Source organism: Bufo bufo, chromosome 5 (genome assembly GCF_905171765.1).
Source record: "Bufo bufo chromosome 5, aBufBuf1.1, whole genome shotgun sequence".
Lineage (NCBI taxonomy): Eukaryota > Metazoa > Chordata > Amphibia > Anura > Bufonidae > Bufo > Bufo bufo.
The window spans coordinates 147,021,050-147,165,228 of NC_053393.1; the positions used below are offsets into that span (position 1 = coordinate 147,021,050).

A 144,179-nucleotide genomic window follows, 5' to 3' on the forward strand; every position below is an offset into this window, starting at 1 on the left:
TTTGGCTATTCTTCTATCCACTCGAATGGTAGTTTTTCGCTTTCTTCCACGTCTTTCAGGTTTCGGTTGCCATTTTAATGCATTTGCGATCATTTTAGCTGAGCAGCCTATGATTTTCTGCACTTCTTTATTTGTTTTCCCCTCTCCAATCAACTTTTTAATCAAGGTACGCTGTTCTTCTGAACAATGTCTGGAATGACCCTGTGGCGAAACCAACCTCGCCACTGGGTTTTGGAGAGGACTGGCTGCTGGCCTCTTGCCCCTGGATTATGGGCCATATACTAACTTTTAAACCCCTGAACCTATTCAAGTGAATTTTGGATAGGTTTGTCCCCAAGTTATACTGTTTAAATTGATGTAAGTTATATGTATGGCCAATGTAAACTCACAAAGTTGTAACAATTTATAATAAGTGTAACTTGTCAGCTTGGGAGGAAAATGCTGGGTTTGTTTCTATTGTGCCATTGTGTGTTTAAATGGTGATGTCTGTTCTGTTGTCCTCACATGTGTATTGGCGATCTCCCTTTGTCCTCAGAGATAATTGGATTGCTCCTCAGGTTGTCTCCGGGACAGAGAGGAGGAGACCATGATGCATTGTGGGGATATGTTGTCCTATGTCACAGTCTTCATTCTGGTCCTCTGGGGGCGTCAACGATTGGTTGCTGTAGTTACATTGTATGTGTTGTAAATTACTGATTGGTTGTATTTCAAACCCCTGTGGGCAGTACTATGTTTGTGGTTTATGAATAAAAGAGGCTGTACGTGAAGTACAGTCAGACCACTGCTTGACCCTCAACACGGAGCCTTGTCTCGTTATTGGGGGGATCCGCTGTATGCTGTTACAGACTGATTGCCAGAAGTGTAAGCTGATTCCTGTTCGTCTGCTAGCAGCTATTCGTGAGGTTCCAGTTTGGAGTGCTACTTTGTATCCAGTTCAGGAGTTTGGTGTTCTGCAGTAGCTGTGCCTGTCTCTCAGAAAAGGGGCTTATCGCCTAAACGGATTTTAACCCCTTGTCTGCTGAAACGGTCCGTTACAGACCCATTTTCCTCTGAATTTCTGAGAGAAATGCACTGTAACCAGCATGTACAACATTTGCTGCCTTCCTTCCTCACTCATTGAACTCCACACTGCTATTATTTTGAACATGCCCCTTTCAATAAGTGATTGAATTACAGAGAATCCACAGCATACATGTTATGACTGTTGGGTCTGTTGGGTTTCTATTACTCCACTACACCTGCTAGTAAATTATTTGCCATGTAGAAATATCATTTCTACCAAAAACAGTGATTGATCAGGTTAGTGATGTCTGACTGCTATTATTTTGAACACAACTGTAACTGACCCGAACATGTCTGGTGACTTGGGGTGCGCAGCCCCTTCAAAAGGGGTTGTGCGCTAATTTCCAGACCACTCAGACTGGCGGGACCCCTGTTGGTGAGCATACTTACCTAATCTTCGGTGCTGTCCCGTTCACTCCCCGACCTCTGCTGCCTGTCTCAAGTCCCTCCATGTAAACTCCCTGTTTGACGCCACTGCAGCCAATCACTGGCCGCTGCTCCTCTTGCGCATGACGCAAGGGGAACAGATCACTGCTGTGGCTGTAGCGGTGTCAAAGCGGAAATTTCCATGGAACTACCCGATACAGGGAGCGAACGAACCGGGACCAGATCTCCAGTCGGACAATTAGTGCACAACCCCTTTAATAGTTTTCTCTCCCTTTATGCTCCACTCCTAATGTCCCGGCCATATCCTACCACTACCTTTACATGTAATGTTTCCTCACTGGAAAAAAATAAAAGCTGCAGGTGAACACACGCTCAGAATTCAGCGCCTTGAGGTAATTTTTGGGTTAGTTCGCCACAAAGACAAGTGCCTTGTACATGTAAGGACTCCTCTCCCCCAGGAGCAGCCGCCAGTGACCCCGGCCTCAGATAGGACAGCGCTCCTAGCCTTCAGCCTGCCCTATGGGATGAATAATGGAGGTGCTCTGTGGGGAGGCCTCAGGAATGCGGCCTCCTCCTGACTCACGGAAAGCCGGTGACACAAGGCGGAGGACTTTGCCCTCCCCAGGTGCACGACATGACTCGCTCCTCAGTCACAAGAGGGAGTCAGGAAAAAAAAAAAAGAAGTTTATTTATGAAACTGGAGCGAGGCCCCGCCCATCTGGGAGGTCACACCTCTATGGCTTCCACCAGGGAGGGGACACAGGTGTACAGAGTGTCCAGGGGAGACAGGGAGGCAGCAGGCTGAGTGCGCTGGAGGAGCCGCCTGGTAAAGCCACACACACTGGAAGACGTCTTCTCTGCTGCAGCGCCCCGGGCCCTTCGCTGCCCCGTCTTCTCCAGTAGGAGCTGATTAACCCCCTGCCCGCCGGCGCGCTCTAGGACCATGGGCTCCACAGCATCGTGTAGAGGATTGTTTATTACGGGCTGCTTCCTGGCACTGCTCCTGGTGAGTGCTTCCCCTTTAAGTGACCGGGCTCCTTTATTATTCCTCCTGTCAGTGGACATAGCTAGGGGTTCTGGAGAGGTTTGTGTCTCTGACCCGTGGGAATAGCTGCTGGATGGCGGGATCCTTCCCGATCTGCCACCTCTTCTAGGGTGTGTTCTGTCCTTCACATTAGTTATAGTAGTAAGTAATAGTAGAAGACTGGTGTAGCAGAGCTGGCCGGGTATGCGAAGTAATTCCACATGTTACACGTTTTACATACAGTTTTAAATATTAGGAATTATCTTATTATTTTAAATGACACAGATTAATATACATATTTATTACATATTCTTATGAATGACACCCTTTATTACATATTATAAATATACATACTATAAATGATTACATTATACAGCATGGCGTGTTCTTCATGAAGGGTTTGACAATTGACGGCCGGCCTCCCATGTTCTGCTGACCACCAGGCTAAACAGAAACCCAACCCCGGTGTATAGCAGAGCTGAATGTGTGATTTATCCCCTGGATGTGTCTGTATTACAAGTGCCTTTAAAATACAGTAAGACACATGTCAGTGTTTGATCAGTGATTCTGAGCCTGCAGAGAGATAAGGTTATACCGGAAAGATTCGCATCCGTTCTGTATTTTGGCCCTGCACTTGGTTTTGGGTCACAATCACTGATCAAACACTGACGTATGAAACGGCCTAATTCCCAGGTAAAACCACAGATCTTGACAAACCCGGCACTGCTACATCTGAACGTTCCCCGTGGATTTGTGAAAGCTTGTACAGGGTTTAGGCTCCATTCACACTTCCGTGGTGTGTTGCGGACCCGCAAATTGCGGATCCGCAACACGCCCGCCTGTCACCCCTATAGAAATACCTATTCTTGTCCACATCTGCTGCCCCATAGAAATGAATGGGTCCGCAATTCCGTTCCGCAAAATGTGGAACGAAATTGCGGATGTGTGAATGGCCCCTTAGTATTGTGACTTCCCGTCTGAGTATGTGTCATGTTTGCTTCTTGTATTCTAGGCAGAGGTTAATGTGTGCCAGGGCTTAACCCTATGTTTGCCGACTGGCTGAGGTTAAGAGATCCGTTACTGCTGGGAAGGAGTACGGTTACTATGTGCTTCTCTAAGATCCTTAGTGTGCGGTTTTATTTATTTTTTTATATATATTACTACTTTGATATAACAGTAATAGAAGGTCACGTATCGCTAGTCTCAGTTGTCTGGCCGGTTATAGGTGAAGGGTTCTCCGTTTTTTAGGTACAGATAGTGAGGGTTGTAATGGCAAGGCATCGAATAAGAGCTTCCTGGCGACACTGGTTCTAGTGCAAACAGTGGAGGAGACCCAATATACACCCGTTTCTGTGCTTCATGTTCTAGTCATCTTCCTATTGAAGACTTCTTGATACATGAGCTCCATTATGTATGTCTTGTAGACGGGTTCCTCAGGGACCACCTGCCGGCCATGTTTTCAGGACTTCCTTAGTATTGAGCAGGTGATCTAATTAGTGTCAGTGCATCAGGACTTACCTCAGGTATTCATTCTGCAGGATATTCTCAAATCATGACTGGTAGGTGGGTCCCGAGGACCGGAGGTGAGGAATACTGTCTTAGGCCTCACTCACACATCAGTGATTGGGAGCCAAAACCAGGAGTAGAGCCTCCACAGACATAAGGTGTAAGGGAATGATCTGTATCTGTTCCATGTTTAGAGCCGCACCTGGTTTTGGCTCAAAATCACTGATGGAAATCACGGACCAAACACTGATGTCTGAATGAGGCATTATAGGACATGTTCCACGCCTCAAGAGCTTCAGTTAGGACTTGTTACTAGGGCCTCTTGCACACGACCGTATGGCTTTTTTAGTATTTTGCGGAATGGAACAGCTGGCCCCTGATAGAACAGTACTGTCCTTGTCCGGACAATAATAGGACATGTTCTATCTTTGAACGGAAATACGGAAAGCATACGGAGTACCTTCCGTTTTTTTTGCGGATCCATTGAAATGAATAGTTCTGTATACGCTCCGTATATGGAACGCAAAAAACGGGAAAAAAAAAACTGTGTGCATGAGCCCTAATGCCTGCTGGAGATATAGTGAAGACCTTAAGGGTAGGTTCACATGGAGATTTTTGGAGCTGGTTTGAGGCAGGTTTTCCTTCAGGTTTTTCCAGTAGTGGATCCAGCCGGAAGGAGAAGTAAAAGCCCTTCCTCTATATTTCCAGTTCATTTGGAATCTTCTTCTGGTTTTGGCTGAAAAGACCTGAAGGGAAATCTGCCTCAAAACCTCCTCCAGAAATTCCGTGACCTTACTGTGAGTTGGTTTCCACTGAGTTTTTTTATACAGATTTTCCTGAAGGTTTTCAGCCAAAGCCAAAAATGAATCCTGCTGGAATAAGAAGTAGAGGTCCTCCTTTGATATTTCTGATTCCTTTTCCATCCACTTCTGGCTTTGGCTGAAAAACCTGGAGAAAACCTCCTAAAGACTCGGTGAGAACCTACACCAAGCCGGCCGTGTTCCTTCTGCTAAAGTTCTAGCTTCTGCATTTCTTGATCTTCCTTGTAGATCTATTCATATTGTGGTAGAAGAAGACACTACAGATGACAAGAGACTTTGGTCGAGCGTTATCTGATTTTTGTAAGGATGTCACCCTTCATTTTACATGTAACTAGTCATGGTATGTTGTGTATCTGTGTACATCTGAGGATCAGCTAAATGTACATATGGGGAATGAGAATTTCTGAAGCGAGCTTTACGTGGGCCTGCATTGTTGAATTTGGGGCGAGCTTTACGTGGGCCTGCATTGTTGAATTTGGGGCGAGCCTTACGTGGGCCTGCATTGTTGAATTTGGGGCGAGCTTTACGTGGGCCTGCATTGTTGAATTTGGGGCGAGCTTTACGTGGGCCTGCATTGTTGAATTTGGGGCGAGCTTTACGTGGGCCTGCATTGTTGAATTTGGGCGAGCTTTACGTGGGCCTGCATTGTTGAATTTGGGGAGAGCTTTACGTGGGCCTGCATTGTTGAATTTGGGGAGAGCTTTACGTGGGCCTGCATTGTTGAATTTGGGGAGAGCTTTACGTGGGCCTGCATTGTTGAATTTGGGGAGAGCTTTACGTGGGCCTGCATTGTTGAATTTGGGGAGAGCTTTACGTGGGCCTGCATTGTTGAATTTGGGGAGAGCTTTACGTGGGCCTGCATTGTTGAATTTGGGGAGAGCTTTACGTGGGCCTGCATTGTTGAATTTGGGGAGAGCTTTACGTGGGCCTGCATTGTTGAATTTGGGGAGAGCTTTACGTGGGCCTGCATTGTTGAATTTGGGGAGAGCTTTACGTGGGCCTGCATTGTTGAATTTGGGGAGAGCTTTACGTGGGCCTGCATTGTTGAATTTGGGGAGAGCTTTACGTGGGCCTGCATTGTTGAATTTGGGGAGAGCTTTACGTGGGCCTGCATTGTTGAATTTGGGGAGAGCTTTACGTGGGCCTGCATTGTTGAATTTGGGGAGAGCTTTACGTGGGCCTGCATTGTTGAATTTGGGGAGAGCTTTACGTGGGCCTGCATTGTTGAATTTGGGGAGAGCTTTACGTGGGCCTGCATTGTTGAATTTGGGGAGAGCTTTACGTGGGCCTGCATTGTTGAATTTGGGGAGAGCTTTACGTGGGCCTGCATTGTTGAATTTGGGGAGAGCTTTACGTGGGCCTGCATTGTTGAATTTGGGGCGAGATTTACGTGGGCCTGCATTGTTGAATTTGGTGCATCTTTGATTTTGTCTGAAGACGTTACTCCAGGTTTTCTTTACCACCTGCTCCCCCTGCTGGTGCTGGAGTGAACTTGCAACTTCCTAATTTCTTAAATCTGACCTACACCTTTTTATTGTTATCAGTACTGGATCGGGTAGTGTAATATCACAAAAAGTTGCAAATGTTTGCATGAAGAAGCTCAAAAAGTTGCAAAAGCCAAAATTCATCTCGAGGGTCACGTAGCAGGGTCATTCCTTTGAATCGGATCATAGAGCTAGAAGGTCTGACAGCTATGGCTTGTTCTGCTTAGTAGACAATATGGAGGTAAAGCGCCTTCCTTTGTACTGAACAGCCGAGCTGCAATCTTGTATTTTAATGCTGCAATGGTCGTCCAGCTTTCATGGTTATTAAGGAGGATCAAATACTCTTGTATATTAGGGAGTTTCCTGTACAGCAGTTGCCTAATCTACTTCTATTACCTTTTGTTGCTTCCTGAAAGAGAGGGATGATAGGGCCGGGTGGTGATGGGGGAGTCTCATTCTCCGCTGTTCTGTAGGCACCTGTTAAAAGCAGTTTGAGGCTTCAATTACATGCAAAAAATAAAAATGCCATTTTTATTCAGATAGATTTTTAGCATGATTTTTTGCAGACTATGAGAAGCCTGTGGGGAAACACGCCATACCCAGAGCATCTTGTGTTAAAAAGACAAAAACACTCGATAAATGCAAAAATACGAAAAAAAGAAAAATATCACAAACACAAAAAGCCTTGTTTGTAGTGGGTTTATTATTTCCCCATTGGATTTCAGCAAACTTTTGGTAAGTGTTTTTTTTTTTTTTTTGCAAAAAAAAAAAAAGAATAAAAAGCCAGGAACAATGTAATATTTTCATCAAAAACTTAACTCGGAGGGGAATTGGTTTCAGTGATAAAATGCCCCCATTAGTGTTCTGTCGTCTGAACCCACTGAACGCCAAGATTTGCCAATTTAGTTTTGTTTGCATTCTTTCTCTGCCCTCCCCATAGAATACACATACATGTTCAGCTAAGTGTATGGAGGAGTTTGGAGAGAGTTGTTGGCCAAACGATTAAGGCCTCATGCACACAACCAGTGCCCATATTGCAGCCTGCAAACAGCAGGTCTGCAATATACGGGCACCGGCCATTTGTGCACCACATCAAGGATGCGAACCAATTCACTTGAATGGGTCTGCGATCCGGAAGGTGCGGACTGGAGGCACGGGACCCCACGGAAGCACTCCGAAGTACGTGTCTCTGCACAGCAAAAAAAAAGTAGTGCATGCACTACTTTTTTTGTGGTGCGGACCATCAGATGTGGATCGCAGACACCATTCAAGTGAATGGGTCCTGCACCCATATACGTTGGCCCTATGGTCGGTTCCCGTGTATTGCGGACCACAACTTGCGGTCCGCAGCACGGGCCTGGCCGGAACAAGTTCATGAGCATGAACCCTAAGGCCTCTTTCACAAGGGTGTTGCAAGTGAGGGCTGGATGTGATGCAGGTGCGTGCGTTCAGGGAAAATCGAATTTCAGTCAGTTTTGACCGCAATTGCGTTCCGTTCAGTTTTTTTCATCGCGAGTTCAATGCGTTTTGAGTGAGAAAAAACTGAATTTGGTACCCAGACCCGAACCCGGACTTCTTCACTGAAGTTCGGGTTTGGTGTTCTGTAGATTTTATTATTTTCCCTTATAACATGGTTATAAGGGAAAACAATAGCATTCTGAATACAGAATGCTCAGTATAATGTCAATTGAGGGTTAAAAAAATAATAAAAACAAATCTCACCTCATCCACTTGATCGCGCAGCCGGGATCCTCTTCTTTGTTCTTCTTGAAGGACCTGCAAAAGAACCTTCGCTGACGTCATCATGCTTACCATGTGGTGAGCGCGGTGACGTCAGCGCAAGTCCTGCTGAATGAAGATAGAAGGACCTTCTATCTTCATTCAGCAGGACCTTCGCTGACATCACCGCGCTAACCATGATGACTTCAGCGAAGGTCCTTTTGCAGGTCCTTCAAGAAGAACAAAGAAGAGGATCCCGGCTGCGCGATCAAGTGGATGAGGTGAGATTTGTTTTTATTATTTTTTTTAACCCTCAATTGACATTATACTGAGCATTCTGTATTAAAGAATGCTATTATTTTCCATTAAAACCATGTTATAAGGGAAAATAATAAAGTAAATGGGATCCCGGGTCATACATCCCTCGTCTCCTTAGCAACCATGAGTGAAAATCATACCGCATCCGCACTTGCTTGCTGATGCTTGCGATTTTCACGCAGCCCCATTCACTTCTATGGGGCCTGCGTTGCGTGAAAAACACAGAATATAGAACATGCTGCGATTTTCACGCAACGCACAAGTGATGCGTTAAAAACATCGCTCATGTGAACAGCCCCAGTGAAATGAATGGGTCAGGATTCAGTGCGGGTGCAATGCGTTCACCTCACGCATTGCACGCGTGCGGAATACTCGTCCGTGTGAAAGGGGTCTAACTCTAGCAGCCAATTTAGGTGGCCATACACATTGGCCAGTCATTTCTATGGGAGTTTGGAGAAGAGCAGAGTAAGTATGCCTGCTGGGAGTTGTAGTTTCACAACAGCTGGAGTGCTGGAGGTTGCCTACCCCTGACCTAGACCCACCCACACATTTTAGTACATGTTGGCTTTTTCAGTTGTTCAAACCGTCTATACGTGTTCAATGACCTTGGACAAACAATATTTTTGGATATATTTAAAAGAACGTTTTCTCACCAAAAAATGGTTCATTGACCAGCATGGCCGACTCCTTTACAGAACATGATGGTTTTTTATTTGTGGGCTAAAACGATCCTTGGTTGTTAAAGGTCACCAAACGGATGGTCATTTTCATTCAAATCATCTGTTTTTATCAACTTTGCATTTTTGTGTTTGGCCAACTTTTACAGTTGCCCTCCATTGCCAATTTTTATAGACCTTAATGGAGACCGATTGAAAAATGTAGAAGACATGGAATGTGTTGGCACTACATAAAGAATAATACTGGCTGTTCTTGATCTTGAAATATATTACATAATAATTACTAATATCTTTAATCGGATGTCTTTAACTAGATGTTAAGGAACTAAAACTAGACCTTCTTTAGGTTCTCTGTGTTGAATAATGGTCACCAAGTGCGGAGGACCTCAATGTTAATTTCGAGGGCTTGTGGTGGCAGGGGTGTTTGTATTTGGTGTAGACCTGGTGCAGAATAGAAGGCGAGACCACAGAAGCCTTTTTCTCTTGTTTTATGAAAGTGTCTTAAAGGGAACCTGTCACCAGGATTTTGTGTATAGAGCTGAGGACATGGGTTGCTAGATGGCCACTAGCACATCCGCAATATCCAGTCCCCATAGCTCTGTGTGCTTTTATTGTGTAAAAAAAACCCGACTTGATACATATGCAAATTAACATAAAAGAGTCATATCTTACTTGTGTGACCAGAGAAGAGTCATATTTCCAAGCTCTGACTCATCTCAGGTTAATTTGCATATGTATCAAATTAGTTTTTTTTAAACAATAAAAGCACACAGAGCTATGGGGACTGGGTATTGCGGATGTGCTAGCGGCAATCTAGCAACCCATCTCCTTAGCTCTATACCCAAAATCCCGGTGACAGGTTCCCTTTAAGAAATAGATTGAGAAACGCTGAATGCTCTGAAGAACCTATTGAGTTGTGTGCTCCTTTGTTCCATGAATAGGTAGTAAAGCGAGCTGTTCCTGTAAGACGGGGAAATGCTGATTTACTACTTCTCATGACCCCTAACATAGGTTAATGCAGGAATACAAGCACTCGGTCACAGGAATGTGGGGGGTGGGCGCTTGGGAAAGCAGAATGGCAAGAAGATTAGTTTGTGATAAAATAGCTTTATTGCCCTCCCCATTTCTTTTGGAGGAGTTTAAGATTTATAGGATATTCTAAATGATTTGAACAACAGTAGCAGGTTTAATATATTCTGATAAAGACAATGACGTAATACAAAATCCTTAGTGCCCCTGACATTTTATGGGGGACAGCATGAAACAGCACATTACTTGTATGTACGGATTATCCACAATGAATGCCTTCCCATAATCCGCTGATATTATATGTCGTATATTCAGTAAAAGCGTTGGGCAAGATCTGTGTAGTCACAATAAAAAAAAGAGACAAAGGCGGAAGCGAAACGGCTCTTTGGCAAAACAACAATGAAAACTGATCTTTATGGGCAAGGTTACCTTTTCAAACTGGTGGAAGTCGTATGATACTTAGTAGTGCACAGAAAAAGTGCTAGCGAGGCAGGAATAAGTACCGTAGGTATGTTATTCTAGGCATATTATCATTATTTTTATTATGTGTTACTGTTATCATGACTAATACACATTGTTTATTAGATTATTATTATTTTTATTTTAGCCATTGCTCGTCTTGGGAAAGCCATGCCACAAACTGAAGTTCACAGTACCACCTGTTATCCAATCAGGAGCTGTAGTTGGCCAAGGTGAGTGGTTTTCTGCCCTTCAGTCTATTCCAATACATTTAGTGATGGTCTACTGCTACCTCCCACGTGTGGTTTCATTTACAGGGGCATTCTTAGCTCAGCCTTTCATAGCCAAGATGGAATAACCACAGTAAGCACTGGCTGAGGGTGGCCACAGTTATGGAATCATCTGAGAGTCCAGCACCCAGTCGTTTCATTAAGAGGTCCATTCACACGTCCGTAGTTCTGGGTCTGCATCTGTTCCAGAATCCCGCAAAACAAATAGAGCATGTCCTATTCGTGTCCGCGGACAAGGCATTTCTATCATAGGGCCGGTCATGGGTGGGCAGCAAAATGTGTTAATGGAACCTTTCTCTTTTAGCAGTCAATGAATGCTACTCTGTTTCTGGTAACTTGAGACTTAGGGCTCGTTGTTTTTGCGTGTCCATTCCATTATTTTGCGGCCCATATGTGGAACCAGTCACTTCAATGGGGTCGCAAAAAAATGAAAATTACTCCATGTGCATTCATGCCGTTCTGCAAAAAAAATAAAATAGAACAAGGATAGAACTGTTCTATTAGGGGGGCGGACGTTCCGTTCTGCGGAATGCATACGGCCGGTATCCATGTTTTGCGGATCTTTAATTTGTGGACCGCAAAACATCCAATGGTTGTGTGCATGGGCTGTTACGGGAACAGCAAAGTTTGCGTTGGTGCACTGTGTAGTGCATATTCACTGCTATTGGAAGTAATGAAAACAGCAGACTGCCAGCCAGGGGAGGCGGACTTATGGAAATGAACAAGTTGCTGCTACTTTAAGACCTTAAAGGGGCTATCTGGTCCCATAATTATTTTTTTTTTAATCTGAATGCAGTACCCCAAACATTGTGTATTCTGCCCCAAATCCCTATTTTTCGCATCGGCAGTTTCCTTCCCCTGTTCTCTGCAACAGCTGCTCTGGACAGGATGTTTACATGCAGAACTTCCTGTTTTCATCTGCTTCCTGCTGGGTTCACAAACCCTGAGAAACATTACTCAGCAAAGTATCCTTGGTTTACAGTACTAGGCAAACCCAGCAGGAAGCTAAAGAAAACAGGAAGTTCTTCATGTAAACATCCGTCCCAGAAGCAGTGATGCTGGGAACAGGTAAAGTGCTAACATCTAAAACAGGTATTTGTGGTAGAATTAAGCAGTGTTTGGAGCACTAAATGCAAATTAAAATAATTATGAGCCTGGAGAAGCCCTTTAATGAATTGCTCTTTCTTTTATGATTATGGGATAGGATGCAGCAAAAATACACTGGGATGCAGCAGAAATACAGTGATGCATTTAGGGTGCCGGTACACGGCGTGTTCTGGCCGGAGGATATGCATGTGGATGACTGCTTATCGCCGGGCTTCATCATACTTGCTATTTCAAGTAATATGTGGATCCTGCAGGCGGGGCCACACCAGACCGTGTAGTTGTTCATCTGAACATACTCATGATGTTTGATACATTTAGGGGTTGTCTCACTTCAGTAAGTGGCATTTATCATGTAGAGAAAGTTAATACAAGCCACTTACTAATGTATTGTTATTATCCATGTTGCTTCCTTTGCTGGGTGGATTAATTTTTCCATCACATTATACACTGCTCGTTTCCATGGTTATGACCACCCTGCAATCCAGCATCGGTGGCCGTGCTTGCACAATATAGGAAAAAGAACTAGCCTATGTGCGCTGCCATGGTCCTGGCCACCATAGAGGCTGACGCTTTTTCCTACGGTGTGCAAGCACGACCACCACTGATGGACTGCAGGGTGGTCTGTAACCATGGAAACGAGCAGTGTATAATGTGATAGAAAAATGAATCCAGCCAGCAAAGGAGGGAATATGGATAATAACAATACATTAGTAAGTGCCTTGTAGTAACTTTCTCTACATGATAAATGCCACTTGCTGCAGTGAGACAACCCCTTTAAGCTTAACCAATCAGCTTTCTATGTTGGTGAATTTTGCTAGTTATGAGCAGATTTTATGCCCATTTAAAAGGACCCAATTGGTGGTGTCTATACATTTATATGACATTATGAAGTACTGCTAACGTCCAAAACCAGGATTGTATAGTAAATACTACAAACCAATGATAACCCAAACAGCATGATCTTCAAATAAACCTTCCCTTGTTACGAAACATTTTAAAAGGAATTACCAGTGCTTGTACCAGGAAAGAGCAACTGGTGTTCTGGTTACAATAAGTTATCCCCTATGACAAGGACAGGAGATAACAGATTGGTGAGGGTCCTTCTGCTGGGACCCCCACCGATTGCAAGAACAGGGTTTCCGTACCCCGTGCTGCCGCTGTATTAATTTCTATGGGAATTCCAGAGATAGCCGAGGGCTGTACTCGACTATCTGTGGAAAACCGATAGAAATGAATGGAGCGGCTTTGCGCGTGTCCGATCAGCCACTCTATTGATTTCGGGGGTTTTGGCTGCAGGGGGTAAGCGGCCCCCGTTTTTGTGATTGGTGGGAATCCCGGCAGTAGGACCCCCACTGATCTAATAGTTATCCTCTTTCCTGTGGATATACCCCTTTTAATATAGTTGCTAATTTCCAAACCACTTTGAGCATTGAGGGTTGTTTCATCTGGTTTAGGCCTCTTTCACACTACCGTATGGCTATTTCAGTGTTTTGCAGTCCGTTTTTCACGGTTCCGTTGTTCCGTTTTATTGTTTGTTGTGTTTCCGTTTGGCATATACAGTATACAGTAATTACATAGAAAAAATTGGGCTGGGCATAACATTTTTAATAGATGGTTCCGCAAAAACGGAACTGATACGGATGCATTTCCGTATGTGTTCCGCTTTTTTTGCGGACCCATTGACTTGAATGGAGCCACGGAACGTGATTTGTGGGCAATAATAGGACATGTTGTATCTTTCAACGGAACAGAAAAACGGAAATACGGAAACGGAATGCATACGGAGTACATACGGAGTTTTTTTTTTTTTGCGGACCCATTGACTTGAATGGAGCCACGGAACGTGATTTGTGGGCAATAATAGGACATGTTGTATCTTTCAACGGAACAGAAAAACGGAAATACGGAAACGGAATGCATACGGAGTACATACGGAGTTTTTTTTTTTTGCGGAACCATTGAAACAAATGGTTCCGTATACGGACCGTATATGGAACGCAAAAAACGGCCCGCAAAACGGAAAAAAAAAATGGTAGTGTGAAAAAGGCCTAAGGGTAACGCCAATTCTCTCAATGTAATATGAAGCCCATGCCCCCACCTTTTATATCAAGTTGTCACAATTCTAGTGACACATGCCAACCAAACATGGATCTCTCATAGCAAAATAACTAATATGGATGTCGATTACTAGGTGAACTTTATATGATAGTGCTTTATTTATTTACCTTTTGAAGCCCTTTAAGTCTTTTGTATGTAGAGGTCCTCTCTTCTAATTCTGGCTGTTTTTTATTCACTAGTAAACTTGAAATCCTGTATGTATCCCGATTACGTTCTCGGAGAAACAAACAGTCCTGATTTTATTGTTAAAAAGGAGGATTCCCATTATGTCATATATTCTACCAAGAAAATTACAATGCCCGATCATGCCTTGTCATTTGGGATTATTCTGAAGGATAAAGTTTTCTTGACTGAGAAGATTATTCACGTTAAACTTGTATCTGAAGCAAAGGTAATTTTCACTATTTTCTGCCATTTACATTTTGAACTTGCATGGCAAGTAGTGGCAGCGTCTTGGGTTGTTCCTAGAAATGCCCTCAGATGCTGTAATCTGGTGTTGTTAAAAGGTGGCGGTGATCCATAGGCGCCCAAATGCAACATTACAATATCTTTGTATTAAAGCAGTGTGCACACTTTCTATGATCTGATCTACTTGTCATTAAAAGGGTTTTCTGAGATTAATTTTTTAATATTTTTTTTAACCGATAACCGAACCTCGGGATAGGTAATCCGTATCAGATTGGTGGGGTTCTGACATCCGGGACCCCCTGCCGATCAGCTGTTTGGGAAGGCATTGGGGCTTACACAAAGCTGTACATTGTATAGCGGCTCTGATTGGTATCGCAGCTCAGCCCCATTCTCTTCAATAGGGCTGAGCTGCACCTAGGCAAAGGTGGAGAAGGCCACAACGCTACTGCAGGCACTGATTGGCGGGGGTCCTGGGTGTCAGACCTCCACCGATCAGATACTGATGACCTATCCTGAGGATAGGTCCATCAGTTAAATAATCCCGGAATGATTTCTTGGCTCATTGCAATGAAATGTTGGGAATGTAGTGCCAAGAACAGTCTCTACAGAATATTTAGATCACTCATACAGCCAAGTTCGATAACCTTATACTAGAAAACTGCCATCTAATCTACTCCATATTGTTTATAGAAAGTACCTCTGAATTGGAGACAGCCATGCCGACTAACACAGAAAAAGTGCTTAGGGAATTTTCTTTAAATTTGTGTGTAGCTAATGTATAAAAGTACATGTAAAACATAATTATTATTTTTTATTGTGTGCTGTTTGTTAATGTGTGTTCTGCTTTTTTCAGGCTGGCAAAACCAGGCATGTCAGAGAACTACTATTAAAGCGTACAAAAAGAAGATGGGCCCCTATACCCTTTTCAATCATGGAGAACTACGCAGGAAAATATCCATATTTGGTTGAAAAGGTACAGTCTACACAGCTATGAACATACACATGTTAGGGTACTTTCACACTTGCGATTTCTTTTCTACGGTGGGGCTCGATACTGGAAAAGAACTGATCAGTTTTATTCTAATGCATTCTGAATGGAGAGCAATCTGTTCAGGATGCATCAGGATGTCTTCAGTTCAGTCTTTTTGACTTTTCAGGACGGAGATAATACCGTAGCATGCTGCGGTTTTACCTCCGTCCAATATTCCGGAACACTTGCCTGAATGCCAGATCCGGCATTTATTTCCATAGGAATGTATTAGTGCCGGATCCGGCATTCAAATTGCCACATTGACGGATCCGGTATTCCGGTCTGAGCATGCGCAGACCTTTAAAAATGTGAAAAAATAAATACCGGATCCGTTTTGCTGGATGACACCGGAAAAACGGATCCAGTATTGCAATGCATTTTTCTGACAAACTGTATGCAAACGCATGTCATTTTTTCTGACTGAGGCTACTTTCACACTAGCGGCACGGACCTCCGGCATGCTGTTCCGGCGGGTGAACAGCCTGCCGGATCTGTCCTGCCGCTAGTGACTGTGTGCCTCCGGACTGCTGCTCCGTCCCCATTGACTGTAATAGGGGAGTTCTGGTGAGGCACGGAAAAAGGCTGCCGGAATCAAACTACGCAAGTGTGAAAGTAGCCTTAGAAGCTCCATTTTCCTGATGAATGGATGTTTGGCTTTGCCTGCTAACATTTCCTTACTTTTGAGTTCACCAAATCTTCTTGAAAAGCTTTGCAGTTCAGTACCAGTGTTAATAAACCCATGTAGACACCTAAGGACTTTTTCACTCGAGCGAGTTTTCCATCCAGATGCGATCTGTGTTGTGCATGCATAGCATCCGTACGGAATTCTGACCCATTCATTTTAAAGGGTCTGTGTATGTTTTTCATGCATGAGGAAAAATCGCAGCATGATCTGTACTGTGCGTTCTTCATGCAGCCCTGGCTCCATAGAGGTGAATGGGGCTTGTGTGAAAAACGGAAGGCATCCGGAAGCAATGTGTTTTTTCACTGATGGTTGTTATGAGATGTAGATTATTGTTCTCCAGTTTTTCTTCACGCGGAGACAGAAAAAACGCACACATCGCAGAAATCAAAACAGATCCTGACCCCATCCGTATCACTTGTGTGAAAGAGGCCTTACCTCTACCTGACTGCTCTGCTATCTCTGCAGCCTCTGGGCCAGGTGTGGTGATGTTTAGGCTAAGTGCAGAGGTTGCAGAGAGCGCTGAGCCTCTAGGTGTAATGGCAACCCCCTTATTGCTCCTAGAGGCTCATTTTCATATATTAAAACATAATTTTTCTCATCAACGTGGACACATGAACATGGGACTAAAGCCTCATGTACACGTCCGTGAAACACGGACCGTGTGATACCGGCCTGGATTTATTCTGAGTGCAGGAGCGCACGGCGTCATTGGTTGCTAGGACGCCGTGCGCTTCCTGCTGCCGCCGCAGTACGGTGATACACTATAGTGCCCAAGGCACACAGTGACCATTTATTATCATCATTTATCTTCCTATGGAGGGAAATTGGAGAAGTGCCACAGTTCTAAATGCAACCTATATCATTTCTCCTGCAGATCCAATCTGACACCCAGTTAGATTACGAAATTCTATACTCCATCTCTGGGAGCGGAGTAGATCAGCCGCCCATTGGATTGTTTACAATAAATCAGAAAACCGGGGATATCTATGTCAATGGACCAGTTGATCGTGAAGAATACCCATTTTTCCAGGTATGTTCCAGGTATTTCAGAGTACATCTTTAATACATTTTGTCTTTCAAATCCTAACCGTTTTCAGGATCTATGCTTGCAATTACTAAATGAAAACATTTTCTAGTTTACAGCCAGAGGTTGAAAACCTGTCCTAACGATTTTGCTGGTAACACGGGTATTGCCAGGGCATATTCTTTTTTAGGTCTGATACACATAAGTGTTCATGCACCTGTATCAGTCATTTGGATATAAAGAGGATGAGTTTTCAGTCTTTGGATGTAAGCAGTTAATGTTTACATTGACCCACTGCAAGCAGAGATATTGAAAACTGTGAGGAATTGAAACACAAATTGCATCATAAAGTTGCTTCACTTTCATTAAAGGGGTTTTCCAGGCTTTTACTATTGTTGACCTATCCTCCGGATAGGTCATCAATATCAGATCAGTCGGGGTCCGACACCTAGCACCCCCGCCGATCAGCTGTTTGAGGAGACGGTGCGCACGTGCCATCTCCCTTCTCTCTCCTGGCTCACCGCTGCTGTCTATGGTCACTTGGGGAATCACTGTGTGTTAACGTTAAGTAATTTTGAGGACAGCATGCATATCGTTGGACTCCCTAAGAGCAAAGGATCAAGCATTTTTTAACCCTTTAAGGATGACTGTTATACATGTACAGCGGAAGTCTGGGGTTTAAAAATGGTGTCCAAGTTTCTGCAGTTTTAAAGGGCTTCTGTCACCCCAAAAACACATTTTTTTTCATTTTGGGCTTGTTAAAATCCTTATTGAACGACTATTCCCTACATAGGGCTCTTACCTTGGTCTGTGGCTTAGTTTCATAAAAAATCGATCTTTTAAAATATGCAAATGACTTCACTACCAGCAAGTAGGGAGTCTACTTGCTGGTAGCAGCCGCATCCTCCTTTTAAAAAAAAAACGCCCCCTCCTCCTGTTGATTGACAGAAAAGACGTCACCGAAAGAGAAGACTTCATCGGCGCAGGCGCACTGAGGGAGTGCTGAGGAGACGAGTGTCCTTCTCTCAGAGCGCCTGCGCCGAATGAAGACAGGCGCGGGATTTGAAATGCTGACAGGGCCAGCCGGAGGAGGAGAGCGCTCCCTGGCCCTGTCAATCAACAGGAGGAGGGGGCGTTTTTTTAAAAGGAGGATGCGGCTGCTACCAGCAAGTAGACGCCCTACTTGCTGGTAGTGAAATCATTTGCATATTTTAAAAGATCGACTTTTAATTAAACGAAGCCACAGACCAAGGTAAGAGCCCTATATAGGGAATAGTCGTTCAATAAGGATTTTAACAAGCCCAAAAACGAAAAATGTGTTTTGGGGGTGACGGAAGACCATTAAACAGCAGATACCTGAAGGTGGTACTGCCGATCATGGACATTTAACCCCGCAGATGCCATGGTCAATTTTGAAGACTGCAATCAAGGGAGCATTTGTTTGGTGGCTTCCAGTTTTCTAAAGGCTCCGAAGCTACCACAGCGATGCAGGGCTCCATAGGACATACTGAATCTCCCATAGACTGCAATGGTAATTCATTGCAGATATATCTGAGAAGCAATCAGATGATCTTATGTTCCCCTTGGAAAAAAATAAGTAAATATTTAAATACCCCCTTTTCCCAAATTAAAATGAAGCAATAAAAAAAGATAATGGGCATTGGCACGTCTCAAAATACCCGAAATATTAAAATATAAATGTATTCATCCCGTACAGTAAACGCTATCACAAAAAAAAAAAAAAAATGGGCGATTTGGCTTTTTTTTTTTTTTTTCGCTTCACCACCCTAAAAAATCGGAAAGGTAATTAAAAAAAGTTATACACACTCCAAAATAGTATGGATAAAATCTACAGATCACACCAAGTTTTGGAGGATCAAAATATGGCGATAAAGATTAAAACATAAGAAAAATTATAAATGTGATATCCTACTACTTTTTCTGGCAAAAACAAGCCCTCATACGGCTATATAAATAAAAGAATATATAAAGTTATAGCTCTGGGGAGGCAGAGAGTAAAAAAATGAAAATGGAAAATCCTAAGGCTACTTTCACACTACCGTTCAGAGCGGGTCCGTCTGATGTCTGCTCAGACGGATCCGCTCCTATAATGCAGACGTTTGTATCCGTTCAGAACGGATCCGTCTGCATTATAGTTTAGAAAAAATTCTAAGTGTGAAAGTAGTTCAGACGGATCCGTCCAGACTTTACATTGAAAGTCAATGGGGACGGATCCGTTTGAAAATTGAGCCATACTGTGTCATCTTCAAACGGATCCGTCCCCATTGACTTACATTGTAAGTCTGGACGGATCCGTTTGCCTCCGCACGGCCAGGCGGACACCCGAACGCTGCAAGCTGCGTTCGGGTGTCCGCCTGCTGAGCGGAGCGGAGGCTGAACGCTGCCAGACTGATGCATTCTGAGCGGATCCGCGTCCACTCAGAATGCATTGGGGCAGTACGGATCCGTTCGGGGCCGCTTGTGAGAGCCTTCAAACGGAGCTCACAAGCGGAGCCCCGAACGCTAGTGTGAAAGTAGCCTTAAGGGGTAAAAGAAATGCATTAAACATTCTGTTTGTTTATTTTTTTAAGTTTGTATATGCGTTTATTTTTTTATTTTCTTTATAGCTTATAGCTTATGCAAAAACACCCGATGGTTATGCACCTGAATCCCCCCTAGACATGCCAGTTGTAGTAGAAGACGACAATGATAATGCACCTATTTTTACAGAACAGACATTTTGTGCAGAAATTCTGGAGAACAGCCGTGCAGGTAAGTCGCCATAGCATTGTTGTGTCTGCTTGTTCTTATAAGTGTACCATGCATATGAGGGTGTGTGTGTGTGTGTATAGGTCAGGTTGATATGCAGGAAAACCATAAATTCTACAAAAAATATCTTGAGTGACATTGCTGACAGAAATCTCTCTTAAAGGAGTTGTCCAACGCTGATGTGTGTGTTATTTATTTATTTTTTGGAAAGAAATTCCACTTCAACCTCCCAGACATATGAAGAGAAGTATACTTGGACCAAGTTCACACTTCAGTTATTTCCGTCAGTTATTGTGAGTCAAAAGCAGGTGAATATCTTTCTATTAAACCTTATTTCTGTGGAGGCTTCACTACTGGTTTTGACTCGCCTTAACCTGAAGTGTGAACTGGATCCTACCCGTGCTCTGCCAATCTCCTCAGGCTCTGTGGGTCCTTCCATTCCCCATCTGTAAACTATGCACGGATGGGCTCATGTGTGTCGCTGCAGCCAGTGACTGGCGGTGGCGTGTCCCCAAGTGGCACATGAGCCAGAAGTAATGTGCTGCTTGGAGACTCGTCACTGCTGAGGCCACACATTGACTGCAGGGGTGCACTTGACCCTGTCAGTGCTGGTAGTTAACATGCAGGACAGGAAGTGCTGTAAATATAGTTCAGTACCCAAGGAGCCAGAAGAGAGCTTCAGGGAGCAGGTAAGTATACTTCCCTTTTACATGTCCAGCAGGGTGGGGGGTAGAATAAAAAAAAAGTCAATGTTGGACAACCCTTCACCTACAGTCGTGGCCAAAAGTTTTGAGAATGACAAAAATATTCGTTTTCACAAAGTTTGCTGCTAAACTGCTTTTAGATCTTTGTTTCGGGGATGTAGTGAAATATAATTACACGCACTTCATACGTTTCAAAGGCTTTTATCGACAATTACATGACATTTATGCAAAAAGTCAGTATTTGCAGTGTTGGCCCCTCTTTTTCAGGACCTCTGCAATTCGACTGGGCATGCTCTCAATCAACTTCTGGGCCAATTCCTGACTGATAGCAACCCATTCTTTCATAATCACTTCTTGGAGTTTGTCAGAATTAGTGGGTTTTTGTTTGTCCACCCGCCTCTTGAGGATTGACCACAAGTTCTCAATGGGATTAAGATCTGGGGAGTTTCCGGGCCATGGACCCAAAATGTCAACATTTTGGTCCCCGAGCCACTTAGTTATCACTTTTGCCTTATGGCACGGTGCTCCATCGTGCTGGAAAATGCATTGTTCTTCACCAAACTGTTGTTGGATTGTTGGAAGAAGTTGCTGTTGGAGGGTGTTTTGGTACCATTCTTTATTCATGGCTGTGTTTTTGGGCAAAATTGTGAGTGAGCCCACTCCCTTGGATGAGAAGCAACCCCACACATGAATGGTCTCAGGATGCTTTACTGTTGGCATGACACAGGACTGATGGTAGCGCTCACCTTTTCTTCTCCGGACAAGCCTTTTTCCAGATGCCCCAAACAATCGGAAAGAGGCTTCATCGGAGAATATGACTTTGCCCCTGTCCTCACCAGTCCATTCACCATACTTTCTGCAGAAGATCAATCTGTCCCTGATGGTTTTTTTGGAGAGAAGTGGCTTCTTTGCTGCCCTTCTTGACACCAGGCCATCTTCCAAAAGTCTTCGCCTCACTGTGCGTGCAGATGCGCTCACACCTGCCTGCTGCCATTCCTGAGCAAGCTCTGCACTGGTGGCACTCCGATCCCGTAGCTGAATCCTTTTTAGGAGACGATCCTGGCGCTTGCTGGACTTTCTTGGACGCCCTGAAGCCTTCTTAACAAGAATTTAACCTCTTTCCTTGAAGTTCTTGATGATCCTATAAATTGTTGATTGAGGTGCAATCTTAGTAGCCACAATATCCTTGCCTGTAAAGCCATTTTTATGCAACGCAATGATGGCTGCACGCGTTTCTTTGCAGGTCACCATGGTTAACAATGGAAGAACAATGATTTCAAGCATCACCCTCCCTTTAACATGTCAAATCTGCCATTTTAACCCAATCAGCCTGACATAATGATCTCCAGCCTTGTGCTCGTCAACATTCTCACCTGAGTTAACAAGATGATTACCGAAATGATCTCAGCAGGTCCTTTAATGACAGCAATAAAATGCAGTGGAAAGGTCTTTTTGGGATTAAGTTAATTTTCATGGCAAAGAAGGACTATGCAATTCATCTGATCACTCTTCATAACATTCTGGAGTATATGCAAATTGCTATTATAAAAACTTAAGCAGCAACTTTTCCAATTTCCAATATTTATGTAATTCTCAAAACTTTTGGCCACGACTGTACACATGAAAGCCAGTTGTTTTAATATAATGAAGTAAAAGAGATGTCTACATACACATACAGGATTGTTCAGAAATAAGCAGCCAATAAGACAACTGACCAAGTAATCACCTTTGTTCCTTAGAATCAGCAGTTTGGAAATGTGAGAATTGTGAATGGCATCATGTAGGGTAGAGCACAACAACCCCTTTGTAGGATGTGGTAGGTGTTCAAGCTCACGGGCCCAACAGTTGGCAGGTTTATTTCAATTGGTGGATTTCCACTTTTAAAGTGAAATTATTTTCAACGGTGAACATGGAGAGATCCGTGACGGTCATGTCAGGCACCTGATCAGAAAATGGCTTTGATTTTAGAAACTTCATGTGCAATGGTATTAAATTATGAAACCTTATTTGCTTGCTTATAATGTTTTCTTTCCCTTCTTTCCTTCACAGATACTGTTGTGGGAAGGGTAAATGCTACTGACAGAGATCTGGCAGGCTCTGCGCACACCAAGCTGAGATATTATATCATTGGACAAATTCCTCCGTCACCTGTTATGTTTAACATACATGGAGAAACTGGCATAATCACCACCGCTTCAAACAGGCTTGACAGAGAGGTTGGTGTTCCTCCACAGGGGTTTCTAATCTAACTGCATAGAATTGACCAGCAATAGGCCAGCAGAACTTGGAGCATTAGATCGAGTAAAATGCTAGTGAAATTGTGCTGTCAAATACTGACTGCACATATCGTCGGCAAATATTTTAAAGGAACACCAAACCTAGAAATGGATGAAAAGATAAAAAATCTAGTTGCCCTTGCTGTTTGTCAGTCTGCAGCACTTTCTGCATGATCCGGACACAAACAGCCTTGTAGGGATTCATTTTCTGCTGGAGACTGATGGCGAGTGGGGTAAAGAAGGGAGGCTCCTGCTCCAGCCACTTGTCTTACATCTTGTCATAGGATTATGAGGAGGAGGACCTCCCGACAACCAGATTTCGTTATATATTCTCAGATTTAACTGTAAAATGAGGCCAAACAGGAATGATGGCCCAAGGAGCAGCTGATTATGCCGACAACTGGCTGCTCGTTCTTTTACATGCAGCGATCACCTCCACAGTATGAGAATGAGCGATGGCTACTGCAATCTCTCATAGTCGTACAGCTGCCCTGTTTCTGCCAACAGAGTGCTGTTTAAACAGCACAATCTGCTGACCAGAAATGAAAATTTGCTTGTCTCCCGATAAATGAGCATTTTGCTCATTGACCGCCTGCACCTTTTAGAAGGGCAGATTATTGGGAGCAAGCATTCGTAGGATCTAAGTGAAAGGAGGAGATGCAGGGAGAATCTTTTTATTTTTAAATTTTTTTGTGTTTTATGCTTTTTATGTCCTTTTTTTTTTTTTTTTTTTTAGGTCATATGCTTTTTATATGTCTTTTATGCATTTTCTGTGTGTAGTGTTCCTTTTAAAAGCATCATATGGAAATGGATAGTTCAGAAACGTGGAGTACAGATAATGACTTTCACACAATATTCAGTATTTATTTCCTTCTTTCTGAAGCATATGGTTTGTTTCAGTATATTTCCATTGTATTGTATGAAGGTCTCCCTGTCCGATTTCCACCTAGAGCATATGTGTAAACCCAGAGCAAACACCATCCACACTAGTATTCTGGGTCCATACAGGCTTTTCACCTCTTCTCACATCTTAGAGTTGTATAAAGTCAGCAGTGTTGTGTTTATCCATTTGAGGAAGATATTTATACCTATATACAGTTCACACTCCATAGAAAGAGCGGAGGAAATTATTTATTTAGAGTCATTGTTTGTAGCTGAAAAAAATAAGACTTCTCGGGACAGAGAATTGTAATTTCATACTTTAAATCCAACGCTTCTCTTCAAGACTCAAGACCACTACACCCTTCTACTTGAAGTCCGTGACATGGATGGAAAGTACGGCTGCCTATCTTCCACTGGAACGATGTCCGTAACTGTCCTCGACGCCAATGATTTCGCTCCAAATTTCGTTAAGCAATCAGTAAGTGCTTCTGTTTCATTCAGTAGTCATGGTGTAAATGTTATAGTAGTGGATTTCTGACCAGTGAAATAAAGCTTTCGCCTGTCCGATGACTGTATTTCGGTATCAAGTTTTACTTGCGAATACTAATTTAGTTGCTTTTAGTTATAGATATTTATTAGGACATTGCAGGTATAACTATTCTGTAAACGGAACTGGTCCCCATGCAAGTACCATTTAGGGTTCATGCACACGACCGTATGTATTTTGCGGTCCACAAAAAATACGGATGACGTCTGTGTGCATTCCATATTTTGCAGAACGTAACAGCCGGCCCCTAATAGAACAGTCCTATCCTTGTCCGTAATGCGGACAATAATAGGACATGTTCTATTTTTTTGTGAAATGGACATACGGAAACGCAATGCACACAGTCCCCCCCCCCCCCCCCAAAAATAAATAAATTAAAATAAATTAAATAAATAAAGGAACAGATACGGAAAGAAAATACGTTCGTGTGCATGAGCCCTTAATCTACCAAGTGCAGGAGAAGCTGAGCAGATTGATAATATTGGTTTGTGAGAAAATGGTCGGTAAAACCTGTAACCTATTGATTGAAAAATCTGCTCACTAGGAGTCCAGTGGGTGGTCTCAGCCGATGATTGACAGATTGCCTTGTGCGTACAGATAGAAGTCCAGTGATTGACGGCCATAAGTAGAAAATGAGCAGAAATGTTACTTACAAGTCATACTAAACCTTTTCCCACAAAACAGGTTGTCAATCTCCTCAGCTCTCCCTGCTCTGCAATTTGCCTCTGGAAGATATGGCTGTCTGTTCAATGTGACAGATTCCTTTCATTTTAATTAGCAATGACAACGTTTTGCTAATTACTCATGTTATAGAGCAGAAGGAGCTGAGCAGATTGATATATAGCTCTGTGGGAAAATATATAGTATAACTTGTATTCATTTACACCTCTGCTCATTTTAGGCTTAGGGGTCCAGTGGGCGGTCCTACAAGTGATTGACAGATATTTCTATATGCACATTCTTATAAGAAATGTCACAGGCTCCTAAGCCCAGAATAAGCAGACAGCTCACCCTGCTCAATAAAATGCGGCTTGGCAGATTTAATATGCATTTTCAACCTGATGGGTTCTTTTTAAATCCCTTTGGTCCATGGTGGATCAAGAATTTGAGTTTGCAAGTGCTGCCAAGACTATATAATGGGAGTATTGGATATAATGCAGTGTTAAAGAGGTTCTGACACCCTGCACCCCAACTGATCAGCTGTTCTCCTGTATTTCTGGTGCTGGATCGAAACAGCTTCGTCCATTGTGCACTGGACAGAGCTTGTTGCTGCATTAATTTCAATGGGAGCAGTGCTGCAGTAACCAGCACCATCCATTACACAATGGATGGAGCTGTGCAGTTCTGGTGCCAACTTCGGGCCCAGGAGCTCCTGGAGAACATTTGACCATCAGGGAGATGTGTGTCCGACCCCTCCACTAATTTGATGGTGGTGGCCTATCCTGAGGAAAAGGCCATCAATTGTAAAGGAATGGACAACTCTTTTAAGCTACACTGTTCTATATACTGTTTCATAATCAATCTGCGAAGTAGACTTTGGAGAACCTTGCAGATCTGCTGCAATTGAAATACAAATATCTTGCTCCCTTGTTCAAACAGCTGATCCTACATACTGGCAGGAAAGGTGTGACTTGGATAAGGAGATTTTCTGTACTATGTATGCCAATGGGCATTTATTCACCAATGCACTGCCATGACCATGTTGCAGACAATGCTCTGCAAATCTCAGTCCTGTTACTCTGGAGAGTTAGAATTACAGCACCGCAACTGGAGGAGATTTATCAAAACTGGCTGAGATGCCCATAGCAACCAATCAGATTCCACCTTTCATTTTTCAGAGCTCCTTTGGAAAATTAAAGGTGGAATCTGATTGGGTACTATAGGTATCTAAGCCAGTTTTCCTTAAGGCCTCATTCACCCATCTAAATGAATGGGTCCTTATCCGTTTCGCAAAAGATGCGGACAGCACACTGTGTTAAGTTAACATCAGTTGTTCCGTTCCGCAACCCCGCAAAAAATATAATTGTGGACAAGACTAGGCATTTTCTATATAGCGCCTGCCCTGCCAGCCGGTATCCGTGTTTTGTGTAAAACACGTCAGTCGTGTGAATGTACCCTTACGGCTCTAGTGACTTGCTACATAAAGGGACTGATCTGTCTAAGCACTGAAAATGCACCATCCTCTCTGTATTTAGTGTTCTCCCATGCTTCTGTCCTTTTAGTATCAGGTAGAGGTGAATGAAAATGAAAGTGGAATGGTGATACTGAAAATCCCTGTCTTGGACAACGACCTGCCTAATACGCCAAACTGGAGAGCCATATTTTCAATCACCCAAGGAAATGAGTTGGGTCATTTCAACATTACTACTGATCCAAAAACAAATGAGGGACTGATCAGTGTTATAAAGGTAAAAGGAGGCCATCTTTTCGTGTTTTTTTTTTGCTCATATTTGTGTGTACATATTATTATTTATTATTAATAATATTATATATTTTTTTATTTTTTTTGTTACATCTTTGTTACCTACAAATAAATAACTGCATATTCCTTTCCTATGAAGTGAGTGTGGGACTTCTCTTAAAGAACTTTTCTGGTTTCATGATATTGATGATTGTGGGGGGGGGGTCCGACTCTCTGCATTCCAGCTGATCAGCTGTTTGAAGGGGCCAATGTGCTCGTGCTACGCCCCCTGCAGTGTTTACCTGCGCCCCGTCTACGTTGCAGCAGTAGTGCAAGGTGATTACTGCCATTCAAGTGAATGAGATGAAAAACTGTTGTTGCCCTGCAGCAAGAACTGCCGGTGTGATTCCAGCCTAAATGTTTTTTCCCTGAAACAGTATGGCTGTTGTCCGTGGGTCATTTCTGGTTTTGACAGTCACTTAAATGTATTGAGGTTTGGTACCAGACTCGTCCCATGGATAAGTGTGGCGTGGTTTCAGGGAGGCAAAGTAAAACAAACTTCCTCCTAATCTCCTATAACCTTTTTAAAATAAAGTTACTGTTTAAAATAAAGTTACCAGTTTTTACTTTATCAAAGCGATACCTCACACTGTAGCCCATGTTCCCTAGATGTCATATCGCAATTTTTTTTTTTCCTGATACGCTCCTCCGTTGCGCCGCAGTGCCCCTCTTTCTATTTAGGCGCCCTGTATGCTAATTAATAGCATCGTAACAGGGAGGAGGAGACATCAGCTTTTCCCAGTGGGCGTCTCCTTCTATCTGGCTGTGGCGCGGTCCAATCACAGCGGACGCGCTCTACTGTGATTGGACAGCTCCACAGCCAGATAGAAGGAGACGCTCACTGGGAAAAGCTGATGTCTCCTCCTCCCTGTTACGATGCTACAGTGTGAGGTATCGCTTTTATAAAGTAAAACTGTTGAAAGGACCTCTTTAAGGAGCCGTCTTGGCATTTTATTTATTTATTTTTGTATGCCTTGCCGTCACTTTTATTAATAAATTCTAAACTGGTAACCATGATTATTTATGTGGTGTAACATACCGAAAATCATAGGCAGATCCCACACCAAATTACTATGGGACTATAGGATAGTCATGCATAGCAACAAAAAGCTGTATATCTGGTCTTGTGCTGGGTTATTGCAGGATAGCGAATTTATATGTGAACAACTATAATAACGTTAAATGAATTGATTTAATTTTCTTCTGTATTTAGCCAATCGACTATGAGAAAAACAAACAATTTCTATTACAAGTGTCGGTTGCTAATGAGCTGAGCCTTGTGACACAGTCTGGGACAAAAACCAGGGGTGTCAGCACTATTCCAGTTACTGTCATTGTAAAAGATGTGGATGAAGGACCGGAGTGCCGACCTCAAATTAAAGAAGTAAGCGTGAATGAAAATCAGACCGCCGGACTACTTATTGCAGAAAATCCAACTTTTGACCCTGAAACTAAAAGCAGCTCTGGAATACGGTGCGTGACCTTTTTATGTTCTTTTATATTTATAAGGCATAAGTCACTTGGTATTATTAATAGTGCATTCAGAATTGGAAAATCATGGCTGCTTCTTCCAGAAACTGTGCCACCCCCTGCTCATGGGTTCTGCCTGGTATTGCGGCTCAGCTCCGCTGTGGTGACTGGTGTTGAGCTTTAAAACCGCGCGCAGCCTGTAGACAGGTGTGGCACTGCTCTTAGAAGAGACAAGCCGTGTTTTTTCTAATCCCAAGTAATCCATTCAAACATGTTGCATTGAATGTGCTAGTCATTAAATATGTCATCACAGGTACCAGATGCTGTCAGATCCACTGTCCTTGGTTAACATTGATGGAAACACGGGCCGGATAACAACAAAACAAGTTTTGGATTATGAGTCAAAAGAGATTCCAACCCATAAATACAATTTCACATTTGTGGCAACTGATCAAAGTAAGGCTTTGTTCCTTTTATTACTAATTTGGAACTGCAATTCTTGCCTACAGTATGAGGCTAGAGATACATAATGAATGTATTAAAGAGGACCTGTCATCTCTCCTGACATTCCTGTTTTAATAGCTACTTACATTCCCCGTGTAATAACAATTCTGGAACATCTATTCTTATGTCTGTATGTTGTGCCATTCCTTTTATTATTTCTACTAGAAGTTATAAATGAATTGTTAGCAGTCTGCAGTAAGGGTACAGAGGGGAGGTAACCAGTTGGGGGGTGTACCTGCACAGTCTGACTCTATCCAATCAGTGCTGCTATTGTCAGATTGTGCAGGTTCCCCCTCCCCAACTAGTTACCACCCCTCTGTACCCTTACTGCAGACTGCTAGCAATTCATTCATAACTTCTAGAAGGGGACATAAAGGAACGGCACAACATAGAGCCATAAGAATAGATACTCCAGAATGCTTATCACATGGGGAATGCATGTAGCTATTAAAACTGATACGTCAGGAGAGGGGATAACTACTTGCATTCCCCATGTGAGAACAGTTCTGTAGCATCTATTCTTATCACTCTCTTGTGCCATGCCTTTATTATTCCTGCTAGAAGCTATGAATGAATTGCTAGCAGTTTACAAAGAAGGCCCAGTTAGGTGTTACCAGTTGGGGGGTGGTGTCCCTGCACAATTTGACTTTATCCAGTCAGTGCTGCCAGTTTCACACTGTGTAGGGACCCCCCCCCTTCAACTGGTAACACCCAGCTGGACCTTCATCGCAAACTGCTAGCAATTCATTCTTAACTTCTAGTAAACATAGAGTAAAAAAACAACAAATGCTCCATAGTTGTTGTTACATGGGTAATGCAAGCAGTTACTAAAATGGTCATGTCAGGAGGTGACACTGTAAATAGGTTACTCTCTTTAAACAGAGATGCAAATTTAAGGTATGTGGAATAAGGATCTCAACATGTTGCAGTTTTCTTCAACTATTGTGATTCTTGGATGCATCATGTTGGTTAGTGAGACTTCATGAGAGTCTGTAAACTGATATCCTGTGACTTGTTCAGTAAGATGGTGGATTTATTAATCTTAAAGGGATTGTCTCCCATAAAAACATTTATTCCCTACCCTATAGGATAGCAGATTAGTATCTATTTGGCAGTGGTCTGACTGCTGGGGCCCCACCCATCAGAATAGGAGTCCTGAGTTCCCCCATTTTAATGCAGTGGTAGTCATGCAGCACTGCTGCCAATCTATTCTACTCTATAGATAGCCGAGTAAAATCGGCACATTACCCTGACCGATGTGCAACTTCAGTGTTTCCCTTTGGGAAGAAAAGTGGGCTGGGAGTGTACCTGTGTGATCCACACGACCAAGACCTATTCTTAATTCAGGTTCAAACTGAATGACAACTGCGGAGATCTCAAAATTGTTAGATATTTTAGAAAATTGTATAAATGTAGTCAATGAACTTAAAGCGAACCTTTCACCTGGATTTCACTTAATAAACTATCACCAGTACCTTATAGATTATCCTCATTGTGTTCCCATACAGTCTTGTGCCGCTTTCCTGGGATGTATATTCATGAAAAAAACGACTTCTAAAGTCCTTGTTTCCAGCTCCTGAAGTCACGCTAGAAGTCAAGGGGGTAGCCCTTCCCTCACTCCGGGCTGTAACTCCCCTGCCCTAACCCCTCCTCTAAGTAGTGTAACTGACACCCGGCTCAGTCGCCGGGACCGTGCTTGTACAGGCTGCGCATGCGCCGTCGGACTCAAGCGCGATCCTGTAACTTAATCTCGCATGCGCCGTCGAACTCGAGCGCGATCCTTTAACTGAATCGCGTGTGAGGAAGAGAAGACAGGCAGGCATCGGGGACGGCGCATGCGCGATTCAGTTACAGGATCGCGCTTGAGTCCGACGGCGCATGCGCCGCCTGTACAAGCACGGTCCCGGCGACTGAGCCGGGTGTCAGTTACACTACTTAGAGGAGGGGTTAGGGCAGGGGAGTTACAGCCCGGAGTGAGGGAAGGGCTACCCCCTTGACTTCTAGCGTGACTTCAGGAGCTGGAAACAAGGACTTTAGAAGTCGTTTTTTTCATGAATATACATCCCAGGAAAGCGGCACAAGAATGCATTGAAACAGAATGAGGATAATCTATAAGGTACTGGTGATAGTTTATTAAGTGAAATCCTGGTGAAAGGTTCGCTTTAACAAATTTCATCTAATTTCAGTTGTGGCTTCATCGTGTAAAAAGTTCTCATTAATCTATTTTGATCTTCATTTTTGTTACTTTTTCCCCCTATACCTAGCTGGAAAATCTGGTACCTGCGCCGTCACAATCATAATTAAGGATGTGAATGACAATAACCCACAATTACTCAGAATTGAATATACAATTTGCCAGCTGGGCAAAACATATGCAGATGTTACAGCAACTGATGATGATAGTGTACCCAATGGCAAGCCCTACACATTTACCCTGGATACCACTGCAGATTCATCAGTTACAAGCAGATGGCGCATTGTCTCTCAGGATGGTGTGTACTGTATTTTGTTTGGTTGTGTTTTATGCTATTGGATGTTCATAGAGATCAACATTGCTCACAGAAACATGGCACTGCATTTTTGTTTGTTACCCACTGTTGGTCATATTTGTTGCTTGGTAGTCAGTGGGCAAATGCTTACGAGTTGCCCAGGTGGTGTTCTATCAAATGCATCAATAATACCCCAGAGGGTTTTATGGATGCCTTTTAGAGTCCTAAGTGCCAAGAATGGCTGGCTAATAATTTATATTATTAACAATGAAATGTCTTGCTTGGTTTGAGAGGATTACCATATTTTTCGGACTATAAGGCCCCTTTCACACGGGCGAGTATTCCGCCCGGGTGCAATGCGTGAGGTGAGCGCATTGCACCCGCACTGAATACCGACCCGTTCATTTCAATGGGGCTGTGCACATGAGCGATGTTTTTCATGCCTCACTTGTGCGTTGTGTGAAAATCGCAGCATGTGCTATATTCTGAGTTTTTCACGCAACGCAGGCCCCGTAGAAATGAATGGGGCTGCGTGAAAATCGCATAGCATCCGCAAGCAAGTGACGTCAGCGCAGGTCCTTCTATCTTCATTCAGCAGGACCTGCCTTAACAAACCCAAACCTCAGTGAAGAAGTCCGGGTTCGGGTCTGGGTACCAAACATTCAGTTTTTTATCACGCATGTGCAAAACACATTGGACTCCACTCACGCGGAAAAAACTGAAGAACGCAACTATTTTCCTTGAACACACCCGCATCCTATTCGGCCCTCACCCGCGAAGCCCGTGTAATAGAGGCCTAAGGCTACTTTCACACAAGTGTTTTTTTGCAGATCCAATATGGATCTGCAAAAACGCTTTTGTTACAATAATACAACCGCATGCATCCGTCATGAACGGATCCGATTGTATTATGTCTTCTATAGCCATAGCTGTTTTCGATTGTGTCAGAGATCCGTCCCCATAGACTTACATTGTGTGCCAGGACGGATCCGTTTGGCTCAGTTTCGTCAAGCGGATAGCAAAACACTGCAGGCAGCATTTTGGTGTTCGCCTCCAGAGCGGAATAGAGACTGATCGGAGGCAAACTGATGCATTCTGAGAGGATCATTTTCCATTCAGAACGCATTAGGGCAAAACTGATTCGTTTTGGGCCGCTTGTGAGAGCCCTGAACGGATCTCAGAAACAGAAAGCCAAAATGTCAGTGTGAAAGTAGCCTTAGATGCAAGACGCCCTGCCAGGTATAGACAACAGAAAATTGTAAACTAGCTATGTTCTACTTATTATAACTTCCCTAGTAGTTTAATGACTTGAAGGGATCATGGACGGCTCTTGTTAATTTTAGTATTTCATGATTCATCTGTTGACCATTGAAGCAAACGGCAATGGTCCATGTGGTCACATGTTAGGAGTATCAACGTCACAAGTTACAGTGTACAATACAGTACTCATTCTGTAGTCCTCTTCTTACTGGTCTGACTCCTCCCACTGGTGGCAGCATCAAAGGTCCTTAAACTCCATGAGCTGACTAATCGCTCAGCCTCCTCTCCTGCCTGCACTGATCACATATATCAGTGTCGGGCAGGGGGAGAGAGAAGTGTACAGATGCACACCTCTCTCACTGATCCAACAAAGTGCTGTATGAGCCCTCGTCCAGATCATTAAAGGGTTTCTACCACCAGAAATACTGTTATGTAGCTGACTGACATTAGCGATGCGCCAATGTCAGCACTACATAACAGTATGTTTCTAACATTAGTTCCTGCAGCCGTTTTTGTTTAAAAAAAGCACTTTTATAGACATGCTAATGAGCCTCTAGGTGCTATGTGGGCGTCATTAGCACCTAGAGGGCTCCGTCCACTAACCATTTCAGCCGCCCATCGCGTCCCTCCAGCCCGCCCCGCTCCTGTTGATTGACGTGAAACTTCTCAGTATCTCGTACCAATTCCCGCGCCTGCGCCGTGCGCTTCTGTATTCGGCGCAGGCGCAGTGAGAGAATGCCACACTCCTGGTGCCGGCTTCCTTATTGTAACGTAGTTGGCGCAGTGAGGAAGCCAGCGCCGGGAGAATACAGAAGCGCATGGCGCAGGCGCGGGAATTGGTACGAGATACTGAGAAGTTTCATGTCCATCAACAGGAGCGGGGCGGGCTGGAGGGACGCGATGGGCGGCTGAAATGGTTAGTGGACGGAGCCCTTTAGGTGCTAATGACGCCCACATAGCACCTAGAGGCTCATTAGCATATCTATAAAAGTGCTTTTTTAACAAAAACGGCTGCAGGAACTAATGTTAGAAACATACTGTTATGTAGTGCGGACATTAGCGCATCGCTAATGTCAGTCAGCTACATAACAGTATTTCTGCTGGTAGAAGCCATTTAAGGAAGCAGTCAGGGAGGTCTGGCACTGCTGGAGCACCCTGACTGAGGACTATAAAGCAAGATTTTTTTTTTTCCTGCTAAAGAGGCGAGTCTTGTAGTCCACAAAATACTGTGCATTACTTAACCAAAGAGCATGACTTATTTTTAATACACGAAACATATGATGGTAACTGTTAATAATTGCCCTTAATCATTTATATCTCTTCTCTAGGAAGTTCTATACGTATAGAAGCAGTGGGTGATACTCCGATTGGAAGTTATGAGGTTCCAGTAAAAATTATTGATAGGCAGGGTTATGGCTCTACACAGACGATTCTTATTAGAAAGTGTGATTGCGCTGATAGCCTCAATTGCAGCGACCGTTCAGCTAATAATAATGTGTCTCTTGGAGGTCTGGCTATTCTGTTGATGGTCCTGTCAGCATTGCTGTTCGCTTTATTTCTGTGTAAGTACATGTGTGTTTTTGACTAATCAGTTCTAATAAGTAAAAGTGTCTCTGCTTTCTGTATGGTGAGGAGACTGGACACAGCAAGACAAATAAAGAAAAAATCTAAAAGTAGGATTAGTCAAGGTGAATAATGCTGTGCCATGACTAAATAAATGAATACATAGATATTTTAGCAGTTACGTCTAGGGTCCATTTAAAAAAAAAAAGGGGTTGTACAGTGTTGTTTTTGAGCTAGAGCAGGAGTCTCATCTGGCACTTAGTGTTGTGAAACTACATCTCCCATCATGCACACTTGCTTAGAACTCCCACAGAAGTGAACGCATGTGGGGGGCTGTAGTTTCACAACAGCTGGAGTGCCAAAGGTTGCTGATCCATGATAGAGAATTGATCTGATGACTTTCTGAACCAAACTACTAAAGAGGTTGATTTTATAGGGTTAGTCTGGTGTAGAAAACCACGATTCCTGCATTGAGTATCCACATCTCTTTGCCAGAGTTGAGAGTAACCTCAAAGAACATCTCATGCTCTGAGGACAACTTATGACAGTTGATTGCATGCACAACCTTTCTTGTTCTTAAAGGGATATGCGAGTTTTCTTTTTTTAATGTATGTTTATATAATAGGAAATCATACAATTTTCTAATATACATGTATTTGAAATTCTGCATTCATATCTTTTTTTTTTTTTTTTATATCATGCAGTGGATGACCCCAATATTAAGTAGAATGGTATAGCCCATGTATTAGTCCTGTGTAATGGATCCATGGCCAAATTGAAACAAGGCATCAGTCATGTGACACTTTTCATATCATATAATCCCTGACATTCAGTAAGCAGCATTGCTTCATGACATACATGTGCTGGGTGAGCACAGAGGACACATTTTATGTGATAAGTAAATAGGACTAGTGATGGAATCATGATTTTTATAATGGTTGTTACAGTAACTTCACTACTGTGTATTTACACAGCTGACTGTCGCTATGTGATGTTGTAAAATGGCTGCCTGTCTCTAGGTGATGGGCTGTTAATAAAGTTTAGTGTAAAAGAGATCATTTTCTACACCGACAGACATGATGAGATGCAGGTATTAATACTTTATATACTGCATATGTTCTGCTACTCCATACATCAGTACTCCTCCTTTTAGATAACAGATCAGTTAACTGAAAGCCAGGTCACGTGACAACTCAAATGACTAATGCCATGTCTAGTCCTATACAGCTCTCCTATGGATGCATTTTACAGGGTTAAAATGGGCCATTGCAATTTTTTTCTTTAGGGAGAGGCTAATGTATGGATATAATAAAGGCCTGCAAGCAAAATTTTAAATACATGCCTTAGAAAATTGTTGAGCATCCTATTCTTTAAATAAATGTAATCATTAAACCGGAATACCTCTTTAATGGAAGAATAAAGACAGCTTGGCCTTGCCAGTGATTAAAGCTCACTATCACCCAATGTATCCTTCATCTGTGCTGGATCATATAAATATCATTGATATTTGTATGTCCTATAGGTTTCCTTCTGGCCTGCCTATGTGGATCTGGAGCAGGTATATCGAAAGCTGGATTCCCTGATGATGGACCACAGCAAAACTTACTTATAAACAACACTGAAGCACCTGGAGCAGATGTTATGGTAAGAGCATGAGATTACTACTATTATTATTTTTTGTTATGATTGAAAGTCAGGAAGTTGAGTTCATTACCCGTTCAAGAGTGGATAATTTACCCCCATTTCTGACCAGAAGAAGATTTTTTATTTTTTTTCAGTACCTGCGTGTTTACGGAAATAATTTTTGTACCTTTTTTTTTTTTTTTCGATGATACGTGGGGTTTTAATTTATTCTTAAGATAATATAAATTATATATATATTTATTTATTATGGTTCCCAGAGATGGGGCTAGAAGCTGCAGCCATGTATTTTTATTTTTTTTATTATTATTTTATTTTACATTTTCTGCCTCTCTTAAGGTCATAAAAGACCTATGGGGGAATTTGATCTGTATACACTGCTCATTGAGTGCTGTGTATACAGTGAAGAAGGCAGGGGATATTAAAGGGGTTGTTTGGGCTTTTTAATATTGATGACCTATCCTCAGGATAGGTCATTAATATCAGATCGTTGGGGGTCCGACACCCGGAACCCCTGCCAATCAGCTGTACGGGGAGATGCAGTGCACACGTGCCGTCTCCCTTCTCTCTTCCTGCTGCTGCCGTATGTCTGTGGGAACAGGAAGAGAGAAGGGAGATGGCACGTGTGCACTGAGTGCGCCATCTCCCTGTACAGCTGATCGGCAGAACTGATATTGATGACCTATCCTGAATCTCACTCCATAGAAGTGAATGAGGCTTGCATGAAAAACTGAAGGCACTCGGATGCGTTTTTTCACTGATGGTTATTAGGAGATGTATATTATTGTTCTTCTTCAGTTTCTATTTACATGTGTGAAAAATGCATGTAATCTGTATAGAATACGGACAGAAAAAAACTCTCACGCTGAACGCAATGGCAGAAAAAGCTGATTGAACTTGTGTGCAAAACCATTAGTTTTTCGCAGAAAATATCCGGACACTATCCGTATGGCTCATGTGAAAGAGGCCTTGGTCCAGAAGCGGTTAATTTATTACAGGCTACAGAATAAAAATTCTTAGCTTTATGCTGTAAAAATGAGATGTCATCCCGATTTTGGACTATGATCTACAGTAATACATGAGTAGTGCTGCAGATAAGGAGTCCAGATCACTACACAGTCTGGACTCCTGTGCTGTTCTAACATAATGGAGAGGACTCTTGTGCGCATGCACAGCAATCCTGACAGTGTGTTTCAACAAAGCTCTGAGCACTGACAGCGGGGAAACGGGGGGAAGGTAGGAAACAAAAAATAGTTATCTGGACTCAATATCTGCAGCACTACTCGTGTAACACTGTAGACAAGGGTCCAAAATCAGGGTGATAAATTCCCTTTAACAGTCAGAAATGAATACTATGTGTTTTCTAACTGTAGTATGGAAAGTATTTCCACGCCTCAGATTACCAACCAAAATATTGGAAAGCCAAAGCTATAGCCCTAGAACTTTGCTACTAGCTAGAGGATGCAATTGATTTCTTTCTCTTGCAGGAAGGCAATTTCAAAGTTCCAGTGGTCATGGTAAATCCCGATATTGCTGGAGTTGCGCCACCTGGTTCACATGAAAGTGGACAACATGTTACACGAGTGGAACATGTAACTAACACAAAAAGATCAAATGTGCATAATGAATTCACTGAAGGTAGACTAACGCTACCACATCTTAGAGAAGGACATCACACAATAGAAGGGGGCAGACACACTTATGGCGATTGGCATAATTTTGTGAACACTCGTCTTGGAGATGTAAGTATCTTGCATGTACGGGTGATGTGTATCTTTGTTTTTGAAGCCTCTAGCTAAATGTCGTAAATTACCATAGAGGACAGGGTTAAAAGGGTTTTCTGTGCTTTTACTAGCGATGACCTATCCTCTGGATAGGTCATCGGTATCTGATCAGTGGGGTCTGACACCCGGACCACTGCCAATTGGCTGTTTTGAGAAGCCACTGGTGCTCCTGTGAGTGCCGCTGCCTTGTTGCAGCTCACCAAGCACAGTGCCGTACATTGTATAGCGGTTGTGCTTGGTATGGCACATTCAGTTGAATGGGACTGAACTGCTCCTAGGCCACATGAAACATGAATGTGTCACTTGGCCTAGGAAAAGTTGAGAGAAGGCCGCGGCACTCGCAGGAGCTCCCGTGTCTTCTCAAACAGCTGATCGGCGGGGGCCCCAGTTGGCGGACTGCCACCGATCAGATACTGATGACTTGTCCAGAGGATAGGTCACCAGTAAAAGAAAATATCAGAAAACCCCTTTAAGGTCTTATTATGATTTTTATTGAAAATGATTGATCTGACTTGTTACTGTTGGCAACACTGACACTATTACAATGCTTTTTTATACGCTGGGCCCAATAAGCTGTAGGTTTCCATATGGAAAGCTTAGAAAACACTTGGGGCCCATTCACATGGTGGAATTTGCTGTTGGATTTTTTTATGCGGACTCCGTGTCAAAATTCTAGCAGTGGCCTTGTGGTGTCTGCTTCCATTTTGTTTTCAGTGGGAGGCAGTGCTGCAGTTTGCATACTGGCACTTTAAAGCCTCAACCATGTAAAGAAGGGACATGTCCCATCTTAGCACTGTGTTCGGGCAGCTGCTGCTTGCAGCCGCAGCAGGTGTCCACTCATGGCTTGGCTCCATTCATATATCTCACTAAAACCATCTGTCACCCTAATAGGGACACACTGTGGCACAAGATCCATGGTCACTCTGTTATAGAACTGGTGACAGAAAATGTCTGACCAATTTAATTTTTTTTTAAAGACTCTGAATGGTGATATATCTATTTTTTTAAAGTTATACTTGCCTTACTGATTTCCTCCAGTTCTAATGCTTCCCAGCACCCTGCTTGTCTCATGTGTAATGACTACTCAATCAGCCTTAGCGGTTCCAGTCATTTTCAATAGTTCTGAGTCTTTAAAAAAAAAATAATTGGCTGGATAAGCATCTTTAAAGGGGTTATACAGGAATTAGGAAAAGGAAAATACTTAAATATTACTTTATTATAAATATATTCCCAAATCCCTTTTACTAGTTATAATGGCTCATTTTGTTTAGGGAGCAATCATTAGCAGAAACAAAATGGCCGCCTTCCTATTAGTACACACAACCTGTCCTAATCACACAGGAGGACAAGTTACTTCACAACATTGAGATAGAGGAGGCTGAGACAGCTCTTTCCTACTTGTCAGGGATTATGATCCTGAATACAGATGATAAGAACGTTAGCTGAATCTCTTTATGGATGGAGTTCATGAGGAGACATGAAGCACAGAAAGAACAGACTATAGCTCAGTGTTGTGAAGTAACTTATCCTCCTGTGTGATTAGGACAGTTTTGTGTGTACTAAGAGGACGGTGGCCATTTTGTTTCTGCTAATGATTGCTCCCTAGACAAAACAAGCCATTAGAACTAATGAAAGGTATTTAGGAATATATTTATAATAAAGTAATTAAGTATTTTCATTTTCTTAATTCCTGGAGAACCCCTTTAGGTTCTAGTACAGTGATTAAGCTGTAGGCTTTGAGTAGTTTTTCAAAAAATCTGATATGCCTTTATTTCATTCATTGTACATTCATCAATTTAGTTGTCTTTAGACTGTATTTTAAATAGTGTCCTCTCCATTGGCAGAAATTATACATGTGCGGACAGGATGAAGAACATCAATGTGGCAAGGATTACGTTGTGCCATACAACTATGAGGGAAAGGGGTCTGTGGCTGGATCTGTGGGCTGCTGCAGTGAATTTCGAGGAGAAGATGATAGAATGGACTTTTTAAATCACCTAGAGCCTAAATTCAGGACATTAGCAGAAGTCTGTGCAAAGAAATGAATAAGTATTTTGTCCACCATTAGGAATTCTTTTGAAATTTTTGCCTAGGTCTAAATTCTTAGAACGCGCTAAAGCCACTTCTAGTGATTATATAACAATTTTGTTTCCCCCAACTACTTGTCCAGTTCAGTGTGACGCGAGGTAAATCTGTTCAGTTGCAGCCAGGATTTTTGAGTAGTACAATAGAACCTAAAATCCAACACGAATAAGGTCCAGCACATCAAAAAGGATCTAATTAAAAATTCAGTCTTTATTATCCATAGTTTTTTTTTCATGGGCTAAATTTTTTCTAATTTGTCTTCATGAAAAGTTTTCAGCAGTAAAAAAAATCTGTCTATTTGCAGACTAACCTTCCTGTGTTCCGTCAGCTGACCTCTCTGATCTCCTGACCTTATAAAGAAGATTCATTTAAGCCATATTCCTATGCGTTTGATAAGCATTTAGCTATAACCAATGTTTGAGGTCAGGAGGTCAGGAGATCAGAGGCTTCACATGAGCTGTCAGCTGACAGAACTCAGGAGGGACAGTCTGCAAAAAGACTTTTAACCACATGTATCACAAAAACTGGTGACTATTTTTAATACAGACCAATGGAAAATATTTGGAGCCCAAAATGAGTAAAATACAATCGTAAAAAAAAAAATTGCCCCAAAGGTGTCCATAGACTTTAACCTCTACATCACCAGGCGAACCCAGACCGGATTTTAGCATTTATTAGAAATAAAATTTCATATTTGCTTTCACCCTTGTTCTCTTTACATAAATTAGAATGGGAATTACATTTTAAATGAATGCAAAATGTTGTTCTTTTATACTTTTGTATGTTATAGGGTTTAAATCACTTTTATTACGGTTCCCTAGATAGATGTTGTTGTTTTTTTCAGCCTTATTATTTTTGTCAAACATTTATCAGTTTAGTCAACCATAAATCCAATTCAGCCCAAAGTGATCTTTTTTTTTTTTTTTTTCATCTGTGTAGCTTTTTACCTAACAATTACTGCTTATGCGTCTTTTTTACAGAGGAGGAGTAAGGGTTTCACTCTCGCACATCTCTTAAAATAATAGAATTTGGGTATTTTCTTTTCAAGATACTGCACCTTTCAGATTTTTCAACATATTGGCGAAATGTAAATGAAGTAGAACTGAAATTTATAATAAAACACAACAAATTTGAAAAGTAGTACAATTTAGCATAAACTTTTTTTTATTGTTATATTTATATTTTTATGTAGTAGACACATACCGTACTTGAGAGCTAGTGTTCTATTATTGTGTATGTAAAAAAGAAAATGGGCAAAGTACACCCTCCTTTGGGCCATTAATGTTAAATAGGGTTTCAGGGTTTGAAGCTCATAGTCACTAATGCTAACTTTATACCAGTGCCTTCCAGCTATCATATGTCTTTTAGAGTGCTTGTCTCCTCATATGGGGTTAAGGGATTTTTTGGGCTTCCCCCTATGGCTTTGGTGTAGGTAAAATCCTGACACCCAGTTGTTGCGCCTTTAATTTCAGTTGTCTGTTGTACATAGTCGTCACATGTGAAGTGTGAAACTACAGGGACTTCGATCAAGTTGAAAACTCGCATTCCGCTGTCAAAAAATGTCATTGATCTATTGTATTTTTATTTTTTATTTCTTCTAATGTAAATTGCACTGATATTTAAATTGCTCAATTATTGTTGCATGTGTTAAGTATGCAACTTTTGTGGAAATACGAATTGTGAAAGTGATGTCTACACCAGAATGTACGCTTTGCACTTGCTGAAACAGAAAGTGTACATTTTTTGTATTTTCTTTCCCCTTTTTTTCCCTTTCATTTTTATGCTTGCAAAGTTTACTTTTGTAGATGCAAACCAAATTAAAGCCATCACTTACAATACAAAATGTACAGTGTTAATATTTTTGTAAGAATATGCTTTTTAATAACAATTTCTATGCATAGATTGCCGTGTAAGAAAATGCTGCATACTGTATTTGAATTGGCTCTAGACTTTTTAGCACATTTTACGTAAATAAATGAAGATTAATCACTTTTGATGAAACGTTACACAACTGTATTTTATAAGTGTGGGCTTCAAATCTTTATATATATATATATTTTTTAATCTCTGATTGCGGTCAATACAGACGCTTTGAAACCTCAACAGACCAAATACGTCTCACACCTGAGTGGTGGATATCGCTGCAAACATTCTACAACTAGAATGGATGGAAATCCTTCTCCTTTCCTGTGATGATGTATTAGCCACGCCTAGACACCTCTCAGCTGTGAGCAGGATTAGGGTTCATGCACACAAACGTATTTTCTTTCCGTGTCAGTTCCGTTTTTTTTTTTGTGGACCGTATGCGGAACCATTCACTTTAATGGGTTCGCAAAAAAAAAACGAAGTTACTCCGTGTGCATTCCGTTTCGGTATTTCCGTTCCGCAAAAAAAATAGAACATGTCCTATTATTGTCCGCATTACGGACAAGGATAGTACTGAAGGGCCAGCTGTTCCGTTCCGCAAAATAAGGAATGCACACGGATGTCATCTGTATTTTTTTGTGCGGATCCATTTTTTTGCAGGCTGCAAAATACATACGGTTGTGTGCATGAGCCCTTAGGTTTGTACAGGTTTTCAGTCTCTAGATGTAAACCAGACTGTTCCCTCAACTACAGCAGGCAGAGATCTTCAAAATGGTGATGAAATAAAGCGCCCATTTTATTCTGTTTTTATATTTACACAGTGATTAAACTTTAATGATATAAAACTGCCTCTTGGGGAATGCGGAGCATAAGTCTTTTAATTGGTGCTGTGTTTTAAAGGAGTTCCCCGCCTATTCTGTATTTTATTGTTCTATCATACCTGCATAATATAAGAGAATTGTCACCCCAAACGAGAAAATTGGCCTTATTGGCAGCCAAAGGGCGGTAATATTGTTTGTTTTACTTAGAGCTTTTCTTTTGAGCTGTATCCCTCATTTTTGCAAAAATGGCAAATGCAGCCATATTGATTGTCACTTTGAATTCCTTTTTATCTTCTTAGAAGTTTCTGGTACGCCGACGCTTTTTCAGCATATTCAATCAGTGGCAACACATATGGATCCATTTCCTGCCATTAGATTTGCAATGATGGGCACACCACCACAAGAAAACAAAAATAAAAAATTGTTACTAAACTTTGGATGCTACCCTAACATCTGATTTACTTAAAAAATGCTATGTTTGGGGGGAAATTCTCTTTAAAGTGTACTTTTTTTGATACTGTATGTCATAGTAACATATCAAAGGTTTTGATCAGTGGATGTCCAAGTGATGAGACCTGAGCCGATCGCTTAAATGAGCAGATAGAAGCATTCACATAGAACGCCGTTTCTCCTCGCTGCTGAAGACAGCCTCAGTGGAGGTCTATGAGCCAGCCTTAAGTCCATCTCCATCAGCCAGGAGAGAGTGTTTTGTGTGAACACTTTGTTCTCCTCATTTGAGCGATCGTCCAGATTCTAGGTAATCTGCCCCCCACGATCAAAACCTATGAAGTCACTATGACATATCAAATTATTTTTTTTAAAGTACAAATACATTTTTAAGAATATTGTGCCAATATAAATGATAACAATAATAGTTGCAGTTGGCAATAGTTTCCTAGAATCAAATTGGAGACAATGGCATTTTTATAATAAACTGTGTTTAAAAATGCATGAAATTCCTAAAATGTTCAGAAAATATTAATGTCATGCAGTTGTGCAGTATTTTTCAATAAAAGCTAAATGTAGAATTGGTTTCTTTTGCCTTTTAAAATTATTAGAATTGTATTTCTGTAGGGCCTTTGTCACTGGAGGACGAATTGTTTGTGTGAATAAGTGTGTGAGTTGATAGAAACCCTCATATCCACCGTAATCTTGGGTTATTGTCCTAGAAACATGAAATGTGATCACACATTAGTCCTCTATCTGCCACATGGATGAATGTGGATGCTGGCAGGATATGAGCTGTGTAACACCATTTCTTAGGATGTAGAATAATGTTAGCAGTCTTTTGATCGCTATTATGTTGGGGTGTGTAACCAAAGGAAGGAGTTCAGTCAATAGCCCTTATCTGTGTTTTCCTAACAACTCATAAATGATCATTTATAGTTTAATGCTTAACAGTTTGATAGGAGTTTAGGTTACTTGAGTGGTTAAGAGCTGTCAGTAGTTCAGAGATAAGGGCTACAGACGGAGCCATCAGAGCAAGTCTCTGATGGATTCACTATGTAGCAGAAAGCAACAGTCTGCTGATGCACTGAAAGTGAAAGCTGTAGAGGAAAAATTGCTGAAAATGTTTAATAAAGACCAACTGAAAAAAATGTTTTTAGCCCAAAAAGGGTAGAATGCAATAAAAAAAATCTCTTGTGTCCATAGCCTTTAAATCGCAGAGAACACCTTTTAAATCTTCAGCGTCTTCCAGTATATAAACAAAAGGGTATAAGACAAGTTGAAGAATACATCATTGATTATATCTTTTGTTTTCCTTCAGTACCTTTCTAAATTCAGGTAGACCTACATCATGTGTATAAAGTCAGCTGACTATGACTTTCACCTTAGGCAAAGTAAATCTGTATGAATCATTATATCATACAGAAGGTTAGGTGTCTTATCACCCTTTTAGATACTAACGTGAAAGTCTGTTCACTTCACTTAGATGGTCTTGATATTTTTTGAATCCCCCCCCCCCAATATTCCTCAATTGCGCAATGTCTTTGTAACAGCCGCTGCTGTTTCCCTGCTTCCCACCGTGGTCCCGGGTGCCGTGCTCAGCGGTGATCTGTGGCCAGAGCTTCCCATTCACTGCTGCAGCTCTGGGCTCTGTTTGTGTAGGTGCTTTGGTTCTGAGGACTCGCTCCACAGTTTCATCTCAGCCCTGGCCACAGCATGCTTGCTGCTGGTTTTTTGCAGCACTGTCTTAAGGGCTGGCGCGCGTCACTTCCTGGGTTTTATATGTTAGGTCATGTTACCTCGCTTACCAATCCTAGCCCTCATGTGCATGTATAAGTGGCTCAGTCCCCTTCCCAGATGCCTCAGTGTCAAGGTCCTTGTGCTCTGCTTAGGTTCCTGATAACCACTGGTGTTCCTGACTTGTTCCTGGATTCTGTCTCTCGTTGATCTCTGCCAGCTTGTCTTGACTCTCTTGTTGCTGATCCGGATTGCCTGACGTGTACCTGTGCCACCTGCCCTGACCTTTTGCCTGTCTGACTACGCCTCTGCCTCATCCTTCGGTCTTGCACTGTTGCTCCTGGTAACGACTCCGCCTGCCTGACTGCGCTTGTACTTCTGGTACCTTTCTCAGGTACCTCCTGCACCAGTTGCCTCGTGTACCTATCCTCCTCAAGAGGTAGCGACCTGGTGTTCCCCTCGGGAAAGTCTATCCCCACAATCAGGGGTATTGTGAAGAATCAAGGGGTTCACTTAGACAATGCCCTTAGAGGAGGTAAGACACGTGGCACAGTGGGTTCACACCCGCTTGTTTGTGACAGTACACTGAGGCCATGGACCCCTTTGGTCACTCCAAGCCTGTTTTTCTGGAATTGTTAAATTAAGTGAGGCGTCAGAGCGAATGCCAGGACGTCATGATGCAGTTCATGCAAAATGTTGCTGCTCGTCTGGATGCCATCTCTTCTCCAGCTACTGCAGGATCACCAGTTGCTGCTACTCCTGCAATTCCCACACCGAATCCAGACTTGTGTACCTCTGGTTTGCAACTCTTCTGCCATCCCGCTATAGTGGAGGAACCAGTGCCTGATCCACTTTGAGTTGCATGGGCAGAAGTTTCCCACTGAGCGGTCCAAGGTTGCTTTATTGTGTCCCTGCTGTCTGATGAGGCCCTTGCTTGGGAGCATGGAGGTCCAGAGACCACTAATCTGCAGTTTTTCCTGGCTACCTTCCGGCTGGTCTTTGAAGAGCCCGGCCCCACATCCTCCGCTGCATCAGCTCTGCTGCGTCTACGACAGGGTTACTAGTCTGTAGGTCAGTATGCTATCCAGTTTCGTACCCTGGCTGCCGAACTTGCATGGAACAATGATGCTCAACTGGCGGTGTTCTAGGAGGGTCTTTCTGACCGGATCTTGGGAGGGTGGGGGGGTCATACTAATAAGGGGGTAGATAATGTAGATAGAGAGTGGGCTATAGAAGGGGACAGTGGGGATTTAGTGGGGGCTGGGGTTAGCCAGGAAAGTAGGGAGAAGATTGGGCATAACTATACACTTAGAAAAAATAGAACTGCTGGTAACAAGAACCTGTTACATACAAACATCAACCAAGGTAACCCAAAAATCCCAGATAGTCACTTTACAGGTAATAGTAATTTAAAATGTATTTTCACAAATGCCAGAAGTCTAGCTAGAAGAACACATAGATGTAGTTGGTGTGGCTGAGACATGGTTGGACTCTTCGCATGACTGGGCTGTAAATATTAAGGGTTTTACACTATTTAGGAAAGATAGGGTCAATAGAAAAGGTGGTGGGGTGTGCCTGTATGTGAGGAGTTATCTGAAGACAAGTGTGAAAGAGGCAATTGTGGGTAAGGATGTGGAAACCTTATGGGTGGAAGTTCAAAGGGATAAAAACACTGAAAAAAATAATACTTGGTGTAATCTATAGACCCCCTAACATCACAGAAGAGATAGAAACGCAACTGTATAACCAAATAGAGCGGGTGGCACAAGCTGGTACAGTGGGCATAATGGGAGATTTTAACTTCCCAGACATTGACTGGGGTCATGATTTTGCCTCAACCACAAAGGGGAGAAAATTCCTCAACTTGCTGCAGGACCACTTTATGGGCCAGTTTGTAGAAGCTCCCACTAGGGGTGATGCTCTGTTGGATCTGGTAACTTCTAATGATGCAGAGCTTGTTGGAAATGTTACTGTTCGAGAAACACAAGGTAATAGTGACCACAATATAATTATATCCCCCCCCACTATAAGAAGGAAACTCTGTCAGGCAGAGCAAAGACACTAAATTTCAAAAGGCTAATTTCAGGGCCTAGACTGGGTGCAGCTACTGTCACATAATAATACTGAGGATAGATGGCAGAGCTTCAAATCCACATTGAGTAATTGCACAAAAAATGTATTCCTTTAGGTAACAAGTATAAATGGCTAAAATTAAACCCCCCATGGCTTACAGCTACTGTAAAAAAAGGGCAATAAAAGACAAAAAAAAGGGCATTTAAAAAATACAAATCTGAGGTGTCAGCTGTAGCGTTTGAAGATTACAAAGGGCTTAAAGGGAACATGTCATCATTTTTATGCTGACCTGACTGAGGACAGCACAAAGTAGTGACAGAAATGCTGATTTCATAGGTGTGTCACTTATGAGCTAATAGTAAGTTGTGGCCGAGAACCAGCTTTATCATTATCATTACAGCCCAGGCCTTGAAAAGAGTCAAATCTACATGAAGAGTCATGGTTATTCATAATCATCTGCTCTCCCCGCACATCTGCTGATGATTGGCAGTTCTCTCCTAGAGAGAAAGGGAGAAAACTAGTTAGAAGAGTCAGTCAATTTATAACCATGACTCTTCTCAGGTGGCCATGACTCTTTTCCAGGCCCAGTCTGCAATGATTGTGATGTTGGTTCTCGGCAACCACTTACTTTTAACTTATAAATGAAAGACTGCTGAAAGCAACTCGCCTGCCTCTACTTTATGCTGCCTTTAGTATGGGAAGCATAAAGTTGATGACAGGTTCCCTTTAATAAAATCTGTAGAAAGGAGATAGTTAGGCTACTTTCACACTTGTGGCAGAGTGATCCGGCAAGCAGTTCCGTTGCCGGAACTGCCTGCCGGATCCGGCAAAACGTATGCCAACTGATGGCATTAGTAAGACTGATCAGGATCCTGATCAGTCTTAAAAATGCCTGATCAGTAAAAAAAAAATGCATTGAAATGCTGGATCCGTCTTTCCGGTGTTCACCTTTATTTCGGTCTGTGCATGCTACTGTTTTCTCTTTTGCCTGATCAGTCAAAATGACTGAATGGAAGACATCCTGATGCATCCTAAACGGATTGCTCTCCATTCAGAATGCATGGGGATAAAACTGATCAGTTCTTTTCCGGCATTGAGCCCTTTTGACGGAACTCGGTGCCGGAAAAGAAAAACGCTAGTGTGAAAGTACCCTTACTAAATGGGTTTTTTAGCTCTGTATTTACAAAAGAAGAGAAAAGAGCTTATATCTGTGGTACTGGGGCTGTTAGTACATCCAGTAATATACTCACTTGGCTAACTGTAGATGGGGTCCAAGATAAGTTAAATAGGGTAAATGTGAACAAGGCTCTGGGTCCAGATGAATTACACCCAAGAGTGCTTAAAAAGCTAATTTTAGTCATTGCTGTGCCCCTGTTTATAATTTTTATAGATTCTCTAGGTACTGGTACAGTGCCAAGTGATTGGCGCAAGGCAAACATGGTGTCCATATTCAAAAAAGGATCAAGGTCCTTCACAGGTAATTATAGACCAGTTAGTTTAACTTCTGTTGTGTCAATGTTTGAAGGTCAATATACAGGAGTATGTGACTGTAAATAATATTATAAGTGATAACCAGCATGGGTTTACCAAGGATAGAAGTTGTCAGACTAACCCGATTTTGTTTTTATGAGGTGGTGATTAGTAGCCTGGACAGAGGGGCGGCTGTGGATTTTGCAAAGGCTTTTGATACTGTCCCTCATAGACGTTTAATAGGTAAAGTAAGGTCTATAGGCTTGGAAAGTATAGTTTGTAATTGGATTGTAAACTGGCTGAAGGACCGTGTCCAGAGAGTTGTGGTCAATGATTCTTATTCAGAATGGTCCCGGGTAATAAGTGGTGTACCCTATGGTTCAGTGCTGGGCCTTTTAATATTTAATTTATTTATTAATGATATCACAGACAAGATTAATAGCACCATTTCTATTTTTGCAGACAATACTAAGCTATGTAGAACTGTACAGTCATAATATCGGATCCCGGGTTGCAGATGGATCTGGAGAAATTGAATGCAGTGATGGACTGGCTCTGCCCACAGGGTCTTTGTGCTATACAGTGCTTTTTTGGATTTGCTAATTTCTATCCTCTGTTCATCCCAAATTTTTCATCTCTTAAATCTCCGATCTCCGCTCTTACCAGGAAAGGGGTGAATGCCAGAGACTGGACTCTTGAGGCGGAGACCGCCTTCATCCAATTAAAAAGGTATTTTGCTTATGCACCTGTTCTGCATCATCCCGATGTCTCCCGCCAATTCTTTTTAGAAGTGGCCGACTCCTCCATAGGAGCCGGTGCTCTTTTACTACAAAAATGTTCCAAGGGCAAGATGTTTACATGTGGATTCTCCTTCAAGCTCTTTTCCCCTGCTGAGAGGAATTACTGTATAGGAGACAGGGAGCTTCTGGACATAAAAAACTTGCCTTGGAGGGGGCCCAGCATCCAGTAATGTTTGTTCCTCGACCACAAGAACCTTACACATCTCCAGACATCCTAGTGTCTGAACCCTCGCCAGCCAGGTGGGGACTCTTCTTCCATTTTGATTTTGAGCTGCACTTTCGCCCCGGCCGAGAAGAACATCAAGGCGGATGCTCTGTCTCGGTCATTTGACTTCTCTGACCAGCAGGAGGAGCCCCAGTACATTGTAGATCTTGCTCGATTGATCACAGTGGCTCCTGTCCTGTTAAAAGACATCCCTCCCGGGAAGACATTCGTACCATCTGCCAAGAGAAAATGTATTCTAGCTTGGGGGCACAACTCCAAACTGGCTGGTCACCCAGAAATCCGCAAGACCACAGAACTTTTGTCCCGCCACTACTGGTGGCCCACACTGTCTAACGATATATGTGATTATGTGTCTGCCTGCACCATCTGTGCTCAGAATAAAGTCTCCAGGACCAAACCACCCAGGCTGTTGTTACCCCTTCCTGTTCCTGATGCCCCATGGCAACACATTGCCATGGACTTTGTTACAGATCTGCTCTATTCTGCCAGATGTACAGCTATTTGGGTGGTCGTGGACCTCTTCTCCAAGATGGCGCACTTTGTTATTTTGGCTGGACTGCCCTCGGCTGCTGAACTTGCTAAACTGTTCATAAGACACATATTTCACTTGCATGGTTTACCTTGGCATATTGTTTCCGATCGAGGAGTCCAGTTTACCTCTAAGCTCTGGAGAGCTCTTTGCCGGCTGCTCGAAATTGAGCTGTACTTCTCTTCCAGTCATCCCCAGACCAACGGGCAAGTTGAGCTGGTCAATCAAATACTGGAGAACTATCTCCGGCATTTTGTGTCAGCCCAACACGACAACTGGGTAAAATTGCTACCTTGGGCTGAATTCTCCTATAATAACCACACTAGTGAGTCTACTGGATACTCTCCATTATTTTTTGTTTTTGGTCAACACCCTCGTACTCCTCTCCCTCTTCCTATATCTCCTGGGGTACCAGCTGGGATTCCTCTCTTAGAGGAATCATTGTTGGTTAGGCGTGTACATATGATAAGAACTGTGATGTCGCGGTATTACTCAGAATGCATTTCTGCTGTTGGTGTAATGTTACCTATTCATACCTAGGTGGCACTATTGCATAAGCTATTAGCTTTATACTAGTAAGGGTTAAATGTCCAGGTCTGATTTAGTCTTACATTCCATACACATAACAAAGGGAATCCTAAAGAGATTAACTTTGACACATATACCAATTAAAACATAGACGTTAAGGTACCATTTGAGATGTTTTCCCAAGCTCCGATAAGAATACAATAGACCTTGTACTCTTACAGACGAGTGTCTCCTCTGTTACTTCAACGGTTGATTGATTGTTAGTTGAAATAACCCTACCTTACTAACAAAGTCTACACTTATATTAAAGAAATGCGCTACCGCGCTCCCAAGTGTGTGAGTCCTATGTAGTGTCTTATTGACAATAACAAGATGCCGCTGCTGAATATAAATGCTGGTCCCCCTGATAGGGCCAGTAAAAGAGTATGATATCTGTATATAGTGTTAATATATCTGCGCAGGCTAATGGTGGTAGTACATGCAGGCAGTGTATATTATTTCCTACTAAATTCCCTTTAGTTCGCATAAAAAAGTCGCACAGGTTTCCTACCTTACACTGTTCCTATATCTGGTTCCTTCATGCGAATATGCGCCGGGAGCTTAAAATTCTTCTCGCCATGCTTTAGGAGTGCATGCGTTCCTAGTGAGAAATATATAAGATAATAGATGCATTGACGTCCTTTATAATATTTAACAACATAGTACAATACATGAGTCCTATTGATTATCTTATACTAAAAACTAAAGTTTACTATACGTGTATACATATATCACAGTTTTTCTGCTTCATCAATAGACATTAAACCATAGGGATAATTAGTACCAGATGCGTCTAGAGAGTATCCTTATCTCAGTCATAAATCTAAGGAGACAAGAATGACTCTTCTCAGACTGGTACATCTATAGAGAAGAAATTATATGAACTGTGTCCTCTCCATGAACCTCCCTCGGCCTACTTTAAAATACATACACAATGGTAAATATAAAATATAACACAATATGGCCTATTATATAATAAAATTTACTATAATTAGGATATTTAGATATAAATGTTATACACCTATTGAAAAAGCACAACAAATCCCCATTCATTACAATCTAATCCATTGAAATAAAATTGGATTACATTGGAATGTCAAAAGGGCTTTTCATTCGGGTTCCTTTATGAATATAAGTTTTTGTTTAAATTGTTCGTTACGCTCATGAAGATTTATTGAGTGGGTCAATAACTTTAAATGTAAGTTGGTGGTAACAATAGTGTCCTCTGATAGATGTTGCTTCTGATTTTCCATCTCTGCATGTATAGTCATCAGATTCCTTTTTAGCGAACCGATCTAAAGTTCCAATGTCTTAATAGAGATGGAATTAGCAGCTGATACACCAGTGGCAACGACAGCGCCTACTACGCCAAAGATTATGGTAGCTGCAATCGCAGAAATGAACCGCTTTGGTCGTTGACTCTGGGAAAACTGTTCCCTGGTCAGGGTCTTTCTTGTCTGTTCCAGGATCTGTGTAATCCATTCTTGGGAATAACCAACGTGTACTTTATACCACATCTTTATCTCTGGAGACTGAATCTTGGAAACGTTCAACTGTCTTTCAACAGAGATGCTTGGATCCAAACTGACGTAGATCTTCTGGGATAGAATCCGCTTATTCGCCAAGATGAAGCCTGTGGTATTCTGCAGCATGATCCCAGATGAAGGACCTGGTACAGCGATCGGTTCAGCGTGGAACTCCTTCCCCAAGACTAGGACGATGTAGATAACAGCTACAATCTTTGATGCAATCTTGTGCCTATAATATATTGTATGACAAATATAAACCCATACATCTTTCCAATTTTCTTTTTATCAACCCTACTATAAAAGAAGTCATACTACCATATATCTTCAATTTGGCATAGTTTTCTTTCTTTAACAGAGCAAGTTCTTGGTTCAGAAGTGAGTCAAGAGATAATTAGTTACAGAGGAAAAATACATGAGGATAGGTTAGTACACTCATTTGTTTATAGGATACCGATCCTGGGTTTCTGTCTTTAGTTGGAACCTTGATATCTCTTCACTCCTCATCATCCGGTAATTCTTCCATTTTGTGGAGTTGTGACCTAGGATGACAAACACGTAATTGATTAATATGCACCCATTTCTCTATAAATCGATCCCCTTTAGGAATTTTGATCTTGTAGACCACAGGTGACAATTTGTCAACGACGACTTAGGGTCCCTTCCAGGAAGGCAGGAACTTCCTTTCCTTCACCTGATCCCGTGCAAAGTTATAGAGATAAACCTGATCAGAAATCTGGTATTCCTTTTGAGTAGTCCTCAGGTCATAGTAGGTTTTGGCTCTTACTGCTGCTTTCTCTAGATTCTTCTGGGCAAATGCAAATGCATGCTGAAGGTGCTTGCGTAGATTCTCCATTTACTGATGAGCTGTTAAAGCATTTATCAAATTGTGGTCTGTTGTCCGGTAGAGTAAATGCTGGGGTAATACCATCTTCCTGCCTGTGATCATTTCGAAGGGAGAAAGTTTGGTTGCCGCGCTTGGGGTGGCCCTGATGGCCATGAGAACCAAAGGCAACCTTACATCCCAGTCTTTACCGGATTCATTGACAAATTTCTTTAGAATGTTGACAATTGTTTGGTTGTAGCGTTCTACTCCACCACTAGAGGCTGGCCGATAAGCTATATGTAGCTTTCTTTTTACCCCCAGTATCTCCCACATTTTCGTCATCACCTCACTAGTGAAATGACTTCCGCGATCGGACTCGATGCGTTGTGGAAAACCAAAACTGGAAAATACGTGATTAATGCTGGAACTGCATGTTTTGCAAGGCAGACATTCCACCCATTTTGTGAATAAACAACATATATCTGTTGCCTTTTGATGAAGTTATTACTGGTCCAATAAAGTCAATCTGGATGTCTGACCATGGCATGGACATTCCCCTTTTCATCAGTGGTGCCCGATGTGTGGGTGCTTGTGGCTGGAATTGAGGACATATTAAAAAAGCCTTGATAATATGTGCGAACGTCTTGCAACATATGAGGCCAATAATCCCGTAATAATTAATACGTTAACTTCTCACCTCAATGACCAGCCATTGGGGCGTCATGGGCGTGCTGTAACATCAAACCTCGGAATTCCACGGGTACCACCCATTATGAGATAACATTCTTCGAGGTTCTTGCCAACTATTCATCCTGTAACGAGAATTGGGACTTACCTTTCATCAAAATCCGTAACTCTTCTTTGCCTACACAGTCTTCCACAGTTATGGGACAATTCTGTGGATCTTCAATGTGTTTGTAAAAGATACCAAAGACTGGATCCCCCTTTTGACTTGCATTGAGATCCTCACAAGGGGAATCTTGGCTTCATTGCACCACATTGGCTTCGGCCTCCTTTTGAGCCTGTCTTCTTATCGTTGCCTCCACTTGAACAGTCCCCATAATGTCAACAACATTCAGGAATTCTCCATTAATGGCTCCTTGTTTGGCCAGGGAATCTGCCAAATCATTCCCTTCCTTATCCACACCTAGATATTTTGAGTGGCCACTTACCTTCTTCCAGTAAATGGTGAGACCGTGGGAGATAACCATCTCGTCTATCCTACAAAACATTTTACCATGTTTGACAGGCTTGTTGTTGCTTCTAACCCTGTTAGACCTCTTCCATCCAGGGAAGTACTCCACAAAGCTGTTGCGAACATAATTAGAATCTGTCATTATAACAAACTCTTTAATACCAGATTCGATAGCCATTTGTACGGTTTTATACACAGCGGTAAGCTCTGCGACCTGGCTACTTTTGGGACCAATTTTGTACCCCACGGACACATCTGGGAATATATTATTCCATACGACTCCGATACCTGCAACTAGAGTTGAGCTGACACCTGGATGTTTGGGTTCGGCAGGTTCGGCCGAACTTGGAAAAAAAAGTTTGGGTTCGGGACCCGAACTTAACCCGAACTTGACCCTGAACCCGAACCCCATTGAAGTCAATGGGGACCCGAACTTTTGGGCACTAAAATGGCTCTAAAATAGTCCTGGAAAGGGCTAGAGGGCTGCAAAAGGCATAAAAATGTGCTTAAGAGCATGACAACGGTTCTGCAAACAAATGTGAATAGGGAAATGACTTAAAATAACATAAAATACAGAAAAAATAAAAATAATCTGGATCTAGGAGTAGGAGGTTGAGGAGGCGGTGTAGGTGGAAGCGGCGGTGAAGGAGGAATAGATAGCCAACACTGATTTGTGTTATTTTTTATTTTTAAATTGGGGTATTCCCCAAAGTATTGGGACATATAACAAAATAAAACAAAGAATAAGTGCACTTGAGTACAAGAATGGATGGTTGAGGCTGGTATAAATGTCTATTCTGCACAAGGTACGGACAAGTCCTGTGGGATCCATGCGTGGTTCATTTTAATAAACGTAAGCTTGTCCACATTGGCTGCGGCCTATGATAATGCTCTCTGCCATGCTAAACACACGTTCACACTATACACTGGCTGCAGGGCAGGTCAGCACCTCCAAGGCTGACAAAGCTTTTCCACATTTTGGCCATGCTAACCCTGCCTTCTCAGGTGCTGGTGGTGCCCCAGCTGCATTGGCGACCTCTTCCTCCTCCTCTGCCATTGCCTTGTGCTTCCACTGTGCCCCCGCTGTCAGGTGGGAATGCTATCATCAGTGTGCACTTGTAGTTGCGCATTTTCCGATCAGTAACAGATGTTTTCCCAAAATTTTGTTCCCTGTCAGCAATGCAGAGCAGGGGTTCATGTCACCCAGCAATAGAACAGACGATTTTGAGAGATTTATGCCCCTGTCACCCAGGCACAGCAGGGGTTCATTCACGGCAAAAGGGGGATCATGTCACCCAGCAATAGAACAGAGGATTTTGAGAGATTTAGGCCCCTGTCACCCAAGCACAGCAGGGGTTCATTCACGGCAAAAGGGGGTTCATGTCACCCAGCAATAGAACAGACGATTTTGAGAGATTTAGGCCCCTGTCACCCAGGCACAGCAGGGGTTCATTCACGGCAAAAGGGGGATCATGTCACCCAGCAATAGAACAGAGGATTTTGAGAGATTTAGGCCCCTGTCACCCAAGCACAGCAGGGGTTCATTCACGGCAAAAGGGGGTTCATGTCACCCAGCAATACAACAGAGGATTTTGAGAGATTTAGGCCCCTGTCACCCAGGCACAGCAGGGGTTCATTCACGGCAAAAGGGGGATCATGTCACCCAGCAATAGAACAGAGGATTTTGAGAGATTTAGGCCCCTGTCACCCAAGCACAGCAGGGGTTCATTCACGGCAAAAGGGGGTTCATGTCACCCAGCAATACAACAGAGGATTTTGAGAGATTTAGGCCCCTGTCACCCAGGCACAGCAGGGGTTCATTCACGGAAAAAGGGGGTTCTTGTCACCCAGCAATACAACAGAGGATTTTGAGAGATTTAGGACCCTGTCACCCAGGCACAGCAGGGGTTTGTATATGCCAAAAATGGTAAAATGTCACCTGACAATTGAAAATAAGAATTTTTTCAGTAAAATTGGCACTTTTTTTAAAATTAAAATGGCTCTAAAATAGTCCTTGAAAAGGCTAGAGGGATGTAAAAGGCAGTAAAATGTGCTTAAGAGCATGGCAACTGCTCTGCAAACAAATGTGGATAGGGAAATAACTAAAAATTACAAATTATTAACCTGCAACTCAGAGAAGGAGGTGGATATGGAGTCGGAGGTTGAGGAGGCGGTAGTCAACAATGGGTTTTTTTTGTTTTTTTATTGGGGTAGGTAGCCCCCAAAATATTGGGACAAATAAAAAAAAAAAGAATCCTTGCACTTGACTTGAGTACAAGAATGTATGTTTGATGGTGGTATAATTTACCATTCTTACCATTATAGAGGAGATCCAGAAATCGGCATATTAACAACATAATAATGTATTTTTAACCCCATAAGGACCCATGCAGTACATGTACGGCGCTGGTAGACGTGACTTAAGGACTAGCTCTGTACATGTACGGCGGGCTGATCAGGCGGGTGCCATGTACGGCGGACTGATCGGGCGGGTGCAGGAGCTGCGTCCGACCGATCAGCGGCAGGGGTCCAGCAGTCATCGATAGCCGGACCCCTGCTGTATTCGCCAGCATCGGTGAAAACACAGGGCAATAAATATTGAGTTTTGTTTGGCTGTTAACCCTTGCTTTGTTACTGGAAAAAAATGATTAAAATGGAAAATCTGCCAAAAAAGTAAAAATCATGAAATTTCATCTACATTTTCCTTTAATTCTTGTGGAACACCTAAAGAGTTAACAAAGTTTGTAAAATCAGTTTTGAATACCTTGAGTGGTGTAGTTTCCAAAATGGGGTCACTTTCTTGGAGTTTCTACTCTAGGGGTGCATCAGGGGGTCTTCAAATGTGACATGGCAACTTAAAATTATCCCAGTGAAATCTGCCTTCTAAAAACCATATGGCGTTCCTCTCCTTCTGCGCCCTGCCGTGTGCCCGTACAGCAGTTTAAGGGGTGTAGTTTTTAAAATGGGGCCATTTATGGGAGGTTTCTATTATGTAGGCCTCATAAAGTGACTTCATACCTGAACTGGTCCTTAAAAAGTGGGTTTTGGAAATTTTCTGAAAAACTTGAAGATTTTCTTCTAAACCTCTAAGCCTTCTAACGTCCCAAAAAATAAAATGTCATTTACAAAATGATCCAAACATGAAGTAGACATATGGGAAATGTAAAGTAATAACTATTTTAGGAGGTATCACAATCTGTTTTAAAAGCAGAGAAATAGAAATTTAGAAAATTATGAATTTTTTCAAATTTTTGGTAAATTTGATATTTTTTTTATAAATAAAAATGAAATGTTTAGACTCAAATGTACCACTGTCATAAAGTACAATATGTGATGAGAAAACAATCTCAGAATAGCTTGGATAATTAAAAGCATTTTTAAGTTATCACCACATAAAGTGACACATGTCAGATTTGCAAAAAATGGCCAGGTCCTTAAGGTAAAAAATAGTAGGGTCCTAAAGGGGTTAAAGCAATACAAGGCATCTACTGGAAGTGACTATTTGTTTATACAGTGATGATAGGTTTCTTACCAGCTGAGAAAGAAAAAGACATTATATGGTTTTATCAATTATATAGATTTATTAATTACATTTAATTTATAGAGATTAGTGTTGATCAAGCACCAACGTGTTCGGGTGCTCGGGTCAAACACCTCGGGATGCTCGGGTGCTCTACCGAGCACCCGAGCACAATGGAAGTCAATGGGAGAACCTGAGCATTAAACCAGGCACCCCCTGCTCTGAAGAGGGGAGGGTGTCTGGTTCATACGAAAATGTCATTAATTGGAAACACCACCGAAATGGTTCGGGAACAGCATGGGGATGATATCTAAATGCATCTTGGACTCCCAGGTCGCTTCTGGGAACGATGTTGTCCGAGTAGTAAGCTACTTTTACAGACTGAGGCCGAATGCATCCAGCCGAATGCATCCGTGGTAACCCGGCCTGGCATCCAGCTGAGAGCAGGAGCGCACGGCGTCATTAGTTGCTATGACGCCGTACGCTTCATGCCGCCGCTGCACTACAGTAATACACTCGTATAGATCATACGAGTGTATTACTGTAGTGCAGTGGCGCATGAAGCGCACGGCGTCATAGCAACCAATGACGCTGTGCGCTCCTGCTCTCAGCTGGATGCCAGGCCGGGTTACCAGGGACCGTTCACAAAACCGAAGATAAAATCGATTTTAGAGGAAAAATTAAGAAACGTTCTTTCCTGTATATTTACTTGTATATAAAGTGCAAGTGCTGCCAAAAATTACAAGGAAAAGGCACTCCGATACAACCTGTATATCACCTTATGGAGGGCCTCATTTACATTGTGGTACAATTGTTCAGGTAGTGGGACTCCTACACTCATAAAGCCTATACACTAAGTGAAAGGGCTTCCACTCCAATACACCCTTTATTACACATAAAGGAGGGCATCATACACCCTTGAAAAATTATGATTGATGGCCTGCTGGTGACCCTCAAAAACATTAGGAGCAAGGGCCTGCTGATCTGAACATCTAAAACATTACGCGCGAGGGCCTGCTGGTGAGCCTCTTTTTTTCGTCTAAGGGCCGCACTAGACTTGGTATAAATTTTGCTTGCCGGAACCAGGTAGCTTTGTCAGAAAGAAATGCAAATGCTGTGAGGGGGCACGTGTGAGCATTACTACTGTGAAGAGGGCACATATCAGGGCATAACTACTGTTAGGGGGCACGAGTGAGCATAACTACTGTGAAGAGGGCACATATCTGGGCGTAACTACTGTGAGGGGGCACATATCTGGGCATAACTACTGTGAGGGGGCATATATCAGGGTATAACTACTGTGAGGAGGGCACATATCAGGGCATAACTACTGTGAAGAGGGCACATATCTGGGCATAACTACTGTGAGGGGACACATATCTGGGCATAACTACTGTGAAGGGGCATGTGTGAGCATTACATCTGTGAAGAGGGCACATATCTTGGCATTATTACTGTGAGGGGGCACATATCAGGGTATAACTACTGTGAGGAGGGCACATATCAGGGCATAACTACTGTGAAGAGGGCACATATCTGGGCATAACTAATGTGAGGGGGCACATATCTGGGCATAACTACTGTGAGGGGGCATGTGTGAGCATTACATCTGTGAAGAGGGCACATATTTTGGCATTATTACTGTGAGGGGGCACATATCTGGGCATAACTACTGTGAGGGGGCATGTGTGACCATTACTACTGTGAGGGGGCACATATCTGGGCATAACTACTGTGAGGGGGCATGTGTGAGCATTACATCTGTGAAGAGGGCACATATCTTGGCATTATTACTGTGAGGGGGCACATATCTTGGCATTATTACTGTGAGGGGGCATGTTATGTATACATGTGTGTAATGTATGTAGTGCAGTATGTGATGATCACACACTGCACTACATACATTACACACATGTATACATCAATTACTGCCCTGTCCCCTTCTTATGCAGGTCTACCTTGATGTCTGGTCTTTAGGCTTCAGTCAGATCCTCCACCGCCATGCTTGAGCCCGACACCACCAGGAACTGGCCCCTCCGTTTGCAGCGCGCCCTGCGCTGATAAAGTCCTGTTACTGCACGGGCCGCATGACACGGCTTCGCGGGCCGCAGGTTGGGCATCACTGATCTAAAACATTAGGGGTGAGGGTCTGCTGCAGAGATGACTCTCTAAAACATTATATGCAAGGGCCTTCAGGTGAGTTGACCCTCTAAAAGATTGTAGGTGTGGGCCGGCTGGTGAGCTGACCCTCTAAAACATTACATTCAAGGGCCTGCAGGTGAGCTGACACTCTAAAACATTGTATGCAAGGGCCTACAGGTGAGCTGACCCTCTAAAAGATTGTCGGTGAGGGCTTGCTGGTGATCTGACCCTCTAAAACATTATATGTGAGGGCCTGCAGGTGAGCTGACCCTCTACAACATTAAGAGTGAGGGCAGACTAATAAGCATGTTGATATGATGGAAGAGGAGGAGTAGGACGAGAAAAGGAAGATTGAACCAAATGGTGGAATGGGTCCATGGGAATACAGTGTATTCAGTACATTATAAAAAAAAAAAAACATTTAAAGTGCCTTTATGTTCAGCTGCTTTCCTCTGGCGGAGTAGAAAAGTTAGGGGCAATTCAGGCCTTGTTCATGAACAGGAACTGGAAGATACATCTAAGTTTCCCATACATCTGCACCGCCGATCGCAGCATTGGTCCCCTACGACATCCTGTCCAGCGGTTGATATCTTTGCTAAGCTGGTTAAACGGGATTTCGAAGAGATTTGTAACACTAGATTTCACAACAATTTAAGGCTACTTTCACACTAGCGTTGGGGTTCTGCTTGTGAGCTCCGTTTGAAGGGTCTCACAAGCGGCCCCGAACGCATCCGTACTGCCCTAATGCATTCTGAGTGGACGCGGATCCGCTCAGAATGCATCAGTCTGGCAGCGTTCAGCCTCCGCTCCGCTCAGCAGGCGGACACCTGAACGCTGCTTGCAGCGTTTGGGTGTCCGCCTGGCCGTGCGGAGGCAAACGGATCTGTCCAGACTTACAATGTAAGTCAATGGGGACGGATCCGTTTGAATTTGACACTATATGGCTCAATTTTCAAATGGATCCGTCCCCCATTGACTTTCAATGTAAAGTCTGGACGGATCCGTCTGAACTACTTTCACACTTAGAATTTTTTCTACAATATAATGCAGACGGATCCGTTCTGAACAGATCCCAAGTCTGCATTATATGAGCGGATCCGTCTGGGCAGACATCAGACGGATCCGCTCTGAACGCTAGTGTGAAAGTAGCCTAAGTAGGAAACAGAGGATTTCCCTGAAAGAATTGAAGAACATCTAGTGCTGGTCTAATCAAGTGCGGGACTGCAAGTGCATTGGAGATATTCAGGAGATACTCAGGAGGTAATCTGGAGGTGGATACAATCTAAACAAGTAAGATTTGTTTGTTTAAATTTATTTATTTATTTTTTATTCCCCCCCCCCCCCCTCTTTGCAATGGCAGACCTGGTTCTGTGCAGGAATTGTTGTGCTTTTATTTCAGGTTCCACTCTTTAGAGGTTTGGATACTGTCTGATCTGTAGACAGCTCTCTATAATGCAACAGGAAATTACCTTTTTGAAATATGAGATTTGTAAATTAACCATTAAGCAAACTCAGACTGAGAACATTGCAATGCCACTGCCACAGAGGCCCCCTAGAAATGGAAGATGGGTTACTGTAGGTTCTGGTAGACTGAGAGTTGTGGATAGAAGACATGTCCCACAGTCTGTGGCTCTCCATAATTCATTTGCAGCACTTTCAGAGTGCAAGAGCAACATGGCGGATGGCTCAAGCACAGTGGGTGAGAAACAATCATCTCCCATGCCTAAAGTATGCAAGACTGCAGCCAAAGACAAAAAGGAGAAGGTGAGAATTGATAGTAAGCAGCTGTTGGTGGGCGATTCCATCATAAGAGGTGTGAAGTTTGAGGAGAATGGTGTAGTAAGATGTCTCCCTGGTGCTACCGCTAGCAGGGATAGACAACGGATCCTTAATATTGTTAGGCAAGCAAAACAGGAAAGGGAAGTGGATGTTATTGTCCATCTGGGGACAAACGATCTGGCCTGCAATGAGGTTTCAAAGGTGAAAGAAGCTTTTCACACACTTGGAAAGGATATACGGGAGGTTGCATCAACTGTTTCATTCTCTGCAGTTTTGCCTGTGCATAACCTTCAGCATGACAGGAAGATGCGCATTAAGGAATTCAATGTATGGCTTGGTGAATGGTGTCGGAACCAAGGGTTTGGCTTTGTGTCTCATGTTAGCTCTTGTTGGAATGGAAAAGAACTGTACAAGAAAGATGGTTTGCATCTTTCTCTCAAAGGAACGAATGTCCTCGGTGAACAGTTCCAAGTATTTGCTAAGGAGCATTTAAACTAGGAAAGGGGGGCAAAAGAGTGATAATCCAGCAGTCCGACTGCCCCCCGGAACAACGCCAGAAGATGCCAGTAGCACAAAGGTTAAGAAATGACAAGCTCAGATTCTTATTTACAAATGCTCGCAGTTTAGGGAATAAGATCAATGAACTTGAGGCTATAATGGCATCTGAGAATATAGATGTAGTGGCTGTTACTGAGACGTGGTTCAAGGGGAGTAATGACTGGGATATATCAATACCAGGGTTCTCTCTATACAGGAAAGACAGGGAAGGCAAGAAGGGGGAGGGGTGGCCCTGTATGTGAAAGACAGCATAAAATCTAATTTGATACAAGTTAGCGAGAACAATTTAGAGTCAGTTTGGGTTACCTTGCAGCTTGATAATTATAAGGTAACTCGTGTAGGTGTGATATATAGACCACCTAGCCAAGTCAAAGAATTAGATGATCTACTAGTTGAGGAAGTTATCATTATGGGAGACTTCAATCTTCCTGTTGTAAACTGGAAAACCAAAATAGCTAGTTCTGCCAGGAGTACAGATATTCTAAATTCCCTACTGGGATTATCTCTACAGCAAGTAGTTGAGGAGCCAACCCGGAAGGAGGCCATTTTAGATTTAGTATTCACAAATGGGAATTTGGTATATGATATTACTGTAGGGGAAAGCTTGGGATCTAGTGATCACCAGTCAGTGTGGTTTACTATAAGCACAGTGACTGAGTCACACCACACAAAAACAAAAGTTTTAGATTTTAGAAAAACAGACTTTTCTAAAATTAGATTAGTGGTATACGAGTCCCTATCAGATTGGAACAGTTTCATTGGAGTCCAGGAGAAATGGGACTACTTAAAAGAGGCACTATTGAAGGCAACAGAAAATTGCATTAGGCTTGTCAGTAAAAGCAAAAAAAGGAAAAGACCACTGTGGTACTTAGCAGAAGTGGCCAAAATCATTAAAAACAAAAAGATAGCATTTAGGAATTATAAAAAAAACAAAACGAGGATGACAGGCTAATTTACAAGATTAGGCAGAGAGAGGCCAAACAAGTTATAAGAGCTTCTAAAGCACAGGCAGAAGAGAAATTAGCTCAGTCAGGGAAAAAAGGCGATAAGGCATTCTTCAGATACATAAATGAACAAAGGAAACTAAAACAAGGAATTACAAAATTAAAAACAAAAGAAGGAAGGTATATGGAAGAAGATAAAGAACTAGCTGACTGCCTCAATGAATACTTCTGTTCAGTCTTTACGAAGGAAAATGAAGGAAATGGACCTCAGTTAGGAAAGAAGACTAATGAATCTTTTGATGCATGTGTCTTTACAGAGGAAGAGGTCCTAAGTCAGCTGTCTAAAATCAATACAAATAAGTCACAGGGGCCTGATGGGATACACCCAAAGCTATTAAAAGTGCTCAGCGGTGAACTAGCAAAACCATTAACAGATTTATTTAACCAATCACTAGCAACAGGAGTCGTCCCAGAAGATTGGAAATTAGCAAATGTTGTGCCGATTCACAAGAAAGGTAGTAGGGAGGAATCGGGCAACTATAGGCCAGTAAGCCTGACATCAATAGTGGGGAAATTAATGGAAACCATACTTAAGGAGAGGATTGTGGAACATCTAAAATCCCATGGATTGAAAGATGAAAAACAGCATGGGTTTACTTCAGGGAGATCATGTCAAACTAATCTTATTGATTTTTTTGATTGGGTGACTAAAACAATAGATGGCGGAGGTGCAGTAGACATCGCTTATCTAGACTTCAGTAAGGCTTTCGATACTGTCCCACACAGAAGGCTTATCAATAAATTGCAGTCTTTGGGCTTGGACTCCCATATTGTTGAATGGATTAGGCAGTGGCTGAGGGACAGGCAACAGAGGGTTGTAGTCAATGGAGTATATTCAGACCAAGGACTTGTTACCAGTGGGGTACCTCAGGGATCTGTTCTGGGACCCATATTGTTTAATATCTTTATCAGCGAAATTGCAGAAGGCCTCGATGGTAAGGTGTGTCTTTTTGCTGATGACACAAAGATTTGTAACAGGGTTGATGTTCCTGGAGGGATACACCAAATGGAAAAGGATTTAGGAAAACTAGAGGAATGGTCAAAAATCTGGCAACTAAAATTTAATGTGGATAAGTGCAAAATAATGCACCTGGGGCGTAAAAACCCAAGAGCAGAATATAAAATCAGTGATACAGTCCTAACCTCAGTATCTGAGGAAAAGGATTTAGGGGTCATTATTTCAGAAGACTTAAAGGTAGGCAGACAATGTCATAGAGCAGCAGGAAATGCTAGCAGAATGCTTGGGTGTATAGGGAGAGGAATTACCAGTAGAAAGAGGGAGGTGCTCATGCCGCTCTACAGAGCACTAGTGAGACCTCATTTGGAGTATTGTGCTCAGTACTGGAGACCATATCTCCAGAAGGATATTGATACTTTGGAGAGAGTTCAGAGAAGAGCTACTAAACTAGTACATGGATTGCAGGATAAAACTTACCAGGAAAGATTAAAAGGACCTTAACATGTATAGCTTGGAAGAAAGACGAGACAGAGGGGATATGATAGAAACTTTTAAATACATAAAGGGAATCAACAAGGTAAAAGAGGAGAGAATATTTAAAAGAAGAAAAACTGCTACAAGAGGACATAGTTTTAAATTAGAGGGGCAAAGGTTTAAAAGTAATATCAGGAAGTATTACTTTACTGAGAGAGTAGTGGATGCATGGAATAGCCTTCCTGCAGAAGTGGTAGCTGCAAATACAGTGAAGGAGTTTAAGCATGCAAGGGATAGGCATAAGGCCATCCTTCATATAAGATAGGGCCAGGGGCTATCCATAGTACTCAGTATATTTGGCAGACTAGATGGGCCAAATGGTTCTTATCTGCCGACACATTCTATGTTTCTGTTTCTATGTAACATGAATAGTGTCGTAATTAAACCAGCGGATAAGGGGGGCAATGTTGTTATCTGGCCAGTGCAGATGTATTAAAAGGAGGCTTTTCGCCAACTAGGAGACAAGTCCTGCTATTGTAAACTTGATCAGAACCCCATTGTACAGTATAAGTTAGAACTGGACAGGATATAAAAAGAGCATATGAAACCGGTATTATTAGCGCTAAGATGTGGGATGGTTTGGTGATATATTTCCCACATTTTATCTACTTCCCAAAGTACTTAAAGATCCAAGGTCACCACCGGGAAGACCTATAGTTTCCGGAATTGGGGGTTTGTGTGAGACTATCTACCGCTTTGTAGATTTTTATCTACAGAGATGTGTAAAAACGTTGCCTTCATTTGTTCATGACACTACAGATGTCCTCAGGAGATTGAATGGGGTGCATTTGGATAGGGATAGGTTCCTGGTCACGTGCGATGTCGAGTCCCTGTATACGTCCTTCTACCATGACCACGGGCTGCGAGCGTCAAGATTCTTTCTGGAAATGACCAGTCTTGATGGGGATCTTATTGATCTCTATGTTGCTATTAGAGTTTGCACTGACACATAATGCATTCACATTTAAGGACAGTTTTTTCCTACAGCTCCAGGGGACGGTTATAGGGGTGACTTGTACGCCCTCATATGCTAACCTCTTCCTGGGGCTGTGGGAAAGGGAGATTATTATGAATGCAGGGAGTCATGACGCCATGGTATATCGATGACGTTTTGTTAAACTGGCAGGGCTCAGTGTCGCACTTGGTGGAGTTCTTGCAGGACCTTAATAACAACGATCTGAACATTAAGTTTACTTGGCAATGTAGTGCGGATCGGGTTGAGTTTCTCAATCTTGTGATTATAGTTGAAGATGGAGGTGTCCTGGGTACAGATGTGTACAGGAAGCCTTCTGCCACCAATTCCCTGCTGCATTCCTCCTCTTCTCACCATACGCAGGTCTCTAGGGCAATACCAGTTGGCCAGTTTTTTAGAGCCAGGAGGATCTGTTCGAGTGTCACTCGGTTTGAACGACAGGAGGCTGACCTGTCACAACGCTTCTTGGAGAGGGGATACAATAAAAAAGTAGTACAAAGGGGTTACACTAAAGCAAACAATCTTTCCAGGGATAACCTTTTGGGCTATGCCAGACAAAAAAGAACAGGTACTGATTATCCCACATTTGTTATCAATTTTAATGCCCACTGGAGAAAACTACAAGCTATTCTACAGAAACATTGGCAGGTGCTCCTGACAGATAAAGATCTGAAGGGAGTGATCTCTGAGAGACCATTAATAACATGGAAGAGAGCCAAAAATCTAAGGGACATGGTGACAAGAAGCCACTATGTTGCCCCGGTGAGAGGAGGTCTTTTTGGTGATAAGGGCCCACAATGGGTATCCCTCCCGTGTGGTAGCTGTACTGCTTGCCAGTATATGATTAGAACAGATAAGTTTGTTGATTCCGGTGGTGGCAGAGAATACAAAATTGTACATCACATTTCCTGCAAAACAGAGGCGGTCATTTACTATGCAGAGTGCCCATGTGGTCTCATCTATATAGGGATGACCACTAGGGCGTTCAAAATCAGAGTACTCAAACACATTTGAGACATTAGGGCAGCAGGTGAGATCACTGAACAAGAGAAACTCAAGAAACTGAAACTGATTGCAAAACATTTTCGGGAGAACCATAACAGCAACCCCAGGGGGATTTCTTTGAGGAGGATGGATCGGGAAAGACTGGGAATTAGAGGAGGAGACATTAAACAATGTCTTCTTCAGAAAGAAACAACATGGATGGTTCTGCTTAATACGGTGACTCCTAATGGACTTAACCCCTTAAGGACTCAGCCCTATTTCACCTTAAGGACTTGGCCATTTTTTGCAAATCTGACCAGTGTCACTTTAAGTGCTCATAACTTTAAAACACTTTGACTTACCCAGGCCGTTCTGAGATTGTTTTTTCGTCACATATTGTACTTCATGACACTGCTAAAATTGGGTCAAAAAAGTTAATTTTTTTGCATAAAAAAATACAATTTTTACCGTAAATTTTGAAAAATTAGCAAATTTCAAAGTTTCAGTTTCTCTACCTCTGTAATACATAGTAATACCCCCAAAAATTGTGATGACTTTACATTCCCCATATGTCTACTTCATGTTTGTAGCATTTTGGGAATGATATTTTATTTTTTGGGGATGTTACAAGGCTTAGAAGTTTAGAAGCAAATTTTGAAATTTTCAGAAATCTTCAAAATCCCACTTTTTATGGACCAGTTCAGGTTTGAAGTCATATTGTGAGGCTTAGATAATAGAAACCTCCCAAAAATGACCCCATTCTAGAAACTACACCCCTCAAGGTATTTAAAACTGTTTTTTCAAACTTTATTAACCCTTTAGGTCTTCCACAAGAGTTAATGGCAGATGGAGAAACAATTTTGAAATTTCTATTTTTTGGAAAAGTTTCCAATATAATCAATTTTTTCCAGGAGTAAAACAAGGGTTAACTGCCAAACAAAACTCAAAAGGGGTTTCCCCGATTCTGTAGTTTGCAGAAACACCCCATATGTGGTCGTAAACTACTGTTTGGCCGAACGGGAGCACATAGAAGGAGGGGAACACCATATGGGTTTTGGAAGGCAGATTTTGCAGGACTGGTTTTGTTTATACCATGTCCCATTTGAAGCCCCCTGTTGCACCCCTAGAATAGAAATTTCAAAAAAGTGACTCCATCTAAGAAAGTACACCCCTCAAGGTATTCAAAACTGGGTTTACAAACTTTGTTAACCCTTTAGGTGTTCCACAAGAGTTGATGGCAGATGGAGAAACAATTTTGAAATTTCTATTTTTTGGAAAATTTTCCAATATAATCAATTTTTTCCAGGAGTAAAACAAGGGTTAACTGCCAAACAAAACTCAAAATGGGTTGCCCCGATTCTATAGTTTGCAGAAACACCCCATATGTGGTCGTAAACTACTGTTTGGCCGAACGGGAGCACATAGAAGGAGGGAAACACCATATGGGTTTTGGAAGGCAGATTTTGCAGGACTGGTTTTGTTTATACCATGTCCCATTTGAAGCCCCCTGTTGCACCCCTAGAATAGAAATTTCAAAAAAGTGACTCCATCTAAGAAAGTACACCCCTCAAGGTATTCAAAACTGGGTTTACAAACTTTGTTAACCCTTTAGGTGTTCCACAAGAGTTGATGGCAGATGGAGAAACAATTTTGAAATTACTATTTTTTGGAAAATTTTCCAATATAATCAATTTTTTCCAGGAGTAAAACAAGGGTTAACTGCCAAACAAAACTCAAAATGGGTTGCCCCGATTCTGTAGTTTGCAGAAACACCCCATATGTGGTCGTAAACTACTGTTTGGCCGAACGGGAGCACATAGAAGGAGGGGAACACCATATGGGTTTTGGAAGGCAGATTTTGCAGGACTGGTTTTGTTTATACCATGTCCCATTTGAAGCCCCCTGTTGCACCCCTAGAATAGAAATTTCAAAAAAGTGACTCCATCTAAGAAAGTACACCCCTCAAGGTATTCAAAACTGGGTTTACAAACTTTGTTAACCCTTTAGGTGTTCCACAAGAGTTGATGGCAGATGGAGAAACAATTTTGAAATTTCTATTTTTTGGAAAATTTTCCAATATAATCAATTTTTTCCAGGAGTAAAACAAGGGTTAACTGCCAAACAAAACTCAAAATGGGTTGCCCCGATTCTGTAGTTTTCAGAAACACCCCATATGTGGTCGTAAACTACTGTTTGGCCAAACGGCAGGACATAGAAGAAGGGGAACGTCATATGGTTTTTGGAAGGCAGATTTTGCTGGACTGGTTTTTTTACACTATGTACCCTTTCAAGCCCCCTGATGCACCCCTAGAGTAGAAACTCCACAAAAGTGACCCCATCTAGGAAACTACGGGATAAGGTGGTTGTTGTTTTGGGACTATTTTAGGGGTAAATATGATTTTTGGTTGCTCTATATTACTCTTTTTTGAGGCAATGTAACAAAAAAAAAATTCTAAAATTGTTTCTACATTCGCTATTTAGTTTTGTGGAACACCTAAAGGGTTAACATAGTTTGTAAAGTAAATTTTGAATACCTTGAGGGGTGTAGTTTCTTAGATGGGGTCACTTTTTTGGAGTTTCTAGTCTAGGCTACATCAGGGGGGGCTTCTAATGGGACATGGTGTCCAAAAAAAAACTGTCCATCAAAATCTGCCTTCCAGAAACCATATGGAGTTCCCTTCGTTCTATGCCCTGCCGTGCGGCTATATAGCCATTTACGACCACATATGGGGTGTTTCTGCAAACTACAGAATCAGGGCCATAAATATTGAGTTTTGTTTGGCTGTTAACCCTTGCTTTGTTACCGGCAAAAAGGATTCAAATGGAAATTTTGCCCAAAAATGGGTGTTTTGGCACCGTTTTTATTTTATATTTTTAACACCGTTCATCCGAGGCGTTTGGGCAAAAGTTATTTTTATAGCGACGACTTTTACGCACGCGACGATGCCCAATATGTATGGTTCTCAGACTTTGGAGACACTAAGCAGGCATCCTAAAAACTGCGGCCCTCCAGATGTTGTAAAACTACAATTCCCACCATGCCCTGCTGATTGCTGTAGGTTGTCTGGGCATGCTGGGAGTTATAGTTTTACAACATCTGGGGGGCCGCAGTTTGAGGATGCCTGCACTAAAACTAATTTTTTTTGGGAAAAAAAAAATGTTTCCGTGTCTCCAAAGTCTGAGAGCCATAGTTTTTTATGTTCTCTAGTGGACTGTTGGGGATTATAAAAATTTAGTACTCCATGGAAGTGTGATACTCCCTGAAGCAATCGATAACGCAGAGGCCCGGATGATCGGGGCAAGTGTCACATTGAGTGGTGGTGTCCTTCCGTATCCCCCTCTTGTGACACACTCTGCATCTTTTTTGGGTTCGTCCCTTCTTTCCAGTATGGGGGACCACACCTGGAAAGTGTTGGCCAGGGACGATCCGGGCGCCTCCAGTTCCCGAGGTACTCCGGCCTGCTCTTTCCCGGTCCGAAAAGATCAGGTCCTTGAGGACTGCCTCATAGAATTGGAGGAATGTCCCTGTGCTGCCAGCGCTTCGGGATAGTACAAAAGAGTTGTACATGGCAACCTGCACCAAGTAGACCGCAACTTTTTTGTACCATGCCCGGGTTTTGCGCATGGCATTATATGGTGTGAGGACTTGATCAGAGAGATCAACTCCTCCCATATACCGATTGTAGTCGACGATACAATCGGGCTTGAGGACCGTTGCCGCGGTACCTCGCACAGGGACTGGGGTGGTGCTGTTACCGTGGATTGTGGACAGCATAAGGACATCCCTCTTGTCCTTATACCTGACCAGCAACAGGTTTCCACTGGCAAGGGCACGGGTCTCATCCCTGGGGATAGGTACCTGGAGGGGGTGGGCAGGGAGGCCGCGTTGATTTTTCCGCACGGTCCCACAAGCGAACGTGGATCTGGCGGCAAGGGACCTGAACAAGGGAATGCTGGTATAAAAGTTGTCCACGTACAAGTGGTAACCCTTATCCAGCAGTGGGTACATAAGGTCCCACACGAGTTTCCCGCTAACACCCAGAGTGGGGGGACATTCTGGGGGTTGAATACGGGAATCTCGCCCCTCGTACACACGAAATTTGTAAGTGTACCCTGAGGTACTCTCACAAATTTTGTATAGCTTCACGCCATACCTCGCCCGCTTTGTGGGAATGTATTGGCGGAAACTGAGTCTCCCCTTGAATGCAACGAGAGACTCATCAACCGCGACCTCCCTTCCAGGTACGTAGGCCTGCTGAAATGTGGCCCCAAAGTGATCGATGACCGGCCGTATCTTATACAGCCGGTCATAGGCAGGATCACCTCGGGGGGGACATGCTGCATTATCGAAATAATGCAGACATTTCCGGATGGCCTTAAATCCGGGGACGTGTCATGACCATACTGTACAGTGGGGTCTGGTATAGGACGTCCCCACTCCAGTATTGCCTGACACTGGGTTTTTGAACTAGACCCATATGCAGCACGAGGCCCCAAAATGTCCTCATCTCGGCTGCACTGACCGGCGTCCAGCCACCGGGTCTAGCCAAAAATGAGCCCGGGTTTTGAGCGACGAACTGTTGGGCGTACAGATTCGTCTGCTCCACCATCAGATTCACCAGTGGGTTACTGAAAAAAAAAACTAAAAAAGTCAATTTCAGTAAACCCCACTGTGGGAATCTGGATTCCAGGATTGCCAGCAAAATCCGGAATCTCGGGCTCAAAGTCCACTGGGGGACACCAGCTAAGTTCATCGGCAGGGGGCTCCGGTGGGCTTATTTGGTGGGCCGGGAAACCAGTACGAACCCCAGGGCGGCTCGTACTAGGGTGGGCCACAGGATCCCTAGCATGTGGGGCCCCTGGCTCCGCCTGGCGGCGTCTCCACCACCTTGGGGGCTCATCGTCATCAGATGAGGAGGATGCGGATGATAAAAGGAATGTGGGGTCATCCTCATCCTCACTGGGGCTCTCGGAGTCGGAGGCAATCTGGGCATATGCCTCCTCGGCCGAGAACATCCGGCGGCCATGGGTGTGTGTGTGCGTGTGTATGTGCGTGTGTGTAAACCTTTATTGTATGTGCGTGTGTGTGGGGGCACGGGTGTTCCCGTACTAAAAAGTCCAGGCAAAAAAATGGGCAAGTGGTAGAAAAAAAAAAAAAAAAAAGTTCAAACTTGCGGTACAACGCTGATCAGTGGTGGGGCGGTGGGGCGGTGCGCTAACAGTGGCCGGACGCTAAGAGTGCCGGACAGTCAGCACACAGAAAAAAAAAAGGTGGTGGTAAGGAGGGTGGTGGTGGGGGAACTGGTGGACGGGGGGGGGGGGGGGGGGCTGGTGGTGGTGGTGCTGGTGGTGGAAGGGGGGTTGGTGGTGGGGGGGCTGGTGGTGGGGGGCAAGTGGCAGGGGGGGTCTGGGGTCTGAAAGATGTACCAAAGAAAGTTTAGAATAAAAGTTTTTTTTTTCTTCTAACTTTTCCCTTCTTTCCCTGCCTAACGGTGCCTCTCCCTCACTGACCCTAACCTACCTGGGTGGCGATGGGTGCAGGAGGGTGATGGATGGCGATTAGGGGTGACTCAGGAGCTGGTGCTGGACGATGCTGCCGGGTGCTCGTGCAGAACAGGAAGAGGAGGGGAGAGAGGAGCGCAGGAAGTTTGAATCTCGCGCCTCTCTCCCCTGCACCAATCAGCACCCTGGACAGCGGCATTTAGCACCAGAGCCAGCGCCGCCTCTCCAAATCCTCGGACTGCGATAGGTGGTGTATAATTACGCCACCGATCGCAGTCTTTTTCCGGTTCATCGGGTCACCGGAGACCCGAATGGACCGGAAACGCAGAAAACCGCAGGTCTGAATTGACCTGCGGTTTTCTGCGATCGCCGATACGGGGGGGTCAAATGACCCCCCCTGCATTGTTACAGGATGCCGGCTGAATGATTTCAGCCGGCATCCCGTTCCGATTAACCCCCGCGGCGCCGGAATCGCGATTTAAAGCCATGACGTACCGGTACGTCATGGGTCCTTAAGGACTCGGGAAACATGCCGTACCGGTACGTCATGCGTCCTTAAGGGGTTAATGAGGCCCTGAGTTTCAAATCCTTTCTCTAATGCTTTTATGATACGAAATTTTATACTTATATTTTCTTTTCTGTTCTTTTTGTAGCCTTATTTGCCCTTTGAATATTGGAACCATAATATATCTTATGTGACAATTAGGATGGGTTGAATGGAATGGGAAGTGGGAGAAGATTCTATCATTCGTTTTTGGGAGAGACCATTATATGAACCATCAAGACATATGAGCAAAGTGATATGATATTGATATATTTTTTCTTTTTTTCTTTTCTTTTTTTCACATGAATTTTGGCGTGGTTTTTGACGTAATTTTATTGTAATTATTATATTTATTGTATATTCTGCACTTTGTCACTTTTCATCATTGAACATTTTATGTGTAGACATCATTATTAAAATTATCCAATTTTTTTAATTGAATATGGTCCTATTATTATTTTCACAGTGATTATTATATTTGCACTAGGAATATGTATCATGTGTATGCACTAGTAGGGAGGTTTTTGCACTTTGTCACTTTATTAATTCTAGTATCCATGAATATGTCACTATTTTAATATCATATAAAACTGGCGCGGTATTTCTGTAAGCGCATGAGTATGTCCCTTATTACTATGATATAGCTGAATAGCGTTAATAATGGATCGGATCAGATTCCACTTTGTTATAGTGGTTCTGACCTTTTCCTTTTAAGTCCTCTTTCCATACATACTGTATATTCTTTATATCTAGATTTTCTTTTATTATTTTTGTTTTGTTTTTGGTGTTGGGATATGGACGCTTAGTATATAGTTTACAAGGTTGCTTGGTTACCCTGTCAGCTGTTGTAGCGCATCGCCATGGTGCGCTGTGCGTCGGGTCACCTAGTTACGCCGTTAGGTCTCCTTGGGAGGCGGGCTGGAACGCATGGCATGGGTTCCACCCCTCCTCCTGATGAGAACGGCGTCTCCATGGTTTGACCGCAGTGCGCATCATCAGGTTGAGATGTGCTCAATAGGACACAGCAGCTGAATTACACGAGTTCATTATGTATACCTGGCACCCTTTTTGGATATAAATTTGGGCTGAGGGCTATGCTTTATTACCTCCTGACGAAGCTGAGGCGAAATGCACGTGAAGATTTTTCTGGCTGACCAGTGCTGTTTCTCCTACCCTCAATCATGTCTTGCGATATGTACTGCCTACATGTGTTAGGCTCTTTGTGATATATTGCATTATATTATTTGTGGCCTCCTTGATTTGCCCTTGCTATACTAGTGCTTTTGGTTAGCAGTATCTATCAGTATTATTACACACTTCCTAGGTATGTAATCTGCATGAGAATATACCTATATTGTGGGATGTACCCAGGGGACATATAAAGCCGGTCACTATGTGCTATTTATGTTCTATAAGTGCACATATTTATATTTATATTTGTGACTACGCGGGACATGTGTAACATCTGTTTGAGGGTGGCAGCAGCAGAGGTTAGGGTATTCTGACATCTTTATACGTCTGTTGTTTCCTTTTCATTTCTATTTTCATATTGTGATATGCTCTGTGTATGGACTTTTTATGCAATAAAATGGATTTATATTTTTGGACTATTTTTTGAGTGAACTAGGTATATATTGGTTATTGCATTTATGCTTTGATCTAATGTTGGTACATTGAGGCCTGTTTTTGTTTTGTGCAATCCAGGCCTTGTTCATTTTTATAAGAGTCAACCTGTCTGCATTTTCAGTTGACAGGCAGATGCGCTTATCATTAATTATGCCCCCAGCAGCACTAAATACCCACTCTGACAAAACGCTGGTGGCAGGGCAGGCCAGCACCTCCAATGCGTAGAGCGCCAGTTCGTGCCACGTGTCCAGCTTGGACACCCAGTAGTTGTAAGGCACAGATCATTGAGGACGCTGACACTGTCTGCTATGTACTCCTTCACCATCTTCATTGTGGCAGTAAGCCACGCATCAGGGTGAGGGTGCTGGTGGGGTGTTATGAACCTGTCCCAGGCCTTGGAGAGTGTTGCCTTGCCTCTGTTGGAACTGCTGTGTGTTCCCCTCGTCTCCCCTCCTCGGTTGCCCAAGGAACTACGTAGTCTGCTGCCAACGTTGTCAGCTGGAAATTTTTAGAGCAATTTTTCCACAAGGACCTTCTCCACCACAGGAATGAGAGATGAGAAGTTCTCTTTGTAGCAGGGGTCGAGAAGGGTGAACAACCAGTAATTGTCCAAAATGCGTAAAATGCGTGGGTCATGGGAAAGGCAGCCTAACATAAAGTCAGCCATGTGTGCCAGAGTCCCAACAGGCAAGACTCTCAGAATTTCATCTGTTCAGCTCTTCTGCCCATCCACGCTGAACAGATGAAATTAAACTTCCATGCGTACTACCCTCTGTAGCGGAGGCAACCATCTCCTGCCTCTCCCCCTCCTCATCATCATCCAATTTGCGTTGAGAAGACGAACTGAGCTTGGTCTGGCTATCACGCTGTGTAATGTCTTCCCCCATTTCCACCTCTTCCACATGCAAAGCGTCGTCGTTAATTGTGAGCAGCGAGTGTTTGTGTAGACAAAGAAGTGGGATGGTTATAATAGCGTTAATCGCCGCTTTCCATATGTGTTAATTCCTCAAAGTTTCTTAAAACCTCACAGAGGTCAGAATTCCATGCCCACTCCTTGCTTGTGAAGAGCGGAAGCTGACTGGAAAGGCGACGACCATGTTGCAGCTGGTATTCCACTACTGCCCTCTGCTGCTCACAAAGCCTTGTGAACATGTGGAACGTAGAGTTCCAGCGCGGGCTCACGTCGCACAACAGTCGGTGAGCTGGCAATTGTAAGCGCTGCTGTAGCGTTGACAGACCGTCAGAAGCTGTCGATGACTTGTGGAAATGGACACACACGCTGCGCACCTACCTTCACCAGTAGCTAAGGCAAATTGGGGTAGGTTTTGAGAAACCACTGAACCACTAAGTTGAAGACGTGGGCTAGGCATGGGATGTATGTGAGCTTCCTGAGCTTCAAAGACACCACCAAGTTACGGCCATTATCAGACACAACCATGCCTGGTTCTAGGTTGAGTGGCGAGAGCCACAGCTCAGTCTGCTCTCTTATCCCCTGACACAGCTCTGCGGCGGTGTGCTGTTTGTCACCTAAGCAGATCAGCTTAAGCACGGCCTGTTGCCGCCTTCCCCACTGCAGTACAACACTGCTTCCAGCTACCGACTGATGGCTGACTGGTGCTGCAAGAAGATAATTCTAAGGTGGAAGTGGAGGAGGAGGCGGAGGAGCAGAAGTGGGGGTTGTAGCCACTAACGTAGGTGGTGTCGGAAGCCCTGATGGAATTAGGGCCCGCAATTCTTGGTGTCGGTAGCACCTGTGCCATCCCAGGGTACGACTCGCTCCCGGCCTCCACAACGTTCACCCAGTGTGCTGTCAGGGAAATGTAGCGTCCCTGGCCACAAGCACTTGTCCATGTGTCAGTGGTTAAGTGAACTTTCCCAGTAACTGTGTTGGTCAGGGCACGGTTGATGTTACAGGACACATGCTGTTGTAAGGCAGGCACGGCACAACGTGAAAAATTATTGCGGCTGGGGACTGCGTAACGAGGGGCGGCGTCGAAATCAGGCTGCGGAAGGCCTCAGTGTCCACAAGCCTATATGGCAACATTTCCAGGGCCAGTAATTTGGAAAGTTGCACATTTAGTGCTATGGCATGTGGGTGGGTGGCTGGGTATTTGCGCTTGTGTTCAAATGCCTGGGGTAAGGACATTTGTACGCTGGGATGGGACACGGAAGTGGATGTGGTCGCTGATGGTGCTTGCAAAGGTCCAGGAGCAGGGCGGGAGGCATCCGGGCCTACGCCTTTGACAGGGGATTGGCCAGCACGTAACACAGGGGAAGAAGAGGAAGTGGTGTGACCCGCAGACACTGATTGTGGATGCTGGCTCTGATGCTCCTGCTCATTGTCCTCCTACTTCTCGTCAATCATTCCATCAGCAATCGATCACCGAAGCGATTGCCAAGAGACAACAGTATGCATGCACTCGTGCAACGCCGCAGAAGCTGAATGTGCTCCTGGCAGGGCACAGCGGTGTCACGCTTTTCTGCACCTAGTTTGCCTGGGCGAACGGAGTCACACAGGGGAGGAACTGCTCCTAGTCCTTCATCAAAAAAATTGATTCCTGGCTTTCTCCTTGACAACTCAATATCGGAACCATGGTGACCAACAACTCGAAGAACATAGTGTTGGCGCTGCGTCAAGGAGGGCTGAGCCATGCGCTTTGCATGACACATGTGTTCACTCTGGTTGTAAAGCGGATCCTGAAGTCTTCACTCCATCTGCAATACATCCTGAAAATGGCCAGGTAAGTTTGCATGCATTTCAGCCACTCATACACCGCAAAACACACCCTCCTTGAGCTGCAGCGTCAGAACGGCGCCCCCCCAACATAGGCTGATATGCAATGTTTCCACCTGTTGGAATTCTACCCTCAATATGTTGGACCGATTATGTGAACAGAGAAAGGCCATAAAAGATTTCTTGATGATACAGGCGGACAGAAGTACTCCCCTGTGTAACTTCGCTGTTAGCTAGTGGCAGCTCATGCGTGATACCTGCCGTTAGCTTGGCCCTTTGAGGAGGCCACTTTATTTGTCAGTCACCAGGACTACGGGAGGAACAACGTAAATCAACTGATTCATGTCCTGGGGCACATGCTGCTAAATCTGGCTGGCCAGGGGACAGGAGACCTGTGGGGGCTAAACTGGAGGAGGAGGAGGACATTCGAGCACAAGCAATGCGTAGAGAAATGGGTGGTTTTTCTACACAGATGACAGGAGAGGAGGAGCAGCAGCAGCCAAAAGGAGCTACAGGGCGATGAGGAAGATGAAGCAGAGAGGACCCAGACACACCGTGGCAGTATTCAGTGAAGATGGAGGCAGGGAGTCCCTCTGAGTCACTTGCGCAAATGGCCTGATGCATGCTCACTTGGTTGCGAAGTGACAGCCGAATTGTCACCATTCGGCAGAGGGATGACTACTGCTCTCCACCATGTTAGACCCTTGCTCCTGGTCCAAAATGGGGGCCTTTTTTACACCCGCTGAGAGGGAGGACAAACTGAACTACTATCGAGACATCCTATGTAGTCAGTTGGCCGCTGCCTTTGTGAGCCATAGCCCATCTTCACGCAGATCTGACCGGGGGGCCCTCTGTGCTCATGTTCCACTGCCATGGCTGCTGGAGGATGGGGGCGCAGGAGCATTACCAGCTCCATCAGCAGCAAATTAAGTCTAGTCGCTGATGAGCAGTTTTCTTCACCCGCCTACTGAAGTAACTACTCACCAGCAGCAGCTAGACATAGAGTAGAACTTGAACCAGCAGGTTGTAGCATACTTGAAGTGTACCCTGCCACCCCACATCGGAGATCCCCTGGACTACTGGGCAGCTAAACTTGATTTGTAGCCGCAACTGGCCGAGTTTGCCCTGGACAAGCTTTCCTGCCCAGCCAGCAGTGTGGCATCAGAGCAGGTGTTTAGTGCGGCGGGGGCCATAGTTACCCCAAGGTAAACTCGCTGTCCACCCAGAATGTGGAGAAACTGACCTTTGTGAAGATGAATCAGGTGTGGATCAGCCAGGATTTTCAAACACCAGTGCCTGAGGCTTCAGACTAGATCATCCATGGTGCCACACTTACACTTTGACAAAAGAGACCTGTTTCTTCTGGCTACCTGCTTCAGCTACTATTCTGATGCTGCCACCCTTCTGATGCCACACCTGCTGCCAGGTGCACCTACTTCCAGCCACCATCTTCAGCTGGTGCTGGTATTACCCCCCCCCCATCTCCGCACTCTGTCACTGGGCCACTCTGTGGTCTCCTCTTGCTGCTGCCACCTCATCACTATATCACTGGGCCACTCTGTGGTCTCCTCATGCTGCTGCCACTTCACTATTCTGTGGTCTCCTCATGATGCTGCCACATCACTACTCTGTGGTCTCCTCATGCTGCTGTCAACTCACCACTATGTCACTAGGCCACTCTGTGGTCTCTTAATGATGCTGCCACCTCACCACTTTGTCACTGGGCCACTCTGTGGTCTCCTTATGCTGCTGCCACATCACCACTCTGTGGTCTCCTTATACTGCTGCCAGCTCACCACTATGTCAATGGGAAACTCTGTGTTTTCCTCATGCTGCTGCTACATCAACACTATGTCACTGGGCCACTCTGTGGTCTCCTCAAGCTGCTGCCATGTCACCACTCTGTGGTCTCTTCATACTGCTGCCACATCACCACTCTGTGGTCTCCTCATGCTGCTGCCACCTCAACACTCTGTCATTGGGCCACGCTGTGGACTTCTCATACTGTTCCCACTCCATGACTGTGCCACTATTTTGCCTTTTTGGCATGGTTGACATCATCATTTATTTGACCCTTCTCCTGATCTGTCAGAAGGAAGGAAAAATGAGACGCACAACGGATCCTGTCTGTGTAGCAGCTGTAAGGCCTGTATGACATGGTCCCATCAGAATTGGCTTATGATTTGGTAGCCAAAAGCAGGAGTGGGTACAAAACACAGAAGACATGCAAATATTCTATGCATGTGTCATCTCTGTTTTTTGGGCTTTAGAAATACTGATGGATTACTGACCAAATGCTGACCGAGTGAAGGCAGATGCTTAACAGACAGAATCTGTTATTTGGGGGTTATTGTTCTGACGGATCAGATGAAGGGCAAAATAATCTGTGACGTCAACACAAACTTATTGCTGACACCCGCTTTACTCTGTCAGGGGGGGCTCTACTTGTATAAGTGTTTAAGAGAACAGGTTCTGTAGACATCTATGTGGAATCAGCTGATGACGGTGCTAAAGGAGTGCACTTCTTCTTGAGTGTGCATTGATTCTAAGAGCGACGCCTGTCATCTGCTTGTCATACTGACTCACAGCATTGTTTTAGTACCACAGCAGACTCCCTATGTGCATTACTGCAAGGCACAGTGTTCTACGTCACTATAAAGGCTCTCTGCAGCTAGGAAATAGCTGTTTTTTAATGTGATTCGCCACAAATAAATTTGGATATAATCTAATCTTTTCGGAAAATTCGGCGTACTGACCCAATCGAATTTTCAAGAAATTCGCTTATCTCTACCCCTGTTTCTCATTTAACCTCCCTGGCGGTATGATTATGTCAGGAATTTTGTACCAAAAGTGGTACCATTTTTTGCATGAAATTTGGTGTTATGTATTGTAGGCTTGCAATTCTACATCATATGTTGCCAATGGGTTAAACATACTGATCAACGTCATCCATACCTTTACCCATAGCTATATATGTGACTTTACTATTGACCAATTTAAAATCACAAAGGAGAGCGTCACAGCCAGGGAGAAGGTTATTTTTTTTTCTCCCTGGCTGTGACGCTCTCCTTTGTGAGAAGGGAGAAGGAGACGCTAATTGAGAAACCCTGGCGTCTCCTCCTCCCTGTTCTGATGCTAGTAATTATTACTATACCAGGCGGGAGAATTCAACAGGGGCACAGCGGGCGAACGGAGCGGCACCCAGGAAAAATAGTAAGCGCTATTAGATCCCTGCTTTATGCCCTACATGGCGTGCTACTTATTTTATAATGTCTGGACCCATGAAAGGTCCTCTAACACACAAGTATAATTCTACAAGGTACATTGTTCACTGCAGTATTAATTTCATACCACAAGATGGAGCTGTAACCTCAAGTAAAATATCCATCTGAAACGTCAAATGTCCAACAGCTACATTTCATAAACACGATGTAAATATGAAAGACAGCGGAGTAAATAACTGCTTAAAATTTTCAAATACATAAAAAACTTCAATAAATCAAACAGGTACTGTACACGCTGTGTTCCAGCCTGCTGTCAGATGCATATGTTATACGTTACTGACGTATACCTCAGATAGAAGCTTCTGATGTACAACACTTTATAGGTGTACAGTGGCAGATTATATCTGTGGGATGAAAAACATATACCATGTAGTACGTGGCTCTCTGTATCGGAAAGAACAGTCTGCTGCACTTTCCCATACAGAAGAAAAAAAATGTATAAAGACATATTCTGGCCTGACTGTGGAAACAAGAACAATTATTTGGCCTCTGTAGAGTGAAAGGAACCTTATGGATAAATGTGATATATGCCAGGAGTCTGCACAGAACTTCAAAAACATGGGGTTAGCTAGGCATAGTTTAGGGTTTTTCTCTTTAATACATACAACATAGATTCTCAGTTGTATCGTGCACCATAAGAACAAAAACAAATATTTTTCAAAGATTATTATGGTTATTTTTATAGTATATTCCATTTTCATATTCTCGGTCAGTCACTTCTTAGATGTATTATATGGTATACTTGATGCAGTAGGAACAGATATATACAAAAATCATAAAACATGCATAGTAGAACAAAAACACAGGTGCACAGGCATAGCAGCATTCTTTAACCCCTTCAGGATCCTGCCATTTGTTTGACCTCAACCCCTTAGTGACCACCCATACGTGTTTTTACAGCAGTCACTAAAGGGCCCATAACTGGAGCGCTGCCTTTTTACGGCGGCACTTCACCCCAAGTTAGCGCTAAAATCATGCGCTGTAGCTCCGGTCTCTGATCACGTGATCACAGAGATCACCAAAAATGCCGGCAGCAGAGCTTCCGGTGCAGTGATCGGGTCCCCCAGCATTATATTTACTAAACACAGCCAGGACATGGGCTGTGCTGCTCTCTCCCCTCAGTGCAGTTGTTCTGTGAGGAGAGAGATCAGACTTCTGTCCTGGCTGTGCGATTTACTGTTAAAAAAAATAAATAAAAAAATTGTCCGGAACTGGCGGTCAGTGGGTGTTCGTCATTAGGCGTCCGTCATTAGACGTCTATTAGTGACGGTCAATTATTTTCATTACGGACCCTGTGTCTGTATGATACTGGCGGTCAGTGGGTGTCCGTCACTAGTCTATTAGTGACGGTCAATTATTTTCATTAGGGACCCTGTGTCTGTATGATACTGGCGGTCACTGGGTGTCCGTCACTAGTCTATTAGTGACGGTCAGTTATTTTCATTTCTTCCTGAGCTTTGTAGTAAAAAAAAAATGGCTCAGAGATTATTCAGTGCAGAGCAGGCATATAAATTTCTCTGCTCTGACCACTCTGAATCTGACACTGCTTCAGAGGTGGAAATATTTTTCGATAGCGGGGACTCTAGCTCTGCTTCCATCCCCAGACCCCATAGCCCTATGGTGGTGGAAGTCGCCACCTCATCTCATTCTCCAACCAGCAGTCCCGTTCCTTCTACTACGTGGGTTCTTGCTACTTCATTTTCCCCCCCAAGTACCCCAATTTGTGGACGATAAAGTCCTGGAGTTAATTGTGCAGCAAACTAATCTGTACGCCACACAGTCTGCTGTACAAAAGCCCACGTCTATCTATATAAGACGGTGGACCCCCACAAGCGTCCCTGAAATTTTGGGGCTTACCCTGGACATGTGCATTATAAAAAAGCCATCTGTCCGATCGTATTGGGCTTCGAGTACTGTCCACTCAACCCCTGTGTTTGCAGCAGTTATGTCCCAAAACCGCTATGAAGCCCTAATGGGGTTTATGCATTTTTCGGACAATTCCCAACCCCCCCCCAGAACTGACCTAGCCTACGACTGCCTAAATAAACTGAGACCCCTTATTTCCCTCCTTAGGGATGTATTCTTAAAATTATATACCCCTGGTAAAAATCTGTCCGTTGAGGAATCCTTTTTTAGTTTTAAAGGCCGCCTTTCCTTCCGTCAGTTTATTCCCTCCAAGCGTGCCAGACATAGGGTAAAATTATATAAGGTGTGCGAGGGGTGTACTTCTTCATTTTCATGTGCTCTGTAGAAAAAAAAATTTTCTTTAAATTGACACTTTTGTGTTAGATCACTAAACCCCTAGATGAATATCTTAGGGGTCTAGTTTTCAAAATAGGGTCATTTATGGGGGTTTTCTTTTGTTTTGGCAGCTCAGCGCCATTACAAGTGTGCAATGGGGCCTAAACATTTTCAAGCTAATTTTGTGTTCTGAAAGCTACTGGGTGCTCCTTTATGTTTGGGCCCTGCCGTGTGTCAAGACATAAGATTATGGCCACAATGGGGGTATTTCTGAAGACAGGAGAAATGGGGTTATACATTTTGGGGTGTACTTCTTCATTTTCATGTGCTCTGTAGAAAAAAATCAGTCTTTAAATTGACATTTTTGTGTAAAAGATAAAAAAAATTTTTTTTGCCTGCTTAGCATTAATTTCTGCAAAAAACTAGGGGGTCTAAAAGATCACTAAACCACTAGATGAATACCTTAGGGGGTCTAGTTTTCAAAATCGGGTCATTTATAGGGATTTCTATAATTTTGGCAGCTCAACCCCATTACAATTGTGCAATGGGGACTGAACCATTTTCAATTTATTATCTGAAAGCCACTGCTGTTTGGGCCCTGCCGTGTGTCAAGACATAAGATTCGGGCCACAATAGGGGTATTTCTGAAGACAGGTGAAATAGGGTGATACATTTTGGGGTGTACTTCTTCATTTTCATGTGCTCTGTAGAATAAAAATTTTTTTTTTTGCCTGCTTAGCATTCATTTCTGCAAAAAACATAGGGGATCTAAAAGATCACTAAACCCCTAGATGAATACCTTAGGGGGTCTAGTGTCGAAATGGGGTCATTTATGGGGGTTTTATATTGTTTTGGCAGCTCAACACCATTACAAGTGTGCAATGGGGCCTAAACATTTTCAAGCTAATTTTGCGTTCTGAAAGCTACTGGGTGCTCCTTTATGTTTGGGCCCTGCCGTGTGTCAAGACATAAGATTATGGCCACAATGGGGGTATTTCTGAAGACAGGAGAAATGGGGTGATACATTTTGGGGTGTACTTCTTCATTTTCATGTGCTCTGTAGAAAAAAATCTGTTCTTAAATTGACACTTTTGTGTAAAAAATGAAAAATATATATTTTTTGCCTGCTTAGCATTAATTTCTGCAAAGAACTAGTGGGTCTAAAAGCTCACTACACCCCTAGATGAATACCTTAGGGGGTCTAGTTTTCAAAATGGGGTCATTTAGGGGGGTTTTCTATCGTTTTGGCAGCTCAACGGCATTACAATTGTGCAATGGGGCCTAAAACATTTTCAAGCAATTTTGTGTTCTGAAAGCCACTGAGTGCTCCTTTATGTTTGGGCCCTGCCATGTGTCAAGGCATAAGATTAGGGCCACAATGGGGGTATTTCTGAAGACAGGAGAAATGAGCTGATACATTTTGGGGTGTACTTCTTCATTTTCATGTGTTTTGTAGAAAAAAAAATTAAATTGACAAATTGTAAAAAATGAAAATTTAATTTTTTTTCACCTTCTTAGCATTAATTTCTACAAAAAACTAGGGGTCAAAAAACTCATTACACCCATAGTTGAATACTTTAAGGGGTCTAGTTTTCAAAATGGGGTCACTTTTGGGGGGGTTCTATTATTTTGACACTTATAAGCCTCTGCAAACTTGTCTTGTTGCAGTAAACAATATGTACTTTAACATTTTTAAAATTAATGTTAAAATGGTAAGTCTCCTAAATTAAAAAAAAGGAAAAGTTTTTTGTAAGTGCAGCCAAATAACTTAAAGAGGTGGAAATATATTTCTGAAAAAATATTGAATAGTATTTATGTATGTATGTGAAATATTGCAGTTGAAAATAGGAAAATGTCAATTTTTACAAATTGTTTTTACAATTTTACAAAAAGTTTTTAAATAAAGATATGCATATTTTTATCGGTAAAATTTCACCACCTAAGTAAAGTACAATATGTGACGATAAAACAATGTCAGAATTACTTTGATGTTCAAAACCTTTACGAAGGTATTCTGTGCTAAAGTGACAGGTCAGATTTCCAAAATCTGGCTTGGTCATTAAGGCCCAAACAGGCTTGGTCACTAAGGGGTTAAGGACCAGGCCATTTTTAGCAAATAATGACATGTGTCCATTTATGTGATGATAACTTTAAAACGCTTTTACTTATCCAGGCAATTCTGAGATTGTTTTCTCGTCGCATATTGTACTTCATGAAAGTGGTAAATTTGAGCCAAAATATTTCATTTTTATTTATAAAAAAATACCAAATTTTCCTCTACTTTTAAAATAGATAGTAATACCTCCAAAAATAGTTAGTACTTTACATTTCCCATATGTCTACTTCATGTTTGGATCATTTTAAAATGACATTTTATTTTTTTGGGATGTTAGAAGTAGAGATAAGCGAATTTCATGTTATGAAATTCGTTCACACTTCCTTTGGTGGTAAAAGTAGAATTGCATTATGGATTCCGTTACCACGGACCATAACACAATTCTATAACAAAATGCATAAAGGAATGCCTTTAGAAGCATTCCGTTATTCATTCCGTCATAATAGAAATCTATAAGCTGCATAGCGGATCCGTCCCTTTTCCGTTATGCAGGAACGGACACCCCTGTATAACAGAAATGGAATGGATCCATTTTGCAGCCTTTAGACTTCTATTATGACTGAATGAATAACGGAATTCCTCTAAAGGCATTCCGTTATGCATTCCATCATAGAATTGTGTTATTGTCAGTGGTAACGGAATCCATAACACAATTTTGCTTTTACCACCAACCGAAGCGTGAATGAATTTTAAAATATGAAATTCGCTCATCTCAAGTTAAATGGCTTAGAAGTTTAGAAACAAATCTTAAAATTTTTGTAATTTAGTAAAAAATTTTAGTTTTTAAGGACCAGTTCAGTTATGAAGTCACTTTGTGGGGCTTACATATTAGAAACCACCCATAAATTACCCTATTTTAGAAACTACATCCCTCAAGCTATTCAAAACAGATTTTACAAACTTTGTTAACCCTTTAGGTGTCCTACGAGAATTAAAGGAAAATTAGAATGAAATTTCAAAATTTCACTTTTTTTTTTAGCAGATTTTACATTTTAATCTAGTTTTTCTGCAACACTTCAAGGGTTAACAGCCAAACAAAACTCTAAATCTATTACCCTGAATCTGGAGTTTCCAGAAACACCCCATATGTGCTCAAAAACTGATGTATGGGAGCACAGCAGGCTTCAGAGTGGAAGGAGCACCATATGCCTTTTGGAGAGCTGATTTAGCTGGAATTGTACTTGGGAGCTATGTCGCACATGAAGACACCTTGAGGTGGCCCTACAGTGGAAACCCCCAAAAAGTGACCCCGTTTTGGAAACTACACCCCTCAATGAATCTTTCAAGGTGTGTAGTGAGCACTTTGACCTCAAAGGTGTTTCCTAGAATTAGGAAACACTTGGCAGTGAAAATTTAAAATTGCATTTTTTTCACCAAAAAGTTGCTTTACACCCACATTTTTCACTTTCCCAAAGGGTAACAGCACAAAATGCACCCCACATTTTGTTCCCCATTTCCCCCCAAATACGGCAACACTCCATATGTGCTCAAAAAATGATGTATGGGCTCACAGCAGGGCTCTAGATTCAAACAGCAAAATATGGATTTTGCTGACCTGAATTGGCAGACATTGATTCTAGTTGCCATGTCGCACTTTAAAAAATTCCTGAGCTCCCCAGAAATTAAAAACCCCAAGAAGCGACCTCATTTTGGAAAGAGCACCCCTGTACAAATATTTTAAGTGGTGGAAAGGGCACTTTTGACTTTACAGGTGTCTCACAGAAATGAATATGTATTGGTTGGTAAAGAGAATATACAGTATAAGCGATGCAGACTAAATCAGAGATATAACTACATCATGGATGAAATTAAATTAATACTCCATGGATGAGTGGTAAATTTTAAAACACTCCTGCATGCACAGGCCAGGTTTTTCAGGGCAGGTTTCACAGTGGTAAATGGTGTCTTTCCTTATCCCCCTTTTGTAACACACCCTGCATCTTTTTTGGGCCCTTCCCTTCCTTGCTGTCTGGGGGACTTGACCTGGAAAATGTTGCTCTGGTACAACACAGGCACCATGACTTCCTGAAGTACTGGGACCCTCCCTGGCCTGCTTTGAAAAATTAGGGCCTTGATAACCACCTCTTGGAACTGAAGGAAAGTTCAGGTGTGGCCTGCAGATTGAAATAGCACGTATGCATTGCACATTACCATCTGTACAAGGTGTATGGCCAGCTTTTTGTACCACACTTTTGTTTTTCATGTGTCACTGTAGGGCTTCAGTAGTTGATCTGAAAGATCCACCCCTCCCATGTGCCTGTTGTAGTCAAAATACAAACTGGTTTGGGGGGTAGTGGTTGTGGTACCTCGTACAGGAGCAGGGGAGCTGGTGTTAGTGTGAATGGTGGTCTGTACAAGGACATCCCTCTTGTACTTAACCACCAGCATGTTCTCATGGAGGAGAGTCCTACGTTCACCGATTCTCAGTGGTTGCCTTACCAGGGATCTAGGGAGGCTTCTCTGATTTTTGTGCACTGTGCCGCAAGCCACAGTACTTCTGGCAGTTAGGCACATGAATAGGGGTATTCTGGTATAATAGTTATCCACATAGAGGTGGTAACCCTTATCTAGCAGTGGGTGCAGTAAGTCCCACACGATCTTCCCACTAACTCCTAGGATTGGGGGGCATTCTGGGGGTTCTATCCGGGAATCTTTCCCTTCATAAATGCGGAACTTGTGGGTGTACCCGGTGCTACTCTCACAAAGTTTGTATATTTTTATGCTATACCTTGCCCGTTTTCTGGGCAGGTACTGGCGGAATCTAATCCTCCCTTTAAAAAGTAATAGGGACTCATCTAACCTGGTGTTACAGTGGTCAATGACAGGCCTAACCTTGAACAGACGATCAAGTGACCGGTCGTTTTGGGGTGGGCACTGTACATTGTCGTTGTAGTGTAGGAATTTCCAAATTGACTCAAATCGTTTCCGGGTGATGGTCTTACTGTAAATTGGAGTATGGTAGAAAATGTCCGAACTCCAATATTGTCTAACATTTGGCTTCTGTAAAATGCCCATATGCAGCACGAGTCCCCAAAACTTCATCATCTCTGCTGCACTTACTGGGGTCTAACCTAGGGGTCTAGGGTATCAATGAATTGTTGAGCATATAAATTGGTTTGGGCCACCATTACATTTATAAAATCTTCAGAGAAGAAGATTTTTACAAAATCTAGTTCAGTAAAGGCTGCACAGTCTATCTGTATTCCAGAGCTGGGGATGATAATCGTCAGGGGGTGGGGTCCATAAGGGTTCACTCTGGGGGGCTGCCTCTGCTGCTACCCTGGGGCGCCTTCTAAAGGGTCCCTCATCAGCAGATGATGATGATGGGGGTAGAGGAGTAGAGGAAAGTGGCATCCTCTTCTCCCTCACTGGCAGACTCAGTATCGGAGGCAAGGATGGCGTATGCCTCTTCAGCTGAGTATACTCATTTATTTTATTGGGGTGTGATGTGTAAAATGTGTAAACCTTTATTGTGAGGTGTGTGTATGTTGTGTTTTCACATGTGAAGGGGTTTGTAATAAATTTGAAAGTAAATTTAGAAGAAAAAAAAGGAGAAAAAAAATTAGTATTTTCTGTAAAAAAAAGTATTTTCTGCACAAAAAAACTTGCTCAGTGATTGCAAAATGCACGTACGTAAACAGATATATATATATACACACTCACCTAAATAATTATTAGGAACACCATACTAATGCGGTGTTGGACCCCCTTTTGCCTTCAGAACTGCCTTAATTCTACGTGGCATTGATTCAACAAGGTGCTGATAGCATTCTTTAGAAATGTTGGCCCATATTGATAGGATAGCATCTTGCAGTTGATGGAGATTTGAGGGATGCACATCCATGGCACGAAGCTCCCGTTCCACCACATCCCAAAGATGCTCTATTGGGTTGAGATCTGGTGACTGTGGGGGCCATTTTAGTACAGTGAACTCATTGTCATGTTCAAGAAACCAATTTGAAATGATTCGAGCTTTGTGACATGGTGCATTATCCTGCTGGAAGTAGCCATCAGAGGATGGATACATGTTCTCATTCTGTTTACGCCAAATTTGGACTCATCAGAAATCGAGACTCATCAGACCAGGCAACATTTTTCCAGTCTTCAACAGTCCAATTTTGGTGAGCTCGTGCAAATTGTAGCCTCTTTTTCCTATTTGTAGTGGAGATGAGTGGTACCCGGTGGGGTCTTCTGCTGTTGTAGCCCATCCGCCTCAAGGTTGTGCGTGTTGTGGCTTCACAAATGCTTTGCTGCATACCTCGGTTGTAACGAGTGGTTATTTCAGTCAACGTTGCTCTTCCATCAGCTTGAATCAGTCAGCCCATTCTCCTCTGACCTCTAGCATCCACAAGGCATTTTTGCCCACAGGACTGCCGCATACTGGATGTTTTTCCCTTTTCACACCATTCTTTGTAAACCCTAGAAATGGTTGTGCGTGAAAATCCCAGTAACTGAGCAGATTGTGAAATACTCAGCCCGTCTGGCACCAACAACCATGCCACGCTCAAAATTGCTTAAATCACCTTTCTTTCCCATTCTGACATTCAGTTTGGAGTTCAGGAGATTGTCTTGACCAGGACCACATCCCTAAATGCATTGAAGCAACTGCCATGTGATTGGTTGACTAGATAATTGCATTAATGAGAAATAGAACAGGTGTTCCTAATAATTATTTAGGTGAGTGTACATTCCTGCGCTACGTGGATGATGTCTTCATGGTGTGGAAGGGAACACGGGCTCAATGTGAGGAATTTGTTTCCTATTTAAATCGCGAGAATGACATGAACATGCGCTTCACCTTGAATTTTGGAGGTGAAGTGTTAGACTTTCTTGATGTTCGTGTCATTATACGTGATGGTGAAATAGTTACAGAGGGTTTTCGAAAACCTACGGCCTCTAATTCCCTTCTACACCATGGGAGTTTTCATCCACGTAGTGTAAAAGAGGCCATACCATATGGACAATTCATACGCTTAAGACGTATAAATAACAGGAGAGAAGGCTATTTAAGACAGGCCACTGAATTAAAAAATAGGCTAGTGAAGAGGGGTTATCCTCTGAGAATGCTGGCAGAAGCATTTGTTAGGGCGGATGGACACACACAATATGAATTATTGCATCAAAGTAAGAAAACAGAGAAAGAGGATCGCTTTGTTTTTGTGTTCAAATACAGCCCTATGGCTGATCAAATCAAAAAAATCATCCATGACAATTGGGATTTATTAAAGAATGAAAGTAGTCTGGATAAATTTACAGATAAAAAACCTCTCATTGCTTTCCGAAAAACCCACACTCTGAGAGATCAGTTAGTCAGTAGCCGCATGAAGTGTGAACAGAACCCAGAACAATGGTTAGGTGGTAAAAAACCTGCAGGCAATCATCGCTGCGGTAATTGCTCCTTCTGTGGATATATCCTCCGAGACAAGATCCTATGTATAGGAGGTATATCCCACAGAATGAGACAATTCTGCACGTGTAAGACCACATATGTTGTCTATGTAGTGAAGTTTAAATGCGGTGCATTTTATATAGGCAGGACAATTAGGCCGATGTTAGAAAGATTCCGGGAACACCTTAATTCCATAAGAACGAAAAAAGGTTGCCCCCGCCTTATAAATCATGTATGGCAAGAGCATGGGGGGGGATAAAAAATGTTTGAGTTTTGCGTGAATTGAATTGGTTCCAGTAATGACACAGGGGGGTGATAGACATCGCGATGGATAATCCGTACGGATGCAATGGGTCCCTTAGTCCTGAATGACCGCAATGATCTTAGTGCATTTGTTTGAGGTAAATACTCTGTTCTTATAATGTAACCTGATTGCTGTGATTTGCTTTTAACATGCACACAGGTGGTGTTTTGGTATACTTTTTGCCATGCCTCCTAGGGTTAATTACATGCCCCTTTAAAAAGGCTAGCACACCTGTCTGCGTCATACAGGTAGTCGGAAGAAGCACATTTGTGCGAAACGGCCGTTGCTGCCCTTCGCCGCTAATGCGGCTTTTGTTTCTGCGAAGGCTTGTCCGCCTCAGCCCTGTGATGTCTGGATGTTTTTGCAAAGCAATAAAGAAATAAAGACAACTGCAACTGGTGAGTGCCGCTGATTTAGCTATTTTCATCTCTTTGTGGATTGGACTCTGTTTACAGTGTATTATAGCAGGCACCACCGAAAGCTGCATACTACCCCGGTCTACACAGAGGACGATTTACACGTTTTGGTGTAGTGCCGCCTGAATTGCTCCTTTTGGTGAATTGTAGTTATTTCAATAGCGTTTGTCCCTCTGTATAGCTGCGGTATCGCAGCAGAACCGCACACAACTGCTGCACAATACAAATGCACTATAATATACTTTCTATGTTAGAAAGTATATTATAGGTATATCACACCCCACAGTAAGTCACACCTATCGATAGCACACCTATATCAGTCCTTAAAAGGACTTTTGTGGTCCTATTAGCTAGCGTTTGGTGTCCCTAACAGTCTGTCTCTGCTCCACAAAGCAACCTCTCCCTACACTGGCAAAACACTGAATGTAAAATGGCGCCCAGATCGGGTTCTGTGATAAGGTAGGGGTGTGTCCATGTGCTGAAATGTCTCAATTGTCTGTCCTGTCCCACCTGATGGATGTGTCATGGGTCAAAGTTCGGTGCAATGTAAAATAATATGGCGCCGGCCATATGTTCGCATGTTTGTCGAATCGCGAACGAGCAAAGTTCACCGCGAAACGACCTCCGGGCGAACCGCAAGGCCATCTCTAATTATTAATTAATTCCATACACTACACAGCAACATCTTGGTAGTGGATATATCTCCACCCCTATTTGATGTTTCTGTCCATTATTTATCACTGACATATTATGTCTTTTGATATTTAATGTCCAATTCTTCTGTGTGTGCTTTGTATGGTTACTTTTTATTCCTTTATATACAAGTACCAATCATCCTTATCACATGTCACTGCACTTTGCATGCGGCGGCAAATCACGTGCCGATCCGCTTGCGGTCTTCTTGTCCCCTTTTTCTGTTTATAATCAATTTACCATTTTCTTGCAAAAACCTGCCTATGTCGTCCCTTTGTATTGTTTCTCCTGTCAGGGGAGATGCAGGACTTACTGTATCCAGCCTCCATGACAGAAGGGTGAAGGAGTTTCTCCCTGCTTGTGCCTGATTGGCTGCGGTTTCCCCTGCCTCCCCGCAATCCGGCAAATATGTCAAGCGATGGACAGACGGAAACCGCTGCATGCTGTAGTTTGTGTCCGGCATACTGTGACAGAACTGGCTGCCAGATCACAATGCCGGAGATGTGAAACTAGCCATAATATATTACATTTACTTTTTTTATGTGTAAACTTCTGCTTTTATATGTGTTTTGATACTTTTCTAAAAAGTTACATGAACCTTGACATGGTTGTCAATTGTCCGTCAAGGTAACAACAATATTCAGGTTTTCTCCTTTCAGGAAATATATAGGTTTTGGAGGTGCACTTACTTTTCAAGGAGTGTACATAATCCCTGTATTTTATAGGTTGTTACTTTTTTAAAATTTCCAGCTTAAAAACAGATCTTGTTCTGGTGATTTTATGAATATATCTACATATACATTTAGGCCTAAGTGGTATGTATGAGCTCTGCGCATGTTGAATATTTATTTTTTAGGCCTCTTTCACACTTGCGTTGTCCGGATCCGTCGTGCACTCCATTTGCCGGAGGTGCCCGCCGGATCCGTAACACCGCAAGTGAACTGAAAGCATTTGAAGACGGATCCGTCTTCAAAATGCATTCAGTGTTACTATGGCAGCCAGGACGCTATTAAAGTCCTGGCTGCCATAGTAGTAGTGGGGAGCGGGGGAGCAGTATACTTACAGTCCGTGCGGCTCCCAGGGCGCTCCAGAATGACGTCAGAGCGCCCCATGCGCATGGATGACGTGATCCATGCGATCACGTCATCCATGCGCGTGGGGCGCCCTGACGTCACTCTGAAGCGCCCCGGGAGCCGCGCGGACGGTAAGTATACTGCTCCCCCGCTCCTCACTACACTTTACCATGGCAAACAGGACTTTAGCGTCCTTGCAGCCATGGTAACCATTCAGAAAAAGCTAAACGTCCTTTCAATGGGCATTAATTCCAGATCCGGCCTTGCGGCAAGTGTTCAGGATTTTTGGCCGGAGCAAAAAGCGCAGCATGCTGCGGTATTTTCTTCGGCCAAAAAACGTTCCGGTCCGGAACTGAAGACATCCTGATGCAACCTGAATGGATTTCTCTCCATTCAGAATGCATGGGGATAATCCTGATCAGGATTCTTCCGGCATAGAGCCCCGACGACGGAACTCTATGCCGGAACAAAACAATGCAAGTGTGAAAGAGCCCTAAGATGTGTGGTCCATATTTCTTTCTGCTTGGGTTACACTCTTACCCACACCAACTGTTATGCAATTTTTATTAAAAATGACACTTTGATGCAAAGTGTGTATAAAGTGCTGAGTGTTTTTTTTTAACAATGTGCTGGGTGTTTACTTTCAGAAAAATATGTGGGTATGAGTGTTAGGGCTCATGCACATGAACGTATTTTCTTTCCGCTTCCGTTCCCTTTTTTTTGCGGACTGTATGCGGAACCAGTCACTTCAATGGGGCTGTAGAAAATACAGAAGTAAGGCCTCATGCACACGACCGCAAATTGCAAATCCGCAAAAAACGGAAGCCGCCCGCGTGCCTTCCGCAATTTGCTGAACGGAACAGGCGGCCCATTGTAGACATGCCTATTCTTGTCCGCAAAATGGACAAAAATAGGACATGTTATATTTTTTTGCGGGGCTACGGAACGGAGCAACAGATGCGGACAGCACACGGAGTGCTGTCCGCATCTTTTGCGGCTCAATTGAAGTGAATGGGTCCGCATCCGAGCCGCCAAAACGGCGGCTCGGATGCGGACCAAAACAACGGCCGTGTGCATAAGCCTTACTCCGTGTGCATTTAGTTTTCGTTTGTCCGCATGGCCGTTCCACAAAAAAGTTGTGCATGTCCTATTATTGTCCGCTAATCACGGTCCGAGGCCCCATTCATGTCAATGGGTCAACAAAAAATACGGAACGCACAGGGAGCACATCCGTATATCATCCATATTTTATCCATATTTTGCAGATCCATACTGTAGAAAAGCAGATTTGGAACCACTGTGTCTACTGAACAGATTTGACTTGGGGCTACTCTTAAGGGTGTTATCTAAGTAGTTCCCTGGTCTTTCCATTTAACATCCATACATAGTGTCACGGCGGACGGGGAACTCAGACACACAGATAAACCAACTACCAGGCTCTAGGCGAGAAGCAGGGGAAGGGTCGCCTCCTAGCTAAACCCTGACCTCTTTCCCTGCACTGCTCAGCCCACATTCAGACCTTGAAGGTAGCAATGATGTGTCCTCGTGCCTGGGCTAAAACACCCTAGATTCCCTGAGATGGTGAAAAGGGGAAAAGGAGCAGCCTGCTCGCACAGAACCTGGATGGGAAAGATGACACAAACACAACCTAGACAGCAATCCATAAAAACTGAAACCACACTTATCTTTTCTGAGCTGGAACAGACAACCTTCCTTCCTTGCTTCCAAGGCCAGACTGATTTCTATAACCCGCTCAGAACACTGGACTAGAGTGATATTTAAACCAGTGACCCCACCTAGTGCACCTGATGGGAGGCGGGTTCAGCACGACTCCAAAACAAAACAAAACTAAACACGTGCTGCTATTCTGGCCGACCTCCGCACATAGTCAGAGCAGGGCATGACACATAGTTCCGCACTGCAGGGGAACCACCAGGGCACTATTTCTTGGAGTAGGCTCTGTTCAGTAGATTGCTGAACCACGGGGGCAAAAACATTGGTGTGGAAACCTAAAGGGTCAGGCAAAACCATAGAAAAGCTGCGGTCAGGGCAGGCACATTATATGCAATCCAAAGTCAGGCAGGCAACTTGGTGTCAGTATGAAGATCAGGTAGAGGTCAGGTCAAACAGCAAAGGGTTAGATCATGTCAGGCAAGTTGGTGCACAGGAGAGTAAATAAGACAGCACACCTTTGCAGGAATCTAGAGAGCTAGAACCTGTTGCTCAGACATCATACCATAGGGGAAGGTGCCTTAAGTACTATGGAATGTCCAGTCCTTGGCTGGGGAGAATTAAGGTGTGGGCATGGAATGAAGCACAGAGAGGTAGCCGGCCTCAAAATGCATGGAGTTGGAGAGCAGCATTACTCCAGGGGGCCGGACCGTCTGTCTGGAGGACACAGACAGGTCTGAACTGCTGGAGTGCTGGAGCAGTAGAGCAAAGCAGTGACCGTGCCCATCGAGGGCAGTGGAGCAACAGTGGGTACTGACCACCACCTTAACAGTATTCCTGTTCATTTATCAGTTTCTCACTTTAACTGCTCCAACTTGCTCCTGGTTATTAATTTAAATCCTCTACATGCTTGTGTGGATCATCATATCACCCCTAATGTGGGGCAGGGCATTTACTACTGCAAGTGCACATTTCCAAAATACATATAAATGTGAATGTGGACCTACTGTACCCACTAACTGATTTAGCTTTGGGATAAACCCTAACAGCGTTATTTTGACGAACCCCTGGGATTCATCCTTGTACCCCTGTGCAAGGATCAGGACTTTGCTGAGGGAGAGCAACCAGACTGCTACCTCTTGAGATAGTCCCAGCATAGTTGGCAGTTGACCCAGTCAGTGACTCTGGTGCAAGCACCTCAAGCTCAGGATAATATAAATGTCCAAAGCTCTAGGTATGGTCTGAACCCTTACTTAGACTTGAATTCTGGCTTTGAGGTCAAGAAGGCACCCTGGAAGTGTAGATGTATGCAGACAGGGTAGACTGGCAGGTAGAATACTAGTGCAGACACAGGCAGGGCAGGCTGGGTGTTTGGCAGGGATACAAACAAGACTGACAGACTGGGTTAACTCAAAATACAAAACTGAAACTGAAAGGGCTGTATAACATATGCAATGAGGGTCAGGACGGAAGGCATATTGGATACGCAAGCAGGAGATAATGCAGGAAAATCACAGACAAAACACAGAAGAATCATTAAAGCACTAGACTTCAATAGACCTTTGCTGGTCACCAAGGAACCTTGAAGCTCAGGCACTCTCTGCCTGGAGAGGGTACCTTAAATAATCAGGGGCACCTAGCCATTGGCTGGGGAAAGAAAATCAAGTGGGCACACTAGGCCTTTAAGAGGCCTGAAATTAGTCCACCCTAAGGAGATAGAGACTGGAGCACTGGCAGCATCATAGATGCAGCCACTTGCAGAGATGACATGTATAGCAGGAATGCGGTGGACAGAGACCATGGGCATACCTGTCTGACCACATTCACTTGCCTGGATCTACTTTCTACTCAAAGAGGGCTCACTTTCTTCCCTCACGTGTGTCTTTTGCAAACAAGCGATACCTGGAGAAAATGTTTCCCCATGTTAACTGCAACCATGTGCTTAAAGAGGACCTTTCACCTGTATAAACTATGTGAACCGAGTATGCTGCCATATAGAGCGGCGCCCGGGGATCTCACTGCACTTACTATTATCCCCGGGCGCCGCTCCGTTCTCCCGTTATAGGCTCCGGTACCTTTGCTTTTTAAGTTATAGAAGGCGGGTCTTCCCTTGTCCTGTGGGCGTCTCCTTCTCCTAGGCTGCAGCGCTGGCCAATCGCAGCGCACAGCTCACAGCCTGGGAGATTATTTTCTCCCAGGCTGTGAGCTGTGCGCTGCGATTGGCCAGCGCTGCAGCCTAGGAGAAGGAGACGCCCACAGGACAAGGGAAGACCCGCCTACTATAACTTAAAAAGCAAAGGTACCGGAGCCTATAACGGGAGAACGGAGCGGCGCCCGGGGATAATAGTAAGTGCAGTGAGATCCCCGGGCGCCGCTCTATATGGCAGCATACTCGGTTCACATAGTTTATACAGGTGAAAGGTCCTCTTTAATTTCTTTGTTTATCCGCTCCAGGATATTGCTCATATACTATCACCTCTTACACTCATTCTTTTTCTCTTCTCCTTCTTTGGCATCTAGAGGCGCAACCCTCCTCCTCCTGAGGGTCTTCAAAGACTACTGAGATAAATTTATTAAGCAATTTACACAATTTTTTCCATTTATTAATTGTAGGAACTTAACAGAGCAATTTCTGTTATTTGTGTATTTTTAAGTTGACTTTCAATTATTATAGTGATTATAAAACTACTCTGTTTACATGAGTTACAATTCAAATGCAAATTGAAAAACAAAATTTTGCAATTATTAGTATCCACAACAGCAGAGCTGACAACTATTAAAGAATGAGTACTAAATTCTGACTTTTATTGTTTTAGTTTTCAAATATGAATAAATCTCATACATATAGCATACAAGCATAGGAAAAGTAGGTATAGAAATTATAACTATAGTTTTGTTACAGGGGGTAGACATTTAAAAGTTTAACCTGAAAGGGAATTTGTCACTAATGACCCCCCTGTTATCAAACTGTTTGCATAGACACCTGATTAAAACACTGTTTTTATTTTGTTAATCCGATTCTAAATCCTAAATTATGATACATTTCTTAATATGTAAATTAGGCCTTTGGTACAATGAGGGCATCACCATTGCTCTTGTTGCACCAAAGCTCCACTGATTTCTGTGGCCAGCCCCTCCCTGGCTGCATTGATTGACAAGGCCAGGCAGTGGCAAAGCAGTAAGTGAGGAGCTGGTCACAGAAAAGAGTGGAGTTTGGGTGCAATAGGAACAACAGTGATGTCATCGTTGCACCAAAGGCTTAATTTACATGTTAAGAAAAGGTGTCATAACTCGAGAAGGGAGACTCGGACCAAAGAAAAACTGAATTTTAACACTCCTTTTAACACTTTAAGGACCCAGGATGAGAATGCTCATCCTAAATGGCCGGTACTTTGCGCCCCCAAGACGAGCATTCTCGTCCTGCGGTCCTCCTTACCCCCCATGTGCGGTGCCACGATCAGCAGCACGGATCCAACTGTTACTGACAGTGATAACACCGATGCAGGTGGACTAACCCCTTCATATGCCGCGGTCTCCTTCTCCTTACCTATCGGGTCCCTGCCACCGCAGATGGTTGCCATGGTTGCCATGGCAGCCCCAAGCCATTCCAAGGCCTTGGGGCCCCCAGGCTGGGTCTCATAGGCAAACTATCAGTGTATTACACTGTGTAATACACTGATAGTCAATGCAGTACAATACAGATACAGACACTGTAATGTTGAAGTCCCATAGTGGGACAAAAATAAAAAAATAATAAAAGTGAAAAAAAAAAAGTGTTTTTAACAATAAAATAAAATTTAAGTTTCACATATTAGGTATCACCACATGTGTAACAACCTGCTCTATAAAAATATCACCTGATCTGGTCAACACCGTAAAAAAAAAATATATATAAAAACTGTGCTAAAAATAAGCAATTTTTTGTCACCTTATATCACAAAAAGTGTAATACCAATCGATCAAAAATTCATATGCACCCCAAAATTGTACCAGTCAAACCGTCACCTCATCTTGCAAAAAATGAGACCCTACCTAAGACAATCGCCCAAAAAATAGAAATAAATATGTCTCTCAGAATATGAAGACACTAAAACATGATTTTTTTTTGTTTCAAAAATGCTGTTATTGTGTATGACTTAAAGGGAACCTGTCACCAGTTTTATGGTGTCCTAACTAAGGGCAACATAAATAAGTGATTGATTCTCTTAGCACAATGCTGGGTCATTTTCTTTAATTGACCCAGTCAATCTGCCAACATCTTGTATTGAAAAGCTCCAGCTGATAATGATGAGTCATGAATATTCATGAGCTCCTGACTCTCCCCGCCCACCTGCTGCTGAATGACAGTTTGTTTCCATATGAACCAGCAGCAGGTGGGCAGGGGAGTGGCTATAGCTCTGAATTAAATATACGCTGGACTCAATAACATCACGCCGGACTCAAATCAGCTCATTAGCATGCGGCATACGGCATCTTTGTGTGTATATTATGAGATAACCATCTGTCACACCAGTAAGTGAATACATCTAAGGTACTTTTTAGTATTTAATGATTGTATATAATTAGTTAGATTATAATCAAATATCCACATGACAGGTTCCCTTTAAATAAACAAAAAAAGAGACATATTAGGTATCTCCACGTCCATAACAACCTGGTCTATAAAAACACCACATGATCTAACCTCTCAGGTAAACACCGCAAAATAAAAAAAATAAAAATTCGGTGTCAAAAAAGCCATTTTTGTCACCTTATATCACAAAAAGTGTAATACCAAGCGATCAAAACGTCATACGCACCCCAAAATCATACCAGTCAAACGGTCATCTCATCCCGCAAAAAATGAGACCCTACCTAAGAAAATCGCTCAAAAAATTTAAAAAACAATGACTCTCAGAATATGGAGATATTAAAACATGATTTTCTTTGTTTCAAAAATGCTGTTATTGTGTAAAACTTAAATAAACAAAAAAAGTAGACATATTGGGTATCTCCGCGTCCATAACAACCTGCTCTATAAAAATACCACATGACCTAACCCCTCAGGTGAACACTGTAAAAAAAAAAAAAAACGGTGTAAAAAAAAGCCATTTTTTGTCACCTTACATCACAAAAAGTGTAATACCAAGCGATCAAAAAGTCATATACACCTTAAAATAGTACCAATAAAACCGTCATCTCTTACCAACAACCAAAAAAGTAGTCATATTTGGTATTGTCACGTCTGTAACAACCTGCTCTATAAAAATACCACATGATCTAACCTGTCAGATGAACATTGTAAATAACAAAAAATAAAAACGGTGCCAAAACAGCTATTTTTTGTTACCTTGCCTCACAGAAAGTGTAATATAGAGCAATCAAAAATCATATGTACCCTAAAATGGTATAAAAAAAACTGCCACCTTATCCCGTAGTTTCCAAAATGGAGTTTCTACTCTAGGGGTGCATCAGGGGGTCTTCAAATGTAACATAGTAACATAGTAACATAGTACATAAGGCCGAAAAAAGACATTTGTCCATCCAGTTCGGCCTGTCATCCTACAAGTTGATCCAGAGGAAGGCAAAAAAACCCTGTGAGGTAGAAGCCAATTTTCCTCACTTTAGGGGAATAAAAAATTCCTTCCCGACTCCAATCAGGCAATCAGAATAACTCCCTGGATCAACGACCCCTCTCTAGTAGCTATAGCCTGTAATATTATTACACTCCAGAAATACATCCAGGCCCCTCTTGAATTCCTTTATTGTACTCACCATCACCACCTCCTCAGGCAGAGAGTTCCATAGTCTCACTGCTCTTACCGTAAAGAACCCTTTTCTATGTTTGTGTACAAACCTTCTTTCCTCCAAACGCAGAGGATGTCCCCTCGTCACAGTCACAGTCCTGGGGATAAATAGATGATGGGATAGATCTCTGTACTGCCCCCTGATATATTTATACATAGTAATTAGATCTCCCCTCAGTCGTCTTTTTTCTAACGTGAATAACCCTAATTTTGATAATCTTTCAGGGTACTGTAGTTGCCCCATTCCAGTTATTACTTTAGTTGCCCTCCTCTGGACCCTCTCCAGCTCTGCTATGTCTGCCTTGTTTACAGGAGCCCAGAACTGTACACAGTACTCCATGTGTGGTCTGACCAGTGATTTGTAAAGTAGTAGGAATATGTTCTCATCACGGGCATCTATGCCCCTTTTGATGCAACCCATTATCTTATTGGCCTTGGCAGCCGCTGCCTGACACTGTTTTTTGCAGCTTAGTTTGCTGTTTATTAAAATTCCTAGATCCTTTTCCATGTCAGTGTTACCGAGTGTTTTACCATTTAGTATGTACGGGTGACTTGCATTATTCCTTCCCATGTGCATAACTTTACATTTCTCAGTGTTAAACCTCATCTGCCACTTATCTGCCCAAGCCTCCAATCTATCCAGATCCCTCTGTAGTAGTATACTGTCCTCTTCAGTGTTAATTACTTTACACAGTTTAGTGTCATCTGCGAAAATTGATATTTTACTATGCAAGCCTTCTACAAGATCATTAATAAATATATTGAAGAGAATAGGGCCCAATACTGACCCCTGAGGTACTCCACTAGTGACAGTGACCCAATCTGAGTATGTACCGTTAATAACCACCCTCTGTTTTCTATCATTGAGCCAGTTACTTACCCACTTACAGACGTTTTCTCCGAGTCCGAGCATTCTCATTTTATATACTAACCTTTTATGAGGTACAGTGTCAAATGCTTTGGAGAAGTCCAGATACACGACATCCATTGATTCGCCGCTGTCAAGTCTAGTACTTACCTCCTCATAGAAACTGATTAAATTAGTTTGACATGACCGATCCCTCACGAAGCCATGCTGATATGGCGTTATTTGCTTATTTCCCATAAGATGCTCTAACATAGCATCTCTCAGAAAACCTTCAAACAGTTTACCCACAACAGATGTTAAACTTACCGGCCTATAGTTTCCAGGCTCTGTTTTTGGACCCTTTTTGAATATTGGCACCACATTTGCCATGCGCCAATCCTGTGGGACATTCCCTGTCAGTACAGAGTCCGCAAATATCAGAAATAAGGGTCTGGCTATGACATTACTTAATTCCCTTAGGATACGGGGGTGTATGCCATCCGGTCCTGGCGATTTGTCTATTTTGATTTTTTTAAGTCGCTGTTGTACTTCTTCCTGGGTCAGACAGGACACTTTTAATGGCGAATTTATTTCAGCATTCAGCATTTCATCTGACAGTTTATTTTCCTCAGTGAATACATTGGAGAAAAAAATGTTTAACAGCTTTGCTTTCTCCTCGTCGCTCTCTGCGACTCCCCCCTCATTACTCTTTAAAGGGCCGACACCTTCAGATTTATACTTTTTAACATTTATATAATTGAAGAACATTTTAGGGTTAGTTTTACTCTGTTTGGCAATTAATCTCTCGGTCTCTAGTTTGGCCGCTTTTATTTGTTTTTTACATGTTCTGTTTTTTTCCTTATAGTTTTTCAGTGCTTCCGTGCTACCCTCCTGTTTTAGGGTTTTATATGCTTTCTTTTTGTCATTTATTGCTTTCTTTACAGTTCTGTTTATCCACATTGGTTTCTTTTTGTTCCTTAACCTTTTATTCCCATACGGTATGTACCTCTCACAATGAGATTTTAGGATGTTTTTAAAGATATCCCATTTTTTGGCTGTATTTTTATTTTTGAGGACTTTGTCCCAGTTAGTTAGGCCTATGGCCTCTCTTAGTTGGCTAAATTTAGCTTTTTTGAAGTTTGGTATTTTTGTTTCTCCCTGTAGAAACGCTCTTTTGAATGATAATTGGAAGGTTATTACTTTATGGTCACTATTTCCCAGGTGTCCCCCAACCTGCACGTCTGTTGTTCTGTCAGGTCTATTGGTTAATATTAAGTCCAGTATGGCCGTCCCTCTAGTCGGGTCCTGAACCAGTTGGGAGAGATAATGGTCTTTGGTTATTGCCAAGAATCTGTTTCCTTTATGAGATATACAAGTTTCAGTTTCCCAGTCTATATCTGGGTAGTTGAAGTCCCCCATAATAACCACCTCATTATGATTTGCCGCCTTGTCTATCTCGTTTAGTAGTAGATTTTCTGTGGACTCTGGTATATTAGGTGGTTTATAGTAGACTCCTATTAGTAATTTATTGTTGTTTTTAGCTCCATGTATCTCTACCCACAGTGACTCCACATGTTCATGTCCCTCACTTATATCTTCACGGAGTGTGGGCTTTAGACAAGATTTTACATAAAGGCAGACCCCTCCACCTCTCCGGTTTTGACGATCCTTTCTGAACAGACTGTAACCTTGTACATTAACTGCCCAGTCATAGCTATCATCCAGCCATGTCTCAGTTATTCCCACTATGTCATAGTCCTCCTCACACATCACTAATTCCAGTTCACCAGTTTTATTAGTCAGACTTCTGGCATTAGTATACATACATATGAGAGGTTTATGTATATTTTTTACCCTACACCTTTCCTTCTGAACTTTTCTTGTCCCTCCTTCCATTTCTCCCCCAGTCCCACTACCTTGCCCCCGGTCTCTATCTGCACTATCTTCCCCTTCTATAGTGTAATTACCCTCCCCCCAGTCCCTAGTTTAAACACTCCTCCAACCTTCTAGCCATTTTCTTCCCCAACACAGCTGCTCCTTCCCCATTGAGGTGCAGCCCGTCCCTACGATAGAGGCTGTAGCCGACAGCGAAGTCGGCCCAGTTCTCCAGGAACCCAAACCCCTCCATCCTACACCAGTTCTTGAGCCACTTGTTAATTTCCCTAATCTCCCGCTGCCTTTCTTGTGTGGCCTGTGGTACCGGTAGTATTTCGGAAAATACTACCTTTGAGGTCCTTGCCCTAAGCTTTTGCCCTAAATCCCTGAAATCATTTTTAAGGACTCTCCACCTACCCCTAACTTTGTCATTGGTTCCGATATGGACCATGACCGCTGGATCTTCTCCAGCCCCTCCCAGTAATCTGTCAACCCGATCCGCGATATGTCGAACTCTAGCGCCAGGAAGACAGCACACTGTTCGGCGATCACGGTCTTTGTGACAGATTTCCCTATCTGTTCCCCTAATAATTGAGTCTCCCACTACCAGCACCTGTCTGGCCTGCCCTGCTCTCCTGGTCCCCTGCTTACCGGAGCTGACATTCCCCTGACTGGCAGAGGAAGTGTCCGGCTGCGGCAGTGCCGTCCCTGGACTGACATCCCCCTCATCTGCCAAACGTGCAAACTTGTTGGGGTGTGTCAGATCAGGGCTAGCCTCCCTGGCACTCTTCCCTCTACCCCGCTTTCTAAATGTTACCCAGCTAGCTACCTCACTTTCCTCAGCCTCCTCTCTGTCACCCTCTCCCTCATCTACCCCAAAGAGTGCTTGCTCGGTGAGAAGCAAACTTTTTTGCAAATTGTCAATGCCTCTCAGTGTTGCAACTTGCCCATTTAGAGACTCGATTAGCGATTCCAAACGGGTAATTTGCTCACATCTTGAACAAAGAAATTCACCCTGGAACGGCTGTTCCAGGACTGCATACATCATGCAAGATGTGCACTGGACTGCGTTGTCAATTGTGCAACACATACTAAATGGGGATTACACCACAAAGGAAAAAAATACAATACAATGTAGTAATAATATACAGGCTAATTGCAGTCCCCCTCCGAAGTCCCTGAATCTAAAGTCACACACTTACACAACCACACTTAATCAACCACGCGTCGCGGTCAAACTCGCGTTATATATCTGCTTATATTAATATAAATGCAGCTCACTGCACCAGCCTGGTTTGCTTCCCCTCTGGAATCAAAAAGGCTGTGCTGTTCTTACTGCTGAGTTTTTAAAGTCTCCTAATTAGACAGCCACACCCTAATTAAACAGCCACACCCTAATTGCTCACCTGTGCAACCTCTGGAGAAAGAAAAAAAAAAAAAAAGTGTTATCACAGCACAAAATACAGTCAAACACAGCCACTTATCAATGTCCACAAATAATTTAGCTCTCAGATACTCCCTCACTTAATCTTAAGTCACACACTTACACAACCACACTTAATCAACCACGCGTCGCGGTCAAACTCGCGTTATATATCTGCTTATATTAATATAAATGCAGCTCACTGCACCAGCCTGGTTTGCTTCCCCTCTGGAATCAAAAAGTGACATGGCAACTTAATATTATCCCAGTGAAATCTGCCTACCAAAAACCAAATGGCATTCCTTTACTTCTGCGCCCTGCCATGTGCCCATACAGCAGTTTACGACCACATATAGGGTGTTTCTGTAAACTACAGGCTGGTAACCCTTGCTTGGTTACTGGAAAAAATGGATTAAAATGGAAAATCTGCCAAAAAAGTGAAATTCTGAAGTTCAATCTCCATTTATTTGTAATTCTTGTGGAACACCTAAAGGGTTAACAAAGTTTGTAAATCAGTTTTAAATACCTTGAGGGGTGTCGCTTCTATTTTGGGGCCATTTATGGGTGGTTTCTATTATGTAAGCCTCGCAAAGTGACTTCAGACCTGAACTGGTCCTTGAAAAGTGGATTTTTGAAAATTTCAGAAAAATTTAAAGATTTGCTTCTAAACTTCTAAGCATTGCAACATCCCCAAAAAATAAAATGTCATTCCCAAAATGATCCAAACATGAAGTAGACATATGGGGAATGTAAAGAAATAACTATTTTTGTAGGTATTACTATGTATTATAGAAGTAGAGAAATTGAAACTTGGAAATTTGCAAATTTTTCAAAATTTTGGGCAAATTTGGTATTTTTTTTATAAATAAAAATGCAATTTTTTTACTCCATTTTACCAGTGTCATGACGTACAATATGTGACAAAAAAAACAATCTCAGAATAGCCTACATAAGTCAAAGTGTTTTAAAGTTATCACCACTTAAAGTGACACTGGTCAGATTTGCAAAAAATGGCCTGGTCCTTAAGCTGAAAATTAACCCGGTCCATAAGGGGTTAATAAGTACCTACCCATCCTTCGCTCCACCGCTACCACCGTCTCCATGGCTTCCAGACCTTCAACCTGGGTTTCCAAACCAATGCTGCCACTTCTTTTCCTGTTCATCTGCATTTACTATTGTGCAATTGAACAGGAAAAGAAGCGCACACATCCCGTCAGGCCCTCGTCAGCAGAGGTCGCATCGTGTGTCAATGCAGCAGAGACGTCGGTATCGACTGATCGAGGGACAGGTAAGTAAGTACCTATTAAACGATCTTCCTTCCACAGGTCTGAAGATAAAAATAATTTTTTTTTAAATCAGGAGAACCCTTTTAATACTGTCAAAATTTTTAGTTTTAGACAGAATTAGTAGATCCAACAGTCCAACGCTAGAGAGCATAACAATCTCATTAAAGATGCATGTGCATTAGCAGTGCATGAAATCTTTTTATGACTAGTAACAGTGCTTCTCCCAGGTCATATGTGCCGGATGCTGATAAATTCCAACAAGTTAATCTCAACATTAAATATTGTTACAAGAACAAATGTAGGAGGATATTATGCGGCTTACACTACTGATTAAAAGTTCATTAAAAAACATCAGATTGTAAAACTGGCATCTTGAGCAGATTGTCTACTGTATGATTTATCAAAGGGAGACAAGTGCTTCAGAAATTTTGGAATTAATGCTGTGTCCTTCTTTTGTGTATGGAGGCAACACTGCCTTTGAGGTGAGTTCTGGGAAAAGATTTGAAGGTCGACACTCTAGTATTCTGAGGAATCTCAGGGCTGTCCTTTGAAATTTGTTATATTGAGGACTTTCAGAAAAAGCACAGCAAGCACCATATGCAGCACAGCTGTTATCAAGAGATATAGCTTTCTGTTTTCTGAGTTTCTGCACAGTAGGATTCCACAGATCGCCAACATTCAACTAAACCATACCAATCGAGCAAAACAAGAATAACATCAACCTATTAGTCATCTGTAGATGTATGTTAGATGTAGTGCAGCCAGAATATTGTATGCAGGGTCTTCTTAGTGTTATGTAAGAGGTGTGCTGTCTGCTCTGAGTCAGTCAAATGCCTCCTTTCTGATTCTGCTCTTCTCCCCTATAATGGGTACAGGAATATCAGAACTGGACCATGGGGTGATGAAAGGGTTACAGTGGCGGCCTCTGGCAGCTGTTGCCCTGCTCCCCGGCTGTGCTGCTCACGGACTCCAGTGGCGCAGCCCTGCTGGACTCTCCTACCTCTTGGCAGTTCTGGCCCCCGAAGTAGTGCTGTCCCTCCACACAGGCTGCAGCTTGCTTCTTGCCGGCTAGGCCTCTCTCACTGCACATAGGGCATGCACATGTGCGCCCAATTCTTCTCCAGGCAGTGGTTGGCTACCCTGGGGTATTTAAGACACGTTCCTCTATGAGCAATGAATTCTAGTTTGCTAGTGTCCAGCAAAGGTGTGCTGTTTCTATATTTGACTGCCCTTGTACCGGATTCTGACCCTTCGCTGTGCCTAATCTCTTTACTGACCCTGAGCTGCCTGATCTGACCTCGGACTGTTTATCGGATTGCATGAACTCTGCCTATCCTGACCTTGGCCTGTCTGTGTATATAGTATTTGCCTGATCCCTTGGTGCTCCGCACTGGTGTCTTTTGGCCCTCATGGGCCAGCAATCACTGGAAAATAGACACATAGATAACAACCTTAGTAGTATCCCCAAGCCAAATCTGTTTCAGTGACACAGCAGATCTACATCTGCCTTGTAACAGAAAGAAGGTGGCCTGGCTTGATGAATCACATTTTTGTTTATATCATGCAGATGATGCTTAATTACAGAAGAGATGGCACAACGATGCAAGTTAATGGAGGCAGTGTGATGCTGTTGGCCATGTTCTGCTGGAAAACCTTGTGTTCTAGCATTCATGTGGATTATACAGTACTTTGACATGTACCACCTACCTAAACATTGTTGCAGATCAAGTCCACCCTTTTCATGGCAACAAAATTTTCTAATGTCAGTGGTTAATAGGATAATATGTCCTGCCACACTGCAAAAATTGTTTAGGAATGTTTTGAGGAACCTGACAAATAGTTGAAGGTGTTGATGTGGCCTCCAAAATACCCAGATCTCAATCTGATCGAGCAAATGTGAGATGTTCTAACAAAATTAGTCTGATTTATAGAGTCTCCACTTTACAAGTCATACATTATCTACTAATGTATTGTTGCCAGGTATATTACAGGGCAGCCTTGGAGTCTATGATGGGTCAATGGTGTTTTGGCAGCATGAAGGGGACACACACAACAAAAATTCAGAACATGAAGCATTAACAATCTGAAGTCCTTCCACTCTGATCACTATAAGCTTTGTGTACTTATCTGTAAAGCCTCATTACTGTAAGTTCTATCGATGCAGTTTTAGGGTTTCTATCAGAGAGAAAACTTGAACATCCTTGGTCCTAATGTTATATCTGTAAGTAGGCCCCTAGCTATCATGTATCATTAATAATAATGTTGTACTCTTAATGTGGCAGAGGGGCCTCTAGGTCCCTTTAGGCAGCAGGGCATGGGTGTGAGTGGTATATCTTCGCATCCATTAGCTACACCACTGAGTTTTATGGGTCCTACAGATATGTTAGGACCACTTTATTCAGTGCAGATTTGGAGGTTTAAATTATATAATTTATCTGCAATTCTGCATGATATTTCAGCAGAGTCTGGAAAGAAGACAAAAAAACTCTAGTACATAAAATAATGTGCATTCAATTGTTTTGTGAAATACACTACTCACAAAAAGTTAGGGATGAGTGGCTTGTGGTTTAAATTTCAGGATGAACATAAAATGCACTCTAACTTTTACAGGTGAACTTAATGTGTCCTTCTCTAAACTTTTGAATGCACATGTCCAACTGTTCAATGTTTCAGTACTTTTTGCACAGCTTGCTGTTCTCTAACAAGGAGCTTAACGGCAAAATTCACAACAGGTGTTTGATCCATGAATTGTCCAATAAATTTCCTGGTTCAATTAGCATTGGTATTTAAACAGTCCTCCTCATTATGCTGTTCACATTTTGACATCAAGAGACAAAGATGACACCTAACAATTGATCAACAGTACCTTGCCATTGCAAAGATTCACCCACGGAAGCTGCCACTGAGCTTAGAGTGTCAGAATGTCATCAGCAGGTTGCAACAGAGATACAGAGAGACTGGAAGAGTCATAGAAAGGCATAGAAGTGGACGTCCTTTGGCCACATCCCACACTAAAGACTACTTCATTGTGAACAAAGCCCTGTGGTACTGGATGATGAATGGCACACAGCTCCAGGCACATTTAAGGGAGGTAAGAGGCACGTAAGTGTCACGTCAGACAATTCAAAATCGTTTACATCATTGTGGTCTGTGTGCTAGAGGACCTGCAAGTGTACCTGACCACACCACCAGGCACAGACATCATCGTCTTGCATGGGCTAGCGAGCATCTACGCTGCACAAGGGACCAGTGGGCCTTAGTGCTGGTCACTGATTAAAGACGATTCACTCTGAGCAGAAATGATGGCTGCCAACAATGTTGGAGACGTCAAGGAGAGCACTATGCATCACCCACTGTTGTCATCAGAGCCTTTGGTGGTGTTACAGTGCAGGCAGGTGTTTCTAGTCCATACAGAACCTTGTGAATGGTACAGTGACAAGCCCATACTACTTGAATAACATCATTAATCCAGTCTTTGTGCCTCTGCATGAACAACACAGGCCTAATTTCATTTTCATGGACGATAATGCATCAGCTCATCGAGGTTGCATCATTAGGGAATGCCTGCTAGAGACTGGGGTACTTCGTATGAATTGGCCTGCACTTTCTCTAGACCTGAATTCCATTGAAAACCAATGGGATCAGCTGAGTCGCCGTGTAGAGGCTCGTAACTATGTATTCCAGAACCTCAATGACCTGAGGGCCGCCCTTCAAGAAGAGTGGGATGCCATGCCTCAGCAGACAATGAGTCGACTTGTGAACAGCACGACACGTCGTTGTCAAGCTGTAATTGATGCTCAAGGCCACATGACAAGTTATTGAGACATTGACATTTTTTCTGGGGGTATACCCACCACTGTTGTTGGCTTTTGTCTCAATAAATTGTTTAAGATGAGGAAATCACCATTGCATGCTTCTACTGAAATGCCCTACTAATCATGATATAATATCACTGTAGCGTCAACTTTTTACATTTTCCATAAGTTTCACCCGAAAGCCAAATATTACAAACTTTTTGTGAGTAGTGCATTTGTGGTTCTAGTTGTAAAATGACAGAAAAGCTCTGGTGCAATCTACCACTTCACTATGGACATGTAGAGCACTTTAGAAGATAGCTACTTGATGGCAGAAGTGTTATAATCCAATTCACTCTTTTAGTGGGGGTTGGAGCTAAACAGTATAAGACTCCTTAGCATTTTCAATTAGAATTTAAAATTACTGAAGAAATAATACAGTGTAGCTTATATTTATTTGTATAACACTTCTGTATGACACTTCAATATAACTGTGTAGATTCTCTACCGCCTCCAGAGTGTGCAGCATTTTTGTCATAAGTGTTTTGAACAATTCAAGAAGAGACACCATCACTAGAATAAATATTGAGAAGTATCAGGATGCATCAGATTAAAATGGGGATGGTGCTGCTACTCATTTATAACTTGTGTTGTTGAATACCTTACAATACTTGAAGAATTCATATGATTTAATGAAAAAAGCATTCAAAATAATTATCATAGATACATTAATATTGCCATTTGCTTTTTTAAAGTGCATCTGACTTGTTGAATGTGTGCTTGTCACCTGAAGGCACCTGTGTTAGTCCCATGTTCATACAGTATGTGTCTGTATTGCTGAGAAAAATGATGTCTTAATATATGCAAATGAGCCTCTAGGAGCAACAGGGACGTTGCCGTTAGACCTAGAAGCTCAGCTCTCTCTACAGCTGCCGCACCCTCTGCACTTTAATTGATAGGGCAGTGTAAATGTGATCACACTTGGCCCTGACTTCCCTTAAAGTTAATAAAAGTGCAGAGAGTGCAGTTGTAGAGAGACTCTAGGTGTAAGGGCAACGCCCCCGTTGCTCCTAGAGGATTGTTTACGTATATTAAAACATCATTTTTCTCCTCACTCATGCAACAGGTCAGCCAGTTTCATAGGTAGAAATCGGCAGACAGATGCCCTTTAACCCTTTCCCAACTGCAATCTGTATATATACGTGATAGCTGCACATGCCCCGTGCAGCTATCACGTCTATAAACGTCAAGACAGTTCTTTAATCCAAGCGCTGCAAAGCGCTTGGATTAAAGCTTCTGCCCCCGCACTGCTGCTGTCACGGACAGCATACAGTTCAGTAATGCCGGCAAGGGACCAATCAGAGTGGCCCCTTGCCGACAATCGATCCGATTGGTTAGTCTGTGCAGACTAACCAATCGGATCGCGGCAGTGGAAAAAATGCCGGTTTCAGGCTCTGATCTGCGCTCTGCAGATCACAGCCTGAAATCAGGTAGTGTCTCTGTGGCCCCCAATCTGTGCCCCCTTCCTGTGCCCCCCGATCTGTGCTCCTCCAACACCCCCCTGTGCGCGCCTGCCCCTGATGAAGTAGTTTCCCCGCCCGATCCATATTTATGTAGTCCCTCCCTGATGCGGTCCGCCCCATGCTGTCTCCCCGCCCCTCCTGCCCCAGCCTCCCTCACCCTCAAGGTTAGCCGCCGTACCCCAATACAACCCCCCCCCATTCCAGCGCTGCCCCGATCCTGTGCCCCCGCTGTGTGTGATGGCGGCGGCTCCATTCCTGAGCCGCCGCCATCAGCAGCGAGTGTCAGCTCTATGCTGACACTCTGCTGTAACCCCATAGATGCTGCGGTTGCAGCATCCATGGGGTTAATAGAGGGAGGGAGCTCCCTCTCTGAACCATCGGGGCTGCAGCGCTGATAGCAGCGCCCGATGGTTGCCATGGCAACCGGACGCTTTGCAAAGGCGTCCGGTTGCCATGGCAAAGGCATCCGGTGCTGCCACCTACAGGGCATCTAATAGTATTATACTTTGCAATGCAAGAGCATTGCAAAGTATAGTACAGCCATCAGCCCCATTGGATCTTCATGATCCAAGAGGGACTTGATAAAAAAGGAAAGTGAAAATAATAAAAATGAAAAATAAATAAATAAAAATGTAAATTAAAAAAAGAAATTGCCTTTTCCTATAAAAAAAATAAAATACACATATTAGGTGTCACCGCGTCCGTAACGACCGTCTCTATAAATATATCACATGATAGACCCAGTCCGATAAACACTATTAAAAAAAAAAAAAAAAAACGGTGTCAAAAAAAGCTATTTTTATCACCTTACATCACAAATAGTGCAACAGCAAGCGATAAAAAAGGCTTATGACCCCCAAAATAGTACCAATTAAACCGTCACCTCATCCCGCAAAACATGATACCCTATTTAAGACAATCGCCCAAAAAATATAAAAGCTATGGCTCTCAGACTATGGAGACACTAAAACATAATTTTTTTGGTTTCAGAAATGCTATTATTGTGTAAAACTTAAATAAATAAGAAAAAGTATACATATTAGGTATTGCCACGTCCGTAACGATCTTCTCTATAAAACTATCACATGACCTAACTCCTCAGATGAACGCTGTAAAAATAAATAAATGAAAGCTGTTCCAAAACAGCCAATTTTTTGGTCACCTTGCCATATAAAGTGTAATAATGAATGATCAAAAAATCCTATGTACCCAAAAATGGTACCAATTAAAACCTCAACACTTTCTGCAAAAAACGAGCCCTTGCACAAGACGATCGGCAGAAAAATAAAAAACATATGGCGTTCAGAAAACCAATCCAGCAAAATCTGCCTTCCAAAAACCGTATGGCATTCCTTTCTTTCTGCGCCCTGCCGTGTGCCCGTACAGCAGTTTACGACCACATGTGGGGTGTTTCTGTAAACCGCGGAATCAGGGTAATAAATATTGAGTTTTGTTTGGCTGTTAACCCTCAATGTGTTAAATAAAAAAATGCAATAAAATGGAAAATCTGCCAAAAATGTGAAATTTAGAAATTTCATCTCCATTTTCCTTTAATTCTTGTGGAACACCTAAAGGGTTAAAAAAGTTTGTAAAATCAGTTTTGAGTAACTTGAGGGGTGTAGTTTCTGCAATGGGGTCATTTATGGGGGTATCCACTATGTAGGCCCCACAAAGTGACTTCAGACCTGAACTGGTCCTTATAAAGTGGGTTTTGGAAATTTTCTTAAAAATTTTAAGAATTGCTTCTAAACTTCTAAGCCTTCTAACGTCCTAAAAAAATAAAATGACATTTCCAAAATGATGCCAACATAAAGTAGACATATGGGAAATGCTAAGTAATAAATATTTTATTAGGTATGACTTTCTGTTTTAGAAGCAGAGAAATTGAAATTTGTAAAATTGTGAATTTTTCAAAATTTTGGGTACATTTTGGATTTTTTCATAAATAAAGGTGAAATATATTGACTCAAATATATGACTATCATGAAGTACAATATGTCACGAGAAAACAATCTCAGAATGGTTTGGATAAGTAAAAGTGTTCCAAAGCTATTACCACATAAAGTGACGCATGTCAGATTTGTAAATTTTGACCTGGACATTAGGGCATCAATGACCCTTGGTCATGAAAGGGTTAAAGAGCTGGATGAGAGACTGAGACTTCAGTGACAACCACTGTTGTCCTTCTAATACAGTCAAAATGATTTGAGTAAAATATGTTGAAGCCTAAAATTCTTGTAAGAGGGTTGAAACTGATGTAGACTGTTTGTATAACCTCAATAGAAATATAGGCTGGCTCACAGTATTTTTGCATTAAAATTTTTATTAATACACTAAATTAAATGACTTGTACCATCATACAACATACATACATGCATACATGTGTAAATATAGGTATATAAGTGCGGAGCTCACGCACAATCCTATATATTTGGAGTACTCCTAATAGGACCAAATGGCTAGAGTGAGGCTGCAAGAGATATTCAAATGAACCGCTTGTATGTCCAGGACATGGATGGCAAATTGCCAGGTGATTGAAACAAAAGTTCAAACAAAGATTACAAAATGTCCTTGCTGTATTCTCATCAAGAGAGGTTCTGCATTCACATAACCTGCAACAGATCTTAGCCGCAACTGTTAGGCAGTGCTCCACTTACTTTTTCGCTTGCGGAGCAAGATTTCAGACAAGCTCACTCAGCGTCTCACGTGTCCAGCCAGGTAATGAATCGCTGGGTTAGTGACGCAGGCGTCTGAAGCCATCAGACCAACGGAAGCTGGTTTAGCTGAGCTGAGCTGGTGATTGCCTTAGCCTGTCAGGCCGGCAGCAGTAGATGTAACAAGGTTTTACCTTGATTTGCGGCAATAGTGACACAGGTGTAGTCCACTTTTTGAGTAGTTAGTGAATGCAAACCTTTAAAGCGGTATGGGGCGTCTTCGGATACTTTAAAAATCCTCAAAGAACTGGAAATTGAAGCAAAGTCCTCCTCTTGCAAAAAACCGCACCGACAGCCTTGGTCTCTATAAACACTAGACGCGTTTCGGAAACAAGTTCCTTCCTCAGTAGATAATCATAGAATGTTTGTATAACCTATCATCCATCAATCCTCACACTGTGTCCTTGGACATGTACTCCAGACAGATGACATAAATACACTGATAAATCTTCATACAGCTGTATGTCTCCTGCTTCCTCTCATATAGCACATGATAAAACTGGCTGCCTGTAGCCACCACTTGAGGGCGCTCAAGTCATAAGAATTTCTAGTTACAATTCACCTTGAAGGAGTACTCCAGATTTATGATATTGGTGACATCCTCAGGAAAGGTCATCAATATTAGATCAGTAGGGGTCCAACTACCAGCACCCCTGCCGATTAGCTGTTGCTTGTGCGAGCACTGCATCCTCTTAAATGTTTACCTGCACATGTCTACATTATAGTGGTGATGCAGGTTAATTACAGCATTTAGTCTGATCCACCTAAATGGCAGACAAAGCTGTAATTACCCTTAACTACCTTTACAATGTAGACGGGGTGCAGGTAAGCAATGAAGAGGATGCAGCATTTGCATGAGAACCGTGGCCCCTTCAAACAGCTGATATGTGGGGGTGCCTGGAGTTTGGCCCCCACCAGTCTAATATTAATGAATTATCCTATGGATAAGTCAACAGTATCATGAAACTGGAGTACCCCTTTTAATGGAACCTGTAAAAATCTCTGTGCACTGAGCTCCTCCTAGTGGCAGCTGAAGAATTGTGGATTTTTCAGCTGACGCTGGGTGCCGTACTCTAGTAGTTGTGTAGTCTGTCTTCATGGTAGATATGCCACTAAGTCTGTTAATTTGTGCCTGATATAGAATTCCAAAGTACTTGTTTCGAATATATCGAATAGTACAGTCATTTGTCAAAGATTGTCAAAACAAGACATTGCTATTGGCAACCACAGAGATGTTAATTAGAATTGTTCAAAAATGGAAGTTGGATGGTTTTGACTATATTCATATGATATGCAGATATAAGATACAGTTGCAAGAAAAAGTATGTGAACCCTTTGGAATGATATGGATTTCTGCACAAATTGGTCATAAAATGTGATCTGATCTTCATCTAAGTCACAACAATAGACAATCACAGTCTGCTTAAACTAATAACACACAAAGAATTAAATGTTACCATGTTTTTATTGAACACACCATGTAAACATTCACAGTGCAGGTGGTAAAAGTATGTGAATCCTTGGATTTAATAACTCGTTGAACCTCCTTTGGCAGCAATAACTTCAACCGAACGTTTCCTGTAGTTGCAGATCAGACGTGCACAATGGTCAGGAGTAATTCTTGACCATTCCTCTTTACAGAACTGTTTCAGTTCAGCAATATTCTTGGGATGTCTGGTGTGAATCGCTTTTTTGAGGTCATGCCACAGCATCTCAATCGGGTTGAGGTCAGGACTCTGCCTGGGCCACTCCACAAGGCGTATTTTCTTCTGTTTAAGCCATTCTGTTATTGGTTTACTTCTATGCTTTGGGTCGTTGTCCTGTTGCAACACCCATCTTCTGTTGAGCTTCAGCTGGTGGACAGATGGCCTTAAGTTCTCCTGCAAAATGTCTTGATATACTTGGGAATTCATTTTTCCTTCGATGATAGCATTCCTTCCAGGCCCTGACGCAGCAAAGCAGCCCCAAACCATGATGCCCCCACCACCATACTTCCCAGTTGGGATGAGGTTTTGATGTTGGTGTGCTGTTCCTCTTTTTCTCCACACATAGTGTTGTGTGTTTCTTCCAAACAACTCAACTTTGGTTTCATCTGTCCACAGAATATTTTGCCAGTACTGCTGTGGAACATCCAGGTGCTCTTGTGCAAACTGTAAACGTGCAGCAATGTTTTTTTTGGACAGCAGTGGCTTCCTCTGTGGTATCCTCCCATGAAATCCATTCTTGTTTAGTGTTTTACGTATCGTAGATTCACTAACAGGGATGTTAGCATATGCCAGAGACTTTTGTAAGTCTTTAGCTGACACTCTAGGATTCTTCTTCACCTCATTAAGCAGTCTGCGCTGTGCTCTTGCAGTCATCTTTACAGGACGGCCACTCCTAGGGAGAGTAGCAGCAGTGCTGAACTTTCTCTATTTATAGACAATTTGTCTTACCGTGGACTGATGAACAGCAAGGCTTTTGGAGATACTTTTATAACCCTTTCCAGCTTTATGCAAGTCAACAATTCTTAATTGTAGGTCTTCTGAGAGCTTTTTTGTGCGAGGCATCATTCACATCAGGCAATGCTTCTTGTGAAAAACAAACCTAGAACTGGTGTGTGTTTTTTATGGGGCAGGGCAGCTGTAACCAACACCTCCAATCTCCTCTCATTGATTGGACTCCAGTTGGCTGACACCTCACTCCAATTAGCTCTTGGAGATGTCATTAGTCTAGGGGTTCACATACTTTTTCCACCTGCACTGTGAATGTTTACATGGTGTGTTCAATAAAAACATGGTAACATTTAATTATTTGTGTGTTATTAGTTTAAGCAGAGTGCGATTGTCTATTGTTGTGACTTAGATGAAGATCAGATCACATTTTATGACCAATTTGTGCAGAAATCCATATAATTCCAAAGGGTTCACATACTTTTTCTTGCAACTGTACATAAGTTAGGAAGAATACAGGTTTGACCATTTGGGACCACTACCTGAAAAAACTTTTAATCTGCTACCTATCCTCTTTTACCACTTCAGTCAGTAGATCTAAGGCTACTCCTAGCTATTCACCAGAGCCTGCTGCAAGGCAGGTTGGATTTGGCTGCTAAGGACCCAGGGTATATCTGCGGAGTCAGGTGGCAGAAAACAGGTATGAGCTCACAGGTAGCAGATCTATTAGATGTAAAGTGGTAGCAAGAGAGATGTTCAAGCCAGAGTCAAAGCTATAAGAATCAGTGAAAGTTAAATCAGTAGACAAGGGGTTAATCCAGAAAGGCGCCAAGGTTAATACACAGAAAGGTCTAACTGGAATGCAATGGTGACTGAACACAGAGCAAAAACTGAAGCCAGGAATCAATGAGTAACTGGAACAAGCAGTAAATGCCAGACTTAAATCTCCCTCCTAGCTCTGTGACTGGATGCCGAGCCAGGGATCTAATTGGCTTGGTGTTCAGGCCTGACAGGCTGACCATCCAGGGTTTGGCGGACAGCATGGCAACTCTCCTGGAACAGCTATGCTCTGAATCACAGCTGAGTAAGTTCTTGACAGCAGCTGCCCAAAACTAAATTGCTAGTGGACCTTTATTATGCACACATTAAAATAACTACTTAAGGGCTTAATGTTAGCGCAGAGAACAATATACAAGAATTAGAAAAATGAAAGACTGCCAGCGATGCAGTTGTGGGTACACCAAATGAATAATCTGATGTACATAGAAGCATATATGATGGGATCCTTGGGGAAACTGTCATAGATGCAATATATCCTTTTTTTCTCCTGCTTCCCAAGAGGAAGAAGAGAAAAAGATGAAATTGTGATGAATGTACTGACTTTAATGATTTTGCTAACTTTATATAATTCAGTAAAGAAATAAAAACTAAAAATGTAAATAAAACAAAAACAAACGTTAATGTCTAGCACAAATATTACTGTGAAAACCTTTGAATATTGTGATTTAAGCATACATTGTTAGATTATGAGCAAAAGCAATACCAAAGATATGAAACAAAACTAAATACATTCACTGTGGTAAAATCCATAATATATCTAACCCCTTCCCAACCAGTGCTGTACTAGTATGGCTGGGCACCATAGCCACGAGGTGCCTGCTGGTTATGCCGGTTTTGGACATTTAACACTTCGGATGCACGGTTCTCAGAAACTTCTGTAGAAAGCAAGCCCTGATACTATTGGAAGGCATCGGACTGTATTCTAGCCATTGGGTCCACATCACTGCTGTGCGGAGACGCGATTGGGAGGGAGCCCCCCTCCTTCCACAAACACTGAACATGCTGCGGTCATCGTTGACCGCGGCATACAGAGGATTACAGCGCTGGAATCGGTGTATTCACCAATGCCGGCGTATACAGCAGGTGCTTGGCTGTCAGTGACTGCCGGACCCCTGCCGCTGATCGGGCGTATGCAGGAGCTGTACCTGTCTGGCGGCTGTGGGGAAGTCACTTCCTGGTGCATTGTACATGTACGGCGGATGTTAGGAAGGGATTTAATGTGCCAAAAAAGTCAGGCCAATGGGGGTCCAGTAACTGGGACTTCACAAAAGAATAAAGGTGTACAGGTCATAGAGCATGCCTACAAAACTCTTTCATATAAGTCAATGGGGTCAACTCCTGTCCAGCTTCTCTATGGCCCATGTAGTTGCTCTCAAAAGACAGGAAGTCTTTGCATATTTTAGGCCTAGTGGCCAGTGCTTAAAATCCAGGATTATATACAATTTAAAAAAATATCTAAATAGTAACATAGAAAAAAATAATAACTCACCAAAAATCCCCAAAAAATACATTTAGCATAAAATGCAATATAAATGGGTTAAACCAGCACCTGAATATGAATACTTTTGAAATTGAATTTTAGTATGGCCACTGAGTTATTCCCTGTAATCTATTCACTAGTGTTGATCACGAATATTCGAATTGCGAATTTTAATCGCGAATATCGGCACTTCGAGAATCCGCGAATATTTAGAATATCGCAAAATATATTCATAATCGCGAATATTCTATTTTAAAAAAAATACCAGTTCATGCTAATTTTTTATGCGAATTCTTTAGGCGAATTTTATCGCAATCAAGAAAATAATGCCTAGAGATCATGAATTTGCGAATTCTCGAATATATGGCAAATATTCGCCCAAATATTCGCGAGATATCGCGGATTCGAATATTGCCCCTGCCGCTCATCACTACTATTCACCTACTATTTACACTTTCTCTAAATTCTCTGTCCAGCTCAGTGAGGTTGATATACACGCTCAGTTCCATCCTTCAACTGCCTCCAGATGCAGCAGAAAAGACACTCCCAAAAAAGGACAAGCCCCACCCGAGCTGCCAGCTTGAAATAAATCTAGCACAGCAATTGCAGCAATAAGTGGGCAGACCTCTGGGTCCATGTGAGATACAAGGATGGCTCTGTTTGTTAGAAAGAGTTTGTCATGTACTATATGGTGTCTGATTTTCATTTTTACATGGGATAACCGCTTTAAACAATAGGTCATTTTCTGATGACACGTTCCCTTTAATGGAGGGTAACTGCTCAGGATTGGCTTCTTCAATAAGAACAGGCACTGGGAACCCCTGTTATCTCGGTCGTGGATGTCCCAGCACTTAGTCCCACATTAATCTGAATTTTGTGGCATATCTAATCGAGAACTTTTGTTGGATAAAGAAATAGACAAAAGAAAAAAAATACACCTGCCAGACTATCAGTCATGTTGACCCTTTGCAGTCCAAAAATTATATCTAGTAAAGCCAGAATATATGGAATATGTTGGTGGTATTTGTGAGGATTGAAATCTTACCCTTGATGTACCGATAGATCAACTCCTTTATTTTCATGCAACAATATTCTAATAATGCTGGTTCCACATTGAAGAGACGTGGAATCACCAATCTTTGATACGTTTTTCGATTGCCCTTTGATGAGGCAGGAATAAAATATTGCAATGGTGAAATATTTCCTCCTTCATACTGAGAAGGAAGTTAGGATTTCCCAGAATGAGGAAAAATTTGCTCTGAGGGTGGGGTGCTTAACACTATGAGGTCAATCATAAGAACCTGGGATAAGGGTTGATTAACCTAGTGTGGTAGCAACATATTCTGGTCAGGTGGGAAGCGAGATAGCTGTTCCTGCAGCAGCCGCACCCTTTTCATTTTGATTAACAGGGTCAGGTGTGATTGCTTTTTCACTGCCTGGCCCTGTCAAAGTGCTGGGGGTGCAGCAGTTGCAGAGAGAGCAGAGCCTCTAGGTGTAATGGCAACAACTCTGTTGCTCTTAGAGGCTCATTTGCATATATTAAAACTTCATTTTTCTCAGCAATGCAGGCACATATGAACATGGAACCAACACAGATGTCTTCAGCTGCCAAGCACATAGACAGGTCAGCCAGTTTCAAAGGGGAAAATCTGCTGACAGATGCCCTTTAAGGGACATTCTATTTGTGTGTTGATTGTCCTTGCACGCTATTAGTTGTTATCTTGATTTCTAGTAGTGTTGAGCGAAGCATTCAAAGCGGAATTCGGCCTAAAGTTTTGGAAAACTTTGATTCGCAACGAATCTGAATTTCTTTGCGCTTCGTGGTAATGAATCAGTTTTTCCTTAAATGGTGGTTGCACATGTTACAAAGTGAAAGTAAGAAGCCCGGGAACCCAAGATCAGCCATAATGCCGTGCAGCCAGCTAATCTATAGATAGCCCTCCCATGTGATGTCACAGCCCTATAAAAGCCTTTATCTGTCATTGCCCTGTGAGCTGGGAATAGTAACATAGTACATAAGGCCGAAAAAAGACATTTGTCCATCCAGTTCGGCCTGTTATCCTGCAAGTTGATCCAGAGGAAGGCAAAAAACCCCTGTGATGTACAAGCCAATTTTCCCCACTTAATGGGGGAAAAATTCCTTCCCGACTCCAATAAGGCAATCAGAGTAACTCCCTGGATCAACGACTACTCTCTAGTAGCCGTAGCCATATTATTACACTCCAGAAATACATCCAGGCCCTCTGAATTCCTTTATTGTACTCACCATCACCACCTCCTCAGGCAGAGAGTTCCATAGTCTCACTGCTCTTACCGTAAAGAATCCTTTTCTATGTTTGTGTACAAATCTTCTTTCCTCCAGACGCAGAGGATGTCCCCTCGTCACAGTCACAGTCCTGGGGATAAATAGATAATGGGATAGATCTCTGTACTGACCCCTGATATACAGTTGCAATAAAAAGTATGTGAACCCTTTGGAATGTTATGGATTTCTGCACAAATTGGTCTTAAAATGTGATCTGATCTTCATCTAAGTCACAACAATAGACAATCACAGTCTGCTTAAACTAATAACACACAAATAATTAAATGTTACCATGTTTTTATTGAACACACCATGTAAACATTCAAAGTGCAGATGGAAAAAGTATGTGAACCCCTAGACTAATGTTATCTCCAAGAGCTAATTGGAGTGAGGTGTCAGCCAACTGGAGTCCAATCAATGAGATGAGATCGGAGGTGTTGGTTACAGCTGCCCTGCCCTATAAAAAACACACACCAGTTCTGGGTTTGCTTTTCACAAGAAGCATTGCCTGATGTGAATGATGCCTCGCCCAAAAGAGCTCTCAGAAGACCTACGATTAAGAATTATTGAGTTGCATAAAGCTGGAAAGGGTTATAAAAGTATCTCCAAAAGCCTTGCTGTTCATCAGTCCACTGTAAGACAAATTGTCTATAAATGGAGAAAGTTCAGCATTGCTGCTACTCTCCCTAGGAGTGGCCGTCCTGTAAAGATGACTGCAAGAGCACAGCGCAGACTGCTCAATGAGGTGAAGAAGGATCCTAGAGTGTCAGCTAAAGACTTACAAAAGTCTTTGGCATATGCTAACATTCCTGTTAGCGAATCTACGATACGTAAAACACTAAACAAGAATGGATTTCATGGGAGGATACCACAGAGGAAGCCACTGCTGTCCAAAAAAAAACATTGCTGCACGTTACAGTTTGCACAAGAGCACCTGGATGTTCCACAGCAGTACTGGCAAAATATTCTGTGGACAGATGAAACCAAAGTTGAGTTGTTTGGAAGAAACACACAACACTATGTGTGGAGAAAAAGAGGCACAGCACACCGACATCAAAACCTCATCCCAACTGTGAAGTATGGTGGTGGGGGGCATCATGGTTTGGGGGCTGGTTTGCTGTGTCAGGGCCTGGACGGATTGCTATCATCAAAGGAAAAATTAATTCCCAAGTTTATCAAGACATTTTGCAGGAGAACTTAAGGCCATCTGTCCACCAGCTGAAGCTCAACAGAAGATGGGTGTTGCAACAGGACAACAACCCAAAGCATAGAAGTAAATCAACAATAGCTTAAACAGAAGTAAATCTGCCTTCTGGAGTGGCCCAGTCAGAGTCCTGACCTCAACCCGATTGAGATGCTGTGGTATGACCTCAAGAAAGCATTTCACACCAGACATTCCAAGAATATTGCTGAACTGAAACAGTTCTGTAAAGAGGAATGGTCAAGAATTACTCCAGACCGTTGTGCACGTCTGATCTGCAACTACAGGAAACGTTTGGTTAAAGTTATTGCTGCCAAAGGAGGTTCAACCAGTTATTAAATCCAAGGGTTCACATACTTTTTCCACCTGCACTGTGAATATTTAGATGGTGTGTTCAATAAAAACATGGTAACATTTAATTCTTTGTGTGTTATTAGTTTAAGCAGACTGTGATTGTCTATTGTTGTGACTTAGATGAAGATCAGATCACATTTTATGACCAATTTGTGCAGAAATCCATATCATTCCAAAGGGTTCACATACTTTTTCTTGCAACTGTATTTATACATAGTAATTAGATCTCCCCTCAGTCGTCTTTTTTCTAAAGTCAATAACCCTAATGTTGATAATCTTTCAGGGTACTGTAGTTGCCCCATTCCAGTTATTACTTTAGTTGCCCTCCTCTGGACCCTCTCCAGCTCTGCTATGTCTGCCTTGTTTACAGGAGCCCAGAACTGTACACAGTACTCCATGTGTGGTCTGACTAGTGATTTGTAAAGTGGTAGCACTATGTTCTCATCACGGGCATCTATGCCCTTTTTGATGCAACCCATTATCTTATTGGCCTTGGCAGCAGCTGCCTGACACTGGTTTTTACCGCTTAGTTTGCTGTTTATTAAATTCCTAGGTCCTTTTCCATGTCAGTGTTACCCAGTGTTTGCCATTTAGTATGTACGGGTGATTTGGCATTATTCCTTCCCATGTGCATAACTTTACATTTGTCAGTGTTAAACCTAATCTGCCACTTCTCTGCCAAGCCTCCAATCTATCCAGATCCATCTATAGCTGTATAACCGTCCTCATCCGTGTCAATTACTTTACACAGTTTAGTGTCATCATGCAAAAAATGATATTTTTGTGCAAGCCTTCTACAAGATCATTAATAAATATATTGAAGAGAATAGGGCCCAATACTGACCCCTGAGGTACCCCACTAGTGACAGTGATCCAATCTGAGTGTGTACCCTTAATAACCACCCTCTGTTTTCTATCATTGAGCCAGTTACTTACCCGTATACAGACGTTTTCTCCCAGTCCGAGCATTCTCATTTTATATACTAAACTTTTATGTGGTACAGTGTCAAATGCTTTGGAGAAGTCCAAATATATGACATCCATTGATTCGCTGCTGTCAAGTCTAGAATTTACCTCCTCATAGAAACTGATGATTAAATTAGTTTGACATGACCGATCCCTCATGAAGCCATGCTGATATGGCGTTATTTGCTTGTTTTTCATTGAGATCCTCCAAGATAGCATCTCTTAGAAAACTTTCAAACAGTTTACCCACAACAGATGTTAAACTTACTGGCCTATAGTTTCCGGGGTCTGTTTTTGCACCCTTTGTGAATATTGGCACCACATTTGCTATGCGCCAATCCTGTGGAACACTCCCTGTCAGTGTAGAGTCTGTAAATATCAGAAATTACCCAAAAAAGGGTCTGGCTATGACATTACTTAATTCTCTTAGGATACAGGGGTGTATGCCATCTGGCGCTGGCGATTTGTCTATTTTAATCTTTTTAAGTTGCTGTTGTACTTCTTCCTGGGTCAGACAGGGTACTTTTAATGGGGAATTTACTTTTACATTCTGCATTTCATCTGATAGTTTATTTTCCTTTATTTTTACATAGGGAGAGACGTGGCAGGCGCTCATGTGCATGGACAGTGTTTCTAAAACGATTAAAAGAAGAATACTGGAGATTGCAGGGAGATCACAGGGAGACTTATTCTGAGTTAGTTTTATTTATTTATTCCTACAATTACTTATTTCTACATGAGTCGTAAAGTAAGATATGTAATTCAATACTAATAAGATGGACGCCTTTATTATTCCACTGTAGATAAACTCCAATGACGTTATACTTGATTAGTGAATTTTAATCGTTATGCGGCTTAGACGTGAGGTTTCGGCCAACAAGGCCTTTTTAAAACTAAAGTCCAAACATAAAAAAATATATACAGTGAGTAGCAGTTCAATACATCATAACGGACATGGTATAACAATAGTTTGGTACAAGGCAAGAGGTATATACAGTGTAGGTCCATAAATATTGGGACATCGACACAATTCTAAAAATTTTGGCTCTATACACCACCACAATGGATTTGAAATGAAACAAACAAAAATGTGCTTTAACTTTAGACTGTCAGCTTAATTTGAGGGTATTTACATCCAAATCAGGTGAACGGTGTAGGAATTACAACAGTTTTCATATGTGGCTCCCACTTGTTATGAAACCAAAAGTAATGGGACAATTGGCTTCTCAGCTGTTCCATGGCCAGGTGTGTGTGTTATTCCCTCATTATCCCAATTACAATGAGCAGATAAAAGGTCCAGAGTTAATTTCAAGTGTGCTATTAGCATTTGAATCTGTTCTGTCAACTCTCAAGATGAGATCCAAAGAGCTGTCACTATCAGTGAAGCAAGCCATCATTAGGCTAAAAAAACAAAACAAACCCATCAGAGAGATAGCAAAAACATTTGGCATGGCCAAAACAACTGTTTGAAACATCTTAAAAAGAATCTCAGCAACACCAAAAGACCCGGAAGACCACGGAAAACAACTGTGGTGAAAGAATTCTTTCCCTGGTGAAGAAAACACCCTTCACAACAGTTGGCCAGATCAAGAACACTCTCCAGGAGGTAGGTGTATGTGTGTCAAAGTCAATAATCAAGAGAAGACTTCACCAGAGTGAATACAGAGGGTTCACCACAAGATGTAAACCATTGGTGAGCATCAAAAACAGGAAGGCTAGATTAGAGTTTGCAAAATGACATCTAAAAAAGCTTTCACAGTTCTGGAACAACATCCTATGGACAGATGAGACCAAGATCAACTTGTATCAGAGTGATGGGAAGAGGAGAGTATAGAGAAGGAAAGGAACTGCTCATGATCCTAAGCATACCACCTCATCAGTGAAGCATGCTGGTGGTAGTGTCATGGCGTGGGCATGTATGGCTGCCAATAGAACTGGTTCTCTTGTATTTATTGATGATGTGACTTCTGACAAAAGCAACAGGATGAATTCTGAAGTGTTTCGGGCAATATTATCTGCTCATATCAGCCAATGCTTCAGAACTCAGTGCAGATGGACAATGACCCAAAGCATACTGCAAAAGCAACCAAAGAGTTTTTTAAGGGAAAGAAGTGGAATGTTATGCAATGGCTAAGTCAATCACCTGACCTGAATACGATTGAGCATGTATTTCACTTGCTGAAGACAAAACTGAAGGGAAAATGCCCCAAGAACAAGCAGGAACTGAAGAAAGTTGCAGTAGAGGCCTGGCAGAGCATCACCAGGGATGAAACCCAGCGTCTGATGATGTCTATACGTTCCAGACTTCAGGCTGGAATGGAGTTTGCAACCAAGTATTAAAAGGTTAAAGGTTGATTTCTGATTATTATTCTGTCCATTACTTTTGGTTCCTTAACAAGTGGGAGGCACATATGCAAACTGTTGTAATTCCTACACCGTTCACCTGATTTGGATGCAAATAACCTCAAATTAAAGATGACAGTCTGCAGTTAAAGCACATCTTGTTCGTTTCATTTCAAATCCATTGTGGTGGTGGTGTATAGAGCCAAAGAATTTAGAATTGTGTCCATGTCCCAATATTTATGGACCTGACTGTAATTCAGATCCATGGCAGAGTCTGCGGAGGTCCAAGTATTTCTAATACATGCAGTTGGTGGTATGTACATAAAAGGCAATTGGTGTAACATGGCGGAGATCAAATACAGCCAACATATTTTACAATCATATGTAGGCCGAGGTCCACAGTGAATAAACAATGGCTTGCGTGCTTGCAGTGGCAAGGACGTGACTACAGCTGTCACGAAACAAAATACTGTATAATCATAGTTAAGGTAGCTTGGTAGGGACTCCATAGAAGGGCTGGGGCAACAAGGACATGAGAGAAAAGGGAGGGGGAACAGATCATGTATACCTTGTAGGTGTGAATAACGTAAATAAAGACCCATGGACTATTGGCCTACCTGGTGCCTCTCTGTAGGAAGAGTAGAATGTGGGATATCTGCACGATGGCTGAAGCAGGAGGTGTGCTGTTGCACTACAAGAGGAAGCCATACTGTGCCGGTTCTAGACTTTTATCTTTGGGGTCATCTAAAGGCAATTGTCTATGCTGTGAAGATACGAGAGGTGCAGCACCTGAAACTATGGATACTGGAAGCCTGTGCTAGCATTTCTCCTGCGGTGTTGCTATCAGTGTGTGAAGAGTGGGAGAAGAGGGTTGCATTGACAATCCAACACAATGGGCAGCACATTGAACACATTTTATAAGTGGTCAGAAACTTGTAAATAACTCATGAAAGAATAAAGTTACGTTAAAACCAAGCACACCATTGTTTTTCTTGTGAATTCCCAATAAGTTTGATGTGTCACATGACCCTCTTCCTATTGAAAAAACAAAAGTTGGATTCAAAATGGCCGACTTCAAAATGGCCGCCATGGTCACCACCCATCTTGAAAAGTTTCCCCCCTCACATATACTAATGTGCCACAAACAGGAAGTTAATATCACCAACCATTCCCATTTTATTAAGGTGTATCCATATAAATGGCCCACCCTGTATAATGGTGTGTCAATGTAAAAATAAAAATAAAGAAATAAAATAAAAAGTAGAGAAAGGGAAAAGAACATGCAGGGGGAAGAAAAAGGGAAAAAAAGAAAAAGGGGCAATGGTAAAAGATATAGAAAAATGGGGTATCGAAAAATTGGTGGTAGAATTGAAAAATTATGAAAATAATGAAAAAAGATGATAACAAAGGGGGATGAACACGAAAAAAGGGAGAGAACAAAAAAGAAGGGGGGAGTATGTGAGAAGGAACAATGAAACAAATGAAATCATAGAAAAAAAAGAGGAAAATGAAACACAGATAAATGGTGAAAAAAGGTTAAAGTGAAAAAAAGAAAAAGAAAAAATGGGGGGGGGGGGAAAGGAAGAAAATGAAGGCGGGGAACAAAAGGTGGCAATGAAGGAAGGGAAAAGGACTACAATGTAGATAAAAGTGAGAGGGAGGGATGGAGGTGATAGTGGAGTAGTACCCAAAGGATACAGGATCTATGGTGGCACCAGGATTACAGCCATTCTACGTTATCTGTAATAGAAAAGAACCAATATTAGTATTAGGTGAAGGCAACACTTTCTGACAGTAACTACAGCAAAACGGAATCACCAATGTATTATGTGACATTCTGGATCTTGTATTCTCTATTCACCCCCTTAGGTTCTAGGCTATCTAATCTATGTATCCAGAATGCCTCCCTGTTCTTAAGAATTTTAACGCGGTTGCCCCCTCTCCTCAGTATAGGTATGTTTTCCAGTACCTGGAATCTGAGTTTGGAAATTGAATGACCAGCTGTGTGGAAGTGTGCCGGAACAGGTTGTAAAAGGTTTTTTCGTCGTATGTTTGATTTGTGCTGGCAAATGCGGACGCAGATTTTTTTGTGTAGTTTTCCCCACGTATACCATTCCACAAGGACATTTCAGTGCGTAAACGACATAGTTGGAGTCACAGGTAAAAAAGCTATTGATCTTGAAGGGTTTTTCCTGATGTGGGATGGTATATAGAGGGGCCCTTTTGAATGTTGGAACATTGGAAGCAGTGAAGGCTGGGAAATGTCCCCTTGCGTTGGGTGTTCAGAAAAGTCTGCCTAGAAATAGTTCTCAGTGTCCAATGTCTGCTCTGACTAATAGATCACTCAGGTGTTTACTGCGACGGGTGCAGGGCAGGATTAGGTTGTGGAATTCCTCCACGTCAGGGTAAGCCTTACGCAATAATGGCCAATGGGATCTAATACTGTTGAGTATTTTGTTGGCTGCTGGGTGGAAAGTGTGAACAAAGGCCCAACGTATGATATTGTGGGGTCTTGGCGGCTTAGGCTGGTCATATATGCGTATCGTTTTCGAGGGGTAGCCTCTGTCCTGAAAACGTTGTTGCATCTCTGTGAGTCTGGTTTGACAAGTAGACGTGGTCTTTGCAATGCGTTTAATTCTGGTATATTGAGATCTCGGTATGGATCTTTTGATGTGTGGTGCATGAAAAGTAGTAAAATGCAAGAGATTGTTACGGTCTGTTGGTTTGCGATATGTCAGTACATAGGGTCCCCATTGTGGATCTGCTGACTGTGGTGTCTAGGAAGTGGATAGTATCTGGGTTATGCTGGATGGTAAACTGGAGTTCAGGGTAGACTGAATTCAAATACTCATTAAATCGTAAAAGCGAGTCTACTGTCCCTTCCTAAACGCAAAATATATCGTTGATATATTGTTTCCATGTTCTGACATGTTTAATGAAGTCTGGATTGGAGCACAATTTGACGGGGTAGGAACCCTACTTCCAGCGACAAAGCTCAGCAAAACTGCTGCCTGCATCCAAGCCATTGTTTACTTTATTATTCCAATGCCAGCCTGCCAACCAATACCATCCAGTCTGCACCTGTTTCAAAAAATGAATTCCAAAGATTTGAGCATGAATAAGCTTACACAGGCTAAGTGAATAAATATATTTAATAAATGTGATTAAATACATCAGTAGCCTGAAAATGCAATATTATGTGGCAAGACTCCATCGATCATGCTATAACACATGGCTGTCTACCATGTTATAACACATGACTGACACCCCATGGTGTACAAGAGATAGGAAAAATCAATCCTTACATCCTACCTAGGATGAAGTTCCAGGTGGAGTCCCCCGAATGCATGTGTGTCACAAAGTTTAAACCCATCAGCCCCTCCTCCAGTGTGCAGCACACATGTCTCTGAGATCACTCAGGATTGTAGTCTAATCAGCACAATAGGGGATGGGTACTACATTACAAGGCACATCATTACACAGAATAGTAATAATAAAAGTGAACAGAATTAAAGGGACAGAACCAATCAGTACTTAAAAAATACCCTTACAATACAGCACCCCTTAGGGCGGCCACGTCTTTATAATGACCATCCTAATCTTTTGTTGTTTTTACTTCTTCCAAATCATCCTTCAAAGTCTCCATGCTCTAGGAAACACAAAGAAAAAAAAAACAATGCAACAGCACTCTGCAAACCAAATAAAGTACAATAATGCCATAGTAATAGAAAATATTCTGGTGCTAATGCTACGCCTATTTTGTAAAATTGAGATTCTTGGCAAATACATTTTGTAGAAAAACGATAAAGAGACTGATTCCAACAAAACCTGGCACGAAATTTAGGGTGCATTAGGGGTTTTGAACGGGTCTAGGGACAGGTATCCGGATGGGGTTGCCCCTTTCGGGGCGAGTGTTCTGTATAGATAGGTAGGGCATTCCTAGTCCCTCCCCTTACTGTAGGGTGATAAAGGGCTAGCTGTTCCTGTAACCGTCTTGACGCAAAAAATAAGAGCCACCTGCCCGCTTGCCCTTTTTGCAACTATGAACATTCAACCCACCCAGCTGTATACAGACTACGTATCCAAGTGAGCACACCAGGGCACCATTTTTCCATTGGGGTTCGTGAATTATCTACACCCCCTGAAGGACCTACTACTGTACGTTTGGATTGGTGAGATTGTTCCTTTTTGTTCCCCCTCTTATCATGTTTTATGGGCCCTACAATACTGCATAGTGTGCTAAAATCTGCTACAGTTTATGTGATTGTTTATATAACTGTGATTTGGATGTCTTTTTGGTGTGGCGTGATTTTTATGGTATTACTAGTAAAGGTTATGTTTTATTTCCCTATATTCCCCTGTTTGGGGATTCTATAGTCTAGTTTTGATTTGGGAGTGCATAGGAGAGACACCATCAGTCTCTCTTTATCTACTGTTTTTCTGGATTTATTTTGAGTATGGCAGGATTTCTCTCTACGGGTTTCAATGCAAAGAGTTGGTTGGTTGAGGCCAAAGATATATTCTCAGACAAACAATTCCATCAAAAGTAGTATACCTCATCCTTTCATGCAGCCTTTAAGGACTTGACAGCTGTATATAAGGATCAAATGTTGTCCTGGTGGGAGGTGCAGAGCCTGGAGAACTATTTAAAGAACAATATTGTTCCCAGAGGTCTGCGCATATCTTTATTGCCGGCAGCTAGATTTAGAAATCCTGGCTTTTTAACGAAGTGGGAGCAGGAAGCCACTCACAGTTCGTTACGTTTGATGCACCTTTTACTTGCGGATAAAATAATCTGGAGCTCCTGAATAAAAGATAGGTGGAAAGTATTGAAGTTGCACAGTCCTTTTCACAGAAGCCGGATTTTGTTAATAAAGAAAAAAAACTGCAGAATACTTTAGAGACATTTCAGTATCACCTGAAGGAAAGAAAGCATGGCTGACTTTAGGGAAATAGAATCTATTCCTCCCTTTCAAATAAAAAGGATCCTACATCTCGTCATACTGATTTATCCTCCACAGAAACCGATCTATCAGATTCGGACAGGGATAGTGGGTCCAAAGCCAGTAAATACCACGCACGGGGAGGTGCACGTCATGGCCGACAAAGAGGGGTCCAGAGGGGGCGAGATCAAAGTTTTTTGGGGCAACCCAACCAGGGCCAATTGGGGCAACCCAATCAAGCACAATTCAATCAAGCCTTGACCTATCCCCTTCGCAATCGTGTTCAAGCATTTTAAAACCAGTTTCTGGCCCCAGATTGTCAACCTGTCCGCTCGCCTGTTAAGTACCATCGAAACCCAAGTTCTTGAGTTGGGTCTCTCTTTTGTGCCTACGCCGAATTTTGACAGAATCAATTTTATTAAGGACTTGAATCTGTTTATTCGTAAGTTACAGTGGCATAAACACTTTCGGCACCAGAAGAGAAAACTGTGTCGAAAACTTGGGATTCCAGTAGACATTTTACCTGATGTTCGTCAACTTTATGATCTTGAATCAGAAACGTACAGGAGTGAGGGAGCAGGTCCATTCACCAATTTAAAATTGAAGAGTAGCAAAATGCCACCCCCAACAGGAGAAGTCTCCTGTATAGATGTCTTTTTGGAACTGGTAACCAAGCAGATTGAGGGGCTGAGGCCTTACTCTTCTTTGTCGAATTGTGATCATGCCATGACCACTGCTATTATGGATTTGGAAAATGACCATCTGATAACGATGGTAACACAGTCGTCATGGATAATGACCAATATCGTATTATGTGTGAGTCTCTCCAGGAGACGCATCAGGTACTTACTCAGGACCCCACCCAAAGATTCAGGGGGGAACTTAAGGATATTCTTGATGAGGCTAAACAATTACAGGTTATTGGAAATGAATGGTTGCTACAGTGGCGCTCAGTGGATGCTGTATGTATGAGCAGCGGTATCGCGGCAGAACCACAGAAATCTGCCGCACAGAGGAGGCAATATGAATAATTATGATACTGCGCTTGGGACGTATTATGTTATTTTAAAATATACAGGTATTGCAGATATATAATGGCTAGCACACTAAAGTATATCAATATATACAGGGAGTGCAAAATTATTAGGCAAGTTGTATTTTTGAGGATTAATTTTATTATTGAACAACAACCATGTTCTCAATGAACCCAAAAAATTCATTAATATCAAAGCTGAATATTTTTGGAAGTAGTTTTTAGTTTGTTTTTAGTTTTAGCTATTTTAGGGGGATATCTGTGTGTGCAGGTGACTATTACTGCGCATAATTATTAGGCAACGTAACAAAAAACAAATATATACCCATTTCAATTATTTATTTTTACCAGTGAAACCAATATAACATCTCAACATTCACAAATATACATTTATGACATTCAAAAACAAAACAAAAACAAATCAGTGACCAATATAGCCACCTTTCTTTGCAAGGACACTCAAAAGCCTACCATCCATGGATTCTGTCAGTGTTTTGATCTGTTCACCATCAACATTGCGTGCAGCAGCAACCACAGCCTTCCAGACACTGTTCAGAGAGGTGTACTGTTTTCCCTCCTTGTAAATCTCACATTTGATGATGGACCACAGGTTCTCAATGGGGTTCAGATCAGGTGAACAATGAGGCCATGTCATTAGATTTTCTTCTTTTATACCCTTTCTTGCCAGCCACGCTGTGGAGTACTTGGACGCGTGTGATGGAGCATTGTCCTGCATGAAAATCATGTTTTTCTTGAAGGATGCAGACTTCTTCCTGTACCACTGCTTGAAGAAGGTGTCTTCCAGAAACTGGCAGTAGGACTGGGAGTTGAGCTTGACTCCATCCTCAACCCGAAAAGGCCCCACAAGCTCATCTTTGATGATACCAGCCCAAACCAGTACTCCACCTCCACCTTGCTGGCGTCTGAGTCGGACTGGAGCTCTCTGCCCTTTACCAATTTAGCCATGGGCCCATCCATCTGGCCCATCAAGACTCACTCTCATTTCATCAGTCCATAAAACCTTAGAAAAATCAGTCTTGAGATATTTCTTGGCCCAGTCTTGACGTTTCAGCTTGTGTGTCTTGTTCAGTGGTGGTCGTCTTTCAGCCTTTCTTACCTTGGCCATGTCTGTGAGTATTGCACACCTTGTGCTTTTGGGCACTCCAGTGATGTTGCAGCTCTGAAATATGGCCAAACTGGTGGCAAGTGGCATCTTGGCAGCTGCACGCTTGACTTTTCTCAGTTCATGGGCAGTTATTTTGCGCCTTGGTTTTTCCACACGCTTCTTGCGACCCTGTTGACTATTTTGAATGAAACGCTTGATTGTTCGATGATCACGCTTCAGAAGCTTTGCAATTTTAAGAGTGCTGCATCCCTCTGCAAGATATCTCACTATTTTTGACTTTTCTGAGCCTGTCTAGTCCTTCTTTTGACCCATTTTGCCAAAGGAAAGGAAGTTGCCTAATAATTATGCACACCTAATATAGGGTGTTGATGTCATTAGACCACACCCCTTCTCATTACAGAGATGCACATCACCTAATATGCTTAATTGGTAGTAGGCTTTCGAGCCTATACAGCTTGGAGTAAGACAACATGCATAAAGAGGATGATGTGGTCAAAATACTCATTTGCCTAATAATTCTGCACGCAGTGTAGGTACTAATTGATTTTAAACAATATACCTGGACTGAAAACTTCTGTCTGTGTGCTCCTATCGGCGTTCCCGTATTTGATGTAGAAAGGTTTTTTCTTCTTTCACTGTTGTTACTGTGCTTGGTCTTTCTTTATGTTCAGGATCAGGAAAGAATCCAGGTATGGTATGGTTTGGCGTGCTGCCGCACTAAAAGAACCCTAAAGAAAAGAATAGGGGAACACATTTATAAGATAAATAGAAAGTATGAAGGCCATCCATTGTCACGTCACTACAGTGTAAAGCATGGGGGCAACTTTGCTGGGTCCCATTTCTGTGGGGTTGAAATAATACAGCCAAATAAGGGGGGGGGGGACTACATTAAGGAAATGTCCAAAAAAGAATCAAAATGGATATTTAACATGGATACTTTAATACCAAATGGTCTTAATGCGGAAATAGAGCTGTTTGCCTTTGAATAAATGATTGGTGATTAGGAACCCATGCAGGATCGGCAGGGAAGGAGTTAAAGTTCTGTATAGGTGTATATAAGGAAGGAGCGTGAGCAGCCAGGTAACACTCCCTGAGGAAGAACAGCGTCTGTTCGAAACGCGTCGGAGAAAGAGACACTTGGCACCGGCGGTCATTGATGACCGCGGTTAGTGACGTCACTCACAAGCTCCAAGTGAGCGCTTACCACTCCTTGCATACATCTCCATTTGCGGCAGCAGCATGCCACCGGCCGGGGCACGAGGCAGCACGCCAAACCATACCATACCTGGATTCTTTCCTGATCCTGAACATAAAGAAAGACCAAGCACAGTAACAACAGTGAAAGAAGAAAAAATCTTTCTACATCAAATACGGGAACATGCATGCTGAGCCCACTCTATACCTCTCCTGGTGCCAAATGGCTTCCAATGAATGCAATGAGAGCCCACTCTATACTTCTCCTGGTGCCATCCCCTGAATTTAATGGAGGCCATTTAGTGTTAGGTTTCCGTCTTACAGAGATTGCCTTGACGTGTGGCAGACGGGCCCAAATAATTTTGTACAAAATGTATTTGCCAAGAATCTCAATTTTACAAAATAAGCGTAGCATTAGCACCAGCATATTTTCTATTACTATGGCATTATTGTACTTTATTTGGTTTGCAGAGTGCTGTTGAATTGTGTTTTTTTCTTTGTGTTTCTAGACATGGCAGCGTGCACCTGCGCATTGGGATGTGCTGACTGACCCCCTTTTTCTTTGCAGCATGCCCTAGGAAAGATGCAGAGAGTTGAGGAGCTGGGTGTTCCTGATGACATAGTCTCATCGATATTAGTTTATGAGGAAAAGCAGATGGCAGAAAAAGGGCTTCGGCCTGTAGGGCGGGAGTACGCTGGGTTTGTAGAAAGGGATATGCCAGAGCTGATTAATATTAAGTGTTTACTGTCAAATAACCTGCAAGAGATTGCAGACCAGAACAGCAATAGTATGCATAGTGTCCCCCACCTAACCAGCCAAACCCCATACCAGCAACAGCCCCTGTTTAAAGGTACATTAAAGATGCCGCTCGGCCATTGACAAAAAAGATTGACTATGCAGTGCAGTTTTAAATGAAAGGCAGCTGTGGTCTAATTGGCCACACAGGTTCTTCACCACAACATGGCCTCAACCCGCCTACAGCACAACCGCTCCGTGTGGCCATACCCTAAGGCAGAGTCGCCTGGTTATACCTGATTTATAGCAATTTGTGACAAATTAATTCGGAAAGAATCAAACTTCTTGGTTAACTTCGGCGAAGTTGCTGAATCAAATTTTTAAAACTTTGCCCACCTCTAATCTTTAGTAAAGAACTGTTTATTGCACCACCTGAGCTATTGTCACCGTCCACCTGCATTATCATTAGTGATGAGCTAAATAAGCTTCGGATTCTACATCCAAAGTCGCTTCGCTCAAAACTTCAGATTAATGATGTACGGAGATCCGTCTTCATACAGAATTAAAATGTAAGGCCCCCGATGAGGTGAAGACAGTTATTCGCAAAGTCTCGCGAGACTTTGGTGAATAACTTCAGTAGTGGAAAACCACTTTAAAACTTGGATTCAAACTGGGCATTGGTTCCAGTACCAGTACCAGTAATATTCATCATCACACACATACATCCCATTTCCCTTTGCTATTTTTCTAAATTCCCAATTTAGTCTGTCATTTATTGATACATTTTTGGTTTCTGTACACTACTTCTGCTCTAAACATTATGAGGCTTTTGAGTTAGCAGTTGAAAATTAAATTACTACTGAAAAGCAACTTCACCCTGGAGAGTCATTTGCTGACCAAGTATTAAAAATATTGAGCCATAATTCAATCCAAAGCTTAATCTACACACTCAATGTCTCGGCACGACTGCTCAGTTCAACAATGATGTTTTTCCTTTTCTGCTTCCTGGTATACGCAGAGCAACCACATGCACATTAAAAAGTAGAATATTGGCTGCGTACATACGCAGTAACTGCTTGCTTTGTGTTTCTAAAAGAGATTTGAAAGATCAATCAATTTGCAGCGAACAAACACAGCAATTTGATTTGGTAGTTGGCACTGTTTGAGTTAGATTGTACTGGTTCACCGCCATAGAAGACGCACAATGGATTTGAGTGAATGACATTACATTGTGTGTTGAAGGACAAGGTCAGCATCCTGACTGATCGCTATAAATTAAATCCAACTCTGTATTGTTGAGCTGCATACATATTCTCCACCAAAATAATGTTGGCTCCCAAGAAAATAATTGCTGTGTATAGCAAACTCAAATCGCCACCCCAAGACAAGAATACACAGCAGTATAATGTGTAAAATACATATTTTATTGTTCAAATATACAAAAATATTTAAAATCCTGTACTAGCAGCATACATACACAGGAATAAAGAAAGACAGGACCACATATAAAGTGTCATATGTCAATCTATAAAACCCATAGAGGAAAGGTATTCATGTTCAGTTTCCTACTACACCACCGAGACCAAATGGAGAGAGGGGCATAAAGTTTAACCCCAAATTGCAAAGTGCGCCCTCCTTATTGGAAAAGGTGTAGGTCAGAGAAAAAGTACCATGTCAATAACAAATAAAGTGTTCCATGCAATAGAATAAATGCAACAATTCATCAAAGAATAAGGCCTCCTGCACACGAACGTATTTTTTTGCGGTCCGCAAAAATGGGTCCCGTTTTTCCGTGATCCGTGACCGTTTTTTCGTCCGTGGGTCTTCCTTGATTTTTGGAGGATCCACGGACATGAAAAAAAAGTCGTTTTGGTGTCCGCCTGGCCGTGCGGAGCCAAACGGATCAGTCCTGAATTACAATGCAAGTCAATGGGGACGGATCCGTTTGACGTTGACACAATATGGTGCCATTTCAAACGGATCCGTCCCCATTGACTTTCAATGTAAAGTCTGGAGTCCCTTTTATACCATCGGATCGGAGTTTTCTCCAATCCGATGGTATATTTTAACTTGAAGCGTCCCCATCACCATGGGAACGCCTCTATGTTAGAATATACTGTCGGATATGAGTTAGATCGTGAAACCTCATTTCCGACAGTATATTCTAACACAGAGGCGTTCCCATCGTGATGGGGACGCTTCTAGTTAGAATATACTACAAACTGTGTACATGACTGCCCCCTGCTGCCTAGCAGCATCCGATCTCTTACAGGGGGCTGTGATCAGCACAATTAACCCTTCAGGTGCCGCACCTGAAGGGGTTAATTGTGCTATCATCTCCCCCTGTAAGAGATCAGGGCTGCCAGGCAGCAGGGGGCAGACCCCCCCCCCCCCCCCTCCCCAGTTTGAATATCATTGGTGGCCAGTGCAGCCCCCCCCCCCTTCCTCCCTCTATTGTAATAATTCCTTGGTGGCACAGTGTGCGCCCCCCCCGCCCCCCCCCTTCCTCCCTCTATTGTAATAATTCGTTGGTGGCACAGTGTGCGCCCCCCCCCCTTCCTCCCTCTATTGTAATCGTTGGTGGCACAGTGTGCGCCCCCCATTGGCCCCCCTCCCTCTATAGCATTAACAACATTGGTGGCCAGTGTGCGGCCTCCCATCTAGCCCCCCCCCCCCCCATCATTGGTGGCAGCGGGTTACTAGCAGTAGTGATTCATACTTACCTGGCAGCTGCGATGTCTGCTTCCGGCCGGGAGCTCCTCCTACTGGTAAGTGACAGTTCATTTAGCAATGACACTTACCAGTAGGTGGAGCTCCCGGCCGGACACGAACATCGCAGCAGCCGGTAAGTATGAATGATGGGGGGGGGGGGGGAGATGGGAGGCCGCACACTGGCCACCAATGTTGTTAATGCTATAGAGGGAGGGGGGGGCCGATGGGGGGCGCACACTGTGCCACCAACGAATTATTACAATAGAGGGAGGGAGGGGGGGGGGGCGCACACTGTGCCACCAACGAATTATTACAATAGAGGGAGGGAGGGGGGGGGGGGCGCACACTGTGCCACCAACGAATTATTACAATAGAGGAAGGGAGGGGGGGGGGGCGCACACTGTGCCACCAACGAATAAATACAATAGAGGGAGGGGGGGGGGGGCCCGCACTGGCCACCAATGATATTTAAACTGGGGAGGGGGGGGAGGGTCTGCCCCCTGCTGCCTGGCAGCCCTGATCTCTTACAGGGGGCCGTGATCAGCACAATTAACCCCTTCAGGTGCCGCACCTGAAGGGGTTAATTGTGCTGATCACGGCCCCCTGTAAGAGATCGGGTGCTGCCAGGCAGCAGGGGGCAGTCTTGTACACAGTTTGTAGTGTATTCTAACTAGAAGCGTCCCCATCACCATGGGAACGCTTCTGTGTTAGAATATACTGTCGGTTCTGAGTTTTCACGAAGTGAAAACTCAGCTTTGAAAAAGCTTTTATACAGACGGATCTTCGGATCCGTCTGTATAAAAACTAACCTACGGCCACGGATCACGGACACGGATGCCAATCTTGTGTGCATCCGTGTTCTTTCACGGACCCATTGACTTGAATGGGTCCGTGAACCGTTGGCCGTGAAAAAAATAGGACAGGTCATATTTTTTTCACGGCCAGGAAACACGGATCACGGATGCGGCTGCAAAACGGTGCATTTTCCGATTTTTCCACGGACCCATTGAAAGTCAATGGGTCCGTGAAAAAAAGCGGAAAACGGCACAACGGCCACGGGTGCACACAACGTTCGTGTGCAGGAGGCCTAATACTGTAGGAGATAATACCGACCAATGTAGTCCTGACTCCGACGCGCATTTTGCAGTCGCTTCCTCAGGGGATAAAAGAAAAATGTGCTCCTTAACCTTACATACCCTACTGATTGGAAAAACCTAAAACAAATGTGGAAATACCTTTTGGGAATGTGCCGGCACATGTGCTTAGGGGATGGATATGGCTTGCGTTCCATACTGGAACGCATGATGTCACATCCAGTTCCTAGTAAATGAATGCCTACTAATTATCTCCCTGAGGGTCATCTCATGGATGGTAGATAAAAATAATAATAAAACAAGAGGGAAAAAACAGAAATACATGGCACAATGAAACGCCAACTCAGAAATATATATATGTAAATATATCATTGGCGGAGACAGATCAGAAGTGCTATCCACAGTGTAACGCATGTGTCCAAGCCGGATATCCGGAATGCGCTCCACTGTGGAACGCAGATCGCAATCCACCGCTCCTGACGTCTGATTGCGTTCCAAACTGGAATGCATCATTCCCTTCAGCATCGTGATAGCTGTAATGATACGCTGACCATCAATAAACATCCAACCACCAATATTAAGAAAAATACTCATAATTGCATACCATATAATGCTGTAATTGTATAAATAATATAGATGAATTAGCTATAATAATATCAAATTAATCAATCACCATTCTTCTTAGCAAGTGTAAACCTTATATATACAATGATGAACCCTATAAGTGAATACAAATTCAATAACAATATAAATCAACACATGAACACCATAATTGTATTATATTAGTGACACATGATTACTTCCAATATCAATTGCATACTATACTTATATTTATATTAGTGACAAGGAAAAAAAAACAACAACAACACTTTGTTATATAGATATAAAAAGATTAAAGTGCAATGTGCAACACATGTGAAAAAATCTTTTCCTGGGGCTGTGGAAGAGGACCCAATTGATCAGAATGAGAAAGTCCATTTATGGGGTCGATACATCTACAATATCCTCATTATTTGGCAAGGGACATTGGAAGACCTACAGAAATGTATGATGTCCCTTAACGATAACAATATGAATATTCACTTAACGTACTTAACTTTTTGCTGATGACACAAAGATTTGTAACAGGGTTGATGTTCCTGGAGGAATACACCAAATGGAAAAGGACTTAGGAAAACTAGAGGAATGGTCAAAAATCTGGCAACTAAAATTTAATGTTGATAAGTGCAAGATAATGCACCTGGGGCGTAAAAAAACCCAAGAGCAGAATATAAAATCAGTGATACAGTCCTAACCTCAGTATCTGAGGAAAGGGATTTAGGGATCATTATTTCAGAAGACTTAAAGGTAGGCAGACAATGTCACAGAGCAGCAGGAAATGCTAGCAGAATGCTTGGGTGTATAGCAAGAGGAATTACCAGTAGAAAGAGGGAGGTGCTCATGCCGCTCTACAGAGCACTAGTGAGACCTAATTTGGAGTATTGTGCTCAGTACTGGAGACCATATCTCCAGAAGGATATTGATACTTTGGAGAGAGTTCAGAGAAGAGCTACTAAACTGGTACATGGATTGCAGGATAAAACTTACCAGGAAAGATTAAAGGACCTTAACATGTATAGCTTGGAAGAAAGACGAGATAGAGGGGATATGATAGAAACTTTTAGATCAACAAGGTAAAAGAGGAAAGAATATTTAAAAGAAGAAAAACTGCTACAAGAGGACATAGTTTTAAATTAGAGGGGCAAAGGTTTAAAAGTAATATCAGGAAGTATTACTTTACTGAGAGAGTAGTGGATGCATGGAATAGCCTTCCTGCAGAAGTGGCAGCTGCAAATACAGTGGAGGAGTTTAAGCATGCATGGGATAGGCATAAGGCCATCCTTCATATAAGATAGGGCCAGGGGCTATCCATAGTATTTAGTATATTGGGCAGACTAGATGGGCCAAATGGTTCTTATCTGCCGACACATTCTATGTTTCTATGTACAAGACCGGCAGAGGACATATGGACTTTTTAGACGTGCTATTGCAAGTTGATAATGATGGTTTCTACACAGATTTACTCCGGAAACCCACGTCAGTGAACAATCTCCTCCATGCCAACTCTTTTCATCCGAAGAAACTGATCGACAGCATTCCTATAGGTCAATTTTTGCTACTAAGAAGAATATGTTCTTGTGATGAAGAATTTGAGGTACGAGCAAAAGAATTACATAATAGGTTCAAAGAAAGGGGATACAGCAAGTCATCACTAAGAAGAGGATATTTACATGCGAAACACTCTAAGAGAGATGCTTTACTACAGTCGGGTTACATCGAAAGACAGAAAAGGAGAGGTAGTGAGATTCATCACTAGTGTTGATCGCGAATATTCTAATTGTGAATTTTTATCATGAATATTGGCAGTTTGAGAATTCGCGAATATCTAGAATAGTGCTATATCTTCGTAATCACGAATATTCTAGCAGTGATCCCTCACTGCTTCTTGCTTGTGGGCCAATCTTTGACTTTAGAAACAGTGTTGATCGTGAATTTTCATATCACAAATATTTATTATTTATTTATTTTGCAAATTTTTATCGCAAATTTTCCGATTGCCGATTTTTGCAATCAAGAAAATAATGACTGGAGATCAGGAATTCTCGAATATATGACGAATATTTGCCCAAATATTTGCGAGATATCACGAATTCGAATATTGCCCCTGCCGCTCATCACTGTTCATCACATCATTAAACTCGGGCCATAAAGATGTATCCTCCATTTTGCTCATGGACAATACACTGCGGAAGTATTTGACTCCAAATCACTCTCTTACCTACAGACGGGAGAAAAATCTAAAGGACATTCTAATACACTATCAAGTCACTATCAAGGTACACATCCAAACAGGTTGTTTTGTTCAAAGGGGCCAAAATGGAGATGTCGTCCTTGTGGTAATTGTGTTGCCTGTCCCAACATAGTGAGAACTACAACTTTTACAGATGGTACGGGCCACAGATCTTAGCAGTAGTGATGAGCGAGCATGCTCGGCCGAATACCTGTCCGGCTCGAGCATCACTATGCTTGGCACATGGCGGTACTCGGCCGAGTACCACATCTGCTCGAGCGGCACGCTCGAGTCTCCCACCCACACGTTTCGCGGCTGCTAAGCAGCCAATACACGTGCAGGTAAGTACTGCCATCACTGTAATACCAGTAGCTATGTTAGCTGCTGGCATTACAGTGATTGGCTGGCGGGAACGTGTCATTGGGTGCTATATAGCACCCGATGACGCGGGTTCGGCTCATTGCGTTTTAGGGAGAGCTGCGCTTAGAACAGGGACAGATAGTGTAGGGAGATTATGATCGCAATATATTTCAGTGAATAACGTTTCAAAGACGCAAAAGTCCTTTTAAGGACTATCGTGTGTGGTGGCAGCAATTTAATTGTGCCAGGCGTCGTCTGTTCGGGAGCGGTCAGACAGTCACTGCGCCTGCGCGGAATACAGACGCACATGGCGCAGGCGCAAGAATAAGGCCGATGGATGAGATGGAGGCTGGCAATCTAGAGTTGGGCGGGCTGGAGGGACGAGCGGGGCGGAATACAGGGTGAGTAGACGGAGCCTCTAGGTGCTGAAAAGACGCCCCCATAGCACCTAGAGGCTCATTTGCATAGCAATAAAAGTTTTTTTTTTTGTGTAACGGCTGCACACAAAGGTCTTAGAATAGCATGGTTAGGTAGAGCAGAGACTAGCCGATCGCTAGTGTCTGACAGCTAATTAGGTCCAAATGAGGTGGTAGAAACCCTTTAATCTGGGCCTAATATAGTGTCCATATTCTGTGGCTTTCTGTGACATATACTGTCCTGCATCCGAAAACTCTTTCTTTAGGGCAAATTCCATTAATCTGGGCCTAATATAGTGTCCATATTTTGTGTATTTCTGTGACATATACTGTCCTGCATCTGAAAACTCTTTCTTTAGGGCAAATTTCAAAAATCTGGGCCTAATACAATGTTCATATTCTGTGGGTTTCTGTGACATATACTGTCCTGCATCCGAAAACTGTGTCTTTAGCGGACTGTAAAAAAATCTGCGCCACATCTAGTTACAAAACCATTAATATGAAGAAGGCGAGCACTAAGGGACGGGGAAGTGGGCGTGATGCTGATGGTGCACGCAGAGGCCGTGGTCCTGGGCGCAATGAAACTGTGCCTGCTGCCAGTGCAACAGAAAAAAAAAAACATCCACCGTACCCAGCTTCATATCCGACTTAGCTGGACGGCACAGGATAACACTGTTCAAGTCAGACCAGTGCGAACAGTTGGTCGGTTGGATTGCTGAAGATAATGCTTCCAGTCGGTTAAGCACCACCCTCTCTTCCACCAAGTCCAGTCTCTGTAGCCAAGAGTCTGGTCAACCAAATCCTCTCTCTGATCATCCTTCCTCCCACCATGGAGAGGCCTGCCAAATGAGTGATCTCACACTCGGATATTCCGAGGAGCTCTTTCCAGCGCCATTATTACATTTGGCCCTCGTACCCAGCACGCTTGAAGAGGGACCTGAGATATTGTGCCCTGATTCCCAACCTCATGAGCCTTCACAGTCTCAAGAAGATGACGGTGGTGAACGGCAATCGTTCGTTCACAAGGTGGATGATGATGAGACATAGTTACCAATCACTGAGGTTGTGGTTAGGTCAAGTCAGGAGGATGAGCAGAGTGAGGAAGTGGAAGAGGAGGTGGTTGACGATGAGGTGAAAAGCCGAGCGAGGACAGCAGTACAGAGGGGGAGAGATCTGCAGCACCGCAACAGGCTGGAATAGGCAGTGGGGTTGCAAAAGGGAGAAGTCAGCCCACACCAAACAGGCCAGCAACTGTTACACCGAGCACCCCTATGCGTAAATCTACCTTGCCAAGGGGTAGATGTTCCGCAGTATGGTGCTTTTTTGAGGAAAGTGCAGACGACAAAAGAGTGGTAGTTTGCAACATGTGCTGTACCAAAATGAGCCGGGGGGTGAACACTAGCAACCTCACCACTACCAGCATGATCAGCATGGACAATGAGGCCTTCGGCAGCCTGATGTCGGCGGCCGTCCCTTGGTACGCAGTCCCCAGCCGCCACTATTTTTCACGGTGAGCTGTGCTCGCCTTACACCAGCATGTGTCCCAGAACATCACCCTTGCCCTGACCAACGCAGTTACTGGGAAGGTCCACTTAACCACGGACAAGTGCTGGTGGCCAGGGACGCTACATTTCCCTGACTGCACACTGGGTGAATGTTGTGGAGGACGGGAGTGAGTCGTACCCTAGGATGGCACAGGTGCTACCCACGCCCAGGATTGCGGGCCCTACATCCATCAGGGTCTCCGCCAGCAGCTATGTTACTGGCTACAACCCCCACTTCTCCTCCTCCGCCGCCATCTCCTCCTCCACTTCCACCTCCAGCAGCAGTCAGCCATCAGTCGCTAGCTGGAAGCAATGTAGCACTGCTGTGGGTAAGCGTCAACAGGCCTTGCTGAAGTTGATCTGTTTATGAGACAAACACACCGCCACAGAGCTGTGGCAGATTATAAGGGACCATACCGAGCTGTGGCTCTCGCCACTCAACCTACAACCAGGCATGGTTGTGTCTGACAATGGCCGTAACTTGGTGGCGGCTTTGGAGCTTGGCAACCTGACACACATCCCATGCCTAGCCCACGTCTTAAACGTAGTGGTTCAGCGGTTTATCAAAACCTACACCAATTTGCCAGAGCTACTAGTGAAGGCGCGCCACGTGTGTGCCCATTTCCGCAAGTCGTCCACAGCTTCAGCCGGTCTGTCAACGCTGGAGCAACTCGACGTTCCGCATGTTGGCCAGACTTTGTCAGCAGCAAAGGGCAGTTGTGGAATACCGGCTGCAACATTGTCGTCGCCTTTCCAGTCAACTGCCACTATTCACAAGCGAGGAGTGGCATTGAGGTCAGACCTCTATGAGATTTAAAAAACCTTGAATCCACACAGATGGTTAGTGGTGATAACGCTATTATCAGCGTAACCATCCCACTGCTGTGTCTACTCAAACGATCGCTGCTCACTATTAAGGACGACGCTCTGAATGTGGCAGACGAGGAAATGGGGGAGGACATTACACAGGGTGATAGCCAGCCCACCCTCAGTTCGTCTTCTCAGCGCGAATTGGACCATGAAGAGGAGGAGGAGGAGCTGGAGACAGTTGCCTCTCCTACAGAGGGTATTACCCATGGAACTTTAATTCCATCTGTTTAGCGTGGATGGGCAGAAGAGGAGGAGGACGAGAAGATGGAGAGTCATCCTGATGTCGACATCAACGTCTTGCCTGTTGGTACTCTGGCACACATGGCTGACTTTATGTTAGGCTGCCTTTCCAGCGACCCTCGCGTTATACGCATTTTAGATAACACAGATTACTAGGTGTTCACCCTTCTCGATCCCCGCTACAAAGAGAACTTCTCCTCT

At 42.9% G+C, this 144,179-nt stretch overlaps 1 protein-coding gene across 2 annotated transcripts; it reads left to right on the forward strand.

Moving 5' to 3' along the window:
- The first annotated feature begins 2,201 nt into the window (after nt 1–2,201).
- LOC121002248 (desmocollin-3-like) lies at nt 2,202–62,370 on the forward strand. 2 transcript variants are annotated; one of them, XM_040433621.1, is made up of 19 exons: nt 2,202–2,455; nt 10,635–10,719; nt 14,181–14,392; nt 15,263–15,382; nt 16,999–17,154; nt 19,776–19,920; nt 22,671–22,837; nt 24,123–24,257; nt 26,549–26,734; nt 28,001–28,260; nt 28,571–28,713; nt 31,026–31,253; nt 33,839–34,072; nt 35,596–35,717; nt 37,202–37,456; nt 39,343–39,862; nt 48,563–48,579; nt 59,055–59,062; nt 62,359–62,370. In XM_040433621.1, exons 1-16 carry the CDS (start codon nt 2,393–2,395, stop codon nt 39,541–39,543), a joined length of 2,712 nt encoding a protein of 903 aa, XP_040289555.1. In that variant the 5' UTR covers nt 2,202–2,392; the 3' UTR covers nt 39,544–39,862; nt 48,563–48,579; nt 59,055–59,062; nt 62,359–62,370. The 2 variants fall into 2 exon arrangements, with proteins under 2 accessions (XP_040289555.1, XP_040289554.1); XM_040433620.1 differs by lacking the exons at nt 48,563–48,579; nt 59,055–59,062; nt 62,359–62,370 and adding an exon at nt 41,932–41,965 and having other exon boundaries at nt 39,343–41,877.
- Nucleotides 62,371–144,179: the final 81,809 nt, after the last annotated feature.

Bases quoted from the DNA above. Each gene is read 5' to 3' on its own strand.
- LOC121002248 (XM_040433621.1), top strand. From the start codon at position 2,393: ATGGGCTCCACAGCATCGTGTAGAGGATTGTTTATTACGGGCTGCTTC. The intron at 10,720-14,180 runs GTGAGTGGTTTT...TTTATTCACTAG, and splicing joins AGGAGCTGTAGTTGGCCAAG to TAAACTTGAAATCCTGTATG. The intron at 35,718-37,201 runs GTAAGAGCATGA...TTTCTCTTGCAG, and splicing joins CACCTGGAGCAGATGTTATG to GAAGGCAATTTCAAAGTTCC.